At 34.0% G+C, this 144,179-nt stretch overlaps 1 protein-coding gene and 1 long non-coding RNA gene across 19 annotated transcripts; one reads left to right on the forward strand and one right to left on the reverse strand.

Moving 5' to 3' along the window:
- Positions 1-30,696: 30,696 nt before the first annotated feature.
- LOC143222031 (protein phosphatase 1 regulatory subunit 16A-like) lies at positions 30,697-99,136 on the forward strand. 4 transcript variants are annotated; one of them, XM_076447857.1, is made up of 11 exons: positions 30,697-31,168; positions 57,657-58,328; positions 83,363-83,433; positions 84,156-84,301; positions 85,803-85,906; positions 88,413-88,537; positions 89,604-89,729; positions 90,394-90,469; positions 94,283-94,400; positions 95,032-95,143; positions 96,079-99,136. In XM_076447857.1, the coding sequence occupies exons 2-11, from the start codon at positions 58,073-58,075 to the stop codon at positions 96,769-96,771; spliced, it is 1,827 nt and encodes a 608-aa protein (XP_076303972.1). In that variant the 5' UTR covers positions 30,697-31,168; positions 57,657-58,072; the 3' UTR covers positions 96,772-99,136. The 4 variants fall into 4 exon arrangements, with proteins under 4 accessions (XP_076303972.1, XP_076303979.1, XP_076303978.1 ...); XM_076447864.1 differs by lacking the exon at positions 30,697-31,168 and adding an exon at positions 43,123-43,254; XM_076447863.1 differs by lacking the exon at positions 30,697-31,168 and adding an exon at positions 46,583-46,713.
- On the reverse strand, positions 96,673-118,574 carry LOC143222045 (uncharacterized). Of its 15 annotated transcripts, none has more exons than XR_013011976.1 (8): positions 118,539-118,574; positions 114,971-115,051; positions 113,102-113,235; positions 112,189-112,310; positions 108,190-108,339; positions 107,511-107,684; positions 103,054-103,139; positions 96,861-99,372 (listed from the first exon to the last, which is right to left on the reverse strand). It is a non-coding gene; the product is annotated as an uncharacterized LOC143222045 (long non-coding RNA). The 15 variants fall into 15 exon arrangements; XR_013011960.1 differs by having other exon boundaries at positions 118,506-118,574; XR_013011985.1 differs by having other exon boundaries at positions 118,531-118,544.
- Between the last annotated feature and the right edge of the window lie 25,605 nt (positions 118,575-144,179).

Here is a 144,179-nt window from a genome sequence, read left to right on the forward strand (position 1 = left end):
ATTTGATAAACAATGCAACAATTAATGATAGAATGAATGAAGTATATTGTTTGATAAAAAACAATGCAACAGTTAATGATATAATGCTGTATATTGTGTTTGATAAACAATGCAAGTATTAACGATAGAATGGTGTATATTGTGTTTGATAAACAATGCAATTGTTAGCGATAAAATGGTGTATATTGTGTTTGATAAACAATGCAACAGTTAACGATAGAATGGTGTGTATATTGTGTTTGATAAACAATGCAACAGTTAAAGATAGAATGGTGTATATTGTGTTTGATAAACAATGCAACAGTTAACGATAGAATGGTGTCTATTGTGTTTGATAAACAATGCAACCATTAAATAATAGAATGGAGTATATTGTGTTGATGATAAACATGCAAACAGTCAACGATAGAATGGTGTATTGTGTGTTTGATAAACAATGCAACAGTTAACGATAGAATAGTGTATATTTTGTTTGATAAACAATGCAAATTGTTAAAGATATAATGGTGTATATTGTGTTTGATAAACAATGCAACATTTAACGATAGAATGAATGTATATTGTGTTTGATAAACAATGTAACTATTACTGAAGAATGAATGAAGTATATTGTATTTAATAAACAATGTAACTATTACTGAAGAATGAATGAAGTACATTGTGTTTGATAAACAATGCAACAGTTAATGATAGAATGAATGAAGTATTGTGTTTTGATAAACATGCAACAGTTAATGACAGAATGCTGTATATTGTGTTTGATAAACAATGCAACAGTTAACGATAGAATAGTGTATATTGTAATTGATAAACAATGCAACAGCTAACGATAGAATGGTGTCTATTGTGTTTTGATAAACAATGTAAGATTAACAACGATAGAATGGTATACATTGTGTTTGATAAACAGTGCAATTGTTAGCGATAGAATGGTGTATATTGTGTTTGATAAACAATGCAACACAAAGTTAAAGATAGAATGGTGTCTATTGTGTTTGATAAACAATGCAACAGTTAACGATAGAATGGTGTCTATTGCGTTTGATAAACAATGCAACAGTTAACTATAGAATGGTGTCCACTGTGTTTGATAAACAATGCAACAGTTAACGATAGAATGATGTATATTGTATTTGATAAACAATGCAACAGTTAACGATAGAATGGTGTCTATTGTGTTTGATAAACAGCAACAACTGATAACGATGGAATGAAGTATATTGTGTTTGATAAACAGTGTAATTGTTAGCGACAGAATGGTGTCCATTGTGTTTGATAAACCATGCAACTATTAACGATTGAATGGTGTCTATTGTGTTTGATAAACAATGCAACAGTTAACGATAGAATTGGTGTCTATTGTGTTTGATAAACAATGCAACATTTAACGATAGAATAATGTATATTGTGTTTGATAAACAATGTAACCATTACTGAAGAATGAATGAAGTATATTGTATTTAATAAACAATGTAACTATTACTGAAGTATGAATGGAGTATGTTGTATTTAATAAACAATGTTACTATTACTGAAGAATGAATGGAGTATATTGTATTTAATAAACAATGTAACTATTACTGAAGAATGAATGAAGTATATTGTATTTAATAAACAATGTTACTATTACTGAAGAATGAATGGAGTATATTGTATTTAATAAACAATGTAACTATTACTGAAGAATGAATGGAGTATATTGTATTTAATAAACAATGTTACTATTACTGAAGAATGAATGAAGTATATTGTATTTGATAAACAATACAACAATTAATGATAGAATGAATGAAGTACATTGTGTTTGATAAACAATGCAACAGTTAAATGATATAATGCTGTATATTGGTTTGATAAACAATGCAACAAAGTTAACGATAGAATAGTGTATATTGTGTTTGATAAACAATGCAACAGCTAACGATAGAATGGTGTCTATTGTGTTTGATAAACAATGAAAAAGTATTAACGATAGAATGGTGTATATTGTGTTTGATAAATGTGCAATTGTTAGCGATAAAATGGTGTATATTGTGTTTGATAAACAATGCAATTGTTAACGATAGAATGGTGTATATTGTGTTTGATAAACAATGCAACAGTTAAAGATAGAATGGTGTCTATTGTGTTTGATAAACAATGCAACAGTTAACGATAGAATGGTGTCCATTGTGTTTGATAAACAGTGCAACCATTAAACGATAGAATGGTGTATATTGTGTTTGATAAACAGTGCAACAATTAACGATAGAATGGTGTCTATTGGTTTGATAAACAATGCAACAGTTAACGATAGAATAGTGTATATTTTGTTTGATAAACAGTGCAATTGTTAGCGATAGAATGGTGTATATTGTGTTTGATAAACATGCAACAGTTAATGACAGAATGCTGTATATTGTGTTTGATAAACAATGCAACAACAGTTAACGATAGAATGTAGTGTATATTGTGTTTGATAAACAATGCAACAGTTAACGATAGAATGGTGTCTATTGTGTTTGATAAACAATGCAAGTATTAACGATAGAATGGTGGTATTGTGTTTGATAAAACAATGCAACTGTTAACGATAGAATGGTGTATATTGTGTTTGATAAACAATGTAAATAGTAAAAGATAGAATGGTGTATATTGTGTTTAATAAACAATGTAACTATTACTGAAGAATGAATGAAGTATATTGTATTTAATAAAACAATGTAACTATTACTGAAGAATGAATGGAGTATATTGTATTTAATAAATAATGTAACCATTAATTAAAAAATGAATAGAGTATATTGTATTTAATAAACAATGTAACTATTAATTAAAGAATGAATGGAGTATATATTGTATTTAATAAACAATGTAACTATTACTCAAGAATGAATGTGGAGTGCAATATTTAATAAACAATGCAACTATTACTGAAAAATGAATGGAGTATATTGTATTTAATAAACAATGTAACTATTAATTAAAAAATAGTTTTAAATTGTAATTAATAAACTGTAACTATTACTCAAGAATGAATGATTATATATTGTATTTAATAAACAATGTAACTATAACTGAAGTAAGAAGTATATTGTATTTAATAAACAATGCAACTATTACTGAAGAAGAATGGAGTATATTGTATTTAATAAACAATGTAACTATTACTGAAGAATGAAGTATATTGTATTTAATAAACAATGTAACTATTACTCAAGAATGAATGGAGTATATTGTATTTAATAAACAATGCAACTATTACTGAAGAATGAATGGAGTATATTGTATTTAATAAACAATGCAACTATTACTGAAGAATGAAGTATATTGTATTTAATAAACAATGTAACTATTACTGAAAATATGTGAGTATATTGTATTTAATAAACAATGCAACTATTACTGAAGAATGAATGGAGTATATTGTATTTAATAAACAATGTAACTATTACTGAAGAATGAATGGAGGATATTGTAATTAATAAACAATCCAACTATTACTGAAGAATGAAGTATATTGTATTTAATAAACAATCCAACTATTAACTGAAGAATGAAGTATATTGTATTTAATAAACAATGTAACTATTACTGAAGAATGAAGTATATTGTATTTAAGAAAACAATGCAACTATTACTGAAGAATGAATGGAGTATATTGTATTTAATAAACAATGTAACTATTACTGAAGAATGAATGGAGTATATTGTGTTTTAATAAACTGTAACTATTAATTAGAATGAATGGAGTATATTGTATTTAATAAACAATGTAACTATTACTGAAGAATGAATGAGTATATTGTATTTAATAAACAATGTAACTATTACTGAAGAATGAATGAGAGTATTGTATTTAATAAACAATGTAACTATTATTGAAGAATGAATGGAGTATATTGTTTAATAAACAATGCAACTATTACTGAAGAATGAATGAAGTGTATTTGTATTTAATAAACAATGTAACTATTACTGAAGAATGAATGGAGTATATTGTATTTTATAAACAATGTAAACTATTACTGAAGAATGAATGAAGTATATTAATTTAATAAAAAATGTAACTAATTACTGAAAAATGAAGTATATTGTATTTTAAAAACAATGTAACTATTACTGAAGAATGAATGGAGTATATTGTGTTTGATAAACATGCAACAGTTAACGATAGAATGGTGTATATTGTGTTTGATAAACAATGCAACAGTTAACGATAGAATGATGTATATTGTGTTTGATAAACAATGCAACAGTTAACGATAGAATGATGTATATTGTGTTTGATAAACAATGCAAACAGTTAACGATAGAATAGTGTATATTTTGTTTGATAAACAGCAATTTTAGCGATAGAATGGTGTATAATTGTGTTTGATAAACAATGCAACAGTTAACGATAGAATAGTGTACATTGTGTTTGATAAACAAGTGCAACAGTTAATGATAGAATGGTAAAGTACATGTGTTTGATAAACAATGCAAACAGTTAATGATAGAATGAAGTAAGTATATTGTGTTTGATAAACAATGTAACTATTACTGAAGAATGAATGGAGTATTGTATTTTAATGTAAACAATGCAACATATTGAAGAAGAATGAATGAAGTACATTGTGTTTGATAAACAATGCAACAGTTAACGATAGAATGATGTATATTGTGTTTGATAAACAATGCAACAGTATTAACGATAGAATGGTGTATATTGTGTTTGATAAACAATGCAACTGTTACTGATAGAATGAATTGTATATTGTGTTTGATAAACAATGCAACAGTTAACGATAGAATGGTGTCTATTGTGTTTGATAAACAATGCAACAGTTAACGATAGAATGGTGTATATTTTGTTTCATAAAAAACAATGCAATTGATAAGGACAGAATGATGTATATTGTGCTTGATTAACGAATGCAACAAAGTTAACGATAGAATAGTCTATTGTGTTTGATAAACAGTGCAACAGTTAACGATAGAATGGTGTATATTGTGTTTGATAAACCGTGCAACTGTTAACGATAGAATAGTGTCTATTGTGTTTGATAAACCAATGAACTATTAACGATAGAATGGAAGTGTCTTATTGTGTTTGTAAACAATGCAACATTTAACGATAGAATTGTGTCTATTGTGTTTGATAAACAATTACAATTGTTAGCGATATAATGGTAGTATATTGTGTTTGATAAACAATGCAACATTTAACGATAGAATGATGTATATTGTGTTTGATAAACAATGTAACTATTACTGAAGAATGAATAGAGGTATATTGTGTTTAATAAACAATGCAACTATTACTGAAGAATGAATGGGGTATATTGTATTTAAATAAACAATGTAACTGTTAGTAATGTCAAAGTGGATAGCTTACATTGTATTTAGTAAACTGTGTTATTAACATCAAAGATTGGATGAGGAACGTCATTTTAGTAAACTGTGTTAGTAACATCAAAGATAGGATGAATGAAGCATCATATAAGCTGTATTTAGTATCAGTCAAAGATTAGGTAACTGTGTTAGTAACATCAAAGATTGGATAAGAACATCGTATAGTAACTGTGTTAGTAACATCAAAGATTGGATAAGAACATCATATAGTAACTGTGTTAGTAACATCAAAGATTGGATAAGAACATCATATAGTAACTGTGTTAGTAACATCAAAGATTGGATAGGAACATCATATAGTAACTGTGTTAGTAACATCAAAGATTGGATAAGAACATCGTATAGTAACTGTGTTAGTAACATCAAAGATTGGATAAGAACATCGTATAGTAACTGTGTTAGTAACATCAAAGATTGGATAAGAACATCGTATAGTAACTGTGTTAGTAACATCAAAGATTGGATAAGAACATCATATAGTAACTGTGTTAGTAACATCAAAGATTGGATAGGAAAATCGTATGGTAACTGTGTTAGTAACATCAAAGATTGGATAAGAACATCGTATAGTAACTGTGTTAGTAACATCAAAGATTGATAGGAAACATCATATAGTAACTGTGTTAGTAACATCAAAGATTGGATAGGAACATCATATAGTAACTGTGTTAGTAACATCAAAGATTGGATAAGAACATCATATAGTAACTGTGTTAGTAACATCAAAGATTGGATAGGAACATCATATCAGTAACTGTGTTAGTAACATCAAAGATTGATAAGAACGTCATATAGTAACTGTGTTAGTAACATCAAAGATTGGATAGGAACATCATATAGTAACTGTGTTAGTAACATCAAAGATTGGATAAGAACATCGTATAGTAACTGTGTTAGTAACATCAAAGATTGATAGGAAAATCGTATAGTAACTGTGTTAGTAACATCAAAGATTGGATAGGAACATCGTATAGTAACTGTGTTAGTAACATCAAAGATTGATAAGAACATCGTATAGTAACTGTGTTAGTAACATCAAAGATTGGATAAGAACATCGTATAGTAACTGTGTTAGTAACATCAAAGATTGGATAAGAACATCGTATAGTAACTGTGTTAGTAACATCAAAGATTGGATAGGAACATCATATAGTAACTGTGTTAGTAACATCAAAGATTGATAAGAACATCGTATAGTATGTGTTAGTAACATCAAAGATTGGATATATAGTAACTGTGTTAGTAACATCAAAGATTGGATAAGAACTGTGTTAGTAACATCAAAGATTGGATAAGAACATCGTATAGTAACTGTGTTAGTAACATCAAAGATTGGATAGGAAAATCGTATAGTAACTGTGTTAGTAACATCAAAGATTGATAAGAACATCGTATAGTAACTGTGTTAGTAACATCAAAGATTGGATAAGAACATCGTATAGTAACTGTGTTAGTAACATCAAAGATTGGATAAGAACATCGTATAGTAACTGTGTTAGTAACATCAAAGATTGGATAAGAACATCATATAGTAACTGTGTTAGTAACATCAAAGATTGGATAGGAAAATCGTATAGTAACTGTGTTAGTAACATCAAAGATTGGATAGGAAAATCATCGTAACTGTGTTAGTAACTGTGTTAGTAACATCAAAGATTGGATAAGAACATCATATAGTAACTGTGTTAGTAACATCAAAGATTGGATAAGAACATCATATAGTAACTGTGTTAGTAACATCAAAGATTGGATAAGAACATCATATAGTAACTGTGTTAGTAACATCAAAGATTGGATAAGAACATCATATAGTAACTGTGTTAGTAACATCAAAGATTGGATAAGAACATCGATAGTAACTGTGTTAGTAACATCAAAGATTGGATAGGAGTAACATCAAAGATATAGTAACTGTGTTAGTAACATCAAAGATTGGATAAGAACATCATATGGTAACTGTGTTAGTAACATCAAAGATTGGATAAGAACATCATATAGTAACTGTGTTAGTAACATCAAAGATTGGATAGGAACATCATATAGTAACTGTGTTAGTAACATCAAAGATTGGATAAGAACATCGTATGGTAACTGTGTTAGTAACATCAAAGATTGGATAAGAACATCGTATAGTAACTGTGTTAGTAACATCAAAGATTGGATAGGAAAATCGTATAGTAACTGTGTTAGTAACATCAAAGATTGGATAAGAACATCGTATAGTAACTGTGTTAGTAACATCAAAGATTGGATAAGAACATCATATAGTAACTGTGTTAGTAACATCAAAGATTGGATAAGAACATCGTATAGTAACTGTGTTAGTAACATCAAAGATTGGATAAGAACATCATATAGTAACTGTGTTAGTAACATCAAAGATTGGATAAGAACATCATATAGTAACTGTGTTAGTAACATCAAAGATTGGATAAGAACATCATATAGTAACTGTGTTAGTAACATCAAAGATTGGATAAGAACATCGTATAGTAACTGTGTTAGTAACATCAAAGATTGGATAGGAAAATCGTATAGTAACTGTGTTAGTAACATCAAAGATTGGATAAGAACGTCATATAGTAACTGTGTTAGTAACATCAAAGATTGGATAGGAAAATCATATAGTAACTGTGTTAGTAACATCAAAGATTGATAAGAACATCGTATAGTAACTGTGTTAGTAACATCAAAGATTGGATAAGAACGTCATGTAGTAACTGTGTTATTAGCATCAAAGATTGGATAGGAAAATCGTATGGTAACTGTGTTAGTAACATCAAAGATTGGATAGGAACATCATATAGTAACTGTGTTAGTATCATCAAAGATTGGATAGGAAAATCGTATAGGTAACTGTGTTAGTAACATCAAAGATTGGATAAGAACATCATATAGTAACTGTGTTAGTAACATCAAAGATTGGATAAGAACATCATATAGTAACTGTGTTAGTAACATCAAAGATTGGATAAGAACATCGTATAGTAACTGTGTTAGTAACATCAAAGATTGGATAAGAACATCATATAGTAACTGTGTTAGTAACATCAAAGATTGGATAGGAAACATCGTATAGTAACTGTGTTAGTAACATCAAAGATTGGATAAGAACATCGTATAGTAACTGTGTTAGTAACATCAAAGATTGGATAGGAACATCATATAGTAACTGTGTTAGTAACATCAAAGATTGGATAGGAACATCGTATAGTAACTGTGTTAGTAACATCAAAGATTGGATAAGAACATCATATAGTAACTGTGTTAGTAACATCAAAGATTGGATAGGAACATCGTATAGTAACTGTGTTAGTAACATCAAAGATTGGATAAGAACATCGTATAGTAACTGTGTTAGTAACATCAAAGATTGGATAAGAACATCATATAGTAACTGTGTTAGTAACATCAAAGATTGGATAAAACATCGTATAGTAACTGTGTTAAACATCAAAGATTGGATAAGAACATCATATAGTGTGTTAGTAACATCAAAGATTGGATAAGAACATCATATAGTAACTGTGTTAGTAACATCAAAGATGGATAAGAACATCGTATAGTAACTGTGTTAGTAACATCAAAGATTGGATAGGAACATCGTATAGTAACTGTGTTAGTAACATCAAAGATTGGATAAGAACATCATATAGTAACTGTGTTAGTAACATCAAAGATTGGATAAGAACATCATATAGTAACTGTGTTAGTAACATCAAAGATTGGATAGGAAAATCGTATAGTAACTGTGTTAGTTCAAAGATTGGATAGTAACATCAAAGAATAGGATCGTATAGTAACTGTGTTAGTAACATCAAAGATTGGATAAGAACATCGTATAGTAACTGTGTTAGTAACATCAAAGATTGGATAGGAAAATCGTATAGTAACTGTGTTAGTAACATCAAAGATTGGATAAGAACATCGTATAGTAACTGTGTTAGTAACATCAAAGATTGGATAAGAACATCGTATAGTAACTGTGTTAGTAACATCAAAGATTGGATAGGAACATCGTATAGTAACTGTGTTAGTAACATCAAAGATTGGATAAGAACATCATATAGTAACTGTGTTAGTAACATCAAAGATTGGATAAGAACATCATATAGTAACTGTGTTAGTAACATCAAAGATTGGATAGGAACATCGTATAGTAACTGTGTTAGTAACATCAAAGATTGGATAAGAACATCATATAGTAACTGTGTTAGTAACATCAAAGATTGGATAAGAACATCATATAGTAACTGTGTTAGTAACATCAAAGATTGGTATAGTAACATCAAAGAACATCGTATAGTAACTGTGTTAGTAACATCAAAGATTGGATAAGAACATCGTATAGTAACTGTGTTAGTAACATCAAAGATTGGATAAGAACATCGTATAGTAACTGTGTTAGTAACATCAAAGATTGGATAGGAACATCGTATAGTAACTGTGTTAGTAACATCAAAGATTGGATAAGAACATCGTATAGTAACTGTGTTAGTAACATCAAAGATTGGATAAGAACATCGTATAGTAACTGTGTTAGTAACATCAAAGATTGGATAGGAAAATCGTATAGTAACTGTGTTAGTAACATCAAAGATTGGATAGAACATCGTATAGTAACTGTGTTAGTAACATCAAAGATTGGATAGGTAACTGTGTTAGTAACATCAAAGATTGGATAGGAACATCGTATAGTAACTGTGTTAGTAACATCAAAGATTGGATAAGAACATCATATAGTAACTGTGTTAGTAACATCAAAGATTGGATAAAAATCATATAGTAACTGTGTTATATAGATAACTGTCATATTAGTAACATCAAAGATTGGATAGGAACATCATATAGTAACTGTGTTAGTAACATCAAAGATTGGATAAGAACATCATATAGTAACTGTGTTAGTAACATCAAAGATTGGATAAGAACATCATATAGTAACTGTGTTAGTAACATCAAAGATTGGATAAGAACATCGTATAGTAACTGTGTTAGTAACATCAAAGATTGGATAGGAAAATCGTATAGTAACTGTGTTAGTAACATCAAAGATTGGATAAGAACATCGTATAGTAACTGTGTTAGTAACATCAAAGATTGGATAAGAACATCGTATAGTAACTGTGTTAGTAACATCAAAGATTGGATAGGAACATCATATAGTAACTGTGTTAGTAACATCAAAGATTGGATAAGAACATCGTATAGTAACTGTGTTAGTAACATCAAAGATTGGATAAGAACATCATATAGTAACTGTGTTAGTAACATCAAAGATTGGATAGGAACATCGTATAGTAACTGTGTTAGTAACATCAAAGATTGGATAAGAACATCATATAGTAACTGTGTTAGTAACATCAAAGATTGGATAAGAACATCATATAGTAACTGTGTTAGTAACATCAAAGATTGGATAAGAACATCATATAGTAACTGTGTTAGTAACATCAAAGATTGGATAAGAACATCGTATAGTAACTGTGTTAGTAACATCAAAGATTGGATAAGAACATCATATAGTAACTGTGTTAGTAACATCAAAGATTGGATAGGAAAATCGTATAGTAACTGTGTTAGTAACATCAAAGATTGGATAAGAACATCGTATGGTAACTGTGTTAGTAACATCAAAGATTGGATAAGAACATCATATAGTAACTGTGTTAGTAACATCAAAGATTGGATAGGAACATCGTATAGTAACTGTGTTAGTAACATCAAAGATTGGATAAGAACATCGTATAGTAACTGTGTTAGTAACATCAAAGATTGGATAGGAACATCATATAGTAACTGTGTTAGTAACATCAAAGATTGATAGGAACATCATATAGTAACTGTGTTAGTAACATCAAAGATTGGATAAGAACATCATATAGTAACTGTGTTAGTAACATCAAAGATTGGATAAGAACATCATATAGTAACTGTGTTAGTAACATCAAAGATTGGATAAGAACATCGTATAGTAACTGTGTTAGTAACATCAAAGATTGGATAGGAACATCGTATAGTAACTGTGTTAGTAACATCAAAGATTGGATAAGAACATCGTATAGTAACTGTGTTAGTAACATCAAAGATTGGATAAGAACATCATATAGTAACTGTGTTAGTAACATCAAAGATTGGATAGGAACATCGTATAGTAACTGTGTTAGTAACATCAAAGATTGGATAAGAACATCGTATAGTAACTGTGTTAGTAACATCAAAGATTGGATAAGAACATCATATAGTAACTGTGTTAGTAACATCAAAGATTGGATAGGAAAATCGTATAGTAACTGTGTTAGTAACATCAAAGATTGATAGGAAAATCGTATAGTAACTGTGTTAGTAACATCAAAGATTGGATAGGAACATCGTATAGTAACTGTGTTAGTAACATCAAAGATTGGATAAGAACATCGTATAGTAACTGTGTTAGTAACATCAAAGATTGGATAAGAACATCATATAGTAACTGTGTTAGTAACATCAAAGATTGGATAGGAACATCGTATAGTAACTGTGTTAGTAACATCAAAGATTGGATAAGAACATCGTATAGTAACTGTGTTAGTAACATCAAAGATTGGATAAGAACGTCATATAGTAACTGTGTTAGTAACATCAAAGATTGGATAGGAACATCATATAGTAACTGTGTTAGTAACATCAAAGATTGGATAAGAACATCATATAGTAACTGTGTTAGTAACATCAAAGATTGGATAAGAACATCGTATAGTAACTGTGTTAGTAACATCAAAGATTGGATAAGAACATCGTATAGTAACTGTGTTAGTAACATCAAAGATTGGATAAGAACATCGTATAGTAACTGTGTTAGTAACATCAAAGATTGGATAGGAAAATCGTATGGTAACTGTGTTAGTAACATCAAAGATTGGATAAGAACATCGTATAGTAACTGTGTTAGTAACATCAAAGATGTTGTGTTAGTAACATCAAAGATTGGATAGGAAAATCGTATAGTAACTGTGTTAGTAACATCAAAGATTGGATAAGAACATCATATAGTAACTGTGTTAGTAACATCAAAGATTGGATAGGAACATCATATAGTAACTGTGTTAGTAACATCAAAGATTGGATAAGAACATCATATAGTAACTGTGTTAGTAACATCAAAGATTGGATAAGAACATCGTATAGTAACTGTGTTAGTAACATCAAAGATTGGATAGGAACATCGTATAGTAACTGTGTTAGTAACATCAAAGATTGGATAAGAACATCATATAGTAACTGTGTTAGTAACATCAAAGATTGGATAAGAACATCGTATAGTAACTGTGTTAGTAACATCAAAGATTGGATAAGAACATCATATAGTAACTGTGTTAGTAACATCAAAGATTGGATAAGAACATCGTATAGTAACTGTGTTAGTAACATCAAAGATTGGATAGGAACATCGTATAGTAACTGTGTTAGTAACATCAAAGATTGGATAAGAACATCATATAGTAACTGTGTTAGTAACATCAAAGATTGGATAAGAACATCGTATAGTAACTGTGTTAGTAACATCAAAGATTGGATAAGAACATCGTATAGTAACTGTGTTAGTAACATCAAAGATTGGATAAGAACATCATATAGTAACTGTGTTAGTAACATCAAAGATTGGATAAGAACATCGTATAGTAACTGTGTTAGTAACATCAAAGATTGGATAGGAAAATCGTATGGTAACTGTGTTAGTAACATCAAAGATTGGATAAGAACATCGTATAGTAACTGTGTTAGTAACATCAAAGATTGGATAGGAACATCATATAGTAACTGTGTTAGTAACATCAAAGATTGGATAAAGGAACATCATATAGTAACTGTGTTAGTAACATCAAAGATTGGATAAGAACATCATATAGTAACTGTGTTAGTAACATCAAAGATTGGATAAGAACATCGTATAGTAACTGTGTTAGTAACATCAAAGATTGGATAAGAACATCAAAAGATTGGATAGGAACATCATATAGTAACTGTGTTAGTAACATCAAAGATTGGATAAGAACATCATAAGTAATCATCAAAGATATAGAACATCGTATGGTAACTGTGTTAGTAACATCAAAGATTGGATAAGAACATCATATAGTAACTGTGTTAGTAACATCAAAGATTGGATAAGAACATCATATAGTAACTGTGTTAGTAACATCAAAGATTGGATAAGAACATCATATAGTAACTGTGTTAGTAACATCAAAGATTGTAAGAACATCATATAGTAACTGTGTTAGTAACATCAAAGATTGGATAAGAACATCGTATAGTAACTGTGTTAGTAACATCAAAGATTGGATAAGAACATCGTATAGTAACTGTGTTAGTAACATCAAAGATTGGATAAGAACATCATATAGTAACTGTGTTAGTAACATCAAAGATTGGATAGGAAAATCGTATAGTAACTGTGTTAGTAACATCAAAGATTGGATAAGAACATCGTATAGTAACTGTGTTAGTAACATCAAAGATTGGATAGGAACATCGTATAGTAACTGTGTTAGTAACATCAAAGATTGGATAAGAACATCATATAGTAACTGTGTTAGTAACATCAAAGATTGGATATGGTAACTGTGTTAGTAACATCAAAGATTGGATAGTAACATCATATAGTAACTGTTTAGTAACATCAAAGATTGGATAGATTGAAAATCGTATAGTAACTGTGTTAGTAACATCAAAGATTGGATAAGAACATCGTATAGTAACTGTGTTAGTAACATCAAAGATTGGATAGGAACATCGTATAGTAACTGTGTTAGTAACATCAAAGATTGGATAAGAACATCGTATAGTAACTGTGTTAGTAACATCAAAGATTGGATAAGAACATCATATAGTAACTGTGTTAGTAACATCAAAGATTGGATAAGAACATCATATAGTAACTGTGTTAGTAACATCAAAGATTGGATAAGAACATCATATAGTAACTGTGTTAGTAACATCAAAGATTGGATAGGAAAATCGTATAGTAACTGTGTTAGTAACATCAAAGATTGGATAAGAACATCGTATAGTAACTGTGTTAGTAACATCAAAGATTGGATAGGAACATCATATAGTAACTGTGTTAGTAACATCAAAGATTGGATAAGAACATCATATAGTAACTGTGTTAGTAACATCAAAGATTGGATAAGAACATCATATAGTAACTGTGTTAGTAACATCAAAGATTGGATAAGAACATCATATAGTAACTGTGTTAGTAACATCAAAGATTGGATAAGAACATCGTATAGTAACTGTGTTAGTAACATCAAAGATTGGATAAGAACATCATATAGTAACTGTGTTAGTAACATCAAAGATTGGATAGGAAAATCGTATAGTAACTGTGTTAGTAACATCAAAGATTGGATAAGAACATCGTATAGTAACTGTGTTAGTAACATCAAAGATTGGATAGGAAAATCGTATAGTAACTGTGTTAGTAACATCAAAGATTGGATAGGAACATCGTATAGTAACTGTGTTAGTAACATCAAAGATTGGATAAGAACATCATATAGTAACTGTGTTAGTAACATCAAAGATTGGATAGGAACATCGTATAGTAACTGTGTTAGTAACATCAAAGATTGGATAAGAACATCGTATGGTAACTGTGTTAGTAACATCAAAGATTGGATAGGAACATCATATAGTAACTGTGTTAGTAACATCAAAGATTGGATAAGAACATCGTATAGTAACTGTGTTAGTAACATCAAAGATTGGATAAGAACATCATATAGTAACTGTGTTAGTAACATCAAAGATTGGATAAGAACATCATATAGTAACTGTGTTAGTAACATCAAAGATTGGATAGGAACATCATATAGTAACTGTGTTAGTAACATCAAAGATTGGATAAGAACATCGTATAGTAACTGTGTTAGTAACATCAAAGATTGGATAAGAACATCGTATAGTAACTGTGTTAGTAACATCAAAGATTGGATAAGAACATCGTATAGTAACTGTGTTAGTAACATCAAAGATTGGATAGGAACATCGTATAGTAACTGTGTTAGTAACATCAAAGATTGATAAGAACATCGTATAGTAACTGTGTTAGTAACATCAAAGATTGGATAGGAAAATCGTATAGTAACTGTGTTAGTAACATCAAAGATTGGATAAGAACATCATATAGTAACTGTGTTAGTAACATCAAAGATTGGATAAGAACATCATATAGTAACTGTGTTAGTAACATCAAAGATTGGATAAGAACATCGTATAGTAACTGTGTTAGTAACATCAAAGATTGGATAAGAACATCATATAGTAACTGTGTTAGTAACATCAAAGATTGGATAAGAACATCGTATAGTAACTGTGTTAGTAACATCAAAGATTGGATAAGAACATCGTATAGTAACTGTGTTAGTAACATCAAAGATTGGATAAGAACATCGTATAGTAACTGTGTTAGTAACATCAAAGATTGGATAGGAACATCATATAGTAACTGTGTTAGTAACATCAAAGATTGGATAGAAACATCATATAGTAACTGTGTTAGTAACATCAAAGATTGGATAAGAACATCATATAGTAACTGTGTTAGTAACATCAAAGATTGGATAGGAACATCGTATAGTAACTGTGTTAGTAACATCAAAGATTGGATAGGAACATCGTATAGTAACTGTGTTAGTAACATCAAAGATTGGATAGGAACATCATATAGTAACTGTGTTAGTAACATCAAAGATTGGATAGGAACATCGTATAGTAACTGTGTTAGTAACATCAAAGATTGGATAAGAACATCGTATAGTAACTGTGTTAGTAACATCAAAGATTGGATAAGAACATCATATAGTAACTGTGTTAGTAACATCAAAGATTGGATAAGAACATCGTATAGTAACTGTGTTAGTAACATCAAAGATTGGATAAGAACATCGTATAGTAACTGTGTTAGTAACATCAAAGATTGATAAGAACATCGTATAGTAACTGTGTTAGTAACATCAAAGATTGGATAAGAACATCTATAGTAACTGTGTTAGTAACATCAAAGATTGGATAGGAAACATCATATAGTAACTGTGTTAGTAACATCAAAGATTGGATAAGAACATCGTATAGTAACTGTGTTAGTAACATCAAAGATTGGATAGGAACATCGTATAGTAACTGTGTTAGTAACATCAAAGATTGGATAGGAACATCGTATAGTAACTGTGTTAGTAACATCAAAGATTGGATAGGAACATCGTATAGTAACTGTGTTAGTAACATCAAAGATTGGATAAGAACATCATATAGTAACTGTGTTAGTAACATCAAAGATTGGATAAGAACATCATATAGTAACTGTGTTAGTAACATCAAAGATTGGATAGGAACATCATATAGTAACTGTGTTAGTAACATCAAAGATTGGATAAGAACATCATATAGTAACTGTGTTAGTAACATCAAAGATTGGATAAGAACATCGTATAGTAACTGTGTTAGTAACATCAAAGATTGGATAAGAACATCATATAGTAACTGTGTTAGTAACATCAAAGATTGGATAAGAACATCGTATAGTAACTGTGTTAGTAACATCAAAGATTGGATAAGAACATCGTATAGTAACTGTGTTAGTAACATCAAAGATTGGATAAGAACATCGTATAGTAACTGTGTTAGTAACATCAAAGATTGGATAAGAACATCGTATAGTAACTGTGTTAGTAACATCAAAGATTGGATAAGAACATCATATAGTAACTGTGTTAGTAACATCAAAGATTGGATAAGAACATCGAACTGTGTTAGTAACATCAAAGATTGGATAAGAACATCATATAGTAACTGTGTTAGTAACATCAAAGATTGGATAAGAACATCGTATAGTAACTGTGTTAGTAACATCAAAGATTGGATAGGAACATCATATAGTAACTGTGTTAGTAACATCAAAGATTGGATAAGAACATCATATAGTAACTGTGTTAGTAACATCAAAGATTGGATAAGAACATCATATAGTAACTGTGTTAGTAACATCAAAGATTGGATAAGTAACTGTGTTAGTCATCAAAGATATAGTAACTGTGTTAGTAACATCAAAGATTGGATAGGAAAATCGTATAGTAACTGTGTTAGTAACATCAAAGATTGGATAAGAACATCGTATAGTAACTGTGTTAGTAACATCAAAGATTGGATAAGAACATCATATAGTAACTGTGTTAGTAACATCAAAGATTGGATAAGAACATCATAAGTAACTGTGTTAGTAACATCAAAGATTGATAAGAACATCGTATAGTAACTGTGTTAGTAACATCAAAGATTGGATAAGAACATCGTATAGTAACTGTGTTAGTAACATCAAAGATTGGATAGGAAAATCGTATAGTAACTGTGTTAGTAACATCAAAGATTGGATAGGAACATCGTATAGTAACTGTGTTAGTAACATCAAAGATTGGATAGGAACATCATATAGTAACTGTGTTAGTAACATCAAAGATTGGATAAGAACATCATATAGTAACTGTGTTAGTAACATCAAAGATTGGATAAGAACATCATATAGTAACTGTGTTAGTAACATCAAAGATTGGATAGGAACATCATATAGTAACTGTGTTAGTAACATCAAAGATTGGATAAGAACATCGTATAGTAACTGTGTTAGTAACATCAAAGATTGGATAGGAACATCGTATAGTAACTGTGTTAGTAACATCAAAGATTGGATAGGAACATCATATAGTAACTGTGTTAGTAACATCAAAGATTGATAAGAACATCATATAGTAACTGTGTTAGTAACATCAAAGATTGGATAAGAACATCATATAGTAACTGTGTTAGTAACATCAAAGATTGGATAAGAACATCGTATAGTAACTGTGTTAGTAACATCAAAGATTGGATAAGAACATCGTATAGTAACTGTGTTAGTAACATCAAAGATTGGATAAGAACATCGTATAGTAACTGTGTTAGTAACATCAAAGATTGGATAAGAACATCATATAGTAACTGTGTTAGTAACATCAAAGATTGGATATCAAAGATATAGGTGTTAAACATCAAAGTATAGTAACTGTGTTAGTAACATCAAAGATTGGATAAGAACATCATATAGTAACTGTGTTAGTAACATCAAAGATTGGATAGAACTGTGTTAGTAACATCAAAGATTGGAACATCATATAGTAACTGTGTTAGTAACATCAAAGATTGGATAGGAACATCATATAGTAACTGTGTTAGTAACATCAAAGATTGGATAGGAAAATCGTATAGTAACTGTGTTAGTAACATCAAAGATTGGATAAGAACATCGTATAGTAACTGTGTTAGTAACATCAAAGATTGGATAAGAACATCGTATAGTAACTGTGTTAGTAACATCAAAGATTGGATAGGAAAATCGTATAGTAACTGTGTTAGTAACATCAAAGATTGGATAGGAACATCGTATAGTAACTGTGTTAGTAACATCAAAGATTGGATAAGAACATCATATAGTAACTGTGTTAGTAACATCAAAGATTGGATAAGAACATCATATAGTAACTGTGTTAGTAACATCAAAGATTGGATAGGAAAATCGTATGGTAACTGTGTTAGTAACATCAAAGATTGGATAGGAAAATCGTATGGTAACTGTGTTAGTAACATCAAAGATTGGATAAGAACATCGTATAGTAACTGTGTTAGTAACATCAAAGATTGGATAGGAAAATCGTATAGTAACTGTGTTAGTAACATCAAAGATTGGATAAGAACTGTGTTAGTAACATCAAAGATATAGTAACTGTGTTAGTAACATCAAAGATTGGATAGGAAAATCGTATAGTAACTGTGTTAGTAACATCAAAGATTGGATAAGAACATCATATAGTAACTGTGTTAGTAACATCAAAGATTGGATAGTAACATCAAAGAATAAGAACATCGTATAGTAACTGTGTTAGTAACATCAAAGATTGGATAGGAACATCATATAGTAACTGTGTTAGTAACATCAAAGATTGGATAGGAACATCATATAGTAACTGTGTTAGTAACATCAAAGATTGGATAAGAACATCATATAGTAACTGTGTTAGTAACATCAAAGATTGGATAAGAACATCATATAGTAACTGTGTTAGTAACATCAAAGATTGGATAGGAAAGTATCAAAGATATAGGAAAATCGTAACTGTGTTAGTAACATCAAAGATTGGATAAGAACATCGTATAGTAACTGTGTTAGTAACATCAAAGATTGATAAGAACATCGTATAGTAACTGTGTTAGTAACATCAAAGATTGGATAAGAACATCATATAGTAAATGTGTTAGTAACATCAAAGATTGGATAGGAAAATCGTATAGTAACTGTGTTAGTAACATCAAAGATTGGATAAGAACGTCATGTAGTAACTGTGTTAGTAACATCAAAGATTGGATAGGAACATCGTATAGTAACTGTGTTAGTAACATCAAAGATTGGATAGGAACATCGTATGGTAACTGTGTTAGTAACATCAAAGATTGGATAGGAACATCGTATGTAACTGTGTTAGTAACATCAAAGATTGGATAAGAACATCATATAGTAACTGTGTTAGTAACATCAAAGATTGGATAGGAAACAGTAACATCAAAGATTGGATAGTCTGTGTTAGTAACATCAAAGATTGGATACTGTAACTGTTAGTAACATCAAAGATTGGATAAGAACATCGTATAGTAACTGTGTTAGTAACATCAAAGATTGGATAAGAACATCATATAGTAACTGTGTTAGTAACATCAAAGATTGGATAAGAACATCATATAGTAACTGTGTTAGTAGCATCAAAGATTGGATAGGAAAATCGTATGGTAACTGTGTTAGTAACATCAAAGATTGGATAGGAACATCATATAGTAACTGTGTTAGTAACATCAAAGATTGGATAAGAACATCGTATAGTAACTGTGTTAGTAACATCAAAGATTGGATAAGAACATCATATAGTAACTGTGTTAGTAACATCAAAGATTGGATAGGAACATCGTATAGTAACTGTGTTAATAACATCAAAGATTGGATAGGAACATCGTATAGTAACTGTGTTAGTAACATCAAAGATTGGATAGGAAAATCGTATGGTAACTGTGTTAGTAACATCAAAGATTGGATAAGAACATCGTATAGTAACTGTGTTAGTAACATCAAAGATTGGATAGGAAAATCGTATAGTAACTGTGTTAGTAACATCAAAGATTGGATAAGAACATCGTATAGTAACTGTGTTAGTAACATCAAAGATTGGATAAGAACGTCATATAGTAACTGTGTTAGTAGCATCAAAGATTGGATAGGAAAATCGTATGGTAACTGTGTTAGTAACATCAAAGATTGGATAGGAAAATCGTATGGTAACTGTGTTAGTAACATCAAAGATTGGATAAGAACATCGTATAGTAACTGTGTTAGTAACATCAAAGATTGGATAAGAACATCATATAGTAACTGTGTTAGTAACATCAAAGATTGGATAGGAACATCGTATAGTAACTGTGTTAGTAACATCAAAGATTGGATAAGAACATCGTATAGTAACTGTGTTAGTAACATCAAAGATTGGATAGGAAAATCGTATGGTAACTGTGTTAGTAACATCAAAGATTGGATAAGAACATCGTATGGTAACTGTGTTAGTAACATCAAAGATTGGATAGGAACATCATATAGTAACTGTGTTAGTAACATCAAAGATTGGATAGGAACATCATATAGTAACTGTGTTAGTAACATCAAAGATTGGATAGGAACATCATATAGTAACGGTGTTAGTAGCATCAAAGATTGGATAGGAAAATCGTATAGTAACTGTGTTAGTAACATCAAAGATTGGATAGGAACATCATATAGTAACTGTGTTAGTAACATCAAAGATTGGATAGGAACATCGTATAGTAACTGTGTTAGTAACATCAAAGATTGGATAAGAACATCGTATAGTAACTGTGTTAGTAACATCAAAGATTGGATAAGAACATCGTATAGTAACTGTGTTAGTAACATCAAAGATTGGATAAGAACATCATATAGTAACTGTGTTAGTAACATCAAAGATTGGATAAGAACATCGTATAGTAACTGTGTTAGTAACATCAAAGATTGGATAGGAAAATCGTATGGTAACTGTGTTAGTAACATCAAAGATTGATAGGAAAATCGTATAGTAACTGTGTTAGTAACATCAAAGATTGGATAGGAAAATCGTATGGTAACTGTGTTAGTAACATCAAAGATTGGATAGGAACGTCATATAGTAACTGTGTTAGTAACATCAAAGATTGGATAGGAAAATCGTATGGTAACTGTGTTAGTAACATCAAAGATTGGATAGGAAAATCGTATGGTAACTGTGTTAGTAACATCAAAGATTGGATAGGAACATCATATAGTAACTGTGTTAGTAACATCAAAGATTGGATAGGAACATCTTATAGTAACTGTGTTAGTAACATCAAAGATTGGATAGGAACATCATATAGTAACTGTGTTAGTAACATCAAAGATTGGATAAGAACATCATATAGTAACTGTGTTAGTAACATCAAAGATTGGATAAGAACATCGTATAGTAACTGTGTTAGTAACATCAAAGATTGGATAAGAACATCATATAGTAACTGTGTTAGTAACATCAAAGATTGATAAGAACATCATATAGTAACTGTGTTAGTAACATCAAAGATTGGATAAGAACAATCGTATAGTAACTGTGTTAGTAACATCAAAGATTGGATAGGAAAATCGTATGGTAACTGTGTTAGTAACATCAAAGATTGATAGGAAAATCGTATAGTAACTGTGTTAGTAACATCAAAGTTGGATAGGAAAATCGTATAGTAACAGTAACATCAAAGATTGGATAAGAACATCGTATAGTAACTGTGTTAGTAACATCAAAGATTGGATAGGAAAATCGTATAGTAACTGTGTTAGTAACATCAAAGATTGGATAGGAACATCGTATAGTAACTGTGTTAGTAACATCAAAGATTGGATAGGAAAATCGTATAGTAACTGTGTTAGTAACATCAAAGATTGGATAAGAACGTCATGTAGTAACTGTGTTAGTAGCATCAAAGATTGGATAGGAAAATCGTATGGTAACTGTGTTAGTAACATCAAAGATTGGATAGGAAAATCGTATAGTAACTGTGTTAGTAACATCAAAGATTGGATAAGAACATCGTATAGTAACTGTGTTAGTAACATCAAAGATTGGATAAGAACATCGTATAGTAACTGTGTTAGTAACATCAAAGATTGGATAAGAACATCAAAGATATAGTCGTATGGTAACTGTGTTAGTAACATCAAAGATTGGATAGGAAAATCGTATGGTAACTGTGTTAGTAACATCAAAGATTGGATAGGAAAATCGTATGGTAACTGTGTTAGTAACATCAAAGATTGGATAGGAAAATCGTATGGTAACTGTGTTAGTAACATCAAAGATTGGATAAGAACATCCTATGGTAACTGTGTTAGTAACATCAAAGATTGGATAGGAACATCATATAGTAACTGTGTTAGTAACATCAAAGATTGGATAAGAACATCATATAGTAACTGTGTTAGTAACATCAAAGATTGGATAAGAACATCATATAGTAACTGTGTTAGTAACATCAAAGATTGGATAAGAACATCGTATAGTAACTGTGTTAGTAACATCAAAGATTGGATAAGAACATCGTATAGTAACTGTGTTAGTAACATCAAAGATTGGATAAGAACGTCATATAGTAACTGTGTTAGTAACATCAAAGATTGGATAGGAAAATCGTATGGTAACTGTGTTAGTAACATCAAAGATTGGATAGGAAAATCGTATGGTAACTGTGTTAGTAACATCAAAGATTGGATAGGAAAATCGTATGGTAACTGTGTTAGTAACATCAAAGATTGGATAAGAACATCGTATAGTAACTGTGTTAGTAACATCAAAGATTGGATAGGAAAATCGTATGGTAACTGTGTTAGTAACATCAAAGATTGGATAGGAACATCGTATAGTAACTGTGTTAGTAACATCAAAGATTGGATAAGAACATCATATAGTAACTGTGTTAGTAACATCAAAGATTGGATAAGAACATCATATAGTAACTGTGTTAGTAACATCAAAGATTGGATAAGAACATCGTATAGTAACTGTGTTAGTAACATCAAAGATTGGATAAGAACATCGTATAGTAACTGTGTTAGTAACATCAAAGATTGGATAAGAACGTCATATAGTAACTGTGTTAGTAACATCAAAGATTGGATAGGAAAATCGTATGGTAACTGTGTTAGTAACATCAAAGATTGGATAAGAAAATCGTATGGTAACTGTGTTAGTAACATCAAAGATTGGATAGGAAAATCGTATGGTAACTGTGTTAGTAACATCAAAGATTGGATAAGAACATCGTATAGTAACTGTGTTAGTAACATCAAAGATTGGATAAGAACATCATATAGTAACTGTGTTAGTAACATCAAAGATTGGATAGGAAAATCGTATGGTAACTGTGTTAGTAACATCAAAGATTGGATAGGAAAATCGTATGGTAACTGTGTTAGTAACATCAAAGATTGGATAGGAAAATCGTATGGTAACTGTGTTAGTAACATCAAAGATTGGATAAGAACATCGTATGGTAACTGTGTTAGTAACATCAAAGATTGGATAGGAACATCATATAGTAACTGTGTTAGTAACATCAAAGATTGGATAGGAACATCATATAGTAACTGTGTTAGTAACATCAAAGATTGGATAGGAACATCATATAGTAACTGTGTTAGTAACATCAAAGATTGGATAGGAACATCATATAGTAACTGTGTTAGTAACATCAAAGATTGGATAGGAACATCATATAGTAACTGTGTTAGTAACATCAAAGATTGGATAAGAACATCGTATAGTAACTGTGTTAGTAACATCAAAGATTGGATAAGAACATCGTATAGTAACTGTGTTAGTAACATCAAAGATTGGATAAGAACATCATATAGTAACTGTGTTAGTAACATCAAAGATTGGATAAGAACGTCATATAGTAACTGTGTTAGTAACATCAAAGATTGGATAGGAAAATCGTATGGTAACTGTGTTAGTAACATCAAAGATTGGATAGGAAAATCGTATGGTAACTGTGTTAGTAACATCAAAGATTGGATAAGAACATCGTATAGTAACTGTGTTAGTAACATCAAAGATTGGATAAGAACGTCATATAGTAACTGTGTTAGTAACATCAAAGATTGGATAGGAAAATCGTATGGTAACTGTGTTAGTAACATCAAAGATTGGATAGGAAAATCGTATGGTAACTGTGTTAGTAACATCAAAGATTGGATAGGAAAATCGTATGGTAACTGTGTTAGTAACATCAAAGATTGGATAAGAACATCGTATAGTAACTGTGTTAGTAACATCAAAGATTGGATAAGAACGTCATATAGTAACTGTGTTAGTAACATGAAAGATTGGATAGGAAAATCGTATGGTAACTGTGTTAGTAACATGAAAGATTGGATAGGAAAGTCGTATGGTAACTGTGTTAGTAACATCAAAGATTGGATAAGAACATCGTATAGTAACTGTGTTAGTAACATCAAAGATTGGATAAGAACGTCATATAGTAACTGTGTTAGTAACATCAAAGATTGGATAGGAAAATCGTATGGTAACTGTGTTAGTAACATCAAAGATTGGATAGGAAAATCGTATGGTAACTGTGTTAGTAACATCAAAGATTGGATAGGAAAATCGTATGGTAACTGTGTTAGTAACATCAAAGATTGGATAAGAACATCGTATGGTAACTGTGTTAGTAACATCAAAGATTGGTAGGAACGTCATATAGTAATTGTGTTAGTAACATCAAAGATTGGTAGGAACGTCATGTAGTAATTGTGTTAGTAACATCAAAGATTGGTAGGAACGTCATATAGTAATTGTGTTAGTAACATCAAAGATTGGATAGGAAAATCGTATGGTAACTGTGTTAGTAACATCAAAGATTGGTAGGAACGTCATATAGTAATTGTGTTAGTAACATCAAAGATTGGATAGGAAAATCGTATGGTAACTGTGTTAGTAACATCAAAGATTGGATAAGAACATCGTATAGTAACTGTGTTAGTAACATCAAAGATTGGATAAGAACATCGTATAGTAACTGTGTTAGTAACATCAAAGATTGGATAAGAACGTCATATAGTAACTGTGTTAGTAACATCAAAGATTGGATAGGAAAATCGTATGGTAACTGTGTTAGTAACATCAAAGATTGGATAGGAAAATCGTATGGTAACTATGTTAGTAACATCAAAGATTGGATAGGAAAATCGCATGGTAACTGTGTTAGTAACATCAAAGATTGGATAGGAAAATCGTATGGTAACTGTGTTAGTAACATCAAAGATTGGATAGGAAAATCGTATGGTAACTGTGTTAGTAACATCAAAGATTGGATAGGAAAATCGTATGGTAACTGTGTTAGTAACATCAAAGATTGAATAGGAAAATCGCATGGTAACTGTGTTAGTAACATCAAAGATTGGTAGGAACGTCATATAGTAATTGTGTTAGTAACATCAAAGATTGGATAGGAAAATCGTATGGTAACTGTGTTAGTAACATCAAAGATTGGTAGGAACGTCATATAGTAATTGTGTTAGTAACATCAAAGATTGGATAGGAAAATCGTATGGTAACTGTGTTAGTAACATCAAAGATTGGATAAGAACATCATATAGTAACTGTGTTAGTAACATCAAAGATTGGATAAGAACATCGTATAGTAACTGTGTTAGTAACATCAAAGATTGGATAAGAACATCATATAGTAACTGTGTTAGTAACATCAAAGATTGGATAGGAAAATCGTATGGTAACTGTGTTAGTAACATCAAAGATTGGATAAGAACATCGTATAGTAACTGTGTTAGTAACATCAAAGATTGGATAAGAACATCGTATAGTAACTGTGTTAGTAACATCAAAGATTGGATAGGAAAATCGTATGGTAACTGTGTTAGTAACATCAAAGATTGGATAGGAAAATCGTATGGTAACTGTGTTAGTAACATCAAAGATTGGATAGGAAAATCGCATGGTAACTGTGTTAGTAACATCAAAGATTGAATAGGAAAATCGCATGATAACTGTGTTAGTAACATCAAAGATTGGATAGGAAAATCGTATTGTAACTGTGCTAGTGACATCAAAGATTGGATAAGAACATCATATAGTAACTGTGTTAGTAACATCAAAGATTGGATAGGAAAATCGTATGGTAGCTGTGCTAGTGACATCAAAGATTGGATAAGAACGTCATATAGTAACTGTGTTAGTAACATCAAAGATTGGATAGGAAAATCGTGTGGTAACTGTGTTAGTAACATCAAAGATTGGATAGGAAAAATGTATGGTAACTGTGTTAGTAACATCAAAGATTGGATAAGAACATCGTTAGTAACTGTGTTAGTAACATCAAAGATTGGATAAGAACATCGTATAGTAACTGTGTTAGTAACATCAAAGATTGGATAAGAACATCGTATAGTAACTGTGTTAGTAACATCAAAGATTGATAGGAAAATCGTATGGTAACTGTGTTAGTAACATCAAAGATTGGATAGGAAAATCGTATGGTAACTATGTTAGTAACATCAAAGATTGGATAGGAAAATCGCATGGTAACTGTGTTAGTAACATCAAAGATTGGTAAGAACGTCATATGGTAACTGTATTAGTAACATTAAAGATTGGTAAGAACGTCATATAGTAACTGTGTTAGTAACATCAAAGTTTGGTATAAACGTCATATAGTAACTGTGTTAGTAACATCAAAGATTGGATAAGAACATCATATAATAATTGGATTAGTAACATCAAAGATTGGATAAGAACATCGTATAGTAACTGTGTTAGTAACATCAAAGATTGGATAGGAACATCATATAGTAACTGTGTTAGTAACATCAAAGATTGGATAGGAACATCATCTAGTATCTATGTTAGAAAAGGAAAGAAGGGCTCTCCATGTCAGTTCAACCTGCCTCACACAGATGACACGTGAATTAAAATAGAAGTCCAGATTAACAGGTCTTAAAATCAAAAGCGTTCAAATCCCGTTGCCGTTAAAACGCGTTCCGCGCTTTGTAGCCATGGATGTGTTGCAAAAATGACAACCAAAATTGTCCGTTTTTAAAAGTTCAAGCGTTGGCAGATCGTACCCTGAATAATTTGACTTTCTTGACTATAAGTTCTGATGACTAGCTAGCTGCCTTTCTTCTAGTTTCTTAGTTCGAATGATAGCCTTCAGCAATGCGTAAATAGCTCTCGTGAAACTTTGCGCAAAAATGTGGAACAAACTAAATTACTAATATGAATCGAAGGTATTTGTTGTAAGTTGTTAAGGATTGGCAACCAGTTAGCACTACCCTACCACCCACCGCTTTAAGATCGGGGAATCGTTTGTGACATTGCACGGATTCAAACGTGGGTTGTCATCTCTGGAATCCGTGTGTCAATCCGCACCCGAATCAAAGGTAAAGTGGTTTAAAATTATTAATAAAAAATATCTACAACCCTAGGGATCATCCACTTTTGAAGTGGTATCTTATTTCTGTGGCTATAGAGGGAGTTTTTTGGAGGAAAAACAACAAACAACTTTTAATATTCGTAATGTTTACTAAAAGCTTACCAAATTTCTTTAAGGTACACTTGATTAATTTAGACTTAATATTAAGTGTAGTTTCATGTTTTTACAAGGTTGATCAATTAAACTGAATGTTTGACATGGGGTTAATCGGGGAGCTATTATCCAGTACCCTATGAATGTGTCCCACAGTGAAACTCTGTTAACTAGAAAGGCTCAGTAAATTCAATGATCAGATTGGATCTCACCATCTGGAGAGGCAACCCTTCTATATTTACGTGGTGTTGGCTTAAGTGATAAGTCGAGATTAAATTCCTGGAACTGTTGTCCAACATGCTGTCATTTCTTCTGGGTGTTTAAAGTTCACCATCCATTTCAGTGACGCACAAGCGGTTGAGAAGTGAACTTTATATCATTTAGTTGTTGCTAAAATCATTCTATGGAAGTAACTAAAAGCAGTTATTCTCTTGATGTACAACTTCCTCATTTGGGAACCCTTAGTTTTTAACTAGCATACACAATTACTTATCTGATCCATCCTGCAACTGCAACTGTGGATAAGTCAACATCAGAGCTTCCACTAAAGTACACTTTAGGGATTGCAATGCTTGCTCACATTCCGAAGGGTATCTCTGTTTTAATAAGAATTGGTAACGGTGGAGAGATCTCAGTTATAAGATGAAATTCGAAGGGAACTGTGGACTTGTTTGGTCAAAGGTTCAGGTCAATCTCGCAACAGAAGAATCTTTGATCGCAGTGTTACTCTTGACCGCAGTGTTACTCAGAAACTTCATATGAACACATTTTGCTACCTTCAATTTCAAACCTATCTTCTTTTTTGTATCCAGTGTAATACATTTTTTGGCTCTCAGCTACAAATTCAGTTACCAATTTAACTCTGGCACTTCTTTGATTGATGTCCCTTCAATGATGACATCTCCATTAGCTTCCATTACACAGACCGAATGACATTACATTAACCTGTACAAGTCTTATATCTGTTTTATCATCTAGTTTGACTTGCTAATATATGCATGACGGGTCTAACGTTTTACACGAACATGACCCAGCATTGATAAAAGCAAAAGGTCTAGAATAGTACTTTTACTAGACTTGGTAACTCGGTCAGCCATCTTCTCTTAGTGGTTAACTCTTCCTTATTGTTCTAAATTCTAAATGTGAGAAATTCCGTTTCTTTTGAAACTACAGTATGATTTTTTTGTGGACACAGCATCAATATTTCCTTCCTTTCGATACTGTGGTATATTCAGTTAAAACTAAGTTAACCTTTGACGTATCAACCAGAGATTTAATCACGTTATTGGTCATAAAGTAATGCCAGGTCTCTAGCTCACTGAATCATGATGTCAGATGGATTAGTGAAACAAGACATGATATGAAATGTAAGATGAATAATATTTATTGTGATGCTAAGCACAAACGCAGTGTGTGTGTATGCACTTGTTTTTAATTGGGTAATCCCAACGACTCCTTCAGGATTTTGTTCTGGATTGTCTAAATACAATGTTCCTTAATCCACAAGATGGCGTCTCTTTAAATCAACTGGCACGACTCGTGTGACTGATCATTCTTCCTATGACACTGGTGAGATCGTAACCTCTAGATACCACATGAATGATCATTGGAGAACACTGCTATTGTCATCCATGCAGAACGTGCAGTAATATCCTTCCTTCTTCTACGGCAGAACAAGTATCAGAGGCAGTTAGAAAGAAATCAATTTGACAACTTTTTTGACCACGTGTTATACGAAACCTGCAAATATAGAGAAAAAAAAAACTTAGAGTGAATACTATAATATTGAAAGAAGCTAGAAACACATGGCATAGCTGTCTATCACAATTATATCAAACTCGAATAGTAATTTTAAAATATAGCAAGTAATTATACGTGTAATCAGTTGCAATACATTTATCTCTGAAGGGCCCCGGCATGACCAGGTGGGTTAAGGCATTTGACTCGTAATCCGAGGGTCGCGGCTTCGAATCCTCGTTGTACCAAACATGCTCGCCCTTTCAGCCGTAGGGGCGTTATGATGTTACGGTCAATGCCACTATTCGTTGATAAAAGAGTAGCCCAAGAGTAGGTGGTGGGTGGTGATAACTAGCTGCCTCTCTTCTAGTCTTACACTGCTAAATTAAGAACGGCTAGCGCAGATAGCCCTTGAGTAGCTTTGCGCGAAATTCAAAACAAATTATCTCTAAAGTGAAATGTATTAAATAAGAAAGGTGGATAAACACCTATTTACCTTTCTGCCTTTACAGTTGATGTATTTACATGCCAGAGAATATATGCGTGATTTAACACAATTTCTCATTTCCTATAATTATCGACACGTAAATGTTTTATAGGTAATGTAATGAGCAAGATAATTACTGATGTCCTTTTATGTACACTTCCTTTAGAACTGATTTACCCACATTCCATACCTTTAAAGGTATCGTTTTAACTTTTATTGTTCTTTCAGAGGGTAAGAAATAAATAAACGAGGGGGTTCCCGCAGGTCAAGTATGTCGCAGACGAACCTGCCCACGTGCCTCGTGTTGGACGCTACTGACCTTGAATCTGTAATACAACTTTTCTTGTCTCCACGAGCAAGTTAGATGGCTTCAATAGAGTGCATTAGTCTTTTTGAATCCCAGAATAAAATCAGGACACAGTTATTTAGTTAGCAGAAAGGAGAAAGATCCGCCAACATTTTTGCTTGCAATCACTGCCCCACCTATCGACCTGTACTGCAAACAGCTTCTTTTTTTCTTTTTTTTCAAACATACCTGTAGCCTCCGCACTTTGTGCCCAGCAGACAGTCGGTGCTACGCACGAGTTCGAGGGCAGATACCCACCCGTGTTCTTTAATTTTCTCCGTCTCAGCCGTTGTCGTGTGACGTAAACAAGTGGTTTGTTAGTTGGCCGTCCAGTTTCTCGTGTTTTGTAGGTCCTCAGACCGTCTGACACTGGTTTGTGTGTAAGGTTTAACGCCATATTTGTGGATGTGACATACAACTTCTAATTCGCAAAGTTTGCGGTAGATATATAAAACGGATTTTGTTCATGAAACTTCGTGTGGGTAAGTTGAAAACTTTATTCAATACTTGTTTGCCTAGGTGAACCAGTGTCTCTCTGAGACTTCAGAACTGTAGCATTAGTAATATAAATTATTTTTGCATATCATAATCGTAACATATTTACATGGTAGTGAGTTTTAAAACCGTGTGTTTCCGGTTTAATACCATTTACACATTATAGATTTATATGATCAGTAATTTACTTCTAGAGTTTCAGAGTAATTGGTTCGTGCTTTTTTAAAATTTTAGTTTTAGAAGACAATTTGACGAACTTTTTGACCAGTAAGAACAGTGGTGTGTAAGAAACGGGGCCCTTTTACATTGTTACCTTTTGTTCATGGACAGTACTCTTTCATATACCTACCCTATGCAATGTTAAAAGATTCAAAATTATGTTATGTTTACTTCTAATTTATGTTCTTTCAAAATAAATTGTGGTCTTCTTATAAAACCGGCGTACAATTTTCGGATTATTTTCCTCACGTCACGACTTCAGAGATTTTTATTCATCATTCATTAATGGAGAACATTTACTAAATGTTCCAGTCTTAGAGGACGTTGAATACAGTGAATGAAGCCTTAGTGTGGTGTTCAACATCTTGTCTCCTAGCGGACTGAAATATGTTAACGTTTTATGTATCTGTAAACTTAAAACCGAAACTATCATTCATGTTGACTCACGATAATAGTTAAAACATAAAAGCTTAAGAGACATTGTTGACGAACTTTAAAACCGAAACGTTTTTTTTAGATCCAAGTTAGCAAGTATGGATAAAGCCGTAAAACCGAAACTTTTTTAGATCCAAGTTAGCAGATATGGATAAAGCTGTAAAACCGAAACTTTTTTAGATCCAAGTTAGCAGATATGGATAAAGCTGTAAAACCGAAACTTTTTTAGATCCAAGTTAGCAGGTATGGATAAAGCTGTAAAACCGAAACTTTTTTAGATCCAAGTTAGCAGATATGGATAAAGCTGTAAAACCGAAACTTTTTTAGATCCAAGTTAGCAGATATGGATAAAGCTGTAAAACCGAAACTTTTTTAGATCCAAGTTAGCAGATATGGATAAAGCTGTAAAACCGAAACTTTTAGATCCAAGTTAGCAGATATGGATAAAGCCGTAAAACCGAAACTTTTAGATCCAAGTTAGCAGATATGGATAAAGCTGTAAAACCGAAACTTTTTAGATCCAAGTTAGCAGATATGGATAAAGCTGTAAAACCGAAACGTTTTTTTAGATCCAAGTTAGCAGATATGGATAAAGCTGTAAAACCGAAACGTTTTTTTAGATCCAAGTTAGCAGATATGGATAAAGCTGTAAAACCGAAATATTTTTTTTTAGATCCAAGTTAGCAGATATGGATAAAGCTGTAAAACCGAAATATTTTTTTAAAATCCACGTTAGCAGATATGGATAAAGCTGTAAAAAAAATCCACGTTAGCAGATATGGATAAAGCTGTAAAACCGAAATGCTTATTTGTGTCTACCATAAAGTAAGCTCATTTTTCGTCTTTAGATCACCTGAGCCCGCCATCAGTTTAAAGCCGCGGGTTCGAATCTCCATCGCACCAAACGTGCTCGCCCTTTCAGCCGTGGGGTGTTATATGTTATGGTCAATCCCACTGTTCGTTGGTAAAGGAGTATCCTAAGAATTGGCGGTGGGTGATGATGACTATCAGCCTTCCCTCTGGTATAGCACTGCTAAATTAGGGACGACTAGCGCAGATAGCCCTCGTGTTATCCTTGCGCGAAATTAAAGAAAAAAATGTGTCATCATATGAAACCATAAAATATGTATAAATTACACCACTTCATTATCTTTCTATTGTGTATAGGACACGCATGAAAATGTATACACGTGTGCTGTACTATTTCCAAAACAAATCTTAATTATAATCTCCAACTTGATATTTTGACGCAAGATGGCGCATTTAAGCACAAATATACATGCTCTATGTGATTCTGAGCTTTAAATACGCTACAAATATTTTAAAAATCATAAAATAAACAATATTCAGTTAATAATAATGTCATTACATAAATTGAGAATAACGTGATTTTGAATTATTATTTAAAAATTAGTAAACGTTATGTTGATTGTATAACATTTAACATGTGGCGCCATCTTGTCAAGAACGTTTATCCGTGGGTAAAATTTATGTATATATAAAAGATTAGAACCTCAAGCGTAACTGACACCGTAAGCTAGCAAAATACGTGTTATGAAACGTGATTATATGTTAAATTTAGATCTTTCCACCAGAGGGGGTTAAGGTGGGGAGAACAAATTCAACTTCGGTAAACTGGAAAATACTGCACTTCAGGGGGACCTTCCCCCATTACAGCCTTGGAATTAAACGCTGGTGATTATAATTTATAAACAGAATGTTCACCCTTTGGCTAAGATTTTAATAAAAAAACAAAACAAAAGAATGATGAAATTATTTAACGAAACGTGAGAAATTAGATGGCTAGGTATGGTGTACACACTCTCGCCATACTGCTTCGCCGTTTTAATTTGAAAGAGTCACGTGAGTGGAAAACGAACGTTATGACGCCTAATCACAGGAAGCAATGGAGTCGTTATGTTAATACAACAATGGTGCCATTGCAATATACGAAGGCTTTGCTCTGGTGGGATTTTACCCTCCAACCACACAGATAAATAAAAAAGGAACAAATTATTACTTCCTCCCCTCATTGATTTGGCGCTCATGTACACTATTTAACATTTAGCGCTGTTTTGCTAGTCAGGTCCGATACAGGTGTCATGATGTTAAGGAAACATTAGACAATTATTGCACGTTTCTGTGCAGCTGTTTACATTTTGAGACGAAATTTGACTAATTATACGCTTGCTGTATGATTGTGTAACAAAAGAACCGTGAGAGAAGAAATGTGTTGTTTTTTTTACATTTTAACTTCTGAATTAATAGAGCGTTAACAGGTCCATAGCGTTTCAAAACTAAAATGTGCGTCGTCTATCAAGACAGTTTTAAGTTTAAACGGCGCTAGTTGCTGTAAAGAAAAAGCAAAGCCAAACAAACAACACGAATTAGGTTTTCTTGTTTTTCGTATTTGATTTGATCACTTTTGAGAAATATTTAAAATCCTCACGAGTCATGCTATCATCGTGTTTGTATACCGATATTTCTGGTTTAGCAAGCCAACGAAGCTATTGATTGGATTAATTGTTTATTATGTTCATGTCATAGTCATTTCTGATTAATTATATTTAAGGGAAACAGTTACTGTTTATGCTTGTTCGACATTAATCGTTTATTATGATTAAAACAACAGTTATTTCTGTTTATTATGATTAAAACAATGGTTATTTCTGTTTATTATGACTGAAACAATGGTTATTTCTGTTTATTATGATTGAAACAATAGTTACTTCTGTTTATTATGCTTATAAGAAACAGTTATTGTTTATTATGATTATAACAATAGTTATTTCTGTTTATTATGCTTATAAGAAACAGTCATTGTTTATTATGATTATAATAATAGTTATTTCTGTTTATTATGATTATAACAATAGTTATTTCTGTTTATTATGCTTATGAGAAACAGTTGTTTATTATGATTATAACAATAGTTATTTCTGTTTATTATGCTTATAAGAAAGTTATTGTTTATGATTATAACAATAGTTATTTCTGTTTATTATGCTTATGAGAAACAGTTGTTCATTATGATTATAACAACATTTATTTCTGTTTATTATGCTTATAAGAAACAGTTATTGTTTATTATGATTATAACTAGTTATTTCTGTTTATTATGCTTATGAGAAACAGTTGTTCATTATGATTATAACTAGTTATTTCTGTTTATTATGCTTATGAGAAACAGTTGTTCATTATGAGTATAACAACATTTATTTCTGTTTATTATGCTTATAAGAAACAGTTATTGTTTATTATGATTATAACTAGTTATTTCTGTTTATTATGCTTATAAGAAACAGTTATTGTTTATTATGATTATAACTAGTTATTTCTGTTTATTATGCTTATGAGAAACAGTTGTTCATTATGATTATAACAATAGTTATTTCTGTTTATTATGTTATAAGAAACAGTTACTGTGTATTATGATTATAACTAGTTATTTCTGTTTATTATGCTTATAAGAAAGTTATTGTTTATGATTATAACAATAGTTATTTCTGTTTATTATGATTATAACAATAGTTATTTCTGTTTATTATGATTATAACAATAGTTATTTCTGTTTATTATGATTATAACAATAGTTATTTCTGTTTATTATGCTTATGAGAAACAGTTGTTCATTATGATTATAACAATAGCTATTTCTGTTTATTATGCTTATAAGAAACAGTTATTGTTTATTATGATTATAACTAGTTATTTCTGTTTATTATGCTTATAAGAAATAGTTATTGTTTATTGTGATTATAACTAGTTATTTCTGTTTATTATGCTTATAAGAAACAGTTATTTATTATGAGTATAACAATAGTTATTTCTGTTTATTATGCTTATGAGAAACAGTTGTTCATTATGATTATAACAATAGTTATTTCTGTTTATTATGCTTATAAGAAACAGTTATTGTTTATTGTGATTATAACAATAGTTATTTCTGTTTATTATGCTTATAAGAAACAGTTATTGTTTATTATGATTATAACAATAGTTGTTTCTGTTTATTATGCTTATAAGAAACAGTTATTGTTTATTATGATTATAACAATAGTTATTTCTGTTTATTATGCTTATAAGAAACAGTTATTGTTTATTATGATTATAACAATAGTTATTTCTGTTTATTATGCTTATGAGAAACAGTTGTTCATTATGATTATAACAATAGCTATTTCTGTTTATTATGCTTATAAGAAACAGTTATTGTTTATTATGATTATAACTAGTTATTTCTGTTTATTATGCTTATAAGAAATAGTTATTGTTTATTGTGATTATAACTAGTTATTTCTGTTTATTATGCTTATAAGAAACAGTTATTTATTATGAGTATAACAATAGTTATTTCTGTTTATTATGCTTATGAGAAACAGTTGTTCATTATGATTATAACAATAGTTATTTCTGTTTATTATGCTTATAAGAAACAGTTATTGTTTATTGTGATTATAACAATAGTTATTTCTGTTTATTATGCTTATAAGAAACAGTTATTGTTTATTATGATTATAACAATAGTTGTTTCTGTTTATTATGCTTATAAGAAACAGTTATTGTTTATTATGATTATAACAATAGTTATTTCTGTTTATTATGCTTATAAGAAACAGTTATTGTTTATTATGATTATAACAATAGTTATTTCTGTTTATTATGCTTATAAGAAACAGTTATTGTTTATTATGATTATAACAATAATTATTTCTGTTTATTATGCTTATAAGAAACAGTTATTGTTTATTATTGTAAGACATTGTTGATTATGATTATAACAAACATTTTGTTATTAATGTCAACTGTGTGTGTGATATGGCGTAATAACCTTTTACGGAGGCTTAAGAAACGGAGGGAGGGGTGTTGAAGTTTATATCTTCAGTCTCTCATTGTAAAATAGGTGTGTAGCCAAACACCCATAGTTTGCAATTCCTTTCTTCACCATTGGCTTATATTTTCTTGTAACCTAATAAATATCACAACTCCTTTGTTTTTTCACGTATGTTGCTATGTCGGTTACTCCAAACATATTTCTTACACGTGTAGTCTTTTTGTACGTCAGTGTCCGTGGTATGTTATACAGGACATACGGTTGTAACATTGCCAGTTAAGTCCCCTTACCATCTATTATATTTTGTCTGTCTAAAATTGGAAATAATATTTCGTTGAAGGGTAGAAACACCGTATTTAACCACGTGGAAAATTAGGTTTTGCTTTTGATGCAACAACCCATGCTTGAAGAAGTTTGTCCAGTGTCTTTTTGTTTCGTTTGTGTTTTAATACGCTGCTGTTGTAATGTTTCTAAAATAGTTTGTTACCAATTAAAATTATGTTTTTCAAACCAGAACCGGCCGTGAATAAGCCTACTGAACCATAGAGACTGTTCAACCGGAACTGTACATTGTGTCGTGCCTTAAATTGTTTCAACCGGAAAACATAAGTCGTCTTTCTCCACAGTAGTTGTGTTCGACTGACATCGGTTCGTGGTTTGTCAGGACACGCATATTATAATCATTTATTATCATAAGTAAAGAATATAAGCAGAAGAATATCCAGTTTCAATTATAATTATTGTTGTAATAAAACTTGGACTTCGTGGTACTATAAACACGAGCATTTTAAAAGGGATTTTGAAGGAATCTTTTCAGCTTGAAAACCTCGGGTATACGACACAAACCACTGACCGTACGAACAGAATGATGGCTTTGAAAAGGGCCTGAGTTGTTCTGCGTTTTATTTTGTTCATTTGTTTTGAATTTTGCGCGAAGTTACACGAGGGCTATCTGCGCTAGCCATTCCTAATTTAGCGGTGTAAAACTAGAGAGAAGGCAGCTAGTCATCACCACCCACCGCCAACTCTTGGGTTACTCTTTTACCAACGAATAGTAGAATTTATCGTCACATGATAACGCCCCCACAGCTGAAAGGGCAAGTAAATTTAATGTGACGGGGATTCGAACCCACGACCTTCAGATTACGAGTCGAGCCACCTGGCCATGTCGGGCTCTTACCGTTTGAAGTGAAGACCTCTCTTTGTGATGTCATTATTTGCTTTATAAACTATTAATTACGTTGTATTATAATACGTTATAATTTTAAATATCTTACGCTACCTTCATGTTAAAATAATACATTTGTTTGGAGTGAAGGTACCAGTATTTTAAATGAAAAACGAAGTGTTACTCTGAAAATAATAAATTTTACAAATTTTCAAACATATACATTGTTATTTACGTATCTTAAACGTGTATTTTAGGGTTCAGTGTTGCAATTAAAATGAGTTACTTTCCAATATAAATAACTGTTCCGTTATGCGCCTCATGCGTGTTTTACTGAAACTAAATCCCTTTTATTATTATATTGGCGTTACACACATCACAACTATCCGTGTATCCAATAATTGTCGTTTTTTACGCAGTCAACAACACTACTTCACAAATGCATTGTTTGAGTAGACAACTGCTTTGTTTACTTGGGTGATGTGTAATGTATCTAGTGCAACCTTGGATTTAACAGTGCAAACAGTTGATTTGTTAACCGTGCGAATGTGGTTCACGTTTCTATTTGTTTTAAAATTTATCGCGAGCTGTTAGCATACGAAAACATAGTTAGGACGGGTATGAATTGTCAGTTATACATGTTCAAGTAGCACGTGACAGTGTTTTCTTCGTGTTTATAAATGTACTGTGTTTCTCTGTACTTATTATAATCGAATTGTATTGTTAGGAGCCTCAACTGTTGTTGTGGATAACTCGTTCGTTATTCATTTAAACTGTATGCGATATAAGCGTAACAGTCAATACTTTAGTCTATTTGTGGGGCGGTAAGGTGCTACTGATTGGCTGGCTTTTGCACGTGTAGATTAACACAAAAATATCGAGCAATTATTTTGTCCGCTCTTTCATTTTTCGTGTTATTCACATTTTGTTTGATTAATTATTGTGACACATTTTGTTATACATTTTGTTATTAATTGTGACACATTTTGTTTGATTAATTATTGTGACACATTTTGTTATTGTGACTTTGTTTAATTAATTGTGACACATTTTGTTATACTAATTATTGCGACACATTTTGTTATACTAATTATTGCGACACATTTTGTTATACTAATTATTGTGGCACATTTTCACTTACGAAGGATCCATAATGAATGTATACGGTTCGGGTTCGAGTCCACGTCGCACCAAACATGCTCACCCTTTCAGCCGTGGGGGCTTTATAATGTGACGGTCAATCACACCGTTCGTTAGTAAAATAGTAACCCAAGAGTTGGCGTTGGGTGGTGATGATTACCTGCCTTCCCTCTCGTCTTACACTTCTAAATTAGGAACGGCTAGCGCAGGTAGCTTTGCGTGAAATTCAAAACAAACAAACAGTGAATACAGTTTTGAATAAATCCTGGAATTATATTTATTTTTCAGTTAAATATAAGGTTTATGTTTTGAACGTTGCACAAATGACGTACAGCTATACAGCTGTCTGCCCACTCAGGAACAGGACCCGGGATCCTGTTCCATAATATATAGGTCAAAGCAAACCTGTATAACCGATTGTTCAATCACAAGCATGTCTGGTCTGGCTTCCAGTGCCTGATTGATTTATATCAAACCTCTACCGGGACCTTGATATTTATGACCAAAGTTTAATTCGATTTAATATTCAGTCATAGTAGAGGATGGCGGGAATTCTGGTCACGTGACTAGGAAGATTAATGTCATCGAGCCACAAAAAAACAAAACGTAATGGCGCTATTGGCTTTAACACTAAACATGAACAAAAAAAGGAAGGTCTGAACACTTGATTGTTTGTTCAGTTATGAGTTTCTAAGTGCTTACGCTCGAGTCACTTAACCAACGACAAGGAATGGTATTATAATGACTTGCTAGGACTTGGTAGTTTATTGATAATGGACTATTTTTTTAAAGTATTGTCCACACGCAATTTCTGTCACCAGTTGTTGATCATGTCGAAAATAAATCGCACTTTGATTCATTCGCACATCGCTCGAAATTAATATTTATTATTAGAGTGCGCACGAAAAGTAACTTAAATACTGAAAGGGTAAAATGAACTAAGTGGTAAACTTAACAGTGGTTGACAGAGGTAATGTTTTGGTGTATAGTGCCCCACTGCGGTTAAGGCAGTCAACCTGAAGCTTCTTTACGTGGTAAGTTTATGGACATAACGCTAAAACCTAGGATTCGAATCCGGTCAACCTGGAGTTTCTTAACATGGTAAATTTATGGACATACAACGCTAAAACCCAGGGTTCGATTCCGGTCAACCTGGAATTTCTTAACGTGGTAAATTTATGGACATACAACGCTAAAACGATTCCAGTCAACCTGGTTCTTAACGTTTTATGGACCAGTAAAACAGGGTTCAATTCCAATCAACCTGGAGTTTCTTAACGTGATAAGTTTATGGACATACAACGCTAAAAACCAGGGTTCGATTCCAGTCAACCTGGAGTTTCTTAACGTGATAACATACAACACTAAAACCCAGGGTTCGATTCCAGTCAACCTGGAGTTTAACGTGGACATACAACGCTAAAACCCAGGATTCGATTCCCCGAGGTGAACCCAGCAATAACCTGTTGTTTTACTGTGAACGAAATCTCTTGATATAGCCCTACCTTCCAGGTACGATTAGGTTTAAATCGGGGACAACATTGGTATTTATTGTTATAGTGGGAATGGTGCCCTCTTCATTTCGAGCAACGATTGCTGAACTACTGGGTGTAATGGGTTAAATGTAACATTTAAAAAAACTTGCAATAACAAAAGGACTGGGGAATAAGGCCACGAGCTATGTCAAGTGGCGCCACCTAGATTGTGTTGGAAACGCACTAAACACGGTCACAGAAAACGAGAAATACAACAAAACCAAAAATGTTAAACACGTGGATATCAAGTTATCCATGTGGGGGAACTACAGAAGGTGGTGGTGTTTTTTGTTTCAGTTAAACTGATTGAGGTTATTAAAGGTGAAAGGTGTGTTTGTTGCGTGACTGGTGTGTGTGCGTACATGCAATTGTGCACGTAGAGAAATGTCACGTGGCATTCGCCTTTTAACACTAAACGGTATAAGCTCAGTCATGCTTGTTGTAGTGTTTGGTTTAAAAAAAAATTGAATTGGTCTTTCCGAAGTTGTTATTGGGCCATTTGTATCGTATTAGTAGTATACCGTGTTTTATTGTTTATCTTTCAAAACAAATTATAACTCGAATTAGCACGTGAGAAATATACTTACATTTATGAACTTTTAATGACTAGTCTTTATCAGTGGTTCGAATACAAACTTTATTCAGTTGTTATGTAGTTTAATCCAGCTCCCCCTTTGGCTCAGTGGTAAGTCTGAAACCTGGGTCTTGGGACCCGTGTTGGGCGCAGCACAGATAACCCATTGTGTAGTTTCGTGCTTGACAGCAAACAACTAATTTATGGCAGTTCTTGTTCAGGTTTTAATTAGAGCATTTGGTGTTGTGGTGGAACTTAGCAAATGAAGTCGCCTGGTTTTTCGTTTTTAGGTCCGCTTGAATTGTCCCCTGCCACTACAGCGGTAAGTCTACTGCTTTACAACGCTAAAATCAGGAATTCGATTCCCCTCGTTGGACTCATCGGATAGCTCGATGTGGCTTTGCTATATGAAAACACACACACATTACTTAAATTAAACGTTCAGAAAAATCATTGATTTTTACTATCAAATGCTTTTCTTTTTGTGTGTAGGCCCGGCATGGCAAGTGTGTTGAAAGTTCGACTCGTAATCTGAGGGTCGCGGGTTCGAATCCCCGTCACACCAAACATGCTCGCTCTTTCAGCCGTGGGGACGTTATAATGTGACGGTCAATTCCACTATTCGTTTTAAAAGAGTAGCCCAAGAGTTGGCGATGGGTGATGATGACTAACTGCCTTCACTCTAGTCTTACACTGCTCAATTAGGGACGGCTAGCGCAGATAGCCCTCGTGTAGCTTTGCGCGAAAGTCAAAAATAAAAAAACTTTTGTGTGTTTATGCAATTCTTCATAAATTAAAAAAATGTAGATTTACAGTCGACCATTAAAAGAAAAGATTTAAATATTGAAAGCCAGAATCTATACAGTTGAAACAAATAGACCAAGGGCATTTGAGGGCGTATTAGTTTTTCTTAAATTATCGCCCTGTTTTTGTATCGTTAGTACATAATATTGATTTATTATTATTATTACCATTCTGTTTTATGCCTCGTATAGATATGAAAAAAAATGTGTGGGTAAATCATTCAGTTCTTGTGTAAAACACGTGGGGAACCCCAGCAAAAATTAATTAGATTGATTGGACAATAAAACCATAGATTTGCAAGAACATTTGATGCATAAATGTTTTATGAGAATGCATTATTGGCCCGACATGACCAAGTAGGTGGTCAGGGCGCTTGACTCGTAATCTAAGGGTCGCGGGTTCGAATCCCAGTCAAACCAAACATGCTCGCCCTTTTAGCCGTGGGGGCGTTATAATTTGACTATCAATCCCACTCTTCGTTGGTAAAAGAGTAGCCCAAGAGTTGGCGGTGGGTGGTGATTACTAGCTGCCTTCTTTCTGGTCTTACACTGCTTAATTAGGGACGGCTAGCGCAGGTAGCCCTCGTGTAGCTTTGCGCGAAATTCAAAACAAAACAAACCAACATTCGTATAGCAGTTACAGTGTGTGTATGGAGAGAGAGGGTTGAGAATAATTTTGTAACCAATCAGGTACGTTTTATAAAGCATTGTACATGAAAGTAACCAATCAGATACTTTTATAAGAACTGCACCGTATTGTTACAAGTGAAAGTAACCAATCAGATACAAGTAATTTTTAGATACGCTGCTTTCTGGTTGTTTCTAATTTAAGATTAGTTTACTTAATACGTAAACACTTTTTGTACAAAAAAATAAGAAACAAACAAAAACTAGAAAATTTTTGTGTTACAGTAAACGTTACATTTGCCTACATTCAACGTAGCCTACATGAGTAGTTCTTGTTCTTCACAAGTTAAACTACATAAAATATGTCGTAATTCAATGAGTAAATAAACTGAAAAAAAAAACAATTGGACAAACGAAAAAAATCGTCTTATTTGACAACATGACCCAATAAGAGTGCGAGTTAGGGTTTAGATATGATATTTTAGCAACTGGGAACGTTTGAAAGCTGTCAAGGCCATAATACATAGTTGAAATTTGGACTTGCATTATGGGATTTAAAACTAATTTATGATTGGTTTGTTTGTGTACGCTTTGGACGAACGTGCTACATCTGGTTTGTTATTAGCACGCGAGAAGGTTAAAGCGTTGTTTTAAGAATGTGTATATATTCTGTTTGTGTATATAGAGCGGTCACAGGTTTAGAGTTTGCTGGTTAATCATGTCCGATAAAGACCATTCGTGAGTACTATAATTCTATGTTAATAGTCGGGATGGGTTAATTGTAACACACTTATATAAACAGCGTTATAGTTGCTTGAAAGTGAGTATAGATATACGAAGTTATCCGAGTATTCATGCATGTAACAGACTGGATCACTTTACGTGCAGTGCGCTATCTGGTGGAAGTTTATTAAGTTCCATTCCCGCTTGCTGATTCGCTAATGGAATTTCATGCTTCCAGCACGTGCGACGTGTCACCTGTCTGTCTGGAAGAGTATGATAGAACACAGTAGTGTCAATAAATTGTTCCTTTCGGTTGTTTTCTCGAGACATTCTTGAAAAGTTTCGGTCGTATAAAAGATCTATCAGACAAAGAAATTCGTAGCATTAGATAGAAAACCTTCTGTAGGTTCCCTCACATTTCGCACATTACTACGATATATATATATACACACACACATTCTTTTCATAGACTTCCGACTATACTAGGTCGTAAGACGAGTTGCCAGATCTTCATTTTATGATGTGCTTTGAGTGTTAATATTACTTTTCAAATAATGGAAGGTGTAACTGCTGATTTGCACATTCAAACTCCGTCTGTCGCACCAGTAAGCTGGACCAGTGATACAGGCGCCCTCTGTCTGGCAGAGTGCCAAGATCAAGCCACATTTAGTCACTTTAGTATTATAGAACTGTTATCGTTATTTCAAGCAGGTTAGAGAAGGCGCTACTAGAACTGTGAAAAATAACCATTAAACACTTTGGTACATCACATTACTTAATGTGGTACACAACACAAGTTGGTAGCTTACATCACTTAATGTGGTACACAACACAAGTTAATAACTCGCATCTCCTACACGCGTACGTCATTTAATGACTACTCCTATGCACGTGTGTTGTTTAATGATACAAATGCAACACACGGTATCCCGCTGGTACAGCGGTAAGTCTACGGATTTATAACGCTAAAATTAGGGGTTCAATTCCCCTCGATGAACTCAGCAGAGAGCCCGGTGTGGCTTTGCTATCAGGTAAAGACGCTACACGCGTTGTTGTTTAACGACACCACAAATAAGTAATAATGGTTATGCGAACAAAATCAGAGGAACAGTAACTAAAATAGAAGTAATTACATGTGTAAAAAGCCCGAAATCCATTTGTACGATTCACTTCTACACGTCATCACATCATCATACATTCTCGGAAAAACGTATAACTCTTATTAATCAAATGAGGGAAAACGTGTGGCAGTGAACAAACTATGTCAATATATTGACAGGTGAAAACACAGGATCAACACAGTATCTTAACAAAATTATTAGTCAAATGAGGGAAAACGGGTGGCAGTGAACAAACTATGTCAATATATTGACAGGTGAAAACACAGGATCAACACAGTATCTTAACAAAATTATAAACAACACATACGAACTGCAGTAGAATAGGCCTGTCCCGCTTGGACTGATGTAGCACAAATACACGTTCAGAAATTACATACTATAGAAACCTGAGATCCTTACATAAATACACTGATATTATTATTAATAAGCCTAATTCACAACAGAATTATAGTTTGTTCGTTAAAATGTTTTGATAAAAATGTATGTACAGATGGTGCACTGACCTCAATGGTTAGAATATCCCTCGTTATGTCTCTCCACTAAGTTTATGCTATAAGAAAAAGTCCACCTGCACTGGACTGCAATGTATCATTTATAATCAGGTATCACGTCTGTGTTTTAAAGTGTGTTTATCAGATGTGAAATATGCGGTTAGTAATTAATTCAAGTAAAAATGTGATATTTTACTGTGAAAGTGTTTGTGACTTTAAACGACCACATGGTCGTTCACCACATGTGGTGAAATATCACTTGATCATGTAAAGTATCTGTAGTCTTGAAGGTAAAAGTAGAATCAGTGTTGAAGCCCTGATTTCGTAAGTAGTACTATATCACAGTTTATTATACAAGAGACATGGAAGGTCTGATTAGAACCCGTCCCTCCCAGCTCGTGCACAACGTCTGAATGCCTATCTTAGATACAAGTCACACGACGTATGGACTATATGGAGAACCCAGTATTTTTTAGTGGACTTCCGCGCCTAGAGTTTTTATTTCTTACTAACATGACGTCTTAAAATGTACAGCGAACTCTGAGAAGTTGATGAAAATAGGGAAAATAACAGTCTTATTTCGTAGTGTAATATATGTACAAATATTTCTTATTATGTGAACTTAGTTAATTTATCTGGTAGTACAGTGAACATAAATGTGAAATATACTCTGAAGTTTTTAGCGATCACGTGTAGTTGATTTGTCGTTTAAAAATACCCTGGGGTCCAGGGGCGTAGTTTTTTTTACACCCGATGGGGGGATGATTTTTGCAACCATTTATGTGGACTGTTCAATTTGCAAATTGGTAATCTCTGATTACGTGAACCTGAAAGCTGTAAACATGCAGTCACAGAGTAATCTTGTTGCCACGATACTTGCATGCATACTTAGGCCTACTGACTGATACTTACGAATTATCGCTTAGATCGAAAAGCTTAGAAGTACGTCTATATTAAAGATGTACATTTCGACTACTGAGAAAGCCTACATCTAGGCCTAATTATGTAATTCGATTGTTAAGAACACGAGAATCACAAGAACAAACACACAATTAGTAGGCTTGTGATGCAATAAAACAATTCAACAGACCAAACTGGAGGGGGGATAATTGTATGCATTATACCCCCCACCTAAAATGAAGAGGGGATGTATCCCCCATCCCCCGAGGATCTACGCCCCTGCGGGGGTCTGAAAGTATAAAAAAATTAACGTTGTCAAAATTCGTAGGTTTCTGTAGTTTGGGGGTGGAGAAGTCTGTGACATACAACTGGTCTAATCATGCTATCAAAAATAAGGTAAAACTGTATAATGGAATACATGGGGTGGCGTGAATAAAAGCTTGTTACACATTAGGGAACATAAACGTTTTTGCTGATAGCTAACGATTAGACGACGAAATTCTTATTAAAAGTTTTCAGTCCCAGCGGCTTCTCGTGTTAGTTAAATGTCACGTTGCTCTGTTGAACCGTTTGAAATCACGTTCCTCGTGCTTGAGATATCGTTGACAGTGCCTCAGGGGCGCCCTCTACCCTGATCCTGAAAGTGAGAAGTGTTTTTTTCATGATTAGAAATATTATTTTGCTTGCGTAAACGAAAACAAAAAAGCAGAATGTCCATGCACGTACTGATTTAACAAACTTGTTATATTAAGTGACATTACCAAACATTCTGTAAAATACGTTCGTGTAAGCGAATACAACATGTTTTAGAATTGATACGTAAATTGTGTTCTGGTGTGTATGTGCACGTGAGTGTTCTTAGGACACGTTCCTCATTGTTCAGCACTACTGTATAAGCAGTTTCGTTGCTCGTTTATCTGTAGAAGAACGTGTTTCGTCACGAGACATTGACGATGAACTGAGTAAGTGAAATAAGTATACCTTTCTGGTGTATAGGGTAGGAAGCCATAAAATATTGATTGGACCGTAGAATCACAAATATGCAGGGATGGAGGTTGTTTAGTGATGGTGTTAGTTTGGTTTGAATTTTTCGCGCAAAACTACACGAGGGCTATCTGTGCTAGCCGTACCTGATTTAGCAGTGTAAGACAAGAGGGAAGGCAGCTAGTCATCAACCCTTGGGCTACTCTTTTACCAACGAATAGTGGGATTGACCGAAATTTTTTAAGCCCTCACGGCTGAAAGGGCGACCATGTTTGGTGCGACGGGAATTATTAATCAAGGCATTCTTGTTGATTAATGTTAAAACTGCTCTGATAACTGATTGGTTATCTGATCAGTGAAGATTTTTCCTGTGACGTTCTAGTTCCTGACTGTATGATTTTTAAGATCCTGCTTTGGTGAGAAGAACTACATATTTGTTAAATATTAAAGTTCTAGAGTATGCTATGATTATAATAAAACTTTTCATAAACAGTAAACTATATAAACCACAGCTTAAAAAGGCAACTTTTTTCAAATTAATGAAGCCAGTTCCATAAAACAAACCTGATTAGACGCACGTAAACCAGTATCCCAATCAAACTAAAATATGTAAACGTTAGGATGCACGGAAACATCGGCTGTGTGCCGTTTCTGTTAACGAGGTTTTCGGTCATAATCCGAGTAAAAGTCTCACGAAGTTTGACGCGTTTATTAGATTTAGCCTTTCTTGGCTAACGCAGAAAATCGAGTTAAATGGAATGGTAAGAGACAACTGGACTTCGTGAAGCTGAGGTGGAATATCTGGAGATGTGATAACTTGTAAATGGATTTTTTTAAAAAGTATAACAACACTTTCGAATCAGAAGCTGAATTTCAAGGTTTTTCTTGACTGTGTTAAGCAGTGTGTAGAAGTAAGAAAGAATTGTGTGTAATCGGACTTCTTATCTCTCTTTATCATTTCAAATAAATTGTTTTTCAAGTTTGTTATTTATCCGTTTTCCAGTCAACCCTGACACGACCTTTACTTAAACTGCGAGGTGTAATCGATAAAAGACGGTTTATTTCTAAAAAATATGGTTTCAGATAAGGATTATTTTATTATTTATGAAAACATCGCTGCTCCCTAATCTGATTTTTAGGCATTCTTTTGAAGTGTTTTAGAGAGACTGTCCCTCACATATACCAGTTTATAACTGATTTGTTTGTTATTGTTGTTGGAATAATACTTATAGGTTTCTCCCCAGATTTTGTTAATAGATTTGTATCTAATTAAGCTGTAGAGTTCCCTGCTTTTCATATCTATAATGTGTGTATAAGGTGAAAATTGTAATATGTCGCTCGTCTTGTGTTTGCATGTCAGTCCATTAAACTGAGTCATTAAGAATAAGACAATATCAGTCCATCATACTGAAACAAGTCAGTATTGACTCATACTGAGGTCTTGTGAAAAAAGGCAAAATTTGTCCATTACTCTCTGAAGCCGTGGGTGCGTAATAAGCGTGACAGTCGAAGTCCCTGTACGATTAGAGTAGCTCAAGAGTTGTTAGTGGGTGCTCTTACTGTCTTTCTTTTAGCCAATCACTTAAGCTTGCGCAGATGGACCTCGAGTAACTTTGTAAAATTTAGCAAATGAAACTTTTTTGTTATAAAGTACGAAAACTAAGAAAGAATAAATGTTCCGTATGACGTCAGTACAAGTCAGTACGACCAAACAAAGTTTTAAGCTTCCGGGTGATAATCGTCTGCTACTTGTGTAAAGTTCCTACAAATCGTTATTCTGTGTATTTTTTTGACCAAAGTATTCGACTTTCTGGATTAGACTTCTAGCTTTCAACAGCTATTTTCTCCGCGCTAGTGAGAACCATCGCGTTTTGTTATTTGACATTACGTATGGATTACAGTTTTGGTTTCAGTTGATAAGGGATCGTGTCTGTAAATTGAGGGGGGCCGTAAATGTTACGATACCTTGGAGTTGAGAGTTCGATGTAATCTTACACAAGTATTGTTTGGCATTCTTCCGTTTACAGTTTAGTGCTTAAAATATAAGGGTTTGTATTCAACGCAACTTTATGTTTACATAGAAAACAATAGATTATCTGTAATCGATTGATGGGAGCTTGGTACAGACTGGGTTCGAGGCTACGCAAAGATTTATACACGTCTCTTCTAACACATAATCTGGAATAATTCATGAACTCATGTGACAAATGTGTTGAAAAACAGTAGTCAAACATTAGATTAGCTTATTACGAGAATGGAGGTTAAAGAAAAATTATACTGATGGTCAGGTCACCGGAATTCGAAATTTTTCTTAGCTGTATGTTCACTTGTTTACTAGTTTACCTTATTTATCAAAATAATTTAAAGGGCTAATAATATACTGTCAAAATTAAGTTACGTATCGTAGTTTTATTTCTCAGTGAGCCAACAATAGGTCTGTGGACTCGCAATGAATGCTAAAATCTGGGGTTTGATTTGTTCATGCTTAACAAGGCACAAGTAGCCCACTGTGTAGCTTAGCGCTGAAACAAACAAATCAAAAGTGTAGACTATTTATTAAAATATAATCTCGAAATGGTTTTGTGTGTTTTCGTGTGACGTCATCAGCATGATATGTATACGGATGGATCCCTGTCTGTGATTCTCGGGAGTCATACCTCTGTTTTGTTTTTTAAATTCCATACCTGTGGCCAGTCATACCTGGTACATCTTTTATATGACACAACGTGTTTACCTTAATTCGACAACCTGCTGGAGGTGGTATAATACGTACATGGCTTATTGTAACTGGTGGTTCGTTCTACTTTATCAAACGTTTCACATCATGTACTGCCATTGGAATAACTTGCTCAACACCACAGTTTTCATTGTTGATCTAATTATACACCTTGTTGTTCAACACCACAGTTTTCATTGTTGATCTAATTATACACCTTGTTGTTCAACACCACAGTTTTCATTGTTGATCTAATTATACACCTTGTTGTTCAACACCACATTTTTCATTGTTGATCTAATTATACACCTTGTTGTTCAACACCACAGTTTTCATTGTTGATCTAATTATACACCCTGTTGTTCAACACCACAGTTTTCATTGTTGATCTAATTATACACCTTGTTGGTCAACATTACAGTTTTCATTGTTGATCTAATTATACACCCTGTTGGTCAACACCACAGTTTTCATTGTTGATCTAATTATACACCTTGTTGGTCAACACCACAGTTTTCATTGTTGATCTAATTATACACCTTGTTGGTCAACATTACAGTTTTCATTGTTGATCTAATTACACACCTTGTTGTTCAACACCGCAGTTTTCATTGTTGATCTAGCTATCTAACTCCTTCTCGAGTGCTGGACCAAACTCAGTGGGATGATAGTGTGAAACATGTTACTGGGAAGAGAGGTCACCCTATTATTGCTGTTATTGAGAATGTATTATCTTTGAGGTAACGTTAACTACATTCAGCTTGTTTCTTCAGTTATAAGAAACTAATATATATATTACTAGGTACTGTGACGTTACGTTGTTTTGTGAATGACTTGTCTTCTTGCTTCTACGACACTGAGTTTGGAAGAAGAAAGAACACACTATTTTACAGTTACTGCCAAATATGTTTCTTCTTCCAAACGAACCTATACAAATTTCGACTTCAATCATTTCTTCCCCTAAACAAACCCATAAAATTTTCGACTTCAATCATTTCTTCCTCTAAACGAACCTATAAAACAACTTTAATCATTTCTTGCTCTAAACGAACCTATACAACAACTTGACTTCAATCATTTCTTCCTCTAGACGAACCTATACAACAACTTGACTCAATCATTTCTTCCTCTAGACGAACCTATACAACAACTTGACTTCAATCATTTCTTCCTCTAGACGAACCTATACAACAACTTGACTTCAATCATTTCTTCCTCTAGACGAACCTATACAACAACTTGACTTCAATCATTTCTTCCTCTAAATGAACCTATACAACAACTTGACTTCAATCATTTCTTCCTCTAAACGAACGAACCTCATATTCAAACAAACCCATTGACTTCAATCATTTCTTCCTCTAAACGAACCTATAAAACAACTTTAATCATTTCTTGCTCTAAACGAACCTATACAACAACTTGACTTCAATCATTTCTTCCTCTAGACGAACCTATACAACAACTTGACTCAATCATTTCTTCCTCTAGACGAACCTATACAACAACTTGACTTCAATCATTTCTTCCTCTAAACGAACCTATACAACAACTTGACTTCAATCATTTCTTCCTCTAGACGAACCTATACAACAACTTGACTTCAATCATTTCTTCCTCTAAATGAACCTATACAACAACTTGACTTCAATCATTTCTTCCTCTAGACGAACCTATACAACAACTTGACTTCAATCATTTCTTCCTCTAAACGAACCTATACAACAACTTGACTTCAATCATTTCTTCATCTAGACGAACCTATACAACAACTTGACTTCAATCATTTCTTCCTCTAGACGAACCTATACAACAACTTGACTTCAATTATTTCTTCCTCTAAACGAACCTACAAAACAACTCGACTTCAATAATTTAACTCTGAAAATGAACCTACAGAAAAGTCGTAATTTAAAACATTATACGTAGAAAGAAAGAAGTAACACGTCATCTTCCACCCACCCCAACCCTTTTTATCATTAAGATTATTAAATTTCTTCTGAAGAAATAGATAATGAAATACAAATCAATATGAATTTTGTTTCGCTGGATTCGATGATTTACCCGATTGTATACGTCATATGTAACTCGTTTCTCGTGCGTGGGAATTCCACGTGCCACCTACAGTTTGTTAGGAGAACGTCTTTTAAGGATACAATGGCGTCGATGGATCTAGTTTGTTTGCATTACTGATGACTTCAGAGAAGAACAGCTGGACTTACGTTTTTAGTCTTAGCACATCTGTGTTTTTCTTCTGTGACGATATATTTTAAAATGTTGATAAATTGTCTTTCAAAGTATATGTGGTTATTTCCGTAAATGCCCGGATTAACGTTTTGGCGAGATATTAAACTTCTTACGTTACAACAGAGGATTTTAAGAAGCTTAGTAACGACTTTCATAGATAAACAGAGACATACTCAGAGGAACAGATGGATAATCCAAACATAAATAAAATTGAAAGACAGATGGTTAGGCGCAGACCAGTACAGACACAACAGATAAGATATGCGTAGCTAAGTGGATAGGCTCAGACGTAGGGATAAATGAGAAATCTTTCTTGTTTAAATCACAGACAGACAGATCTTCACAGTTAAAGATAGGCATACAGTATGATAAATAGTAAGTGTAAGGAACAGTACTTGTTTTAATATCTGTAATATTCCACTAAGGTTATATGGGTTTAAGTGAGCTATCAGAACTCTGTGTTAGTGTTATATGGGTTTAAGTGAGCTATCAGAACTATGTGTTAGTGTTATATGGGTTTAAGTGAGCTATCAGAACTATGTGTTAGTGTTATATGGGTTTAAGTGAGCTATCAGAACTATGTGTTAGTGTTATATGGGTTTAAGTGAGCTATCAGAACTATGTGTTAGTGTTATATGGGTTTAAGTGAGCTATCAGAACTATGTGTTAGTGTTATATGGGTTTAAGTGAGCTATCAGAACTCTGTGTTAGTGTTATATAGGTTTAAGTGAGCTATCAGAACTCTGTGTTAGTGTTATATGGGTTTAAGTGAGCTATCAGAACTCTGTGTTAGTGTTATATGAGTTTAAGTGAGCTATCAGAACTATGTGTTAGTGTTATATGGGTTTAAGTGAGCTATCAGAACTATGTGTTAATGTTATATGGGTTTAAGTGAGCTATCAGAACTATGTGTTAGTGTTATATGGGTTTAAGTGAGCTATCAGAACTATGTGTTAGTGTTATATGGGTTTAAGTGAGCTATCAGAACTATGTGTTAGTGTTATATGGGTTTAAGTGAGCTATCAGAACTATGTGTTAATGTTATATGGGTTTAAGTGAGCTATCAGAACTCTGTGTTAGTGTTATATGGGTTTAAGTGAGCTATCAGAACTCTGTGTTAGTGTTATATGGGTTTAAGTGAGCTATCAGAACTCTGTGTTAGTGTTATATGAGTTTAAGTGAGCTATCAGAACTATGTGTTAGAGTTATATGGGTTTAAGTGAGCTATCAGAACTATGTGTTAGTGTTATATGGGTTTAAGTGAGCTGTCAGAACTAAGTATTAGTGTTTTTAATAATTCTCGGGCTCCTCTTAACACGTCTCCTGGTGGGACAGCGGCAAGTCTTCGGATTTACAATGCTAATATCAGGGGTTCGATTCCTTTCGGTGAATACAGCAGATAGCGCGGTGTGCCTTTGTCATAAGACCCCCCCCCCCCTTACACACAAGTACAAGACCAATACGCGCCTGACGTATTCTAAATGCATTACACTTTTAAAATGTCCTTTGGACGTTTTGTCATGCCAAATGCTTCACTCAAACACACCAGCAATAGTTCGCAGACAAGCCTTCTGGCTTTACGATGCTAAAATTTGGGTTTCAATGCCCGTGGCGGGCAGAAGACAAATAGTTCGTTTAATCTCGCGCTGCCATGGACAACAAACAACGTAAGTTGCGCCAGTTGCATTAAAAGGCTTAACTGTCATCTGAACGTGATTATACATTCATGCCCACCAGGCGAATTTGTTAACAACTGTTATCTGTTTTCGATTTCACATTTGGGAATTTTGTTTTTTAAGAAGTCGGAAAGGTGTTGATAAACACTATGTTTTCCTTCACGAGTGCCTATGGTATATCTATACAATGTTATACGGTATATGTCGATAAAAGGGTCTAGCCTTAAGGATGTCGTCATACGAATGGATGGATACACGATTGGAGACGTGGTACCGCTGAATAAAATCCATATTTTCATGTATGGGTATGTTATAAAAGTGACAATCAATTCCATTATTCGGTTCAAAGAGCAGAACAAATCCCTCTGGCGGCGGGTAATACTAGATCGCAGTTCCAACTCTGGTCAGTAACTCAAAATTAAGGATGGCTGTATCTGGTATCTAGGATTCTCTGACCTGTTCATTCAGCACATATGCACATGAGATGCCGTTTAGAAAGGAAACTTATATTTTAATTACATCAAAAACAGGGAACCTTCTCTTCAGCTATGGTTTCACGCTGCGACATCGAGTCCACAAATAAAGCCAATGAGACAATGTTTATTACTAGTGTGTCCTTGACGTTAGTAAAAACATTGTCATGTACCTGATCATGAACAATTCTGTGTATAAGATCAAAGTTTATAATCATTATTTCTTAACTTTCGGTTTTATTTATTTCATTACATAACTGCTTGGTTTTGGATAATATAACGGCAGCTATATTTTTGAGTGGTTGTATAATTTCGTCTATAGAGGGTTCTATAGATGAACTGCTGAAAGTTAGGGTCTAGACACATGTTTTATTGAAAAATTGCTTATTTTTTGAACTTCACCCAAAGTTGTTCGAAGGCTATTTGCGCGAGCCGTCCTTAGTCTTGATTAGAGGAAAGGTTGCCACTCAACAACACGCACCGCCAACTCTTGATCCTCTCTGTACCAATGAATAATGGTATTGACTGTCACGTAATAAGCCCCACGACTGACCAGCTGGACATTTTCGGTGATTGGATTTGATCCTGCTATCCACAAATTGTGGGTCGAAAATTTTAACCACCAGGCATATTTTTGAACTGATTAAATTTATGCTGGTAACAAGTAATCATAATCGATACTCACTAAACACAATACTGTGTGTTAACAGTGTGTGATACGTATAATAAATCTCGATTTTTTTAACGTGTCACGATTCGTCGAACTAACTGATTAGTTACGCTCTGAGCACGTTAAAATAAATATGACAAAGACATGCACGGTATTCAACTTGTTAATTAATCGACTGAAATGCGTGGGTCGGTTGCGTGTGCATGAAAGTTGTTATAGAACATACCTTAAGGTAGGAACCGTCAGTAAACAATGAGGAAGGAAGAAGTAACCCTGGATCGTTTAAAGTGTTTTAAGGAAATCGAACCTCGTTGTGGTGACATATTCCCCTGTTTGAAATAAACCAAATACAGAGCTCCTGCTGACGTCACCGTTTGATATGATCTGGAACTTGTTATTGAACAGTTCACGTTACCTCTGGGATTTGTGGAAGTTGGACAAAGAAAATTTGTAAAAATGATCCGCAGTTCTGTGTAACAAAAGCTAGCTTTGTAACTCCAGGAAGAAGAAGCGAGTTGTTAGAAATAACTAGACATATCTGTTTAAATTGTAAGAGAAATTCATGTAAGTGAATCATGTTGATACTTGTGTGTTTATTTAACCCACTTGAAACATGTGATACGACTAATGTCGAAAATACCGAAACCTAATTCATGTACAGGAGCAAACATGGTTGGAATTAGAAATATTCGTAACTTCCGGATAAAATGGTTGTGGTACAAATAGGTTTTGTTTAATGTAGATAAACAGTTATTTCCCAGCATTCCCTTCCAGTTCTTCTGGGATCGAATTCTGTGAACCATTGATATGATATAGTTAGTGATTCAGTTATTGTACTATTATTGTTTACAGAAGGCTGGACTAAACTCCTGTTAGTGTCTTCTATTGCGTAAATGTTTTACTTGTAGAATACTAAATTTATAAAACTCAGTTAGGATAAAAGTTTTACGAAATTCTCATGAACTAATTGTGATTAACAGCATATTTTGACATGAAAAAAACAACATTTTAAATTCCTGAGGGAAAAAGTAGTTATTGACGAGCGGATATTTGACTGTGTTTCTTGCAATTACGTGTCTGTCTTTTAAATTAATAAAAAAATTTTCTCATTTCAACATTTTGTTACTGTGTCGTCTAATCCTTATCACACAACTCCTGCGCGAGATGTTTTCGTTTTAATAGAATTTCTGGAAAGTTGCTTGTATCTCATTAGATAGAAGCCTCTCTCTCTCTGGATAATAAAACTCTATTTACACGTGACAGTGAAACGTCGGTCTTGTCAGCGTAGTGAAGTGATGTAAGTTGAAACATTAGCCTATTTTAATCTCGAACTCAGGCACGCAGCTAATAGGTGGCGCTGTAATAACATGCAGTCGGTGTAATTGAAACATTCTTAACTCCAACCTTGTGTAGTAGACTCGAGATCAAGGTTCGAGTGTGTGCATTTAGAGTAGTTTCCCTTCCTAGACTCTCTTTTGAATTACAAGGTCCATTTTAATTTCACGTCTTTAAACATTAATAGGAATGAATTGTATATCACCATGTTCATCAGTTTAAATGTGGTATAACATTCTTAGTGAATCTAGCTTGTTATGTGACATATAACAAACTCGTAAGTGCGGGGTTTACTGTTTTATGTACTCGTTTGAAAACTATTTATTCCTTCTTTCTGTGGTCCCGGCATGGCCAGATGGTTAAGGCACTCGACTCATAATCTGAGGGTTCTGGGTTCGAACCCCCGTCGCACCAAACATGCTTGCCCTTTCAGCCGTAGGGCGTTATTATGTATCGTTCAATCCCACTATTCGTTGGTAAGAGTAACCCCAGAGTTGGCGGTGGGTGGCGATGACTAGCTGCCTTCCCTCTAGTCTTACACTGCTAAGTTAGAAACGGCTAGCGCAGATAGCCTTTGTGTAGCTTTGCGCGAAATTCAAAACAAACAAACCAATCCTTCTTTGTGAAAACTGTCTTATATTTTAATAGGGTGTCGCAACAAGCAGAAATATAAATTACCCAACATTATGCAATATGTATACCCCACTGGTATTGAATGACATGAAAAAAAGTTGGTATTTTGAGGGTTTTAAACGAAATAGGGTGTATGAGTCACATCCAGAACTTATTGCAAAGTTGTGTTGGGACTTCAGAACTGTCAAAACGATGTAGCTAATAGAATGAAGTTGGGCAGTGGTGGCTTGTGGTTTATATGTTTGTAAATGGTCACCTTAGATGCTGGGTTATCACTGTTTTGTGTGTAACATGTTTCTAATGTGGCTAGAGACAAACTCTCACTGTTTTAAGTGTTGTACTAGTGATAAACTACACGTGTTTAAACTTACTTTTCAAGTTAATTATGCCATGCACTGTTTGTAGGATAGGCTTAAGATTCAAGTGTGAACTTAATGTTTTGACATGCTACACAACTCCCCCCTCTTATAACCATGTTTTTTTTATTTTAATATAACTGACTGAAATAGGACAGAATAACGATTTATCTCCGACTGAAACGTCTTATATCTTTGCATATTTCAACGTTTTTATTTTATTACAATAAACACAATTTAACGTGAAACCTGTTATTTTATCCTACTTAAACAGTTTGGCCTGGCATGGCCAGGTGGTTAAAGCACTCGACTCGTAATCTGAGGGTCGTGGGTTCGAATTCCCACCACACCAAGCGTGCTCGCCCTTTAAGCCGTGGTGGCGTTATAATGTGACAGGCAATCCCACTATTCGTTGGTAAAAGAGTAGCCCAAGAGTTGGCGGTGGGTGGTGATGACTAGCTGCCTTCCCGCCTTTACGCGAAGTTAAAAAAACAAACAAAACTTAAACGGTTTTAAATAATCATTATTTTATGAAATCCAAGAAATATATGTTTGTTTCCCCCCCGATTTTAGTCATTATATTAATATAATAAGAGATGTCCGCGGGGAGGGGATTTTCCTGCGGGTGAGGTTGCCAGGTTTACTATACACAGGTATGGATTGTTGGTTGATTTAACTTTGTTCTATGTTTGTGATATGTTTTATGTATCATTTAATATGTACACAAAGCTTACTTATTATTAAGGCAAAATTTACTCTTATATATATTTGTTATATATTAGAAACATTTAAATATATACTGTTTATATTTTTAGTGTCCGAGAACTGTCATGAAGCAACGTAGACACAAAGTTGAAATTTTTTGACACCCCTTCTCCCCATGTTCCCAACTGCCGTTACTAAGGAAACCAACCCATACAAGTAAAACGCACATCATTGGAGAACGTTATCCGTCCAACTCCGTAAAGAACCGGCTTCGTCAGTTACTCTTGTGTTTCAAATACGGGTTACATCGTGACAACCAAGGTACTTGTAGTTTTCATAGATTCTTTTTGTCGCTGTCCCAAGAATTTCGAGAAACTGAGAAACAAACAAAAAGGTGTTATATTGCTCGCTAGCTAGCCGTTGTACTTACGAGCAGATCATTTATGTCAGACTCTACGGTTAAAGTTTGTACGTTATCCTACTAGGTTTTTATATAGTTAAAAGATATAATATATAGAAGTAAGGGATGGCCGATCATACGGAGCTGATGGCGGAGATGGCACTCGTCGAGAAGATGAGCACACAAGATAGGCTAAAGCACGCCCGCAAGCGACGCCTTCAACAAATGAAGAAATGGAGTCAGAGAGAGAAAGAATACACCAGCAAGAGGAAAAAAACCGAGCAAAACCTGAACCGTAAAACCAAGACAAATGATTACAAGATTCATTTTGTTCCGAGTGTGATGCTGCTGGAAGCTGCTGCAAGAAACGACATAGAAGAAGGTATGTTTAGGATATGTATGTGAGAACATAGCTCTGTACGTCTTGTATCTGGTAAAAACTGAGACCTTAGCTCTGTGCGTCTTGTATCTGGTAAACATTGAGAACTTAGCTCTGTACGTCTTATATGTAGTAAAAACTGAGAACATAGCTCTGTACGTCTTGTTTACAGTAAAAACTGTGAACTTAGCTCTGTGCGTCTTGTTTACAGTAAAAACTGTGAACTTAGCTTTGTACGTCTTGTTTACAGTAAAAACTATGAACTTAGCTCTGCACGTCGTGTATCTGGTAAAAACTGAGAACTTAGCTCTGTACGTCTTGTTTGTAGTAAAAACTGAGAACTTAGCTCTGTACGTCTTCTATGTAGTAAAAACTGAGAACGTAGCTCTGTACGTCTTGTTTGTAGTAAAAACTGTGAACATCGCTCTGTACGTCTTGTTTGTAGTAAAAACTGAGAACATAGCTCTGTACGTCTTGTATCTGGTAAACACTGAGAACTTAGCTCTGTGCGTCTTGTATGTAGTAAAAACTGTGAACATAGCTCTGTACGTCTTGTATCTGGTAAACACTGAGAACTTAGCTCTGTGCGTCTTGTATGTAGTAAAAACTGAGAACTTAGCTCTGTGCGTCTTGTTTGTAGTAAAACCTGAGAACTTAGCTCTGTACGTCTTGTATGTAGTAAAAACTGAGAACTTAGCTCTGTACGTTTTGTTTGTAGTAAAAACTGAGAACTTAGCTCTGTGCGTCTTGTTTACAGTAAAAACTGTGAACTTAGCTCTGTGCGTCTTGTTTGTAGTAAAAACGGAGAACATAGCTCTGTACGTCTTGTATCTGGCAAAAACTGAGAACATAGCTCTTTGTTTTGTATGTAGTAAAAACTGTGAACATAGCTCTTCGTCTTGATGTAGTAAAAACTGTGAACTTAGCTCTGTACGTCTTGTTTGTAGTAAAATCTGAGAACTTAGCTCTATGCGTCTTGTTTGTAGTAATAACTGAATACTTATCTCTGTGCGTCTTGTATGTAGTAAAAACTGAGAACTTAGCTCTGTGCGTCTTGTTTGTAGTAAAACCTGAGAACTTAGCTCTGTACGTCTTGTTTGTAGTAAAAACTGAGAACTTAGCTCTATGCGTCTTGTTTGTAGTAAAAACTGAATACTTAACTCTGTACGTCTTATATGTAGCAAAAACTGAGAACTTAGCTCTGTGGGTCTTGTTTGTAGTAAAAACTGAGAACTTAGCTCTGTACGTCTTGTTTGTAGTAAAAACGGAGAACATAGCTCTGTACGTCTTGTTTGTAGTAAAAACTGTGAACATTGCTCTGTACGTCTTGTATCTGGTAAACACTGTGAACTTAGCTCTTCGTCTTGTATGCAGTAAAAACTGAGAACTTAGCTCTGTACGTCTTGTTTGTAGTAAAAACTGTGAACATAGCTCTGTACGTCTTGTTTGTATTAAAAACTGAGAACTTAGCTCTGTATGTCTTGTATATAGTAAAAACTGAAAACTTAGCTCTGTGCGTCTTGTGTCTGGTAAAAACTGAGAACTTAGCTCTGTACGTCTTGTATCTGGCAAAAACTGAGAACATAGCTCTTCGTTTTGTATGTAGTTAAAACTGTGAACATAGCTCTTCGTCTTGATGTAGTAAAAACTGTGAACTTAGCTCTGTGGGTCTTGTTTGTAGTAAAAACTGAGAACTTAGCTCTGTGGGTCTTGTTTGTAGTAAAAACTGAGAACTTAGCTCTGTACGTCTTGTTTGTAGTAAAAACTGTGAACATTGCTCTGTACGTCTTGTATCTGGTAAACACTGTGAACTTAGCTCTATGCGTCTTGTTTGTAGTAAAAACTGAATACTTAACTCTGTACGTCTTATATGTAGCAAAAACTGAGAACTTAGCTCTGTGGGTCTTGTTTGTAGTAAAAACTGAGAACTTAGCTCTGTACGTCTTGTTTGTAGTAAAAACGGAGAACATAGCTCTGTACGTCTTGTTTGTAGTAAAAACTGTGAACATTGCTCTGTACGTCTTGTATCTGGTAAACACTGTGAACTTAGCTCTTCGTCTTGTATGCAGTAAAAACTGAGAACTTAGCTCTGTACGTCTTGTTTGTAGTAAAAACTGTGAACATAGCTCTGTACGTCTTGTTTGTATTAAAAACTGAGAACTTAGCTCTGTATGTCTTGTATATAGTAAAAACTGAGAACTTAGCTCTGTGCGTCTTGTATCTGGCAAAAACTGAGAACATAGCTCTTCGTTTTGTATGTAGTTAAAACTGTGAACATAGCTCTTCGTCTTGATGTAGTAAAAACTGTGAACTTAGCTCTGTGGGTCTTGTTTGTAGTAAAAACTGAGAACTTAGCTCTGTGGGTCTTGTTTGTAGTAAAAACTGAGAACTTAGCTCTGTACGTCTTGTTTGTAGTAAAAACTGAGAACTTAGCTCTGTGCGTCTTGTTTACAGTAAAAACTGTGAACTTAGCTCTATGCGTCTTGTTTGTAGTAAAAACTGAATACTTAACTCTGTACGTCTTATATGTAGCAAAACTGAGAACTTAGCTCTGTGGGTCTTGTTTGTAGTAAAAACTGAGAACTTAGCTCTGTACGTCTTGTTTGTAGTAAAAACGGAGAACATAGCTCTGTACGTCTTGTTTGTAGTAAAAACTGTGAACATTGCTCTGTACGTCTTGTATCTGGTAAACACTGTGAACTTAGCTCTATGCGTCTTGTTTGTAGTAAAAACTGAATACTTAACTCTGTACGTCTTATATGTAGCAAAACTGAGAACTTAGCTCTGTGGGTCTTGTTTGTAGTAAAAACTGAGAACTTAGCTCTGTACGTCTTGTTTGTAGTAAAAACGGAGAACATAGCTCTGTACGTCTTGTTTGTAGTAAAAACTGTGAACATTGCTCTGTACGTCTTGTATCTGGTAAACACTGTGAACTTAGCTCTTCGTCTTGTATGCAGTAAAAACTGAGAACTTAGCTCTGTACGTCTTGTTTGTAGTAAAAACTGTGAACATAGCTCTGTACGTCTTGTTTGTATTAAAAACTGAGAACTTAGCTCTGTATGTCTTGTATATAGTAAAAACTGAGAACTTAGCTCTGTGCGTCTTGTATCTGGCAAAAACTGAGAACATAGCTCTTCGTTTTGTATGTAGTTAAAACTGTGAACATAGCTCTTCGTCTTGATGTAGTAAAAACTGTGAACTTAGCTCTGTGGGTCTTGTTTGTAGTAAAAACTGAGAACTTAGCTCTGTGGGTCTTGTTTGTAGTAAAAACTGAGAACTTAGCTCTGTACGTCTTGTTTGTAGTAAAAACTGAGAACTTAGCTCTGTGCGTCTTGTTTACAGTAAAAACTGTGAACTTAGCTCTATGCGTCTTGTTTGTAGTAAAAACTGAATACTTAACTCTGTACGTCTTATATGTAGCAAAAACTGAGAACTTAGCTCTGTGGGTCTTGTTTGTAGTAAAAACTGAGAACTTAGCTCTGTACGTCTTGTTTGTAGTAAAAACGGAGAACATAGCTCTGTACGTCTTGTTTGTAGTAAAAACTGTGAACATTGCTCTGTACGTCTTGTATCTGGTAAATACTGAGAACGTAGCTCTGTACGTCTTGTATCTGGTAAATACTGAGAACGTAGCTCTGTACGTCTTGTATCTGGTAAATACTGAGAACGTAGCTCTGTACGTCTTGTATCTGGTAAATACTGAGAACTTAGCTCTGTACGTCTTGTATGTAGTAAAAACTGAGAACTTAGCTCTGTATGTCTTGTATATAGTAAAAACTGAGAACATAGCTCTGTATGTCTTGTATATAGTAAAAACTGAGAACATAGCTTTGTATGTCTTGTATTTGGCAAAGATTGATAACATAGCTCCGTACGTCTTGTATGTGGTAAAAACTGAGAACTTAGCTCTGTACGTCTTGTATGTAGTAAAAACTGTGAACATAGCTCTGTACGTCTTGTATCTGGTAAACACTGAGAACTTAGCTCTGTACGTCTTGTATGTAGTAAAAACTGAGAACTTAGCTCTGTATGTCTTGTATATAGTAAAAACTGAGAACATAGCTCTGTATGTCTTGTATATAGTAAAAACTGAGAACATAGCTTTGTATGTCTTGTATTTGGCAAAGATTGATAACATAGCTCCGTACGTCTTGTATGTGGTAAAAACTGAAGATTTACTTAGCTGTCCACATCTTGTATTTCGACGATTAACAATCGGTTACAATAACCGTACTTTACGGGAAACAAGACTGGAACACAAGTTGCATAATATTACCAAAATTTACCTTAACGGATTCAGAAGACTTCCTGAAAATCTACCGTTGTGGATACAGAGCATACACCCTCTTTCCCAAAATAAAACATGAAAAATGAACGTTTTTGTTTGTTTTTAGTATTTTAAAAGATTCCAAAATTTCGTGTTCTTAACGTCGAATGAAATACGTAGATTTGAATTTGTGCACGAGCTCTTTGTATTTTTATATTTTTTTCTTACACCGACTAAAAACACATACATTTTTTAACCAAATAAACTTGACAGTGGTACGCGTATAAAAAAGGGTAAAACGTATTTTTATATATTCTTAAAATATCACGAATAAATAACGTAAATAGAAATACAAAACAAACTGTTTATTTTGTAACGTTTAGAGCAACGCACTAAATGACACAACACAAGTATGGCTTATCTGATGCTTGGAACAATCAGACGAAATGATAAACCGTGTTTGTTATTCTTGTTGGAATAGTGTGTCTGGAATGTCTCAACTGACTTGCGTTACACACGTGTGTGACTCGGTCGAGATATTCCAGTGAACTTTATCTTCGTAACTATCGTTTTAGTGAACCCTACACTGGTATTCTACTTGTATCGGTAAACTGTACACTTGTATTCTACCTGTATCGGTAAACTGTACACTTGTATTCTACCTGTATCGGTAAACTGTACACTGGAATTCTACCTGTATCGGTAAACCCTACACTGGAATTCTACCTGTATCGGTAAACTGTACACTGCTATTCTACCTATATCGGTAAACCCTACACTTGTATTCTACCTGTATCGGTAAACCCTACACTTGTATTCTACCTGTATCGGTAAACCCTACACTTGTATTCTACCTGTATCGGTAAACTGCACACTGGTATTCTGCCTGTATCGGTAAACCCTACACTTTTATTCTACCTGTATCGGTAAACCCTACACTGGTATTCTACCCGTATCGTTAAACCCTACACTGGTGTTCTACCTGTATCGGTAAACCCTACACTTGTATTCTACCTGTATCGGTAAACCCTACACTTGTATTCTACCTGTATCGGTAAACTGCACACTGGTATTCTACCTGTATCGGTAAACTGCACACTGGTATTCTACCTGTATCGGTAAACTGCACACTGGTATTCTACCTGTATCGGTAAACCCTACACTTGTATTCTACCTGTATCGGTAAACCCTACACTTGTATTCTACCTGTATCGGTAAACTGCACACTGGTATTCTACCTGTATCGGTAAACCCTACACTGGTATTCTACCTGTATCGGTAAACCCTACACTGGTATTCTACCTGTATCGGTAAACCCTACACTGGTGTTCTACCTGTATCGGTAAACTGCACACTGGTATTCTACCTGTATCGGTAAACCCTATACTGGTGTTCTACCTGTATGGGTAAACCCTACACTGGTGTTCTACCTGTATCGGTAAACCCTACACTGGTGTTCTACCTGTATCGGTAAACCCTACACTGGTGTTCTACCTGTATCGGTAAACCCTACACTGGTGTTCTACCTGTATCGGTAAATCCTACACTTGTATTCTACCTGTATCGGTAAATCCTACACTTGTATTCTACCTGTATCGGTAAACCCTACACTGGTATTCTACCTGTATCGGTAAACCCTACACTGAAATTCTACCTGTATCGGTAAACTGTACACTGCTATTCTACCTGTATCGGTAAACCCTACACTTGTATTCTACCTGTATCGGTAAACCCTACACTTGTATTCTACCTCTATCGGTAAACCCTACACTTGTATTCTACCTGTATCGGTAAACCCTACACTTGTATTCTACCTGTATCGGTAAACCCTACACTTGTATTCTACCTGTATCGGTAAACTGCACACTGGTATTCTACCTGTATCGGTAAACCCTACACTTTTATTCTACCTGTATCGGTAAACCCTACACTTGTATTCTACCTGTATCGGTAAACCCTACACTTGTATTTTACCTGTATCGGTAAACTGCACACTGGTATTCTACCTGTATCGGTAAATCCTACACTTGTATTCTACCTGTATCGGTAAATCCTACACTTGTATTCTACCTGTATCGGTAAACCCTACACTGGTGTTCTACCTGTATCGGTAAACCCTACACTGGTATTCTACCTGTATCGTTAAACCCTACACTGGTTGTTTCTACCTGTATCGGTAAACCCTACACTGGTGTTCTGCCTGTATCGGTAAACCCTACACTGGTATTCTGCCTGTATCGTTAAACCCTACACTGGTGTTCTGCCTGTATCGGTAAACTGTACACTGCTATTCTACCTGTGTCGTTAAACCCTACACTGGTGTTCTACCTGTATCGGTAAACCCTACACTGGTGTTCTACCTGTATCGGTAAACCCTACACTGGTATTCTACCTGTATCGGTAAACCCTACACTGGTGTTCTACCTGTATCGGTAAACCCTACACTGGTGTTCTACCTGTATCGGTAAACCCTACACTGGTATTCTACCTGTATCGTTAAACCCTACACTGGTGTTCTACCTGTATCGGTAAACCCTACACTGGTGTTCTACCTGTATCGGTAAACCCTACACTGGTGTTCTACCTGTATCGTTAAACCCTACACTGGTGTTTTACCTGTATCGTTAAACCCTACACTGGTGTTTTACCTGTATCGTTAAACCCTACACTGGTGTTCTACCTGTATCGGTAAACCCTACACTGGTGTTCTACCTGTATCGGTAAACCCTACACTTGTATTCTACCTGTATCGGTAAACCCTACACTGGTATTCTACCTGTATCGGTAAACCCTACACTTTTATTCTACCTGTATCGGTAAACCCTACACTGGTGTTCTACCTGTATCGGTAAACTGCACACTGGTATTCTACCTGTATCGGTAAACCCTATACTGGTGTTCTACCTGTATCGGTAAATCCTACACTTGTATTCTACCTGTATCGGTAAATCCTACACTTGTATTCTACCTGTATCGGTAAACCCTACACTGGTATTCTACCTGTATCGGTAAACCCTACACTTGTATTCTACCTGTATCGGTAAACTGCACACTGGTATTCTACCTGTATCGGTAAACCCTACACTTTTATTCTACCTGTATCGGTAAACCCTACACTTGTATTCTACCTGTATCGGTAAACCCTACACTTGTATTCTACCTGTATCGGTAAACCCTACACTTGTATTCTACCTGTATCGGTAAACTGCACACTGGTATTCTACCTGTATCGGTAAACCCTACACTTGTATTCTACCTGTATCGGTAAACCCTACACTTGTATTCTACCTGTATCGGTAAACCCTACACTGGTGTTCTACCTGTATCGGTAAACCCTACACTGGTATTCTACCTGTATCGTTAAACCCTACACTGGTGTTCTACCTGTATCGGTAAACCCTACACTGGTGTTCTACCTGTATCGGTAAACCCTACACTGGTATTCTACCTGTATCGTTAAACCCTACACTGGTGTTCTACCTGTATCGGTAAACTGTACACTGCTATTCTACCTGTGTCGTTAAACCCTACACTGGTGTTCTACCTGTATCGGTAAACCCTACACTGGTGTTCTACCTGTATCGGTAAACCCTACACTGGTGTTCTACCTGTATCGTTAAACCCTACACTGGTGTTCTACCTGTATCGGTAAACCCTACACTGGTGTTCTACCTGTATCGGTAAACCCTACACTGGTATTCTACCTGTATCGGTAAACCCTACACTGGTGTTCTACCTGTATCGGTAAACCCTACACTGGTAAACCCTACACTGGTGTTCTACCTGTATCGGTAAACCCTACACTGGTGTTCTACCTGTATCGGTAAACCCTACACTGGTGTTCTACCTGTATCGGTAAACCCTACACTGGTGTTCTACCTGTATCGGTAAACCCTACACTGGTGTTCTACCTGTATCGGTAAACCCTACACTTGTATTCTACCTGTATCGGTAAATCCCACACTTGTATTCTACCTGTATCGGTAAACCCTACACTGGTATTCTACCTGTATCGGTAAACCCTACACTGGTATTCTACCTGTATCGGTAAACCCTACACTGGAATTCTACCTGTATCGGTAAACCCTACACTTGTATTCTACCTGTATCGGTAAACCCTACACTTGTATTCTACCTGTATCGGTAAACCCTACACTTGTATTCTACCTGTATCGGTAAACCCTACACTTGTATTCTACCTGTATCGGTAAACCCTACACTTGTATTCTACCTGTATCGGTAAACCCTACACTGGTGTTCTACCTGTATCGGTAAACCCTACACTGGTGTTCTACCTGTATCGGTAAACCCTACACTGGTGTTCTACCTGTATCGGTAAACTGCACACTGGTGTTCTACCTGTATCGGTAAACCCTACACTTTTATTCTACCTGTATCGGTAAACCCTACACTGGTGTTCTACCTGTATCGGTAAACCCTACACTGGTGTTCTACCTGTATCGGTAAACCCTACACTGGTGTTCTACCTGTATCGGTAAACCCTACACTGGTGTTCTACCTGTATCGGTAAACCCTACACTGGTGTTCTACCTGTATCGTTAAACCCTACACTGGTGTTCTACCTGTATCGTTAAACCCTACACTGGTGTTCTACCTGTATCGGTAAACCCTACACTGGTGTTCTACCTGTATCGGTAAACCCTACACTGGTGTTCTACCTGTATCGTTAAACCCTACACTGGTGTTCTACCTGTGTCGTTAAACCCTACACTGGTGTTCTACCTGTGTCGGTAAACTGTACACTGCTGTTCTACCTGTGTCGTTAAACCCTACACTGGTGTTCTACCTGTATCGGTAAATCCTACACTTGTATTCTACCTGTATTCTACCTGTATAAATCCTACACTGGTATTCTACCTGTATCGGTAAACCCTACACTGGAATTCTACCTGTATCGATAAACTGTACACTGCTATTCTACCTGTATCGGTAAACCCTACACTTGTATTCTACCTGTATCGATAAACCCTACACTTGTATTCTACCTGTATCGATAAACCCTACACTTGTATTCTACCTGTATCGGTAAACTGCACACTGGTATTCTACCTGTATCGGTAAACCCTACACTTTTATTCTACCTGTATCGGTAAACCGTACACTGGTGTTCTACCTGTATCGGTAAACCCTACACTGGTGTTCTACCTGTATCGGTAAACCCTACACTGGTATTCTACCTGTATCGGTAAACCCTACACTGGTATTCTACCTGTATCGGTAAACCCTACACTTGTATTCTACCTGTATCGGTAAACCCTACACTGGTGTTCTACCTGTATCGTTAAACCCTACACTGGTGTTCTACCTGTATCGGTAAACCCTACACTGGTGTTCTACCTGTATCGGTAAACCCTACACTGGTGTTCTACCTGTATCGGTAAACCCTACACTGGTGTTCTACCTGTATCGGTAAACCCTACACTGGTGTTCTACCTGTATCGGTAAACCCTACACTGGTGTTCTACCTGTATCGGTAAACTGTACACTGCTATTCTACCTGTGTCGTTAAACCCTACACTGGTGTTCTACCTGTATCGGTAAACCCTACACTTGTATTCTACCTGTATCGGTAAACCCTACACTGGTATTCTACCTGTATCGGTAAACCCTACACTGGTATTCTACCTGTATCGGTAAACCCTACACTGGTGTTCTACCTGTATCGGTAAACTGTACACTGCTGTTCTACCTGTGTCGTTAAACCCTACACTGGTGTTCTACCTGTATCGGTAAATCCTACACTTGTATTCTACCTGTATCGGTAAACCCTACACTGGTGTTCTACCTGTATCGGTAAACCCTACACTGGTGTTCTACCTGTATCGGTAAACCCTACACTGGTGTTCTACCTGTATCGGTAAACCCTACACTGTTATTCTACCTGTATCGGTAAACCCTACACTGGTATTCTACCCGTATCGTTAAACCCTACACTGGTGTTCTACCTGTATCGGTAAACCCTACACTGGTATTCCACCTGTGTCGTTAAACCCTACACTGGTGTTCTACCTGTATCGGTAAACCCTACACTGGTGTTCTACCTGTATCGGTAAACTGTACACTGCTATTCTACCTGTATCGGTAAACCCTACACTGGTGTTCTACCTGTATCGGTAAATCCTACACTTGTATTCTACCTGTATCGGTAAACTCTACACTTGTATTCTACCTGTATCGGTAAACCCTACACTGGTATTCTACCTGTATCGGTAAACCCTACACTGGTGTTCTACCTGTATCGGTAAACCCTACACTGGTATTCTACCTGTATCGGTAAACCCTACACTGGTATTCTACCTGTATCGGTAAACCCTACACTGGTATTCTACCTGTACCGGTAAACCCTACACTGGTATTCTACCTGTATCGGTAAACTGTACACTGGTATTGTACCTGTATCGGTAAACTGTACACTTCTAGTGATTGTCTGAGTACATTCTTTACACGGACTAACCACACTTATGTTCTTTGTTATAATCCAGTATTATTTTAAATAGTGAATTTCGTAATATATTTATTAGTAAACAAATTATGCGTTCGGCATTTTGTAGTTTTAGTCGTAACAGCAGATATGTGTTAAAACAGACGATGTGATAACTCCACCCCCACTGCATACTGCTGAACGTGAAAAGCGTCTTCGCAGACATATCACACATGTGGGCCACGCCCAGACCTTATCACCAGTAATTTTAGAGTTTTCTCGCTATCAGCAGTAGGTGGAGCAAGTTGTTTGAAACAGGGAATAATAACCTATAATTGTCTGTGTTCCCTCTTTTAGACAGCCTTTTAAACTTCACAGTAATACGAGTTCTAAAACTTCTCTTTGTGGGAAAATTTAAAATGACCTAATTTTGCGTGTGCTCAATACGTTCTGTTTCTTATTACGTATGTTTCAGTATTGGTATGACGTTGGTAAATAATGACATTTTATTTTTAATCTTGCATAGCTTTGAAAACCTTTTATCCTGTTCTTTGAGTTGTTTGACACTGGACTGTGCTGGCTACAAAGTATCGTTTATGACCTTAAAATCATTCAAGAATGACCTTTCAGTAAGCTACATTGTACGTGTTCCCCCAAACCCCTTTCAAATTCGTGGCTATGCTGATTTGTACAAAAACAAACTCGATCCAGCATGGCCAGATGGTTAAGGCGCTCGACTTGTAATCCGAGGGTCGGGGGTTCGACTCCTCGTCACACTAACCATGCCCTTTCAGCCGTGGGGGCGTTGTAATGTACGATCAATCTCACTATTCTTTGGTGGTGGGTGGTGATGACTAGCTGCCTTCCCTCTAGTCTTACACTGCTAAATTAGGAACGACTAGCGCTGATAGCCCGCGGGTAGCTTTGCGCAAAATTCAGTAAAACCGAACCAAAAACCAGTTTTCTCACCTTGATGAAACAATAATCAGTGATGTCGAGAAACCCACTTGTTGAGAAATTTATATGCAAAAACGGCTCGTTTGGGTTGAGAAAATATTTTACATAGAAGAGCGAACAACGTTTCGACCTTCTTCATCGTGAACCTGACGATGACCGAAGAAGGTCGAAACGTTGTTCGCTCTTCTATGTAAAATATTTTCTCAACCCAAACGAGCCGTTTTTGCATATAAAGTTTTCTCACCTGTTTAGTGAAACTTGGAATAAATATTTTGCTCATTAACTCGAGAATTACCGGAGAATTTTATCGGCTGTATAAACATTTATGTAAGTTATTGATGTTTGTGGGTTCATGACACCATTGGTTATAGGGTCTCTAGTAGGTGCCGCATAAAATAATTAAATAATAAAAAAACACATCAGTATAGCTTTAATTCTACTGATGGCCGCTGGAGTACCATTTGTATTTTGTGTAGAAGATGAGGGATTTTACCCTGTTGTTAGGTCGGTTTGTAACATTTAAGGACATGACATTACGCGGTATAATGTAGTTCCTTGGCCCTAGTGGTAGAAAGGGTGTGCAAATATAATTGGTAACTTAAAGCTTAGAATAAAAATGGCCTCCACACCAACGTGCTCACTTAGGATTGTTTTAAACCAAAACTTATCACCAACTTTGAGTGTTAATAATAATCTAAAGCTTGTTATTTGGAAACATGTTGTTTCATTGTTGACGAGAGTAGTTTGTTACTCATTAAAAGCATATTTGTTTTGTTCCACCTTGTCACATAACGTAGATCAAGCTCGGATCTAAAGTCGTTGGAACTTTGACATTTCCTCCGCTACAGTGAATGCAGTGTTAATAGGAAAAGGAAGGTATTGTGTGGGCCAATTGTGTGTCTACACGTCAATATCACGAGGGAACAATATCTGGATTCGATTGGTTAGTTTTACTCCTAAGAGATCAGTATTTCCCAAAGTGAGAACCACGAAGCGTTTTCTGACGGGGGGTGGGGGCAAAAATGGGTCGAACGAAAACAGAGGTTCTGAATTAATTTATTTCTAAGTAAACAATAAACAGATAAAAATTATGTTAAATTGATTTAGTTCAGGCAGTGTGTCAAAAGGAGATGTTATTGTTTTTGACATGGTACTGTTTATCCACCATCGTGCTTACAGGTTTGGGGGCCTCGAGCTTACCTTGTTCGCAGCAGTGGAGCCTAGAACTAAAGAAGTTTAGGAACCACTGTGATAGAGAACCTTTCAAAATTTTACGACTGCAGCGCTCCTCTGTGGAAGACTGTTTAATTAAAAACACAAGAGGCATAAAATATCCTGATTGACCTGTCCTTTACGTTTTCTTAAAATAAACATCTAAAAATTTTCTCTTAACTTCATGTAACACTTCAGTAATATGTAAACAAATACAGAGGTGTTCACTGGTAAAACAACGGTAAATCTTCGGACTTAGAAGGCTAAAATCAGGGTCGATTGCCCTGGGTGAACAGAGCAGATAGATCGGTGCTATAAGAAAACACTCACAAATACAGTTGGCCCTAAAAATATTTAGATTTTATTATTATCAACCTTCAAGTGGATCAGCTTGATGGTTTTCAGTGCTAGAATTCGAGGCTCGATTCTTGCTGCGGACACAAGCCCAGTTAGTTCGTTCAATGCATATGTGACCCTAAAGTAAAACAAAAACAGTTGTTATTAGGTCTTTAATTACGGCGTAACTGCTTTTCCCTTTTGATACAGTTTATCTGTGATTTTATTTGGTCTCAGTTATTGCTTAAAGTTCTCTTTATTTTTTTAATATAAGTGGGTTTCTGAGGACAGATATCAGTGAACATTATTGTGGTTACGCCTTTTGTTTTGTTTTTCATGTTGTTTTTTTTACACGTGTAATACTTATATTTGTGCAGCGAATCTAAACGTTTGTACCCCTGTAAAACTTTAACCCGTGGCCAATAAAACAACTCATCTGTAACAAATGTTGATTGGTTGAATTGGTGGGAATTCAACTGACGGCAAACCACGCTGGCTCAACTTGTGTTGCAAATATCACTAATAACTGACAACACACAGTGTTATAGCGGCTCTGGGCGATTTTTCGAGCAGGTGGATCAGTTCTCCACGAATATCGCCCCCCCACAAAAAAAAAAACAAACAAGATAAAAACACACACACACACACAACGCTTTAGATAACACATAAAACCTAAATTAGCAATCAGTCCTGTCTATAACGACTCCAAGTTTTGCTGTTTGCTTCGCTTTTGTTTACGGAATATCGTCTTAACGTTCCATATCTGAACAACCACGTTTTGCCTAAACAATTTAAATAACGAGTTTCTGAGATGTGGACGTGGCCAGTGATGTCTCAGGTGTGTAAAATAGGATGACGTCTACTGTGGGTTCCTGTATCTAACTCAGTAACTAGGTGTAATGCTTAAACGGGGAGTGAACATGTATAATAAGGTTATCGCTTAGTTTTCCGCATTTCATGACTTCAGATTCGAACCTTGATACAACGCTAAACACATGTAACACTTTCAATTATGGAGAATAACATAGATGTGACAGTCAGCCGGTGAGCACTACTTACCTCATTCCTCCAGTTTAGCAGTTCAAAATTAGGGATGTCTATATTCTTTAAACTGGAGATCGTGGCCTCACAATTTAACTCGTATGTCGTATAAGGTTCAGCTTGGGTAGAGCTTATCACCTGATAACCTTATTTCACATAGGAACCTTTGACCCAAGATTCTGTTAGATGAGGTCTGGGGTTTATAAGCCTTTGAAACAAGAAAATATGTACTCTACATTCCAGTGAAATAAAAAAAATATATCGGTTATTGTGTTTATGGTAATCATGAAGATTCGCTTTCCTTGTTCAGGTGTGATTCTCGTGTTCTGTCTCCATGTTTATTCGAGTTGAAGAAGAAAGAACTAATTTCTGGAAACACTTGAGTCAATAGTGGTATTCCATAACTAGAACAACAAGAACATTATAATTATATTAAGAACTAATTTCTGGAGACACTTGAGTCAGTAGTGGTATTCCATAACTAGAACAACAAGAACATTATAATTATATTAAGAACTAATTTCTGGAGACACTTGAGTCAGTAGTGGTATTCCATAACTAGAACAACAAGAACATTATAATTATATTAAGAACTAATTTCTGGAGACACTTGAGTCAGTAGTGGTATTCCATAACTAGAACAACAAGAACATTATAATTATATTAAGAACTAATTTCTGGAGATACTTGAGTCAGTAGTGGTATTCCATAACTAGAACAACAAGAACATTATAATTATATTATCAAACCCATGGGCTTATGACCCATATATATTGGGACGCTGTAGTGTGATTGAATACTTGAATTACTGGTTTGCCTTTTTTATCAGTTTAATGATCATTGCTGCTATAATGAACTTAATTTGTTTAACGCACTGTAATTAGTAGGTCAACGTATGTCGTTTAATGTAAATCAATGCCACGTTTGGGGCTCGCTTTCAGAGAATTTCCGTAGAAGTTCCTTCGCGAAATGCCCGTATTCTCAAAGTATTGTATTTAAACATTGAGTTTCATTACGTGCATTGGACGACAAGTGTTGTATATAAACATTAAGGTTTAATACAGCGGACGACAAGTGTTGTATATAAACATTAAGGTTTAATACAGCGGACGACAAGTGTTGTATATAAACATTTAGGCTAGTATTTCTCTTCTTTTGTTAATCTGAACAATACTTTCTGTCCAACGTGAATTGTGTTACGTGTTTTATCTAGTTAAATATATTGTATGGTCTCTTTTTAGATCTGAAATCCTCAGTCAAAAACTGAAAAACAAAACAAACAACAACACATAATTCTACGCTGTAAAAAAATTCTGTAAGATATGTACACATATAATGGTCAGCTGCATCTCTTGGGCGGTACTCGTATACAGGATAGTGCAAAGTTCACACTACCCCATGATTTGTAAGTCGTGTTCGTATTTCCTTAACACTTTTTTATCCTAAAACTCACTTGTGGAGATTTTTCAGTCTCTCCTGATGTTTTATCATCAAACGTTTTCTTTTTTGTTTTTGCGGTTGCATTAAGCAGGTGGTGGTTTTCACACGTTCAAATAACCTGAACGATTTGAAGCAGCGAATCACAGCAGTCTGTCTGCTACAAAACGTGACCTGTAACCCGAGTGAACGAGTGACATAATATTGCGGTATTAACGGTGCACGTTTCGAACAGCCCAGCCCTAAGAGCAGTACTTGAGTATAAGAATTGTGGTGTACGACGTTTGCGTTACCCTGTACAACTGTGTTGTACTTTTCAAAGAATTAGACTGAACATATCGAAAGCGATAGAATAACGTACAAGAGTGAAAATGTAACGGTTTTCTTCTGTTGTTGTTATGTATTTGGTCAAGAGACTCAGGGCAGTTAGTTACTACAAACCACTTAATCAATTAGACCAATCAGAACTCGTAAACAGACGAGAACCTGTTGGTTGTAGCTGAACTGGCACGGATTCTTATAAGGGATTTTCTTACCTTTGTTTCGTGTAAGCTGGTCCTCTAGAATTCAAAGAAATAATTTTACAAATTACCCGAACGAAGCCTTAAGTAAACAGGGTCGTTAAGAGGGTCCAAACCCCCCAGTTTTGACAACCATTTTTCCCACTATTTTAGGCTTATTGATTGATAGTTGGTAATATGTAAAAATAGTGGTCAGTAATTAAAAGTCAACAGAAGTTATGGATAAATATGACTGGGTAAAGCTTGGGAAGTTATGAATTCGATTCATAATACAGACTTATGTGTGAAACCACAACTTAACTAATCTTTTAATACAATTAGTCAAATTTTTGAGGTCTGTAAACTAGTTTGAATGAAATTAACATTAATTTATACTTCAGATAATATAGTAAAAAAAACAAACAAAAACACCACAGTTAACTCCTAACACACATATCTGTGTTTGGAAACTTAGCTAGCGTGATAAGTCTACATCTTGCAGTCTACGTGTACCCCCAAACCCCCTTTCAAATTCGTGGCTATGCTGCTTTGTACAGAAACAAACTCGATCCAGCATGGCCAGATGGTTAAGGCGCTCGACTCGTAATCTGATGGTCGCAGGTTCGAATCTCCCTTATACCAAATATGCCCTTTCAGCCGAGGGGGCGTTATAATGTGACGGGCAAACCCACTATTCGTTGGTAAAAGAGTAGCCCAAGAGTTAGCAGTGGTTGGTGATGAATCGCTAGCTGCCTCCCTCTAGTTCCTAAATTAGGGACGGCAGGCGCAGATAGCCTTCGTGTAGCTTTGCGCAAAATTCAAAAACAAACCAAACAAACTAAAACAAGTTATCATTACTTATTTTTATTCTTTGTGTAGAAAGATTAGTTTGAGACGTTTTAGAAAACCCAAGTGAATAATCAATCAGTGTGCGTGGTATTGAAGAACATCTGAATTAGTGTTACAAAATAAAACGTTCTTCAAAGTGTAATCACTTCAAAATGTTTCTTTACGATTCCTGTAAAAGTTTCCAAAGTCTTACAGAATCCCACCTCTGTCGATCGATGTGGTCTGTCTGCCTACGCCTTTGAAAAAAAGTCAGAATGTCACGTGTAAGAAATATGGAAATCACGTGCTTCGGACAAAAACTTACAGACAACTTTAACTAAAAGTTGATACAGGACATCACTATTAATACAAACAACTTACATATATTCGTTTTGTTTTTTAACTGGTTCTACTACACGTGGTAGTTTGAATTGTTAACTGGCATTTCCAATAAAGTGCAAGTATCTTTTAGTTAAAATAACTCTCATCTGGCGTGCGAGATGTCCCGGGTTCGAATTCTTACCAAGGGAGACAAAACAAAAGTAACTTGATTTGTTAAAATCTATTTTTTAGTAAATTAATCCTTGATAGAACACTCATCTGGCATATCGGGTTCGAACCCGAGATCAGGAGTTGCAAGCTGATTAAGATGGCCTGTTTTGATAAGAGTTTCTGGCCTACTATAAATGTTTCACTTCTACTTGTGTTTATTAATTAAAAAAAAACTCGTCCAGACGTTTACGAACCCGATAGGTATGTGCCAAATGTTCGTGTTTGTTCGTTTTGTGAAAACTTCTAAAGACGAGAGAGAGGGTTAGTGTTTTTCCGCAAATAAAAAAATGGGTTATTTCAGAGCTCCTAAACGTAAAATTTTATCACAATTACTTTAGTTGAAATACTAACAGTAAATGCTATTATTATTTAATTTTCCCGAAGAGGGCCGAAAGCCATCTGGAGGGTTCACTTGTTTTAACCACTCGCACCACTCTCAAGTAGAGAGTTGTCTGTCAGTCAGTCAGTAAACACTAAAAGTACGTCACAGAAAGAACACTTTACGTTGAAATTTGTATTGTAGTGACGTCAGCAAAACGTGAGCATTCCCTGAATCATGAGAATAATTCCGAAGGCTGCAACACAGAATGGCCTATGAAATTCAAAAGCGAGAAATGGAAATATTTGTTACAATTTTATTTACTCTTGAAACAGAACACTTTCGGGAACCTCCAATTAATGCCATTTTTATCTGTATTTCTCCAGTAATTACCAAATCCAGTAAATTACCAGTCATGGACTGGTGTTACTATACAACACCTGAATTACACTGGTCATGGACTGGTGTTACTATACAACACCTGAATTACACTGGTCATGGACTGGTGTTACTTTACAACACCTGAATTACACTGGTCATGGACTGGTGTTACTTTACAACACCTGAATTACACTGGTCATGGACTGGTGTTACTATACAACACCTGAATTACACTGGTCATGGACTGGTGTTACTATACAACACCTGAATTACACTGGTCATGGACTGGTGTTACTTTACAACACCTGAATTACACTGGTCATGGACTGGTGTTACTTTACAACACCTGAATTACACTGGTCATGGACTGGTGTTACTTTACAACACCTGAATTACACTGGTCATGAATATTTTATCGTTAGTTGATTTACATTCGTCAAAAGAACAACTTTCACCAGAGATTTGTTGAAACTGTTTGATGGTTTAGGTAATAAACAGCCGGAACTACATCAGGATCACTTGGAGGTTCCATATTCTGGAATAATTTAGAAACCTTGTACTTGTTACTGTTAACGGATTTTTATTAAAACAAACTTTGTGAGTTTGTATCTTCTGACATGGGTTTTTCCTGATCAATCTCATTTTTACTGACATGTTTTTATACTGATGAAATAAACATATTGATGTTTGTTTGTTTTGTTGTTTTGAATTTCGCGCAAAGTTACTCGAGGGCTATCTGCACTGGCCGTCCCTAATTTAGCAGTGTAAAATTAGAGGGAAGGCAACTAGTCATCACCACCATCCGCCAACTCCTGGACTACTATTTTACCAACGAATAGTGGGATTTATCGTCACATTATAACGCTCCCACGGCTGAAAGGGCGAACATGTATGGTGCGACCGAGATTCGAACCCGCGCCCCTCAGATTACTAGTCGAACGCTTTAACCCACCTGGCCATGCCGAGTCCGACATATTGAATCTTATTAAGTTATATTTAAATTTGTTTCGTAGAACTGTGAAGTGCAAAGAACTGAACAAAAGTAATTCAGTTGGAATCGCCCATTTTCTAAGTAAAACGGAAAAAGAACTCCAAGCAATAATTCTTGGGATTAGCTGAAGTACTGATGCATATTTGTTTACTATTTGTGATTCGCATATTTTAGGAACATATCAAGATGAAAGTCGAAAACTTACGAGCAGTCTGTTGTACATGTACTTTAGAAAGATGTGTTTTAAAAACAAAGAAAACTGTGGGTTAAAATGAAAAATATAAACCGTTGTGTTTGTCACCAGTCAGGTCAAATTCTTAATCATTTTTGTTTTTGATGCACTAAATTCATCACGTGACACAGTTAAGGCGGCCCTGAAAGTAGACAGCAGTAACATGTATTCCTAATGGTTTCGTTAGTATGTTGTATTGCTCACTTGTGATCCAGAAATACGATTGTTAGGCTGTGAGTCATGGTTCTCAGTGGAGGTCACTTTTTACATTTATGTGTATGATTCTTTTGTAGAGTTAATGATTTTTCACATGAATAATGTAATATCCCCTTTTGATATGTTCAAGAAAACAATAGGCAATTATCTTTTAGATGTTTTGAAAGACAAATGTAGGACAACTTGACCTTACATTACTGTTATTTTTGTGTCTCTGTCTCTTCAGTCAGGCGGTTAGTGTAATAGTATCAAAGTTTCACGGTTTAGTTTATCTAACTCGGAGAAGAAGTTTCTCGTGAAACATCGTCAAAGCCATTTTTGGTAGAAAGACTGAGTGTGAAACCCAATCAGATAGGTTTTGATGACTGTAAGACCTAAATCAATGCCTTATATTTTCTGAAATTTAATAACATAAACCTATTTTATATTAATTTGGGTTAAGCCTTATGAAATTTATCCCATAGTATCTGACTGTGCATTAAACTGTATAAGAAAAAAAAAATTTCTGATAAAAGTAAAAACAAATTTGATAAGTTGTTCACCTATATCAAACAGAAATGTAGGTGAGAATACAAGACAACGTCTTATAATGACAGTATATATTTTTTAAAAGGCTCGACATGGCCAGGTGGGTTAAGACGTTCGACTCGTAATTCGAGGGCGCAGATTCGAATCCCGGTTGTACCAAACATGCTCGCCCTTGCAGTCGTGGGGGTGTTACGATGTGACGGTCAATCCCACTATTCGTTGGTAAAAGAGTAGCCTATGAGTTGGCGATGGATGGTGATGACTAGCTACCTTCTCTCTAGTCTTACACTGCTAAATTAGGGACGGCTAGCGCAGGTCGCCCTTGAGTAGCTTTGCGCGAAATTCAAAATAACATGTAGCACAGCATGTATCTTTTAAAAATAATAAACGTAGATTTTGAACTGAGGCCTAGTTGAGCTGACAGATTTAATTTCTAATCGTCAATGTTATTCGGCAATAGAGAAGTGTGTGGGTGCTACGTATGAGGCTCCTTTATTAATTATTCCTCTGAGTTTTGTGGGTAGTAGTGTAGTTTAATTATTTTTATTTGGGTGTGCGCAAAAAAGTTGTAAAAGTGTTTGTTTTGAATTTCGCGCAAAGCTACACGAGGGCTATTTGCGCTAGCCGTCCGTAATTTTGCAGTGTAAGGCAGCTAGTCATCATCACTCACCACTAACTCTTGGACTACTATTTTACCAACGAATAGTGGGATTGGCCATCACATTATAACGCCCCTCACGGCTGAAAGGGCGAGCATGTGTGGTGCGATGGGGATTCTAACCCGTGACCCTCGGATTACGAGTTGAGTGCCTTAACTATGCCGGGCTGTGAAAAGTGAACAAAGAAAAATAACTTTGTTCACGGTGGTTGTTTGTTACGAACTGATCTACTTCTAGTTGTTTGAATTATTTAACTGGCTGCTGGGAAAGATGAAAGTATTTCGTAATAAAAACTCGTACAGCATTTTCAAGACCAAGGAGTCTGGATGCGGTATCCCACAATTCTTAGATTCCCTTCGTGAACAACTGTTTTAAATAATGTGCTTAAGGTATAGAACCCCATACTTATTCTAGTTTTTACAAATATATTTGTTACTCATATAGATTACCCCACTTCGGTTTCAAAGTGGTATTACTTTTTGTGGAATAACTGTTGTCATGTGTAACCGTTGTTTGAGCAAAGGAATGAGCACTTGATTATGCCCTTTTCAACATTTGTTAATTGGGGTATCACTAAGTGCAAAACACCCACACGAATATTCAGAAAAAAATTACTTGAATATTCAGAGTAGCCCAAGATTATCTTTCTTATTTTAAAAATTAACAATTTACTAACTGCATCTTGTAGCCCAATTTAAACAATTTTTACTGACATGTCAGAGGTCTTCTACGTGTGTACCATCAGTGACTGTCATAACATCTAACCAGGGGCGTAGATTTTTTACACCCGATTGGGGGGTAATTTTTGCAACCACTTATGTAGACTGTTCAATTTACTAATTGGTAATTTCTGATTACGTGAACCTGAAAGCTGTAAACATGTAGTCACAGAGTAATCTTGTTGCCACGATACTTGCATGTATACTTAGGCCTATTGACTGATACTTACGAACTATCGCTTAGATCTAAAAGCTTAGAAGCACGACTATATTAAGGATGTACATTTCGGCTACTAAAAAAGCCTACATCTAGGCCTAATTATGTAATTCGATTGGTAAGAACACGAGAATCACAAGAACAAACACACAATTTGTAGGCCTGTGATGCAATAAACAATTCAACAGACGAAACTGTAGGGGGGATGATTGTATGCATTATACCCCCCACCTAAAATGAAGGGGGGATGTATACCCTTCATCTCCCCAGGATCTACGCCCCTGCATCTAACCAATATTCGATGACAGTCCACATTCACTGCAACATATCCACAGTTACAGTGGCGAAGACGTCCATTGTCCTGGTCTTCAGCTTCGTGATATTTGAGATAAGTATGCAAAACACGATATCCTTAACATACCCCTTTACTTCTCTTCTGTACTGACGTGTGTAATTACGTCACTATAGTCACTGATTTGGTTTTTACAAGCCAAACGACGCATTGCGTCTTTTCTTTTACAGAGTAACACTACTTATTGGAGTCAAAACAACAACGACAACAACATGATAGTAAAAATTGAGTTGGACAACGATATTTATTTACTTAGTAAAATACAAAATAGGAAAGATAATATTGCGCGGATCTGTACTTTATCATATACGTGTTCCAAACTACTTATTAGCAGTTGTTTGAACTGAGACATTTCTGTTTTCTTTTAAAATTTCTCCCTTGTCTCACTTATGATATATCATTGTTAAAAATAACAATATTTGTATCTGTTTTAGCAGGAAAAAATTAAAAGAATTATGATCAGAATAAATTGTAAATCCAGTCTCAGATAACATTGTATAATATATGCACAAAATCGAATTTATGATAATTTATATTAATTACACTTCGTAACAAGTTTGTCCGATAATTATCTGCAGAATACTTGCGTTATGTTTCAAGCTTGTTTCACGCTATGCTTAAATATATGTGTAGTTTCATATTTTCTAAACAACATTCATCGTTACATTATTGTCGGCCTGACATAGCTACGTGGTGAGGGCGCGAGACTCGTAAGCCGAGGGTCGTGGGTTTGAATCCCTATCACACCAAACATAATCGCCCTTTTTAGCCGTGGGGGCGTTGTAATGTTCGGACAATCCCACTATTCATTGGTAAAAAGTAACGCAAGAGTTGGCGGTGGGTGGTGATGACTAGTTGTTATCCCTCTAATTTTACACTGCTAAATTAGGGACGGCTAGCGCAGATAGTTCTAGAGTAGCTTTGCGCAAAATTAAAAAAAAACAAACAACAAAAACAATACATTGTTGTATTTGTTTCGATAAATAAAATATTTCTGATATGTTACAGGTTTCTCTTTATCACAAAAATGTGTTATTTCTGCACGTGAAATGCATCCAACAGCGATTTTCCAAACAATTGGCAGTTGTTGAGAATTACGACCGAAAGATGGCACGACCTCTCTGAATAAATTTTTCTGAAGGAATTTCAGCCGTTAACAATTACTTCGGAAATAACTTGCTGAATAATTCATGTTCGGAAGTGACAAGGATATTTAAAATTCACAGTTGACATAACAAATGCTATCTAAGTGGTTGAATCAAAGGAAACGTGTAGAAAGGTGGGGGAATAAAACATCGAATTTTTGATGTAAAGATAATATGGAAAAATAAAAGTCTGACACTGGAATGTGAAGCAGGAAGGCAGCAGTAATTTTCCTACTTTTATTTGAGGGGTTGAGGTTCAGGAAGAATCCATTGCTTTGGCTTCAATACACGACTTTAAAATTAATCACAATTTATTATACGTTAGTTGAGTTGGGTTGTAATTCTTGTAAAATATTTTTTATTTCGGATTTGACAAAAACAAGGAAAAAACTGGATGCATTATAATGTGTTAAGTAATCTCGCTTCTCGTTAGTAAATTTGTAACCCAATGGTTGGCGGCGGGTGCTGCCAGTATCTTGTTTTCCCACTGGTTCAGAGTTGGACGTAGTAACTGATAGTTTGGGTAGTGTTGATAGATACAAAACAAGCAAGTTAACGCTTGCTTTTTTATTATAAACTTCTAAAAAGTTGTTGATAATACTTAAAAACATTTAAGTTTGTTTGTTTTTGAATTTCGCGCAAAGCTACTCAAGGGCTATCACCGCTAGCGGTCCCTAATTTAGCAGCTAGTCATTACCACCCACTGCCAACTCTTGGGCTACATTTTTACCAACGAATAGTGGGATTGACCGTTACATTATAATGCCCCCCACGGCTGAAAGGGCGAGCATGTTTGGCGCGAAGTGGATGCGAACCTGCAACCCTCGGATTATGAGTCGCACGCCTTAACACGCTTGGCCATGCCGGGCCAAACATTTAAGATTTTTGTGGTTAGTTTAATGCTAAATAATGTAGAATGTAACTAAATAGTTACAAAGAAAAATAGGTCTTAAATTCAGTGGTATCATTGAAGTTGGATATAAAATTAAGTACCTGCATAATTAGATGTCTCTTTCTGACTGCAAAATGATTAAACATATGTCTGTTTTTGTTGTTGTTAAGCTGTTAATAGGCGTCAAATGGTTAATGTTGGTTGTTTTGTGTATGTGTGTGAATTAGAGAAAGGTATTTGAAAATGTTTACTGGATATTTAATTAGATTACACAAGAACTATTTTTACATGGTAAACGTATCCTTTGTTAATACCTTGAATAGTTTGACAATATTATTTACTCAGTATGTATGGCAGTTCTTTCTTATTATTATTTTTCTAGAATAAAACAATAATGCTATGGTAGGTCCCAGCTTCCTTCTTATGCTCCTAACATAGATATACCTACAAATCTAGACTGATAAGATGAAATTATTTAGCCATGACCAGCTTTCTTATAATGATTTAACACTTTGTGTGTCATGCTTCGTTGTACCTTGAAGTCAGAGATTCCAGATATGTTCAGCAGGAAGTCCAATGTTTATCTCAGTGACTGTGGCTCTCACTTTTACTTTCCATCTGTGAGAACACTACAACAGACTGCTTTATTATTAGTTGACATGTCTCTGTACAGATCCAGTAGAGTGTGATGTATCATATGGATAGTAACATAACTTTTTGAACATTTGCTGATTTTTTAAATCATTTTAAATAAACCATCAAGTAGTAAAGGACAATGTGTTTCTCATGAAGACCCTGCTTTATCTCTCCATAGTTCGGAGGCTTCTTATGTTAGGAGTAAGTCCTGATTCGACAAATGAAGATGGCCTAACTGCTTTGCATCAGGTATGTGTATATATATATATATATATATAAAAATTGTTTTGTTATATAACTTTACCTCACTTTATACATTATGAACATTTTTTAAGGAATATTTTTATATTTTTTGTTGCATACTGATCTCAAGTTTGTAAATAAAATGTCATAAACCATGAATGATGTTACATGGTTATGAAAACAGTTTTAAAAAGAATGGAATGTGTTCCAGTTAACTTTAGTGACATAATTTCAAGGAAGAAATAATAACATGACATTCACTCATGGGAAAGCAGCTGGAAAAATTATATTCCCTCATGAAAAGTTGAGTTTCCTCATGAATTGTTTGTTTATTTAATCTACTCACTGCTACATGTTCACTTCCACTGGTCATAACTAAAAGAACGCAGTTGGATCATCGATTCCCAATTGTGAAAGTCAACCTAAAAGACAAAATTCATTAAGTTTAAATGTATTGTGAGTGTAACATCTATTTTTTTAACTCTCTGGTATAGCTGGAAATATTGTACAAATACTGATTCACAATAAAAAAAACGGTTACAATGTTATTATTATTAGAAGGATCTCATGTTGATTTTAACTGTTACATCTACTCATTCAAACTTATGTGGTTTTCAGGTATTTGAAAGATAAATTACTTCTCAAGTAAACTCAATAGCCAGTTATTCCTTACATTGGTACAATAACAAATTCTCTTAGAACTTTCATGTAATGTTGTTGTTTTTTAGTGTTGTATTGATGACAGTGAAGAGATGATGAAGTTACTAATAGAGTTTGGTGCCAACGTGAATGCCAAGGACAGTGAACAGTGGACTCCACTTCACGCAGCAGCCACATGTGGTCATCTTCATTTGGTGAAATACCTAATTGCTAAGTGAGCTAGTTGGTTTAAACTCTTCATTTTATGTGAAATGAAAGATAACTTCAAGTTGTTTTTGATGTAGTGTAAAAGTTTGCACAAAATCTTTGGGGATAGCAGGGATGCTTTGGATGTAGTGTGAAAGCTTGTATTAAATCTTTGGGGATAGCAGGGATGTTGTGTGAAAGCTTGTATTAAATCTTTGGGGATAGCAGAGATGCTTTGGATGTAGTGTGAAAGCTTGTATTAAATCTTTGGGGATAGCAGAGATGCTTTGGATGTAGTGTGAAAGCTTATATTAAATCTTTGGGGATAGCAGGGATGTTTTGAATGTTGTGTGAAAGCTTATATTAAATCTTTGGGGATAGCAGAGATGCTTTGGATGTAGTGTGAAAGCTTGTATCAAATCTTTGGAGATAGCAGGAATGTTTTGGATGTTGTGGCAAAATATTACATAAGATACTTGGGAATCACAGATATGTTTTAAGTGTAGTGTGAAAGCTTATGTTAAATCTATGGGGACAGCAAGAATGTTTGGATGTAATGTTAAAGAATGTATGACGTTATTAAAAGTAACATTGACATTTTAGATGCGATGTGAAAGATCATGTGAAATTTTTTAGGATAACAGGTTTTTATTCTGGTTTTTCCCAACGACTAACTCGTTTATTAAAACATTATTAGAAAATTGATAGATTGTTTAGACAAAGTATTCCTGATGAAACTTTGTAGAATGGATGACAACTGCCTGTTGTGGAGACACAAGTGTAGAGGACAACATTTTGAAAGTCTCCCGCCTTGGACCTGAAGACGAAAGGCGGAAAACTCAAAACGTCATCTTCAACACTCGTATCTCTACAACAGGCAGTTGTCGTCCATTCTACAAAGTTTCATCAATTATAAGAACTCTCACACGTAGTAAATCACCTAAATATATTAAAAACAATATACTCTTCCATTTCTCTTTTTTGCCTTAGAGAGGTTGAAAATAGCAAATGACCACTTTTAATGCTCCCACTATTTATATTGAATATTAAATAAAATAATAAAAGTGACAGAATTCTGATGACACAACTTTAAATGTTTGTTAGAGAAATACTTACGAGGCCCTTAACAAGGAATAAGGTTGTTAAATCATCGTATGTTGGAAGAGAAAAAAAATCAAAATAATTAATATAATCACAACTTGTAAAAAAAAAAAATATATATTTTGTATCTTTTGGTTGAGATAGAATGATAAGGAAACAAGAATGTACATCTTTTTGTAATACTCAAACAGTGAAACTGTTGGTATATAGGAGGTTTGGTGAAACTTTATATAAGCCTTTATAAATATATTCCAAAGTTACAATTTATTGGTATTTAGCAAATATTTAGTTTTGAACAAAGATAAGAACAATATAGACCTATTGCACTTCTGACTTTGTGAATATTTGTTTTACTTTTATGTTTGTGCTGGTTACATCTCGTACTTGAAAGAGAAGGTAGATCCCTTTAATTTCTTTTTTTCATGCAGGAATGCCGACCTGTTGGCCGTGAATGCAGATGGAAATATGCCCTATGACATTTGTGAAGATGACTCCACTTTGGATTATATTGAGTCTGAGATGGCCAAACAAGGTGAGATGGAATTTCCTTCCATCTTAATCTGATAGACTAGTACTCATAAGAACAAAGTGTTTTCTCTATCAGACTTTTTCACTTCACTTCTTGTTTAATTTTCTTTACAAAATTCAAGTTTTGAAGCAGATCAACTTGTAAGCTATCGTTAAACCATTACTTACAGTCATGTGGAAAAGTTAGGACACCCTATGAAAGCCTGTGTATTTTTGTAAAATTTTTGGATATGCAGATATTTACTCTCAATTTCAACAATACTGAGAGATTATACGAATATAACTAAACAATTAAAACTGAAGAAAAGACTTTTCATGATCTTCTGTAAATGTAATTCTACAAAAATGCATATTCTAACTGAGGAAAAAGTTAAGACACCCCCACATTTATTCCCACTTAAAATGGCTCAACTCACACATAGGTGTATCACACCAGGTGCACATGATTAGAAGATCGTTACTCAGCATTTTGAATGAGATTTGCCCTATTTAAACCTCAGACATTTAGTTTAGTGTGCTCCTGACTGTTGAAGTGAGAGTGGGCACCATGGTGAGAACAAAAGAGCTGTCTGAGCCTTCAGAAAAAAATTGTAGCAGCTTATAAGTCTGGTAAGGGATTTAAAAAATTCCAAAAGATTTTGAAATCAGCCATTCCACTGTCCGGAAAACAGTCAGCACGTGGAGGTCTTTCAAAACAACTGCCAAAATGCCCAGGTCTGGTCGTCCAAGCAAGTTCACCCTGAGAGCAGACTGCAAGATGCTAAAAGAGGTCTCCAAACACCCTAACATGTCATCACAGGACCTACAGCAGGCTCTGGCTACTGTTGATGTGAACGTGCATGCCTCTACAATCAGAAAGAGACTGCACAAGTTTAACTTGCAAGGAGGAAACCTTTGCTCTTTAAGAGAAACATCAAGGCCAGACTGAAGTTTCCCAGAGAGAATGTAGATAAAGACCAGGACTTCTGGAATAATGTTCTTTGGACAGATGAGTCCAAAATTGAATTATCTGGACACCAGAACAGAGGACGTGTTTGGCATAAACCAAATACAGCATTCCAGAAAATGAACCTCATACCAACTGTGAAGCATGGAAGTGGAAGTGTCATGGCTTGGAGCTGCTTTGCTGCAGCAGGACCTGGACAACTCACAATCATAGAATCCACAATGCATTCTACTGTGTATCAGAGGGTGCTTGAGGGTCATGCGAGTTCATCTGTTAGAAAATTAAAGCTGAAGCAGAACTGGATCCTGCAACATGACAATGACCGAAAACATACCAGTATATCCACCAAGGTCTGGCTGAAAACTAAGAAATGAAGAGTCTTGGAATGGCCAAGTCAAAGTCCACATCTTAATCCCATTGAGATGCTGTGGGGTGACTTGAAACAGGCTGTACACGCAAGAAACCCCTCAAACATCTTACAGCTGAAAGAATTCTGCATTGAGGAGTGGGGCAAACTTTCTTCAGACCAATGTCAGAGACTGTAGATGGCTACAAAAAGTGTCTCACTGCAGTTATTTCAGTCAAAGGGGGTAACACTAGCTCTTAGGGAGTAGGGTGTCCTAACTTTTTCCTTAGTTAGAATATGCGTTTTTGTAAAATTACATTTACAGAAGATCTTGAAAAGTCTTTTCTTCAGTTTTAATTGTTTAGTTATATTCCTATAATCTCTCAGTATTGTTAAAATTGAGATTAAATATCTATATATCCAAACATGTTACAAAAATACACAGGCTTTCATAGGGTGTCCTAACTTTTCACATGACTGTACATTAGTGAGAACTCAAATTGTCTTAAAGTTTAGTGATAAGCAAAAGTCCTGAAAAATTATGTTTTTCAAGATTAAGTGACTAAGGAAGCCAATATTACTGAAGGTAATATTTTTAGGGTTAGTCTAAATAATGTAATATATGTTCAAAGTCAACAGGTTTTACACTAATAATTTGAGTTAAAGATATGAGTTTTGAACAAATATTAAACTAATCAAGAAAAATAAAAGCACGAACAGCATACAGTAATAATTTATTGAAAATAAGAATACAAATTACTAGTCTGAGTGCCTGAAAAATTTGTATCCCGCTTTAGAAGGTAGCCATGAATTATTATCAACATTTGCACTAACAAAACCTGCCCAAGTAGACAAACTTGTTTCCAAATTACTATGATCCAAAATTATGTTATGAACATGCAAGATAACTGATGTTTCGAAGCTACATAAACAACAGTATGGACCTCTGTTGAAGTGGATTAAGACAGTGTGTTAAACGTGTAGAAAGAGTTTTCTATAGGCTTTTTCTTATTTCAGGAAAGTGTTTTGGACTCCTTGCTCATTTTTTATCATCCATAAAATAAAAAATCTGATGTGTGAAGTCCACAGTATGGATCTGGTTTGTAGGTATTATAAAGTTAGTGAAGGAACATTTTTACTTGCATTATCTGGAGTTAGAAGTAAGGTTTTAATGTGATCAAATTGTACAATGTTATACATAACGTTGGTTTTAAACAGGTGTGACACAAGAAATGATCGACGAAACCCGAGCTGCCACAGAAAAACAGATGTTGGCCGACTTGAAACTACTGGCAGAAAACAGTGAAGATTTAGAATATAGGGACCACCAAGGAGCAACTCCTGTAAGTTGTTTTCATAAAATTTACTGGTTGTTGTTACATTACGATAACAAAGCAACAGCTTCTTAAATTAAAAATTTAATTTTGATGTTATAAACCTCCTGTGTTTACTTTCCTCTATGTTTTAGATGAAATCACAAACTTTGTGTTATTGTAGTACAATGTAGTTCCCACCCTTGTTGATATTATAGTTTTGAATGGGAAAAGAGTTATGATTTTAGTCATAACATGGCATATCATGCTATGCCATAGGCTATGAGATAAATTGCAATGTATTTCATTTTACATTGCTTTTAAGATGACAGAGTATGTCAAGTTTACAAATTAGTGGGAAAGTAATGAGGCAAAGAATATTATTATATGTGTTCTGATGGTCCACTTTTGACCAGAGAATGCTGTTATGTGTGTTCTGATGTCCACTTTTGATCACAGAATGCTGTTATGTGTGTTCTGAATGCCCACTTTTGACCACAGAATGCTTTTATGTGTGTTCTGAATGTCCACTTTTGACCACAGAATGCTGTTATGTGTGTTCTGAATGTCCACTTTTGACCATAGAATGCTCTTATATGTGTTCTGAATGTTCACCAATGACCACAGATCCGTTTTTACACATTATAACAATCAAAAGTGGAAAATTAGTTCTTTCATATTTAATCATGTGGAATTTAACACCATATTTTGTGGAATTGGGTCTAATTAAGTCATAAATTCAGGGTTAAAGTAATTTATAAGAATTTTTCTGAAATAATATTTTGGATACGAGTATTATCTTGTCAGCTTCGTATTTAAAGTTAGGGCTAATCTAAATGTACTTATCTGGCCAAATCTTACAAAATATCATCAGTGTTCAGGGTTGTTCAATACATTCTAATTGTAATCCATTTTAAATATTCTGGTGTATTTATTTAGGATATTATCTGTTTGTCATCTTTTGGATGTGGAGGTTTGTCTTGTTAATTTATAAGTAACATTTTAAACTAATATAATTCATATCTATTTACTTAGCTATCTTTTCATCACATGTTCGTAATATTATATGAATTATATATGGTTATTTTCCTTCTAGCTTCATATAGCAGCCGCCAACGGTTACTTAACTGTAGTCGAATACCTTCTAGACCAACACGTTTCTACAGATTCTGTGGACAACGACCAGTGGCAGCCTGTCCATGCCGCTGCCTGTTGGGGACACGTGAGTTTATTTTAAAACATCATGGCTCCTGTCTGAACATTCAACCTTTGTTCCTGAAATTATAAACTGATAGTACAACAAATGAAAAATCCCTAACACAGCCTTATGTTAAGAAACACCAAGACTTTGACACAGTTGAAAAATAGAGACATTTACTTAGGAAACGAAAAATAAGTAAATATAATAATGAAGGAGTTTGCTAGGTAGATCAAGATGGTGTTTTCAAATATGACAAACTCACAACACCTGTATCTGAGGTACAAAAACTACCTGTTCATCTGTATTGTAAATCCTTTCATAGTATAAAATAAATACGTCATCTGTATTTGAAACTAAAACATCATAGTTTGCCTGTTTTGTGTATCTTGTTAGATATTTTTTTTATTTTACCAAAGTTAAGTAAAGAATTGCACTTTAAGGTTTAAAAATAAGTTTAAAGCCCTAGACAAATGAGAACATTGTGACTCGTCTGCAGTACGGAACAGCCCAGTAACGGAACCGACTTCAGTCAGCACTTCAACAAAATACCTGAAAAAAGAATTTCAGTTATCACAGCTTTTCTCTGTTCACTAGCTCATTAAAAGAACAAAATCTCTTGTATTTGTAATGGCCAACTTTATATTTTTTTTGTTCTTCTTAACTGGAAGTTTGTTCCTTCTTGCAGCCTGAAGTCATTGAAATGCTGGTACAGTCAGGGGCCGACCTTAATGCACGAACTAAAAATGGTGAAACTCCGTATGGTGAGTTTTTCTAAAACGATTATTGTTTCTAAATCTAGATCATTATGAACAAAATAATCTCCAAATGTCTGATAAAGATGTTTCACAAAAATCTAATATAATCTTTATATATATCTTAAAAGTTGAGCAGAATTGATTTGTAATCACCATTGACTTCCTTATGAAAATTGTTTTGTTGCTCAGCACTGTTATATTTTGTTGTGATTAATTTTTATTATGTGTTTTGCACTAGATGATAGTCGCAAAGATTGCACAAAAGACACTGATCCCTCAAGTGGAGGGTGGCTTCCTCTCAGGATGTACTAGAGAGTTACTGTAGTGATCAAACAAGTTGCTTTCTGGTGTGTATGATTCACTGGTTCCTCATCTTTTGTTTTTCTTACCTAAACTATATAATATGTTATTTTCAAGTGGTGCCACTCCCTGCTATGTCAGTGAAAGCCTTCCATATTTGCTGCTTCTATCTTTCTATTCCAGGTGAAGTCAGTATCTTGCCAGTACAGTCATGCAGGATTTGGCTTCTCTTAGAAGCTGTTTTGTTCCTCATTTACCTTTACCTGGTAAATCTTTGTCAAGATGATAGCTTTACCATGGAGTTTCTTTGTTTTCTGTCATCCATCTGGGGAACCAACCACTCCAAATATTACGTAGGTGTGCCTGCAAGACAGTTGCAAATATTATGTCAGTGGCATTGTTTATTTACAGTTTAGAAGAGAGCTTGTTTTATGGTTTCCAACTTCATCCTTGTGCTATATGTGGGATTCTGTACCAGCCTTATGCAAAATGTTGCTCCTGGGAACAACATATGCCCAACCCTCTCTCTCTCAATCTTTGATGTAGAAACAACCTGTGACTGTTATGATTGCTGACTTTAAATTGGTACTTATAGGCTTGCTTCAGCCACTACCCAATCTCCAAATCTTTTGTCCTCATTCACACAGGTTCCAGTGGAAACAGATTTTTATTTTCATGGGGCAATCTGAGATCTGGTAGCTGTATAGCACCTGTACACCCATGACAGTCTTTATTGAAGCCTCTGCATGCTTGGTGGTTGCACTGTAGTCAGGAAGCTGGAATGTCCCCATTAGAAAGGGCAGTAGTTGAATAGTGGAATTCATGGTCTTTGCAGTGCAAGGTTCTAGTGAAAATATTTTGTTTCTAAGTGCTATTGATGGTCTCTGATACTGCTGAGGGTTATAAATTATATATGATTATTTTCCCTCTAGCTTCATATAGCAGCTGCCAACTGTTACTTAACTGTGGTTGAATATCTTGTAGACCAACATGTTTCTACAGATTCTGTGGACAAATACCAGTGGCAGCCTGCCCATGCTGCTGCCTGTTGGGGATGAGGGTTATGAGGTGTGATAGGACCTTAGTATAGGTGCCTGAAGTACATCCTGTGACCAATTGTAAAGAAGTGTTTTGTGTGCCTTCAATTTTATCTAGTTGAATAGCACTTGTACTGATCGTTGACAGTGCATGATCCAGGAATGAGTGGATAAGACTCTCGTAAAATGTAAACATGTTATACTTACCTTCTCTATTTCATGCTGCAAGTTTCAGGACAGTTAAGTTCTTTGTTAAGTTACTTACTCGCACTTCACTGCTTCATTCAGAAGGATAGCATTACTGGCTGATGATGATTTGTCCTCATGAACCTGGTGTTACAATGTAAAACACAGTTGTGGTTTTTACAGGATTAATAATTATGTCTATGTCATTGCTCACCTTGCCAAAGGATAACTCTATCCTGCTTTCACTTTAAGCTTTGCTACAGCATCTATTTTGCACCAGAATGTTGTCAGCAAAGGTCAGCACATGGCATCTGGTTGGACCATCAAGGCAGGCTAGATCCATTGTGTAAATATTGAAGAGGACTGGCAAAAGAGATTATTTTTAGGGAGGACAGTGTTGATGGTAATCCAGCCTGATTGCCAGCTTCCATACTTATCTTTTTATATTACATTTTTAATGAATTTGCAGGTTAACTCTTCACAAAGATGTAATAGTGATAGTGGTCCACTAAACCTGAAGATACAGGCCATTACTTTAATAACATTAATAGAAGTGATCCTTCATGAGTTTGGGTCAGGATTTGAAAAAGTCCACCAGTCTTTATTTCAGGAATTGTATTGGTTCTCAAACATCAACTTCAACAGGTTGACTTCTGTGAGCATTTTAAAGGTTGTGATTCTTAGACTATGTAAACTTGTAGTTCTGCCTATAGGTGTTATAATAACAATCCTTTCTAGCCAAAAATGGCTTCCATGTCCACACATAGTGTTAGGTTAAGTTGAGCCTCTCTTGCATGTCACCATTGCCAAATTGGTTAATTTATCTTTATAAGAAGATCTTGTCTTGGTTTTCATCTGTATGTAATGCAATACTGTCTTCATCGTGAATGATTGGCACCACAATGTTTTTGGTTCATGTACAAGCTATAAGCTTGTGGAAGTGTCATAATGAATGTCTTGTGAGATTGGACTTGCCAAATAGTTTACTCCATTTTGTATCATAGATCATCTGTAGTGAGTACAACTACATCTGATGCTATTCATGTACTTTCTGCCTAGACTGTGTTCTACCATTTCTACACGAATTCAGCCTAGGCTTAATTACATGCCTTTCCAGCTTATATCTGTATCACTGTTGCATTACTGTTTCTTCTGCTGAAGTTGTCATGTATACGTTCAGTGGGGAAGATTTGTTTGAGGGTATGAGCACTGTAAGAAAGCTTTCCATCCTCATGATGGTTTTAGGTTGTTTTATATCACTTTTTAGGTAGTTAATGTGCTGGACTGTGAGTTTCTAAGTCCATGGTTTGTATCCTGCAATTACAAAGTTACACTCCACACTTTTGGGTCATATATGAGTTAGAAGAATAACAGTTAGATCCCACTGTTTGGTTATTATGGCCCAAGAGCTGTCAGCGGGTGTTTTTTTAACAAGCTGCCTTCTCACTAGTCTATCAGTTCTAACACAAGACATAGCTGTTGTTTACATGTTCACAAATATCCAAACAAACTAAAATAATTATTGAGATATCACTGTAAATTACTCATCACAACCACTAACAATACCCAGTGTAAGTTTTGGATCCACTGCTAAATAACAATGCCAAATTTATAGAAATACAAATTTCGTGGGTCCACATGTCCAGTGATCATTGAATGATCATTGTCTTGGATACATTTTGAACAACTTTCAAAATCACATTTTAGTTTTGACTTTCCAGAAAAAATAAAACTTTGAAACCTTCTGAAATTTGTTATGCTACTGGATGGGCCAACCTAATAATTAGAGACAGCTAGTTAGATGTTGCATACGTTTGTACTGAAATCTTTCACGTGAATGTCTGATTAATTTTTTTTTTAAAACTTCAGTTGCACTTAAAAAATATATTACCAAAATAAACAATCATGAAACTTTTCTTAAACAAACGAAAATAGTTGGAACTTTGAATCCAAAAACAGTTAGGATAGTGTTGGCAATTGAACATCAAATGTTCTTAATTTGTACCAAAATTCAAACTTGCTTTGTAATTATGTAAGTATGCCTGCGAAAGGCCATTTTCACAGGTGTTCATTGGACAAACAAGATATAGTACCTTGATACCTGTTTTCGTATAAATATGGTATTCCGTAACAGTGGCTCTATGTTTTAGGTTACACAGCATTGCACATTTACCTACCATGGAGATATATCACTCTTTTTATAGCATGCAGATTTCAAATCAGTCTTTTCCACGTTGGATGCAGATTGGCTGATTTGTTATACATCTTTATCACATAAATGAATTTTCACTTGTAGATATCTGTGAAGATCCTGAGTTACGAGAAAGAATAATCCAACTGAAAAGTGAAATGGAGATCAAACGGGCAGCCCAGCCCCAGAAACTGAGACGTTCCCACAGCCAGAACACGCGAAGGTACCGAGCTTTTATGCTTCTAGTATATAGAATGTAATAGTTGGTTCAGATTCATCACTGATTCAATTGACTACTTCTACCTTTGTTTGACTGTTGAAACAAACCAGTTTCTGATAAAAAGAAAGTGAGTTGCTTAAAATTTAGTCATTCTTGACTGTAAGACTGTTTCAAATCTGGAAGTTTCTACAAAGCAGCCAAAGTAAAATGAAGCAAAGAGAAATGGGGAGAAAATGTTCAAGTTTGATTTCTGTATTACTGTTTAGTATGTGAGAAGGAATTTGTGCTATTGAGTAATTTGTAAAGGAGTAGTGTTTGGTATAAATTAATTTGTGTCTTTCACCATCAAAGAAGTAATTTCATCTGGACACGTACAACTAAAGATGACACGTCAAAGAATAGAAACAACTTTTACTGTACACTTTGTCTTATCTGTGTAGAGATACCGTGTTGTCGACTGTGGTATTAATATTTGTCCATAGAAAATAGATGTTACCTTAACATAGTTAAAGCTTGTTGTAAAGTTCTGATCTCAATTCAGGAGTTAACTGGTCTGATTTGTATGGATGGAAGATACCTGTACTTGAAACACATCACTGTAATAGAAGAATTAATAACTTCTTTAAATTTCTAGTCAATCTGTGAGGAGAACAAGCATCCGAGAAAAGACTCAGATATCAAGAAGAGAAGCCAGAGAAGAGGCAAGACTGAGGCAAGAAAAACAAGAAGCAGTAAGAACAGAAGAGGTGATGGTTTCTATTAACCATTCAGTGACATACAGATAAGTGCAGACATCACTAGTTTTAATATTGTAGAATTCACATCTGGTGTTGTATAGCATTCCAGGACCCATATATAGGTGTTTGGATTATGACCAGTTTATCATGTTAATGTAGTATAGTATTCAAGGATATAGATGTTTGTATTATGACCAGCCCATCATGGTAACGTTAATGTATTGAAGTATTTCAAAACCCAGCTATCAATATTTTTAGTGTTAGAATATCCAAGAGTTGTAGTTGATAAAAGAAGTGACATATTGCCAGTAATAAGCTTATGATAACTTGTTATATTTGGATGGTCAGGCTGAAGTGTTACATCTGAGAATCATTTGTATTTCATATACATGTTTGTTAGGGTAATTCTCATAAGTTTTATACAGCACTTAAAGAAACAAACAGCTTCGATGTTTTTTTGTGTTTTACTAGTCGTATCAAGGATTTAATACCATTGTCATTCCTCATCTAGTTAATAAATGTTTTGTTATTTTTGTGTTCCAAAGCCTCTTATTATGTTGTATGTTCATCTGTCTTCAAATCAAGTGTTTTGTGACATAAGTAGAGATTTACTGTCTGGTCTACTGTTGGCATTTTGTCAGTAATGTTATTGTTTTAGTATTCTGTTTATTTTTTTTCACATCTTTTATGGTATAGAATATTCAGACTTTACTTCCGTTTTATATTTTTTTTACCACTACTATTGTAGGAATACCAACTAGTCTACGGTCAGTTCCAAACGTTTTTGGTTAGTCACTTCATTGTTCTAATATTTGTGCATGGCTTTTCACATCTTAGGTGATATAGAATATTCAGCCTTGATTTTACTTCCTTTAGAAAATATTTCTATTGCTACTATTGCTATTGTTGGGATTGTTTTCTGTTTTATTGTCATGTTTGTACAGGATGATGAGACAAAACAGCAGCAAGATTCCCAAGAGTTTGAGAAAGAAACCAGGTATGATCCATCAGTTGATTTGGATTATGTGGAGTTATCGGCTATGCCAGTGGGTAACAAAGACACTTTACAAAGACTGAAGGGACGTCCAGCAAAAGAAATAGCTGACATCTTTGACGAGACAGAACATCCAAAGAAGGAACTTGGTGAAAATTTTTCTTCGGGTGTCTTGAAAGATAATGCCACTCAACTTAAAGAAAGTAACGTAACTGCCAACCAAGAAATGGACCCTCCTGATAAGAATGGCTGTAGCCCAGTGGAAAACCAAGAGGTTGCTGACAGTGCTTTAACTTCATCCTCAGACACAACTAATAACCAGCCTGTGCCAACCAGATCACAAGGAGAGTCTGTTAAAGTTGAAATTCACGTGACAGTCAACACCAGCTCCCCTTACAGCCCCAACCCTGGAACTCTAGCTGACTTGAAGAAGCAACGTGCTGAAGTTCGACATCGTAACAGCCTCACGCTTTCACAGCAGGATGTGCCAAACACGTCCGTGGAGCACAATGGCCATCAGTTTATAGCCACTTATTCTTATGATCCGGTGGGATCTCGGCAGAGTTCTCTACGCAGATATCGTAGCAACCCTTCAGAAATAGTCGGTGAGCCTAACCGTCGTGGGTGTTGCGTGTTAATGTGACGTATTTAACATTGGCTTGCTTCAGTGTATAGGTTATCCTGTAAGATAACTCGATATTTTTACATAAGAAACAAAAAGGAGAAACAACCCTATATTTGTTTGGTTTATTGTTTAACAAAAGAAATTACATCTGTTACTCAATGGTCATTAGTCTTAACAAGAGATCGGTACAAGGTAAAACACATTTGTTACACAGTTTTTATTTTTAATTACTATAAACAGAAGCAAGTCACAACACAAGTCATGCTAGTCCTTTATCTCATTGGATCAGTTGCAGTGAAAGGAATCTTATGTGGGTTTAGGCATAAAATTTCTAAAGAATATGCTATATATCTGTGTGTCAGCTACTGGGTTGCATGTCATTGCTATTTGAATAATATTTATGGAACTTTGTTTCGTATTTTATATTTCTAACTAAGATGGTTTCCAGATCATTAAATGCTTACTTTTGAAAAATATTTTTCAGATTAATTTATTTTTATTATTTTCACCACTAGCATAATCATAAAGGGTAAATATTTAATGCCAGAAAACATTCCAGCTACTAATACATAAATATATACATTATAGAGACACGAGTCTCTGTAAATATGCATTTTTATATCAGTGTTTCATATTTGTTTTTTTACTATCACAGATTTCACATTTATCAGTCCAGTCTACAAACAGTTAAGTGAACCCTCTATAATTTATACAATGTTACTGACAGACCACAGGGATATTTACTGAAAATTGTGTGTTCCAGTTAATGAAAGGTTTTTTTTTATGAAATATAACTGGTTTTTGTTCTTTAAGAAGACTTATCTAACTGAAGTTGTGAATAACCAACTGATGGTTAACAAACTAATTATGACACGTGTTGTTTTGTGTGTATGTTTGTGCATTCTTTATTATACGTTGTAAAAAATGTGTACATACATTACTGGTAACTTCATAGGTTTATAATGGTTATTACTGTCTTAATAGTAAAAAGTGTACAATTACAGGGTGGTAATTATTACTTCTTCACATGCAGGAGGGAGTAATTTTTCTTTACGTTCAGTTTACTGATGTTTTATGAAATGCAAACAATGTGTCCATTTCTACAGTTCCATAGTTCACCATTTCAGAACAGACTGAGAGCTATATTGGTGCTTTAGTAAAAAAAATAGTTTATTTTTTAGTCACAACTTGTACACCATAGATCTTAAGATCAGAAGACCTATGGTTGTATCAAATAACTCTGTGAGGTTTTCCTCACATAAAGAGAAATTGTTGCATACTTTTAAGTTGACTCATGGCAGTTCTGTTGGTGTTTTTTCAGTCAATGGATGAATTATTCTTTATGTGATGTAGTTTTTATATAATTTTCACTGTGGTATTGCATGAGACCTCACAATCATGGTGATTTTGGTAATGCATTTAAAATAATATCAAATGTTTATATAAGGATGTCTCTCTAGTTTTGTGCTAAAGATACATTTCTTAAGGGAAAATTTCCTGTTAATTTGTTTGATTATATATAAATCATTCATAATGAGTTTATATATCAGCAGTTGGAACACAAACATAGAGCAAACTTATAACAGGCTAATACGAAAAATCAAAGTATGATATTCTAGTAAAACCAAGTCACCTGTAGTTACCATCTTGCAGAATCGTAAGAATAAATTTATTGTTAGGAAAAAAAAATAGAATGAAACTTATGGTTATCTCTTCTGACTGGCCATCAAATTTGCTTCTTATATTACAATCAAACGAACATTTGTGAAATACGTTTATTAAAGAATAAACGAAGAGAAAGGCAAATAACAGATTAAAATAGTTGGTCTGATAAAATATTTTGTAGCAATTCTCGAAAAGTAATTTTAAAACTTGGAGTTGGTGACATCCCAAAATAAATATTAAATGGTACATATGTAGATTATAACCTTTACATGAGTTGTTATTTAAACTTATTTTACTGCAGTGTACTACAGGAGTGTTTTTAATCTATTCAACTTTCTGAATCTCATGCATTTTAATAAATAATTCAGTTTCATTCAATGCTTTTATTGTTACTAATTCTGAAAGCATTATATATGTACTTTTACACTTTGTATAGTGTTCTAAAGAGATTAGCGTTAGAATTTTCCTAAACATTCCACTTACCTAAAATTTAGAACTTTCTAGAATTATTTTCATTGATTTTATTAAGTGTTTAAAATTGTAGTTGTGATTGTTTTAACTTTGTTTAGTACTTGTTAGCACATATAGTGAGGAATACTATACAAAAAAGTTAAGAGATGTTTCTATGGCAACTACAAACAAAATGTCTATCTTGATATGTAACTTATTGAACACTTTTACTGAGAACATTTATGTAATAAATGACAACTGTTGACCAGTTTTACGTTTCTTTCAACTTCCTTTTTTAACTTTCCTTGTCCATACATGGAGATTTTCACTTGTGTAAGTAGAGAATTAGAAATTCCTAAACTAAATAATCCATGGAAATGACACATCTGACATACTTTCTAAACCTTGGTCTTTCTCTTCAGTTTTAAGAAGCTTCTGTTTACTAAACGTGGGTAAAAAACTTTTGGGTGATAGACTCCAAGTCGAGGAACCAGTGAGTTTAAACTAGCATGAAGTAGAGAATTGTACAGAAAATCAACATAAATCTGATATTTTCTCAAACTTTAATCGACAGACTGTTGTATTTCTTTATTTTAAAATTTGTTTCAACAAAAGAAGGAGCTCGCTCTGAGCAGAATTGTGGTTTATACATGCAAAAACGGCTCATTTGGGTTGATAAAATATTTTACGTAGAAGAGCGAACAACGTTTTGACCTTCGGTCATCGTCAGGTTCACAAAGAAAGAAAGAGGTAACTGACTGTCGTAATGTAGAGGGTGTGTGCTTAGATGTTTGAATATATAATTTTATATTATTTATTTTATTATATTTAATATAGATAGAAAGGCGTTCCTTTATATTGGTTTATTTTGGGTTTAAGTTGTTGTATAAGTAAGGCTTCTTTAATTTTGCGTTTGTTTATGTTTGTTTCTTTATTTAGTATTTGAGCGTTTTCTATGGTAATGTTGTGTTTATTTGACTTGCACACAACAGAAAAGACATCACGGCAAGCCGTTGACTAACCTCATAATTAACCGATCCGACCGACAATTAAACACAGATGAGATATATCTACTTAACAAAGGACTCAACTTTGCAATAGCACCTAGGTACATTCCAACCATAGAAATCAAAACATGTTTAGAAGATCTAGCCAGGAGACTTGTGATACTTTCTACAGAAAACAAAAACAAAGAAACAACCAAAAAACAACCAACAGAAAGAAGACAACTTATACAATTTTATTGACATCCAACAGCCAAACTTCCCAGGTAAAATTAAAAATTTATATTTTCCAGAAACACCTAAAAACAACATCTTAAACGATTTTTTTCAAAGAATTTTTTTACAAAACAATCTTACAAAAAGAGACATTAATTCCATTAAAAACCTAAAACAAGACAAAAACATAAAAATTCTAAAAGCAGATAAAGGAAACACTGTAGTCATAATGAACACGAATGAATACACACAAAAAATGAAGAACATCCTATCAGACACGAACAAATTTAAACCAATACACACAAATCCAACAAAGACACACGAGACGCAACTAAACAAATTACTACTAAAAATGAAAAAAAGCCAATTTCACAAACACTTTATTCCTACCTACGTAAAACCAACTCACGCACATCACAAATATACGGCATCCCCAAACCTTATAAACCAGATTGTCCACATATGAATCGTTTAATTACAATCTTGGTAAATATATAGCATGGGCATTCTTCAAATATGTAACATCAGCCAGCTCATTCATCAAATTTTAATTTAAAGTCTAATCTAAATCAACTTAATCATAAAGCCTTAATTGCCAGTTTCGGTGTTATATTCCTCTTTACAGAAGTTCCAACCACTGAAGCCTGCAAGATAGCCTTAGAACTCTATATCCGAGACCCTAACCAAACTATAGACATTCCCAGCAACCAATTAGCAACCCTCATAGAATTCACCACGATAAAGACAAACTTCATGTTCAACAACCACAACTATATACAAACAAATGGCCTAAGCATGGGCAACCCAGTATCACCAGTTCTAGCTAATATTTTTATGACAAGTTGAAACACAAGCAATTAACACAGCATTACATCCACCACTATGCTGGTACGGATATGTAGACTACACAATTGCGGGATTCATGTCTACAGAACACACACTTAATTTTTTCAATCACATTAACTCTATACATCCCAACATTAACTTCACATGTGAACAAGAAGAAAGCAATCAAATATCATTTCTTAACCTCAAAATTACAAGAATCGACACACAATTGAAAACAGAAATCCACCGAAAAATCACCCATACTGGACTATACATTCCTTGGGACTCAGCACATGAAACAAAACAAAACCTCAACACACTAAGAAACCAAATAAACACAGCCATAAAACTATGCTCACCAGATAAAATTAACGATGAATTAGACAAAATAAAACAATACTTCATCAACATCAATAAGTTTCCTCCACAAACCGTAGAAAACATTATATGCACACACCTAGACAGAAAGCAAAATCAACCAACAAAAGTAAATAATCACGAAACCATATACTGCTGTATACCATATATTCCCGACATCAGCAGACAAATAACCAATATATGACATTCCAGTTAATACCAAATTTATTCAAAAACCAGTCACAAAACTGAGGTCTATACTATGTAAAAACTACACTGACAAACACCACACCAACATTATTTATAAAATACAATGTGATAACTGCCACGACTTCTATATTTGAGAAACAAGTAGGAAAATGGAAACCAGATTTAAAGAACACAAAAAGTCACCTTCACACGTTTTTGAACACTGCAAGTCAAATAAACACAACATAACCATAGAGAACACTCAAATACTAAATAAACAAACATAAACAAACACAAAATTAAAGAAGCCTTACTTATACAACAACTCAAGCCCGAAATAAACCAATACAAAGGAACGCCTTTATACCAATATTAATATAATAAAATAAATAAAATTATATATTCAAACATCTAAGCACGCCCTCTACATTCCGACACTCAGTTACACAACCCCTTCCAAACATGTGGTCAGCTTCCGGTCAGTTACCTCTTTCTTTCTTTGTGAACCTGACGATGACTGAAGAAGTTCGAAACGTTGTTCGCTCTTCTATGTAAAATATTTTCTCAACCCAAACGAGCTGTTTTCACATATATATTTCTCTATAAGTGGGTTTTCTCAACATCACTGAAAATTGTGGTCTGTACAAACTTTGTATTTGCCCCTCCATGCCCCTGTAAAATTGATAAGAACTTCTAATTGCAATGTTGCTTTTGACAAACATCCCTCCACCCCAAGGGTTAGCCCTAGAAAAAGAGTGACTAGTATATCATTAAAAATAAAACATGAACCTAAAACACAGTTTAATGTGGTTTGTAAATCAATCATCCTTTGATAGCTGTTTGTATAACTGATAAAAACTGTTTTACTCACCAGTCTGACACCATCAAAATTTTTGGTTCAGGTGACTTTAGCCTTAAAAACTTGTTAGCCCTGAAGACACTTGTTGAATCCAAGTTAACACACTCATGAAACAATATATAAACATCTAATGAATATGGGGAAACACCATAAGGTGATTGTGTGCCCCATAAACTCTCCCCCGTGTGAATGTTACTTCAGCTTTTCTAGTGCATAATGTGAAAGAACCAGTTTTAGACAGAAATGTCACGACTGATGAAAGATGGATTGTCTATCACAATATCAAATGCCAAAAACAAGCTGTGACGTCCAAACGTGGATGCCATCTGGAGAAAGTGATGCTGTGAATTTGGGGAAATTCGTATCTAAGTCCTGAACACAGACATCTTTAGTTAGTAACTGGACCATTTAAATCAAGTTTTTCATCAGAAAGAGAAAAGTGTCTTTCTTCTTCACAACGATGCATGTCTCCATGTTGAACATTTGATGCAACATAAAATTATGGAGTTGAACTGGGTTGCGAAGTTCACCACAACCTACCATATTCTCCAGATATGGCACCCTCAGACTACCATCATTTTCGCTTTCTGCAGCACCGTCTTAATGGAAAAACATGTAAATGTGGAAGGTGTTTGTTTCAAAACCAAGTGATGTCTTTAACAACCTGAACAAAACCACCATTTCTTGTCTTAACAACACATAAAGTACACAGATGGATCACATTTCACCTACCTGATGGTTGAAGAGAGGATGAAACCTTTGTTCATAACTGTTAATCTTTTTGTTTACAAGCAGTAGAACAGTAACTGATCCATTACCTGGAAGAAACAATTACATTCAGCTGTAGAAAGAATTTATGTGTAACATTAAAAACAAACTTGGATTTTCTAGAGAGCAGATGTGAACTTCATAGTGAAAAACAAAACATTAAAAGCTTATCAAAACTAATATCTCATATTAGACATTAGAAAAACAAATTCTAAGTTATAAAAATCTATTAACAACACAAAGAAAAACAGTTCACAGTTGGTGTTATTTTTATCAAGAAAAATTTACAAGTTAATGTATAATGGAAATGTTTGTAACAAATTTCTTAACCCGTGGACAGATAATACAATGTTATTTTAACAACATATCATAAAATACTAATACTTCTTGTCTTATCTTCCAGGTACTGACACAACTACATATATTGCTTCACCCTGGTCAACTGTCATTTCTTGTCCCTTTTGACTGACATGTACTGATGTACCACCTAGAGACAAACACTGATTCACCCACATTTTATAATTTTGTTACACTCATTATGGTGCACAACCTTAAAACTTTAACCAACACTAAAAGAAATACTTCCAAATTTAACAAGATAAGGCAGTTAACAACTGTTAAACCCAATCAGTTGTCTTAGAATGTTACTAATACATTCTTGCAATAGTAACATGAAAAACTCTCCCATTCTGGAAGTACTAATAACCTAGCTAAATACATGTATATGAAAACAACAGCACATTTGAAACAAACTGTGTATATTAAAAGTAATGTGGTGTACAGTGAAAACAACCCACACTACAAACTGTGTGTATATTAAAAGTACTGTGGTGTACAGTGAAAACAACCCACACTACAAACTGTGTGTATATTAAAAGTCATGTGGTGTACAGTGAAAACAACCCACGCTATAAACTGTGTGTATATTAAAAGTGATGTGGTGTACAGTGAAAACAACCCACTACAAACTGCTACAAACTGTGTGTATATTAAACGTAATGTGGTGTACAGTGAAAACAACCCACACTACAAACTGTGTGTATATTAAAAGTCATGTAGTGTACAGTGAAAACAACCCACACTACAAACTGTGTGTATATTAAACGTAATGTGGTGTACAGTGAAAACAACCCACACTACAAACTGTGTGTATATTAAAAGTACTGTGGTGTACAGTGAAAACAACCCACACTATAAACTGTGTATATTAAAAGTCATGTAGTGTACAGTGAAAACAACCCACACTACAAACTGTGTGTATATTAAACGTAATGTGGTGTACAGTGAAAACAACCCACACTACAAACTGTGTGTATATTAAAAGTCATGTAGTGTACAGTGAAAACAACCCACACTACAAACTGTGTGTATATTAAAAGTACTGTGGTGTACAGTGAAAACAACCCACGCTACAAACTGTGTGTATATTAAAAGTAATGTGGTGTACAGTGAAAACAACCCACACTACAAACTGTGTGTATATTAAAAGTAATGTGGTGTACAGTGAAAACAACCCACACTACAAACTGTGTGTATATTAAAAGTACTGTGGTGTACAGTGAAAACAACCCACACTACAAACTGTGTGTATATTAAAAGTAATGTGGTGTACAGTGAAAACAACCCACACTACAAACTGTGTGTATATTAAAAGTACTGTGGTGTACAGTGAAAACAACCCACACTACAAACTGTGTGTATATTAAAAGTACTGTGGTGTACAGTGAAAACAACCCACGCTACAAACTGTATATTAAACGTAATGTGGTGTACAGTGAAAACAACCCACGCTACAAACTGTGTGTATATTAAAAGTAATGTGGTGTACAGTGAAAACAACCCACACTATAAACTGTGTGTATATTAAAAGTCATGTGGTGTACAGTGAAAACAACCCACACTACAAACTGTGTGTATATTAAAAGTAATGTGGTGTACAGTGAAAACAACCCACACTACAAACTGTGTGTATATTAAACATAATGTGGTGTACAGTGAAAACAACCCACACTACAAACTGTGTGTATATTAAAAGTAATGTGGTGTACAGTGAAAACAACCCACACTATAAACTGTGTGTATATTAAAAGTAATGTGGTGTACAGTGAAAACAACCCACACTACAAACTGTGTGTATATTAAAAGTCATGTGGTGTACAGTGAAAACAACCCACACTATAAACTGTGTGTATATTAAAAGTCATGTGGTGTACAGTGAAAACAACCCACGCTACAAACTGTGTATATTAAACGTAATGTGGTGTACAGTGAAAACAACCCACAAACTGTGTGTACAAACTGTGTGTATATTAAAACAACCCACACTAAGTAATGTGGTGTACAGTGAAAACAACCCACACTATAAACTGTGTGTATATTAAAAGTAATGTGGTGTATTAAAAAAGTATGTGGTGTACAGTGAAAACAACCCACACTACAAACTGTGTGTATATTAAACATAATGTGGTGTACAGTGAAAACAACCCACACTACAAACTGTGTGTATATTAAAAGTAATGTGGTGTACAGTGAAAACAACCCACACTATAAACTGTCTGTATATTAAAAGTAATGTGGTGTACAGTGAAAACAACCCACACTACAAACTGTGTGTATTAAAAGTAATGTGGTGTACAGTGAAAACAACCCACACTACAAACTGTGTATATTAAAAGTGATAGCAGTTTTATATTTCTGTAGCTCAGACTGTGGTAATCTAAATAATTCCATATTTTCAGTGAAAGGTCTCTAATGGATTCTCACTTTACATATGAAATATCAAGACAGTCTATTAACAAAAAAGAACAAGGTATCAAATGTCCAGTTTTGATTGACTTACCAAGTTTTCTCCATGTCATTTTCTACTTTCATACCTCTATGTCATACAAACTGTTCCTATTATCACATTACCTCTCTGACATACAAACTGTTCCTATTATCACATTACCTCTCTGACATATAAAATAACTTTCATTTTAAGATTAATAATACTTTTGTGTATCAGAAAAAATTCAAATTTCACACACAAAATCCTTGCTGTGTCCAGATAGTTTTATCAAATGTTTCTTGAGAAAAACTTATATTTTGACTAATAAATCTCTGTATAGGTTCAGTCAATTTGATTTTGTAACTGTCATAAAAAATTGTCTTTTTCTTGGTAGAATAACGAAAGCTTATAAAACAAGAACAAATGTTTAGACTAAATAACTATCATAACATTACACATTTATATATATCAATTATATTCACCTTTCAGCTGTGTCTGGCTAACAATACTGAAGTTACAATGATACAGTTCACATGTACTCACGTTATTGTATCCAATAACATTAAGGTGACCTTTAGTTGAAACAAGTTGGCCTGTGTTGTGTGTGTTTTAGTCCAGTATTCAGTGCCACACAATTGTTATCAAATGAATACATGTATGAGTTATTCAGTAACATTAAGGTGACCTTTAGTTTATACAAGTTGGCCTGTGTTGTGTGTGTTTTAGTCCAGTATTCAGTATCACACAATTATTATCAAATGTATACATGTACGAGTTATTAATATTTACAAACAGGGTCTTAAACTTAATTTTCATAAAACATAGAACAGAATATAAAGTACACAATGAATTCTTCTAGTTACAACCTTTGTACTCTTTGTTGTTTGTCTGAGTTAGCTAAGCCTTAAGATGTTTTGCACATGGAGGATGTGAAATATTTTTGTTTAGGTTTTACATGAATAACAAGAAATCATTAATTACTTCACGGATTACATAGAATTTAATTATAATTTATCAAGTTAATAATTAATCTGTATTTGAAACTAAACAGACTGAAGATGGAACTTACCAGCTCAAAGGTTTATCTTGAAAGAAAGAAAAGACATTGTTATATATGAAAATAGCTGAGAAAATCACTAAGAGGACATTCTGAGTTTCTAATTGGTTATTCACACATCAAGAGGACATTCTGAGTTTCTAATTGGTTATTCGCACATCAAGAGGACATTCTGAGTTTCTAATTGGTTATTCACACATCATATGCAAGTAAGTACATATAAGGGACCATCTTCAAAAATAGAAAGAGGTGAATAGTGGCCACTGTGTTTAAATAAAATTTTGAATACAAATCAACAAATGTAATGACCTGTGACCCATCTGGAAAGTGCAAAATTACATAACAGATTATATCTAAACAAATACAACATTAACATCAATTAAACACTGCCAGGTAAGTTTGAAAACAAGACACTTTTTATTGTTACCTGTACAAGTTGTAGAGAACATTGTAAACCAATTGATTATTAAGTCCATCTATTAAACTATTAACACATATCATTAACTGTACAACACTTATGATCTGGTATAATTTAAATTGTATTAACTTAATGTCATCACAAGATACATTTTTTCTGTTGTTCCTACAGATGTTTACCTGAAGTTCATTCATCTGTTACAATTCTTTTCCCATGTTCCTGTTCAGTGTGAACAGTACCAGTTATAGACTTTGTTACAAATGACCAACACCAGGTGGAACATGTGTAAACTGTCAAGTACTTCCATACACACTTGATTATGGAAGAGGTTACTTTAACAGTTTGTCAAACATCTGAAACCAACAATATAATGAACAATCAATAGTTATTATTTATATCACATCTGAATGTACATAGATTGAGATTTTGATAAACAGAAAACCTTTTGTTACAAACTACATAAGGAGAAATTTTGTAAGTTAGTTGAAGAAATGTCACAAACTTACAGACAACAATTGTATAAAACATTGAATGACATCTCAAAGGTTTAGAATGCCATTAAATGTGTTGAAATGTTCAGATAAACATCTAGTCCTTATGAACAAGTAATAATTTGAACAAGTCCTGATGAAGCTGTAATAACAAAATAGCAACTGTAATAAGTATTCTTACATTATTTATAAATATTTTAACATGTTTATTTAACCAGGGTTTTATCAAGCTGTTTAAACTTCAAAGTTATTATAACAGCTTACACTATCCTGAGTAAAATACATATCCAGGTTTACACTGGTACATTGAATTTCCTAAGTTATCCATGTAATTCAACATAAATCAAACAGAACCAACTCAACATACAAGTACTGCATGTAACAAGCTGATTAGTGAGTCTTATCCTGAATGTTTCCTTTGGTGAAACATGTTGTCCAGTAAGGATGACACTGTCCATCTTGGACAGTCTGACAAGATGGAGAAGACAGACTGTTCTACTGTTACTGAACAGAACACCTAAGGTAGACAATAAACACTTATAAAGACACGAACAACAGTTACTGTATAATGTTTTGTTCAACTGATTTTCTATTAACCTTGAACTAAGTTCTAAGTCATTAAAAGATAACGATTCTTACACTGTAGTGTTGATTGTGTTCTCAATACAGGTAAGAACATTACAGAACATACAAAACCAACACATTTCAACTCATCACAGTTGACAATAAGAAACATCTATTCAACACAAGCACACACACAGTTCATGGTACCTTTTTACACTGTACCAATTAACAAGTTTTAATAAAAGGACCACAAGTGTCATGAGTTCTCAAGTTCATGTTAAGAACTGTTCACTTACTACAACTATATAAACAGTTCTGTGTCTATCCACATATGGCTATAAGATGTTTTTTTTTCATAACGTTCTTGTTAAGAACTGTTCACTTACTATAACTACATAAACAGTTCTGTGTCTACCCACATATGGTTATAAGATGGGTTTTTTTCATAACATTCTTGTTAAGAACTGTTCACTTACTACAACTATATAAACAGTTCTGTGTCTATCCACATATGGCTATAAGATGGTTTTTTTCATAACGTTCTTGTTAAGAACTGTTCACTTACTATAACTATATAAACAGTTCTGTCTCTATCCAGATATGGCTGTAAGATGTTTTTTCATAACTCCTGCTACCATAAAGAATAGAACTTTCTTCAAGTAATTCATATGATTTTTAACATTTTCTGAAATGTACTTGAATATATAGAAATCTCTCTTCTACCAACTGTATGTATATCCACATGGGTCATGTTCAGTGTTTAGCATGTCAGACCCCACAGTGAACAGTTTGGGTTGTGACACTGTTCAGTAGTGTGAACTTATATATGCTTTCCTAAACAATACTGTAGTTCTGAATCATAACTGTAAATTTGTAAACATATTGTGCAAATACTCTTGAAATATAAAGTAAAATTTCATAACTGAAAAATAATTTATCTCCATAATTTAAGAATTTCTTTGTGTTCAGAGTACAACTGATATTTACTAAAATAAAAAAAAAACTCAACAACAAGCAGAACTCACTGGTATTAAGACATTACTTTATCAAACTAACTCATAAGGCAAGAACATCCATTACTGACTAACAATATATGTTATAACTCAACTGAAAACAATCATCTACATTATAAAAATATTAATTTATTTACCAGCTTTTAAAAATAAAAAGCTCTGGCTATCATGGAAAGAATACTTCAATATTTTTACTCTAGCTTTTAAAAATAAAATCCACCAGGTGTATGACAGTTCATTATTTGTTTAGGAACTTTTTAGAAATAAAATCCACCAGGTGTATGACATAGTTCGTTATTTGTTTAGCAACATTTTAGAAATAAAATCCACCAGGTGTATGACATAGTTCATTATTTGTTTAGCAACATTTTAGAAATAAAATCCACCAGGTGTATGACATAGTTCATTATTTGTTTAGCAACATTTTAGAAATAAAATCCACCAGGTGTATGACAGTTCATTATTTGTTTAGCAACATTTTAGAAATAAAATCCACCAGGTGTATGACAGTTCATTATTTGTTTAGCAACATTTTAGAAATAAAATCCACCAGGTGTATGACAGTTCATTATTTGTTTAGCAACATTTTAGAAATAAAATCCACCAGGTGTATGACATAGTTCATTATTTGTTTACAACATTTTAGAAATAAAATCCACCAGGTGTATGACATAGTTCATTATTTGTTTAGCAACATTTTAGAAATAAAATCCACCAGGTGTATGACATAGTTCATTATTTGTTTAGCAACATTTTAGAAATAAAATCCACCAGGTGTATGACATAGTTCGCTATTTGTTTAGCAACATTTTAGAAAGAAATTCCACCAGGTGTATGACATAGTTCGTTATTTGTTTAGCAACATTTTAGAAATAAAATCCACCAGGTGTATGACAGTTCATTATTTGTTTAGCAACATTTTAGAAATAAAATCCACCAGGTGTATGACAGTTCATTATTTGTTTAGCAACATTTTAGAAAGAAAATCCACCAGGTATATGACACAGTTCATTATTTGTTTAGCAACATTTTAGAATTAAAATCTACCAGGTGTATGACATAGTTCATTATTTGTTTAGCAACATTTTAGAAATAAAATCCACCAGGTGTATGTCATAGTTCATTATTTGTTTAGCACAGTTTAGAAATAAAATCCACCAGGTGTATGACATAGTTCATTATTTGTTTAGCAACATTTTAGAAATAAAATCCACCAGGTGTATGACATAGTTCATTATTTGTTTAGCAACATTTTAGAAATAAAATCCACCAGGTATATGACACAGTTCATTATTTGTTTAGCAACATTTTAGAAATAAAATCCACCAGGTGTATGACATAGTTCATTATTTGTTTAGCAACATTTTAGAAATAAAATCCACCAGGTATATGACAAAGAATAGTTCAAAATCTGTGTGTTATATTTTAAAATTGGAAACAGTAAGTATATTCAATGCAAAAAACAGTTTATTTTTACGAATCAATGTTTAAAAATAAAAACCAGAAGGTATATTGCAAACTATTAACAGTGAAAAGCAGGTAGAATGGATGTTATCAATCAGAATTATTTGAACTTTTGACTGGTACATGTTCAGATGTGTACAACATTCAGTGTACCTGCCTTTTAATGAACCAGATTATATTGTATTATCTTGCGTTTATGTTTCTATAAACACTGATATTTTTCTATTCTGGCTGCACTTTTAACATTAAATATTTCACTCAAGTATCTGAATTTGTTTGACGTTAAGCACAAAGCAACACAAGAGGATATCTGTGCTCTGTTCACCACAGGTATTGAAACCATAACTAATCCAGTTAACAACCTAAAGGTTACAAGACCCCAAACATTAGATCAAAATACATCTTGTTCCTAGCACTATAAATACATTTTCTTTATCCCAACAGTTATCCAATGGAGACTGAGTCATTATAAGTACGTACATAGAACAGGTATCAATCTGTCTGATGTCTTAATGTTACAATGAACTAACTAAAACACTTTTAATGAGTTTTGGTAGGTGAACTCAGGAGGACCCCCGAGAGACTTGTAACAGCTGGATAAGGAATGTAGTAAATGATTCAAGTTTCACAGCTGTTCAACGTTTTACTATGTGAAACTGGTGAAATAAAAAAACAATCCAAAAACACTTATTTCTGTGCCTATTAAAGGTCTTTTTCTAAGCTTCATAACCAGTAGACCTACAGGTCAAACTATGCACTACAAAACAGAACAACACCCAAGGTGCAAGAAATCTGTGATGATGAGAAAACCCACTTGTAGAGAACCAGACGATGACTGAAGAAAGTCGAAATGTCGTTCGCTTCTCTACATAAAATATTTTCTTGACCCATACCAGCCGTGTTTACCTATATAAGGTTCAAGAAAATTTACTACATTACATAAAACAAAGTTAAAAACAAGGTTTGTTTTTCGAACTTCACGCAAAGCTACACGAGGGCTATCTGTGCTATCTGCCCCTAATTTTGCAGTGAAAGACTAGAGGGAAGGTAGCTAGTCATTACCACCAACTGTTGGGCTACTCTTTTAACAATGAATAGTGGGATTGACTGTTACATTATAATCCCCCACAGCTGAAAGAACGAGCATGTTTGGTGTGATGGAGATTCAAACCTGCAACCCTCAGATTACGAGTCAAGCGGCTTAACCACCTGGCCATGCTGGGCCAACAAGGTTTGTAAAGTCAACTTAAGACAAAAATGAAATTTCTGTAAACCTAATATTTTGAATAGTTATACCACGAAATTAAAACTTCAATATTCATCACCATTTTATAAATGTGGACATTAGCACCGGTCTGCTAGCCCTTTGAACCCTGGTCTGTTATTTCTTTAAACACGTTTTTCTTGGGAAGTTCTTCTGAGTCAAATCCAACACAGAAGTTTCCATCTATAGCACACATGACAAGAACATCTTTATTCGAGAAAGAAGGAAAAACATCTAAGAGAAAAACTATAGTAAGAAACACACAATACTTGTATAAACCTAACTACATATAATCTAACACAGATCTATATTGTAAAACACAACAGACTACAAGTTCACTCTGCATTCAGTGGGTTCATTACTTGTTCACTTCTAACACAAGTTAAAACATAAACACTTACAATACAAATGTATACCATAAAGTTAAAGAACTACAAATACAGATGATTCTATACTTTACATTATACAAGATACCTCGATCATATCAACTCTGTCATTATTGGATCAGTCCCATGGACCTAACTTAATCCATTTTATGTTTGTTATAGTTTTCACACTAACTTTTAATACATTGTGTATCTTCATAAACTTTGTTAGAAATTTAGTAAATATTACATGTCATTTGAATATAAAGTTATTTAAATGTACTATTTTTACACAAAACATTGTCTGTGAATATACTGAATCTTTAACTAGTCCAAGTACAAAGTGAATTCCAAATTCCATTTGTGTAAACTGTAAAACCTCCTAAATAAACCTTTTATTCACTAAAACTTTGTGTATGTTATCTTCCTTATCTCATATCTGGTTTGGTTAATTTGACAGACCTCGTAACCACCATAAAAATTAGAAAATAGATATAAATTGTTTTTTCATTCAAGAATGACTATAGATTATAACACTAAACCACAAATGTTTATTCTAAATACCTTAAATGTCATAACATTATACATGTATTTATTAGTTTCACTGACCTTTCAACTTTCAACCTCGTCTAACTAATGTAAATTTGTACATGGGCACATGCAGCTTTATGTTACCATATCCACGTGTAAAACTGGTATTTACATAGAGGAACGGCCTTAGCTTTGTTCTAATACGTCGGTATCTTGTAGAATATAATCAAATTTAAATAAACTCTTATTATGTAAAGATATTAAGATATAACTCCGTGACCTTTCCACTTGAATATTACACTTTAAATTAGGTCAAGGTATAAACTTTGTCACATATATCTTACGGTAAATAACAATAGAAAATGTTACTACAAGAGTTATTTTTATTTATTTGAATCAAACATGTATATCACTGATTTTAATATTATCTTAGCATTTTTAAATTTTTTGTATGTACATGTGTAGCACCAGCACATCAATCATGAACGCACATCTCGTTCAGAACCAATAAAAATTTACGACTGACCAGAATAAAAAATAATGCGTTAATATAGGACAAACAGGATTTTAGTTTTATGTACAGAAATCATAGAAACAAACCTAAAAAGGTTATAACATAATTGTACAGATTACTGATGGGACCACATCTGGAGAACTGTGTTCAGTCTGGGCTACTTACCTTAGAAAGGACATAAAATTGTTGTAAAGGGTATAAAGAAAGGGCCACTAGGATGGTATCTGGAATGGACAGTTGTTATGTGATGACATATAGATCTCTAACCTTGTTGTCTCTGGACAAAAGAGTTTGAGTGAATTTGAATGCTGTATTATTAAGGGAATTGATAGTTTGATGCACTGTCTTTTTTGGTATATTATTTTGACAACTGTAAGCCTACGAAACAAATTTCATTGTCAAAGTACCAGTCATCTTCAGCTAAAACAGCTCTATTCTTCTAAAATGATAGTTGGTCTTTGACGCAAGTAATCCTCGGATGTGGTCATGCAGTTCATTTTAAGTTAAACTGTTTTGCTACAACCTTGGTCAGTTAGACCGACTTTGTAACCCCAAATTCATCTTTATAGTTTCCATACTATAACTTCTAATATTCTTTGTGTACCTTTATAAAATTTAAAGCATTCAATAATCATCAAGTGTAATTTGTAGACAAAATTTGAATTTTTAATGAAGTATTTTCACTAAAATTTCAGCATGAATATACTGAATGAAACCTGACTGCTCTGAGTGCAAAATGATGTAAGATAAAAACACTTTGTTATTAAAAAAAAACCTCAAAATGTTTCCTACAAAATTTCCTAAGTAAAGAGGTTGATCAAATTCACTAGCCTTATAACCTTCAAAACAAACTTTGAAATAAATCTAAATAACCTTTTTTCTTTCTTTCTAGAATAACATCAAATGGTAACGTGAAATGTCATTTATCTTCAATATGATGATGAGAAATCCACTTGATATAAAAATGCATCTCAGAACAGCCAGTATGGGTATTAACACTTTTATTGATAAGGAGAGAACTATGAACAGATGCTACATGCTGTTTGTACAGTTATTTAACAAACTTGCCCAGTATCTGATTCTAGTCTCACCATCTATTAAAACTGCATCTGTGAGTTAACGTCTGATAAGAAATAAACAGTATTGGAATCATGAGACCACTATTATAAAACTTTATGTTCTTTAATTTAAAGTTACTTTATCAACAAAAGTGTTAATACCCATACCAACTGTTCTGAGATACATTATAGATCTATTTATACATACACTTTATTGTCCTTTAAATTGTGAATTAATTAATATTTCTGTCATAAAATAAATAAATCACCAGATGAACTTGGAGCTCAACTTACATGATGTACAGACTATTTGCAAGAATTATACATTTAACAATAACAAATAATACACATACAAACATGAAATACGGTACTCACCAGGGTTTTTGCTGTCAACTGGTGCTCACACTACTACTACATTTTTATACTGATATGACCACACTGAATATTTCTTGTCATCTAAATAATGTAAAAAAAAAACAGATTAATAACAAACAAAAAGTAGACAATGCCACATAATTATCACAATTTTTCTAGATTTCTAAAAATACAACAAGACTTGTTAAACATTCATTTAATCTCTTCAATGTCCTTCTCATTGGGATTATTAGCTACATTTTTATGTTATATTTGTAAACCATGGTTAGAAAATAGTTTCAGTTTTGAATGTAACTCACAAAAAGTAAAACCTTGTGACATACAAATGTATGTGACAAAAGCTGGGGCTTGATAAATATTAGAATGATAAGGGCTAGCTTGAGTTTTTTAATGTTTAATTTTGTAGATAGGATGCCCTTGATGAAATAAAAGGCCCACTGTTGTTTGTAAAATACAATACATTTTGGGACTTATTCATATACTTTTCAAGCTTTTTCTTAAACCTGTTTAAATTACTGTCTATGTAACATCTGAAGGCAACCCATTCCAAAAGGTCAACCCACCCTGCTATAGTCCTACTGTTCTCACTGTTAAATATGAAAGTCATTATTCATCAACACCATGAATTATCTTTATAACATTAAACATTTCAATCAGTTCTCCCTAGTTCTTCTTTCAAGAGAGAAAAGTTTGAGAGATTTCAACCTCTCTTTATATGACAACCCCTCCACCCCACACACCCTTCCCTGAACCCTTTCAATTTAACATCTTTCTCAAGGTAAGGGTCTCAAGACTAAACACAGTATTCCAAATGTGACCTGACCAGTGGCCTGTATAATGATGACATTATAACCTATTTAGACTTGTATTTAATATTTCTGTAAATACAACCCAGAATCCTATTTGCCCTACCATTAACATCACACAACTTGGATGGGTTTAGAGACTGATCATTCATTACACCAAGATCTCTTTACTTCATAACATGGTTAATGTTATTCCCATCCAAATTATAATTATGATAACCCACATACACTGCCTTACATTTATTGTAATTAAAATCCATCTGTCTTTTATCTGTCCAACTCACTAAATGATCTAAATCATTTTGTAAACTAGCAGAATTCTCTTCACAGTTGGTAACACTCAGGACCTTAATTTAATCTAAATATTTAACAATATCTTTGTCATTGATGTAAATAAAAAACAGGCAAAGGTCCTAAAACTGAGCCCTGAGACTGAACTCCATCTGTAAACACTGTTTTCTTCCATTCAGCCACTTTTCTAATTCATTAACTTGTTCCCCACACTTAGAAGGGTTGTTTTCAAGCCTTTTACATGACAACTTTCTGAAAATCCAGATACATTAAACCCTACATAAGCAGTAACCTTTTCAAATGATGTTAAAATAAACATCTTTTCTGATGTCCTAATTTAATGTTTAACCATATTTCTTTATCTTCTATAATATTCTAAATATACTGTCACACCAATAATTTAAATGTATTAAACTTTATCTCTTGAACTCTGTGGTTTCTTTACTTAACCATTTTCTTTCTGTAAGGAACAAGTTTATCTTAAACAGTTCCCACATCTGATCCGTGTCTATAAATAACTCAGTTAAATCCACAACAGATAATCCTTGTCACATCCGTTGAAAATTTGTAACCAAACCATCATCATTTCTTATCTCTGAATACAGCAAATCACTGAACTTAATACAACAGTGATCACCAGCACTCAGGTTATTTTACCCTGTTGATAATTTCTATATTTAAAGTAGTATTACTTTTAGTCGGTTCCTTGAGTAACAGGTGAAGAAAACCATATTGAACTGTTTCCAAAACACATTTGTCCCTCATGGTTTGAAATTATATACTTCGTATTTCAGCATCACAAACATCTAATATGAACCAGTGCTGCTTTCAACATACCATGTGATTCACTAATATGTATTTAGATGTGTTCTTGTAATACTGACTTTCAAATTAAAAAATTAACTCATATATAATATTAAAATTTTAATTATAATCTATAGTTAGATTTGAAACTTAAATTCATAAAATAGTTCAATAAATTTTTGAATGCAAGTCAACAAATATGATGACATGGCCTTTCCCCCCTGGCCAGTTAAATAAAGGGTTAACAGCCTAAGGAAACAAGTGAACTTTTATCCTATATGAATGTACATCATCCATTCCAAAAAACTCCAACCAGCCTATCTCCTCATCTTTACATAGTAACCTAATCCTGGTATTTAGCTCTACTTGTAAATTTATCCTAACAGGTAACTCTGGGAATTATCCCTGACAATATAAACTTATGGTCTCTTATTTCAAATGTCTTTATCAACCCCAGTACTTATTAATTAGCTCTTCTAACCTACTTTTACCTACATCATTAGCCCCCTATATGCCCCTCTAATGTCATATGTTTTTACCCCTAAAAAGCACCAGTGCACAATGATCAATTCCTTATACTAGAAATTAATATTATATTGAAAGGTAAATGTTTACAACTGTACTATAAATATAACAGTTTTCATCAATATTAAAACACTAATCACTAGGTAGTAACCCACTACAGAAACTAGAAGTTTAAACTTAAGGGTTACTACTTAATCTTACTGAAAATATAAAATATTATGAGATTTCATCAAACTAATTACTACCTTTTACAGAGAGAACAACTAAAGTTCATTAATCTCTTTCAAAATCTTCAAATGTTTCTGTTGACATCTTAGATTTGGTACTATTAACATAATTTTGTTTTAAATATCAATAAATAAAGTCTTTCTCTGTTTTGACTAGACCTGAAGAGTGAAAAAGAGTAGTGAAAAAATATACATATTCCGTTATACCTCTATGCCTGTATTACTTAAAATCAAATTCAAACCAATCATTTTTCCGAGTTCTGACACTTAAAATTAACTTCTGTTGACAGCAAGCTATATACTTAGAAGTTGGAGCAAAACAACATTAAAATGCTAATAAATATAGGTAATCAAGTACATTACTCTTAAGCTCTACCTTATAAAGGTAAAATAAAATGAAAGATTCATTGTGTAACCTCACTGTTATTAACCACAGCTTTAGGGCTTAAACCTAGTACATCACAAGGTTTGATCAGCTCAGATGTACGTTAGTCCTAAATCAATGCACTAAATTATCAATATCTATGCAAAGTAGCCTTCAATAAAAGATAAGATCATAATAATAAAACTAGATACTTTACATATTTCAACCCAAGATGTTAATGTACGTATTATAAAATATATAAAGTACTGTACTGATAAGATTCCTTCCATGAACTCTTAAGTGAACTACAAATTACAATATTCAATCAACTCTCGAGTTCATCCTTCGATATTAATTACAGGCTCTTAGCCTGAAACTGGAAAAGTACGCCTATAGTATAGAGTAAATACCCAATAAATTCACCAATGTTAAAATAGAATTATTCGTGATAAACGTCTAAATGAAGCAAACTGTAATAAATTATCAATAAATAATATCAAAAATGTTTTTGCAATTACATCATAACGTAATTGAAGGCCTTACAATCATACTTCCACTGCTATAAATCTACTATTCGTATGCCACCTAGAAAATAAAAATATATTTTTATATACTTTTATTTTTCAAAACTATATTTAGATATAGTTTGAAACAAAATTACAATTCTGTTAAACTTCCTTTTTATATACTGATAGAGTTACTACTTAATTGTTATTTAACATTAGTTTCATTAAATAACTACCAAATATAAAATAATCTGGACCAAATACACGCAAAAGATAATTTTAGTATTCTTGTTAAATTTCAATTATAATTTAGGAAAAACATTAATAACCGAAACTATACAGTTAATATTTGACAGTAAAAAAGTTTCTCTTATATAGCTCCCTAGTGGCTCTCTCACAAATTTGGAGGCTTGTAACACTGAAAATCGTTGCAAGATTACTGTGAGGAGTAAAGACCGTCCTAAATTTTACGTTTCCTAACCAAAAGTGTATTGTGCGACATGGTATTTCACAAGAAAATGAGTTTTCGATACAAGCACAAAAGAGGTACAAAGCCATGCAAAAACCTACACATTTTAACTTCAAAACAATTACTTTCAGGAAAGGCCTCGCAAACGAAAATTGTATACATAGGGAGTAAATAAAAATCATTTTGAATAAAAGTTGATATCCCATTACCAGCGTATTGGAAAAAATATTTTCAATTTTGCTGACATATATTCCGAAAAAATAAAGGAAACACAAGTTAGAATTGGGCGAAATATTAGCATTTATTAAAAATATTTTTAATAAATCTAAAATATCGTTGCAAAGAATTGGCATAGTGAAGATTATTTCACTTCCAAACAATTCAACAAAAATATTTTTGCAATAATGTTTTACCATTTGCTGTCCAAAACATAAATCATTTTGTGAAACCAAGTAAGTCTGTATTACCATCCGTTGACTGAAAAACTAACTGTAATAAACAGTGATGTTGAAAAAACCCACTTGTAGTGAAAAACGGTTCGTTTGGGTTGAGAAATTTTTTTTACGTAGAGAAGCGAACAACATTTCGACCTTCGATCATTGTCAGGTTCATGACCACAGAAGATAAAACGTTGTTAGCTCTCTATGTAAAAAAATTTGTTAACCCAAACGAGCCGTTTTTACATATATATTTAACTGTAATAAAATTAGGTATCCAAAATTTAAAGTATTTTGTGACACCACATTGCCTTTACTGCTATCTATTGACAAACAAACTAACTATTATGAAAATTAATAGCATTTAGCGCTATCTATTAGGCTAAAATATAACTATTTTATGTATATTTGTTTTTAGTATTTCAAAATACACTAATAGATGGTAGGCCAGTGTCCTTTCGTGTATTAAGTTACTTAAACTGCAATAAAAGGCAAATTGTAATTAAATTATTATAATTCGAAGTTATAAACTACTCAGAAGTCTTAAACAGAGTGAGAAGACGAATGGAAAAGTAATATCTAAAAAGACATATATGGAAATTTTACTGTCGGTTGTCTATAAGCATTAATATTTTATTTTATTCAATATAGTTTAAAATTAAAGTATGTCAAAATTGTGATAATAGACGGCACTACAAAATAATACGCAAAATATAATATGAATTAATTCTGAATCGCTAAAAACAAAATAATATGGTTTTACAAACTGTACTTGATTAAAAGTGTTAAGCTGCAAAAATTTGCTTACACAGTAATTTTCTATTACGAATATTTGTTCTAAATAAGCTGAAACTGAACTATATAAGTCTATATTAAACATTTAATAATATATGATCACGAAAGCAATAATCGTATTAACTGGAAATAATACTCAATTTTTTTTACTTGCAACTGAAAAACGTCTCTAATGTGTTTATGAAATGTGGTATCAGTTGATGAAGGATAAATTGTTTGTTTTTGAATTTTGCGCAAAGCTACACGAGAGCTATCTGCGCTAGCAGTCCCTAATTTACCTGTGTGAGACTAGAGGGAAGCTTGGTTTGTTTGGCTTGTTTTGAATTTCGCACAAAGCTACACGAGAGCTATCTGCACTAGCCGTCCCTAATTTAGCAGTGGGAAAACTAGAGGGAAGGCAGCTAGTCCTAACCACCTTCGCCAACACTTGGGCTACTTTTTTACAACGAGTAACAGGATTAAACGTCACATTATAACGCCCCTACAGAGGAAAGGGTAAGCGTGTTTAGTGTGACGGGGATTCGAACTCAAACTTCGAATCTGAGTGCTTTACCCACCTGGCCATACCGGCCCTCGAAGAAGAAATATATTTTATTGAGATATGAAAATAGAAACTGTACTAAAATACTTTAATATATACTGATGGAAATACGGCCTAATCTTTGTAACGTCACTTTTCTTATATAATTGCTAAAATCCGAGGTAAGATTTCTTGCGGTGGACACAGCATCTAGCTCCGTGTTGCTTTGCTGTAAGACAAGCGAATAAATTTAATAAGTTATACGTTTTTTACCTTACTAGTTTTTGCACTCCTCCATGGCTCAACGGTAAGTCTTTAACTTTATAACGCTAAAATTCTTGTTTTGATGTCTGTAGTCGGCAGAGCGCAGATTGTGTAGCTTTGTGTTTAACAACCAATAAACAATCTACGTGGTTCACGAGTTTACAATGGAAGCAATGAATAGTCATGAAGCCAACTCAGTATGAAAAGCATTACGTACCTTTTGTGATGTTTTGTGAAAATTCCGAGACTTAAAAGGGTTTTAACGGTCTTCAAATTCGTGATTATAGTTAATCAAAACGGGCCACTTGTCTAAGTTGAAATTAAGATGTATTACAGAGCTAATAATTCATGTAGTTAACCACCTAATAACAAATTATGATCAGTTGTAATTCAGAGATACATAAAAAGCTTGTTTATTTCACATTAATTATTACTTGTGTTTTGAGAGTCGATAAGCCCTCAAGCATATAAACAATGTTTGGAATACAAAACATTTACAGTTACTTAAGATACACAATTTATTTGATAGATAAAACGACTTTTATTCTAAGTTTGTAACAAGCTTTTTGCCTTCGTTAGTTTTTGTAGTTATTGGTTCTTAATTACAAGAACCATGATTAATGGTTTATAGCAGAATTATGCATTAAGCCATTACATAAAATACATTTCATTTTTCGGTACGACATCTTTCATGAAGAAAATATAGAAATTTTGGCGTTAAAAACACGTGAAACAATTATGTTAGAATTTATAAAGGAAAAAAAAAAACATTCAAATAAACTTGTTGCTATAAAATTAGTAAAATATTTTGATTCCGAACTTCAGTTTGCAAATTGTACTCGAACTTTGAATCTGAGGATTCACGGTTCACGATTCTTTGCCACAAATAAGTGCTTTGTATTTAGGGGCTGTTGATGCGTTATCACAATGACTGTGAAATATCTCTGTTCGATCAAACAAGGGTCGTCTAAGAGTTGACGTGGGTGCTGTTGACAAGCTGTTTTCCGTTTAGTCTATTAGCTCAGAATTAGGTATAACCCTCATGTAGCTTCTCGCGAGCTGAGACAAACTTAAATCGATTTTTAGCCCTCTAAACTTCAAAATAATTAAATGTACACCATACGAGGAACAGATGAAAAGACAGGTCCAAATTATATTTAATTAAATATTATCAAAACACGACAGTTCCTTCACCGTGTTTTTAGAAATGATTATATTCTACCAAACACTCAAATGTTAGTATTAAATTATTTGTATGTTTGGTTTTGAATTTCGCGCAAAGCTACTCGAGGTCTATCTGCGCTAGCCGTCCCTAATTTAGCAGTGTAAGACTAGAAGGAAGGCAACTAGTTATCACCACTCATTGCCAACTCTTGGGCTACTCTTTTACCAACGAATAGTGGGACTGACCGTCACATTATAACGCCTCACGGCTGAAAGGGTGAGCATGTTTGATGTGACGGGGATTCGAACCTGCGACCATTAGATTATGAGTCCTCTAGTATTAAATGAATTCTTTCCTAAAAACAAGTGAACTCAAAACGAATGACTGTTTCAAAATGTGTTCGTTCCATGTGAACTTAAAGCGATTTTATGAACTTATGAACATATTAATTTTTTACATAAATACACACACACACATTGTTGTATAAATAACACAAAGTCGTCTTAACCAGGTAGCCCAGCTGGAGGGTTTACAACGCTAAATATCGGAGTCAGATCCCTGGGATGTATACAATGCGTATTTTTACATTTAACAACAAACAAACACGTTTAAAAGTTTTGTGGTTTTTATGTCCATATCAGTTAAAGTAACTACTAATGCAGTAAGACCCAGTGTAAGTTTATAGTAACTACTAATGCAGTAAGACCCAGTGTAAGTTTATAGTAACTACTAATGCAGTAAGACCCAGTGTAAGTTTATAGTAACTACTAATGCAGTAAGACCCAGTGTAAGTTTATAGTAACTACAGCTGTAAATTTTCTGGTTCATAAACTGGTTATTACAAACTTCTTTTGAGCTCAGTGGCTAAAGTTTCGGTTTCTCAAAATGTGATATCACATTCAACTGCTGCCATCTATCCGTGTTAAGATGAAATAATGCCAAAATTAGTATTATACAGAAAGGTAGATTTCTACAGAGGGTATGTATGTCACGTTGTGTTATAGCTTTGGAGGGCATAGTATAATTTAACCGTATGGAATATAACTAGCATATTATATTATATAACTCACTGTTAAACTAACTTTAAAATCAGTGTTTCTATTGACAATCAGAACTCTTTGTGGAAGGTTGTTGTTTGTTGTTTTGAGTTAAGCACAAAGCTACACAATGGGCTATCTGTGCTCTGCCCATCACGGGTATCGAAACCCGGTTTTAGAGTTGTAACTCCGCAGACATGCCGCTAAGCTATTAGGGGGCCTTTGTGGAAGGAAAATAGCGAAAGAACAACTGTTAAAAACAAAAAAAAAATATTTCATATAACCTGAAATTCTACCTGTCTGACTACTTGTCTGTCAACCTACTCACTAATATGAATATTGTTTTTTATCTTTCTTTCTTACCTTCTGTCTATTTATCTACTTTTCTATCTTAAAGGTTGGCAAACAAAGTAAACGAATGAAACTAAAATTTGAAACACTTTGCTCGGTGAATCTCTCTCGAACCTTATCTAAATGTAGTTTAATTTCTAGCTTCGTAAGCACTGACCCACCTTTATTGACCGTTTTACTAGCTCCATTTTAGAAAACTGTTCTCATTTTCAGTTTTGCGATCAATTTCTTTCTTTATTATTTTTATTGCTGCACATTTAATGTATTTACATAATAAAAGGCTCTCTCTACAATGTTTGCATAACGAGATGAGCAGCCTAATCGGATCAGTACAGTAGTTGCTTCCTTGGCTTCTGCTTGAAGTGGTGTTATTTTATAACTAATGCCATCTCAACTACGTCGGAACTTAGAGAGAAGAGGCTTTTTAAAGAGAGGATCGAACCTCGTTGCGCTTTATTATATTTTACTTACTCGTTTAATACCACCTTCTTGGTCAGATCAAGGGGGTGTACGTCTCGGGGTAGGATTTACTTTTACTTTATATGCACGTAGATTGTTTAGTCCGAAAGAGAGAAGTGAACGGTGCTAGACCCGAAGTCTCGCCGTCAAATCGCCATCGGTTTTCCCAAATACAATCCTTAGAAAAATTGATTCTAATTCAGCAAATTCAATTTAGGCTGATCGCAAGTTGATCCATAGGTTTACCCGTGCACAGATGGGTTCTCCTTGGGGAACGCTCTTAGATCGATTTCCTTGCTTGTGCTACACATGCACGTGCGCGAGAGCAAGGGCCATCCCAACGAACCTCTCGTGATAAAGTGCCTTCATGTCCGCTGCGTTCGTCTGAAGTAGGCCGTGATTTAATGGCGAGAGACAAGAGGGAAACAGAACGTCGATAGCATCACAGCGCTGGTAAGAAATAGATGCGGCTCCCAAAAAAGAACAACAAAAAACAGTTTAAGTTTCGAAAATCGAGACAATTCGAAATAAGTTGGTAAGTTTCTTGTGAGAAAAATGCCCGAGACACAATGATTTATATAAGCTCATTTATACACATACACACGTACAAAGAAGAATTTCGAAAACTAAGACACGCGATTTGATAAAGTGAAAAAGAAACTGTACACATGACTTTTACCAGAAAAACAACGAATACATTTGCTCGTGTATTGTAAACGATTCAGGCTGACATGTATATACATGAAACGTTTGTTTAAAAAATGTTTAAGCTATAGCTAACTTTACCTTTACTGTTCTAACATAAAACCAGAAACATAATAATCAAGACAACGATTTGAAAAGTAAATTGTCGTCTTTCATTTCTTTATTTGCAACGTATGAAACACGCTACTTACAGTTTCAGTAAGGGCCAAGGCTCGAGACAAAATATTCCACTTTGAATCGATTACGTACACGTAAAATGAAAACTACAAATAACCGAGCATCTTATATCCTACATACAATAATTCCAGAGTTTTGTATAAAGAATATTATATCATTATTACACGAGATGTTTATTTATCATAAGAACTGACATAACATGTTAGCCCGGCATGGTCAAGCGCGTTAAGGCATGCGACTCGTAATCTGAGGGTCGCGGATTCGCATCCGCGTCGCGCCAAACATGCTCGCCCTCCCAGCCGTGGGGGCGTTATAATGTGTCGGTCAATCCCACTATTCGTTGGTAAAAGAGTAGCCCAAGAGTTGGCGGTGGGTGGTGATGACTAGCTGCCTTCCTTGTGGTCTTACACTGCTAAATTAGGGATGGATAGCGCAGATAGCTCTCGAGTAGCTTTGTGCAAAATTCCAAAAAACAAACAAACAAACATAACATGTTTGTGTCCCACAGTGGCTCAGCGGTAGGTCTGCGAACTTAGAACGCTAAAATCCGGGTTTCGATACCCGTGGTGGGCAGAGCACACATAGCCCGTTGTGTAGCTTTGTGCTTAATCCAAAACAACAAGAACATTTTGTGTACACATTTCTCACAAGTTAACCAAAACTTTGGATTGGTAATACTGTTTTTTATGCTTAACAACTGATAACAACGCACGTAAGTATTGTATTCTAGAGTTCTCAATAGTGGGTTTACTTTACCTAAATGTACAAGTGCCTACAGGATCACCATGTCACGCAGGGGGATTGGGCCCCGAATTCTAGAAGTATAAACGAAAGGTGAGAAACACCAAATATTTTGAGTATAATGTTTCATTTTTCTTGTATTTTTCCTCATATTCTATTTTCACACTTTGACAGATGTCTCAAAATGTCTTCCTACAAGTACATAACCCAACCTGAATAATGGTAACTTTTAGTCAACGCGGTTCAACGTTACTTATATTTAGATCAACTACAGACCAGTGTAACAGTAACGTTGAATCAACTGAAGAGTTGTCAACATAGTTATACGTTAATTATGCTTAGACCAACTATAGACCAGTCTAACAGTAACTTTGGACCAACTGAAGTATTGTCAACGCGGTTCTACGTCATCAATGTATCAGAATCAATGAGTACAAGCCATGTTGTAAACTTACTGTGTGTTGTGTATTACGAGTACAAGCCATGTTGTAAACTTACTGTGTATTGTGTATTATGAGTACAAGCCATGTTGTAAACTTACTGTGTGTTGTGTATTACGAGTACAAGCCATGTTGTAAACTTACTGTGTATTGTGTATTATGAGTACAAGCCATGTTGTAAACTTACTGTGTGTTGTGTATTACGAGTACAAGCCATGTTGTAAACTTACTGTGTGTTGTGTATTACGAGTACAAGCCATGTTGTAAACTTACTGTGTGTTGTGTATTATGAGTACAAGCCATGTTGTAAACTTACTGTGTGTTGTGTATTATGAGTACAAGCCATGTTGTAAACTTACTGTGTGTTGTGTATTATGAGTACAAGACATGTTGTAAACTTACTGTGTGTTGTGTATTATACAACTGTGAGTACAAACCATGTTGTAAACTTACTGTGTGTTGTGTATTATGAGTACAAAACCATGTTGTAAACTTACTGTGTGTTGTATTATGAGTACAAACCATGTTGTAAACTTACTGTGTGTTGTGTATTATGAGTACAACTGTGTGTTGTGTTGTAAACCATGTTGTAAACTTACTGTGTGTTGTGTATTATGAGTACAAACCATGTTGTAAACTTACTGTGTGTTGTGTATTATGAGTACAAGCCATGTTGTAAACTTACTGTGTGTTGTGTATTATGAGTACAAGCCATGTTGTAAACTTACTGTGTGTTGTGTATTACGAGTACAAACCATGTTGTAAACTTACTGTGTGTTGTGTATTATGAGTACAAACCATGTTGTAAACTTACTGTGTGTTGTGTATTATGAGTACAAGCCATGTTGTAAACTTACTGTGTGTTGTGTATTATGAGTACAAGCCATGTTGTAAACTTACTGTGTGTTGTGTATTATGAGTACAAGCCATGTTGTAAACTTACTGTGTGTTGTGTATTATGAGTACAAGCCATGTTGTAAACTTACTGTGTGTTGTGTATTATGAGTACAAACCATGTTGTAAACTTACTGTGTGTTGTGTATTATGAGTACAAACCATGTTGTAAACTTACTGTGTTTTGTGTATTATGAGTACAAACCATGTTGTAAACTTACTGTGTGTTGTGTATTATGAGTACAAGCCATGTTGTAAACTTACTGTGTGTTGTGTATTATGAGTACAAGCCATGTTGTAAACTTACTGTGTGTTGTGTATTATGAGTACAATCCATGTTGTAAACTTACTGTGTGTTGTGTATTATGAGTACAAGCCATGTTGTAAACTTACTGTGTGTTGTGTATTATGAGTACAAACCATGTTGTAAACTTACTGTGTGTTGTGTATTATGAGTACAAACCATGTTGTAAACTTACTGTGTGTTGTGTATTATGAGTACAAACCATGTTGTAAACTTACTGTGTGTTGTGTATTATGAGTACAAGCCATGTTGTAAACTTACTGTGTGTTGTGTATTATGAGTACAATCCATGTTGTAAACTTACTGTGTGTTGTGTATTATGAGTACAAGACATGTTGTAAACTTACTGTGTGTTGTGTATTATGAGTACAAGCCATGTTGTAAACTTACTGTGTGTTGTGTATTATGAGTACAAGCCATGTTGTAAACTTACTGTGTGTTGTGTATTATGAGTACAAGCCATGTTGTAAACTTACTGTGTGTTGTGTATTATGAGTACAAGCCATGTTGTAAACTTACTGTGTGTTGTGTATTATGAGTACAATCCATGTTGTAAACTTACTGTGTGTTGTGTATTATGAGTACAAACCATGTTGTAAACTTACTGTGTGTTGTGTATTATGAGTACAAACCATGTTGTAAACTTACTGTGTGTTGTGTATTATGAGTACAAACCATGTTGTAAACTTACTGTGTGTTGTGTATTATGAGTACAAACCATGTTGTAAACTTACTGTGTGTTGTGTATTACGAGTACAAACCATGTTGTAAACTTACTGTGTGTTGTGTATTATGAGTACAAACCATGTTGTAAACTTACTGTGTGTTGTGTATTATGAGTACAAGCCATGTTGTAAACTTACTGTGTGTTGTGTATTATGAGTACAAGCCATGTTGTAAACTTACTGTGTGTTGTGTATTATGAGTACAAGCCATGTTGTAAACTTACTGTGTGTTGTGTATTATGAGTACAAACCATGTTGTAAACTTACTGTGTGTTGTGTATTATGAGTACAAACCATGTTGTAAACTTACTGTGTGTTGTGTATTATGAGTACAAACCATGTTGTAAACTTACTGTGTGTTGTGTATTATGAGTACAAACCATGTTGTAAACTTACTGTGTGTTGTGTATTATGAGTACAAACCATGTTGTAAACTTACTGTGTGTTGTGTATTATGAGTACACTGTGTGTTGTGTATTATGAGTACATGTTGTAAACTTACTGTTTGTATTAAGTACAAACCATGTTGTAAACTTACTGTGTGTTGTGTATTATGAGTACAAACCATGTTGTAAACTTACTGTGTGTTGTGTATTATGAGAGTACAAACCATGTTGTAAACTTACTGTGTGTTGTGTATTATGAGTACAAACCATGTTGTAAACTTACTGTGTGTTGTGTATTATGAGTACAAACCATGTTGTAAACTTACTGTGTGTTGTGTTATTATGAGTACAAACCATGTTGTAAACTTACTGTGTGTTGTGTATTATGAGTACAAACCATGTTGTAAACTTACTGTGTGTTGTGTATTATGAGTACAAACCATGTTGTAAACTTACTGTGTGTTGTGTATTATGAGTACAAACCATGTTGTAAACTTACTGTGTGTTGTGTATTATGAGTACAAACCATGTTGTAAACTTACTGTGTGTTGTGTATTATGAGTACAAACCATGTTGTAAACTTACTGTGTGTTGTGTATTATGAGTACAAACCATGTTGTAAACTTACTGTGTGTTGTGTATTATGAGTACAAACCATGTTGTAAACTTACTGTGTGTTGTGTATTATGAGTACAAACCATGTTGTAAACTTACTGTGTGTTGTGTATTATGAGTACAAACCATGTTGTAAACTTACTGTGTGTTGTGTATTATGAGTACAAACCATGTTGTAAACTTACTGTGTGTGTTATGTATTATGAGTACAAACCATGTTGTAAACTTACTGTGTGTTGTGTATTATGAGTACAAGCCATGTTGTAAACTTACTGTGTGTTGTGTATTATGAGTACAATCCATGTTGTAAACTTACTGTGTGTATTATGAGTTGTTGTATTATGAGTACAACAAACCATGTTGTAAACCATGTTGTAAACTTACTGTGTGTTGTGTGTATTATGAGTACAATCCATGTTGTAAACTTACTGTGTGTTGTGTATTATGAGTACAAGCCATGTTGTAAACTTACTGTGTGTTGTGTATTATGAGTACAAGCCATGTTGTAAACTTACTGTGTGTTGTGTATTATGAGTACAAGCCATGTTGTAAACTTACTGTGTGTTGTGTATTATGAGTACAAGCCATGTTGTAAACTTACTGTGTGTTGTGTATTATGAGTACAATCCATGTTGTAAACTTACTGTGTGTTGTGTATTATGAGTACAATCCATGTTGTAAACTTACTGTGTGTTGTGTATTATGAGTACAATCCATGTTGTAAACTTACTGTGTGTTGTGTATTATGAGTACAATCCATGTTGTAAACTTACTGTGTGTTGTGTATTATGAGTACAATCCATGTTGTAAACTTACTGTGTGTTGTGTATTATGAGTACAAGCCATGTTGTAAACTTACTGTGTGTTGTGTATTATGAGTACAATCCATGTTGTAAACTTACTGTGTGTTGTGTATTATGAGTACAATCCATGTTGTAAACTTACTGTTGTGTATTATGAGTACAAACCATGTTGTAAACTTACTGTGTGTTGTGTATTATAAACTTGTAAACTGTGTGTTGTGTATTATGAGTACAAACCATGTTGTAAACTTACTGTGTGTTGTGTATTATGAGTACAAACCATGTTGTAAACTTACTGTGTGTTGTGTATTATGAGTACAAACCATGTTGTAAACTTACTGTGTGTTGTGTATTATGAGTACACTTACTGTGTGTTGTTGTGTATTATGAGTACATGTTGTAAACTTACTGTGTGTTGTGTATTATGAGTACAAACCATGTTGTAAACTTACTGTGTGTTGTGTATTATGAGTACAAACCATGTTGTAAACTTACTGTGTGTTGTGTATTATGAGTTGTGTTGTAAACTTACTGTGTGTTGTGTATTATGAGTACAAACCATGTTGTAAACTTACTGTGTGTTGTGTATTATGAGTACAAACCATGTTGTAAACTTACTGTGTGTTGTGTATTATGAGTACAAACCATGTTGTAAACTTACTGTGTGTTGTGTATTATGAGTACAAACCATGTTGTAAACTTACTGTGTGTTGTGTATTATGAGTACAAACCATGTTGTAAACTTACTGTGTGTTGTGTATTATGAGTACAAACCATGTTGTAAACTTACTGTGTGTTGTGTATTATGAGTACAAACCATGTTGTAAACTTACTGTGTGTTGTGTATTATGAGTACAAACCATGTTGTAAACTTACTGTGTGTTGTGTATTATGAGTACAAACCATGTTGTAAACTTACTGTGTGTTGTGTATTATGAGTACAAACCATGTTGTAAACTTACTGTGTGTTGTGTATTATGAGTACAAACCATGTTGTAAACTTACTGTGTGTTGTGTATTATGAGTACAAACCATCCATGTTGTAAACTTACTGTGTGTTGTGTATTATGAGTACAAACCATGTTGTAAACTTACTGTGTGTTGTGTATTATGAGTACAAACCATGTTGTAAACTTACTGTGTGTTGTGTATTATGAGTACAAACCATGTTGTAAACTTACTGTGTAAACTTACTGTTGTGTGTGTATTATGAGTACAAACCATGTTGTAAACTTACTGTGTGTTGTGTATTATGAGTACAAACCATGTTGTAAACTTACTGTGTGTTGTGTATTATGAGTACAAACCATGTTGTAAACTTACTGTGTGTTGTGTATTATGAGTACAAACCATGTTGTAAACTTACTGTGTGTTGTGTATTATGAGTACAAACCATGTTGTAAACTTACTGTGTGTTGTGTATTATGAGTACAAACCATGTTGTAAACTTACTGTGTGTTGTGTATTATGAGTACAATCCATGTTGTAAACTTACTGTGTGTTGTGTATTATGAGTACAAACCATGTTGTAAACTTACTGTGTGTTGTGTATTATGAGTACAAACCATGTTGTAAACTTACTGTGTGTTGTGTATTATGAGTACAAACCATGTTGTAAACTTACTGTGTGTTGTGTATTATGAGTACAAACCATGTTGTAAACTTACTGTGTGTTGTGTATTATGAGTACAAACCATGTTGTAAACTTACTGTGTGTTGTAAACCATGTTACTGTGTTGTGTATTATGAGTACAAACCATGTTGTAAACTTACTGTGTGTTGTGTATTATTATGAGTACAAACCATGTTGTAAACTTACTGTGTGTTGTGTATTATGAGTACAAACCATGTTGTAAACTTACTGTGTGTTGTGTATTATGAGTACAAACCATGTTGTAAACTTACTGTGTGTTGTGTATTATGAGTACAAAACCATGTTGTAAACTTACTGTGTGTTGTGTATTATGAGTACAAACCATGTTGTAAACTTACTGTGTGTTGTGTATTATGAGTACAAACCATGTTGTAAACTTACTGTGTGTTGTGTGTTATTATGAGTACAAACCATGTTGTAAACTTACTGTGTGTTGTGTATTATGAGTACAAACCATGTTGTAAACTTACTGTGTGTTGTGTATTATGAGTACAAACCATGTTGTAAACTTACTGTGTGTTGTGTATTATGAGTACAAACCATGTTGTAAACTTACTGTGTGTTGTGTGTATTATGAGTACAAACCATGTTGTAAACTTACTGTGTGTTGTGTATTATGAGTACAAACCATGTTGTAAACTTACTGTGTGTTGTGTATTATGAGTACAAACCATGTTGTAAACTTACTGTGTGTTGTGTATTATGAGTACAAACCATGTTGTAAACTTACTGTGTGTTGTGTATTATGAGTACAAACCATGTTGTAAACTTACTGTGTGTTGTGTATTATGAGTACAAACCATGTTGTAAACTGTTGTAAACTTACTGTGTGTTGTGTATTATGAGTATTATGAGTACAAACCATGTTGTAAACTTACTGTGTGTTGTGTATTATGAGTACAAACCATGTTGTAAACTTACTGTGTGTTGTGTATTATGAGTACAAACCATGTTGTAAACTTACTGTGTGTTGTGTATTATGAGTACAATGTTGTAAACATGTTGTAAACTTACTGTGTGTTGTGTATTATGAGTACAAACCATGTTGTAAACTTACTGTGTGTTGTGTATTATGAGTACAAACCATGTTGTAAACTTACTGTGTGTTGTGTATTATGAGTACAATTACCAAACCATGTTGTAAACTTACTGTGTGTTGTGTATTATGAGTACAAACCATGTTGTAAACTTACTGTGTGTTGTGTATTATGAGTACAAACCATGTTGTAAACTTACTGTGTGTTGTGTATTATGAGTACAAACCATGTTGTAAACTTACTGTGTGTTGTGTATTATGAGTTGTACAATTATGAGTACCATGTTGTAAACTTACTGTGTGTTGTGTATTATGAGTACAAACCATGTTGTAAACTTACTGTGTGTTGTGTATTATGAGTACAAACCATGTTGTAAACTTACTGTGTGTTGTGTATTATGAGTACAAGCCATGTTGTAAACTTACTGTGTGTTGTGTATTATGAGTACAAACCATGTTGTAAACTTACTGTGTGTTGTGTATTATGAGTACAAACCATGTTGTAAACTTACTGTGTGTTGTAAACTTACTGTATTATGAGTACAAACCATGTTGTAAACTTACTGTGTGTTGTGTATTATGAGTACAAACCATGTTGTAAACTTACTGTGTTGTTGTTGTTGTATTATGAGTGTTGTGTATTACAACAAACCATGTTGTAAACTTACTGTGTGTTGTGTATTATGAGTACAAACCATGTTGTAAACTTACTGTGTGTTGTGTATTATGAGTACAAACCATGTTGTAAACTTACTGTGTGTTGTGTATTATGAGTACAAACCATGTTGTAAACTTACTGTGTGTTGTGTATTATGAGTACAAACCATGTTGTAAACTTACTGTGTGTTGTGTTATTATGAGTACAAACCATGTTGTAAACTTACTGTGTGTTGTGTATTATGAGTACAGTTGTAAACTTACTGTGTGTTGTGTATTGTAAACTTACTGTGTGTTGTGTATTTATGAATTACAAACCATGTACAATTATGAGTACCATGTTGTAAACTTACTGTGTGTTGTGTATTATGAGTACAAACCATGTTGTAAACTTACTGTGTGTTGTGTATTATGAGTACAATCCATGTTGTAAACTTACTGTGTGTTGTGTATTATGAGTACAAACCATGTTGTAAACACTGTGTGTTGTTATGTATTATGAGTACATGTTGTAAACTTACTGTGTGTTGTGTATTATGAGTAAACAATTATGAGTACAAACATGTTGTAAACAAACCATGTTGTAAACTTACTGTGTGTTGTGTATTATGAGTACAAACCATGTTGTAAACTTACTGTGTGTTGTGTATTATGAGTACAAACCATGTTGTAAACTTACTGTGTGTTGTGTATGTTGTAAACTTACTGTATGAGTACAAACCATGTTGTAAACTTACTGTGTGTTGTGTATTATGAGTACAAACCATGTTGTAAACTTATGTGTGTAAACAAACTGTGTGTTGTGTATTATGAGTACAAACCATGTTGTAAACTTACTGTGTGTTGTTGTGTATTATGAGTACAAGTACATGTTGTAAACTTACTGTGTGTTGTGTATTATGAGTACAATCCATGTTGTAAACTTACTGTGTGTTGTGTATTATGAGTACAATCCATGTTGTAAACTTACTGTGTGTTGTGTATTAGGAGTACAATCCATGTTGTAAACTTACTGTGTGTTGTGTATTATGAGTACAAACCATGTTGTAAACTTACTGTGTGTTGTATTATGAGTACAAACCATGTTGTAAACTTACTGTGTGTTGTGTATTATGAGTACAAACCATGTTGTAAACTTACTGTGTGTTGTGTATTATGAGTACAAACCATGTTGTAAACTTACTGTGTGTTGTGTATTATGAGTACAAAACCATGTTGTAAACTTACTGTGTGTTGTGTATTATGAGTACAAGCCATGTTGTAAACTTACTGTGTGTTGTGTATTATGAGTACAAGCCATGTTGTAAACTTACTGTGTGTTGTGTATTATGAGTACAATCCATGTTGTAAACTTACTGTGTGTTGTGTATTAGGAGTACAAACCATGTTGTAAACTTACTGTATTATGAGTACAATCCATGTTGTAAACTTACTGTGTGTTGTGTATTATGAGTACAAGCCATGTTGTAAACTTACTGTGTGTTGTGTATTATGAGTACAAGCCATGTTGTAAACTTACTGTGTGTTGTGTATTATGAGTACAAGCCATGTTGTAAACTTACTGTGTGTTGTGTATTATGAGTACAAGCCATGTTGTAAACTTACTGTGTGTTGTGTATTAGGAGTACAAGCCATGTTGTAAACTTACTGTGTGTTGTGTATTACGAGTACAAGCCATGTTGTAAACTTACTGTGTGTTGTGTATTATGAGTACAAGCCATGTTGTAAACTTACTGCAATACAAAAAGACAGCTTCAAACCAAATTCCTATTATCGGGTGTAAAATAACCTGTTTAAGTCGGATAATCGAGACGTAATTCTAACAAACAAAACACTTTAATAATATGTTACAAATTTTAATAACCTTCACCACTACTTCACAGAAGTTTTTTGCAAGATAATTTGGAATAAAAATGATTCAGGTTTTACAATCACAACTAAGAAACAAACACACAGAACACAACCTATGTATTAAAGTGATTCATTTTCTTTGGGAACTTTCATTAATTATACAGCAACAACTAAAAATCTTTCATTCGCTTCAAATACTAGTATTATCTCATAGTGCTTTATTTGACCACATACAACTAAAATATTTGTATGTATTCTAATGGATACCAAGACTTCAACAGGTATTGTCTGTTCCTAGTTTTGTTTACGATATCTCTTGTAAGATTTATTTCTGTTGTTGTCTTAGCTTATAAACATAAAAATGACCAGAATAAGTTGAAATATCGAGACAACATGAGTGTGTGAATGTGTGAGTTTCTTATAACAAAGTCTCCACTGGCTATCCACTGCGTCCACCAAGGGGAATAGAGTCCCCAGTTTTAGAGTTTTGAATCCGTAGACTTATCGCTGTTTCAGCTGAACACCACAACATGAGAAAATATTGTTCTTTTTTCAATGCATTATTCTAACATAGTATTAGTTAGTGTGACTTCTAACATAGTATTAGTTACCTGTACTCTAAACACTGTTGATAGTGTGACTTGTAACATAGACCTGTACTTTAAACACTGTTGATAGTGTGACTTGTAACATAGTGATAGTTACCTGTACTCTAAACATTAATGATAGTGTGACTTGTAACATCGTGTTAATTTCCTTTACTTTAAACATTGTTGATTGCGTGACTTGTAACATAGTGTTAGTTGCCTGTACTTTAAACATTGATGATAGTGTGACTTCTAACATAGTGTTAGTTGTCTGTACTTTAATCATTGTTGATTGCGTGTGTTGTAACATAGTTTTAATTCCTTGTTCTTTAAACACTTTTCACCGTGTGACTTGTAACATAGTGTTAGTTGACTGTACTCTAAACATTGTTGAAAGTGTGACTTGTAACATAATGTTAGTTACCTGTACTTTAAATATTGTTGAGAGTGTGACTTGTAACATAGTGTTAGGTATCTGTACTCTAAACACTGTTGATAGTATCACTTCTAACATAGACTTGTACTTTAAACACTTTTGATAGTGTGACTTGTAATATAGACCTGTACTTTAAACACTGTTGATAGTGTGACATGTAACATATTGTTAGTTATCTTTACTCTAAACATTATTGACAGTGTGACTTGTAATAGAGTGTTAATTTCCTGTACATTAAACACTGTTGACTGTGTGACTTGTAACATAGTATTAGATGCCTGTACTTTAAACATTTTTGATTGCGTGATTTGTAACATAGTTTTAGTTCCTTGTTCTCTAAACACTTTTTACAGCGTGACTTGTAACATAGTGTTAGTTGCCTGTACTCTAAACATTGTTGAAAATGTGACTTGTAACATAATGTTATTTACCTGTACTTTAAACATTGTTGAGACTGTGACTTGTAACATAGTGTTAGTTATCTGTACTCTAAACACTGTTGATAGTGTCACTTGTAACATAGACTTGTACTTTAAACACTTTGATAGTGTCAGTTGTAACATAGACCTGTACTTTAAACAATGTTGATAGTGTGACATGTAACATATTGTTTGTTATCTGTACTCTAAACATTATTGACATTGTGACTTGTAATACAGTGTTAATTTCCTGTACATTAAACATTGTTGATTGTCGTGACTTGTAACTTAGTGTTAGTTGCCTGCACTGTTAACACTGTTCACAGTGTAACTTGTAACATAGTGTTAGTTGCCTGTACTTTAAACACAGTTGAAAGTGTGATTTGTAACATAGTGTTAGTTGCCTGTACTTTAAACATAGTTGACAGTGTGACTTGTAACATAGAGTTAGTTGTCTGTACTTTAAACATTGTTGATTGCGTGATTTGTAACATGGTGTAAGTTGCCTGTACTCTAAACACTTTTCACAGTGTGAATTGTAACATAGTGATGGTTGCCTGTACTCAAAACATTGTTGATAGTATGACTTGTAACATAGTGTTAGTTACCTGTACATTAAACATTGTTGACAATGTGAATTGTAACATAGTGTTAATTTCCTGTATTCTAAACATTGTTGAAAATGCGACTTTTAACATAGTGTTAGTTAGCTGTACTTTGAACATTGTTGATGGTGTCACTTGTAACATAAACTTGTACTTTAAACACTGTTGATAGTGTGACATGTAACATAGTGTTAGTTGCCTGCACTGTTAACACTGTTCACAGTGTAACTTGTAACATAATGTTAGTTGCCTGTACTTTAAACATAGTTGATATTGTGATTTGTAACATAGTGTTAGTTGTCTGTACTTTAAACATTTTTGATTGCGTGATTTTTAACATAGTTTTAGTTCCTTGTTCTCTAAACACTTTTCACAGTGTGACTTGTAACATAGTGTTAGTTAATTGTACTCTAAACATTGTTGAAAATGTGACTTGTAACATAATGTTAGTTATCTGTACTCTAAACATTGTTGATAGTGTCACTTGTAACATAGACCTGTACTTTAAACACTGTTGATAGTGTCACTTGTAACATAGACCTGTTCTCTAAACACTGTTGATAGTGTGACTTGTAACATAGAACTGTACTTTAAACACTGTTGATAGTGTGACATGTAACATATTGTTAGTTATCTGTACTCTAAACATTATTGACAGTGTGACTTGTAATACAGTGTTAATTTCCTGTACATTAAACATTGTTGATTGCGTGACTTGTAACATAGTCTTAGTTGCCTGTACTTTAAACACTGTTCACAGTGTGACTTGTAACATAGTGTTAGTTACCTCTATTTTAAACATTGTTGATTGCGTTACTTGTAAAATAGTGTTACTTGCCTGCACTATTAACACTGTTCACAGTGTAACTTGTGACATAGTGTTAGTTGCTTGTACTTTAAACATAGTTGACAGTGTTACTTGTAACATAGAGTTAGTTGTCTGTACTCTAAACACTTTTCACAGTGTGACTTGTAACATAATGATAATTGCCTGTACTTTGAAAACTGTTGACAGTGTGACTTGTAACATATAGTTAGTTCCCTGTACTTTAAACATTGATGATAGTGTGACTTGTAACATAGTGTTAGTTGTCTGTACTTTAAACATTGTTGATTGCGTGTGTTGTAACATAGTTTTAATTCCTTGTTCTTTAAACACTTTTCACAGTGTGTCTTGTAACATAGTGTTAGTTGACTGTACTCTAAACATTGTTGAATGTGTGACTTGTAACATAATGTTAGTTACCTGTACTTTAAATATTGTTGATAGTGTGACTTGTAACATAGACCTGTACTTTAAACACTGTTGATAGTGTTTCTTGTAACATAGACCTGTGCTTTAAACACTGTTGATAGTGTGACATGTAACATATTGTTAGTTATCTTTATTCTAAACATTATTGACAGTGTGACTTGTAATACAGTGTTAATTTCTTGTACATTAAACATTGTTGACAGTGTGATTTGTGAAATAGTGTTAATTGCCTGTACTCTAAACCCTTTTCAAAGTGAGACTTGTAACATAGTGTTAGTTACCTGTACTTTAAACATTGTTCACAGTGTGACTTGTAACATAGTGTTAGTTGTCTGTACTTTAAACATTTTTGATTGCGTGATTTGTAACATAGTTTTAGTTCCTTGTTCTCTAAACACTTTTCACAGTGTGACTTGTAACATAGTGTTAGTTAATTGTACTCTAAACATTGTTGAAAATGTGACTTGTAACATAATGTTAGTTATCTGTACTCTAAACATTGTTGATAGTGTCACTTGTAACATAGACCTGTACTTTAAACACTGTTGATAGTGTCACTTGTAACATAGAACTGTTCTTTAAACACTGTTGATAGTGTGACTTGTAACATAGAACTGTACTTTAAACACTGTTGATAGTGTGACATGTAACATATTGTTAGTTATCTGTACTCTAAACATTATTGACAGTGTGACTTGTAATACAGTGTTAATTTCCTGTACATTAAACAATGTTGATTGCGTGACTTGTAACATAGTCTTAGTTGCCTGTACTTTAAACACTGTTCACAGTTTGACTTGTAACATAGTGTTTGTTGCCTGTACTTTAAACATTGTTAATTGCGTGATTTCTAAAATAGTGTTAGTTGCCTGTACTCTAAACACTTTTCACAGTGTGACTTGACACATGTTGATGGTTGCCTGTTCTCAAAACATTGTTGATAGTATGACTTGTAACATAGTGTTATTTAGCTGTACATTAAACATTGTTGACAGTGTGAATTGTATTATAGTGTTAATGTCCTGTATTCTAAACATTGTTGAAAATGTGACTTCTAACATAGTGTTAGTTACCTGTACATTAAACATGGTTTACAGTGTGACTTGTAACATAGTGTAAGTTAGCTGTACTTTGAACATTGTTGATGGTGTCGCTTGTAACATAGACTTGTACTTTAAACACTGTTGATAGTGTGACTTGAAACATAGACCTGTACTTTAAACACTGTTGATAGTGTGACTTGTAACATAGGCCTGTACTTTAAACACTGTTGATAGTGTGACATGTAACATATTGTTAGTTATCTGTACCCTAAACATTATTGACAGTGTTACTTGTAATACAGTGTTAATTTCCTGTACATTAAACATTGTTGATTGCGTGACATGTAACATAGTGTTAGTTGCCTGTACTTTAAACATTGTTGACAGTGTGACTTGTAACATAGTGTTAGTTGTCTGAACTTTAAACATTGTTGATTGCGTGATTTGTAACATAGTTTTAGTTCCTTGTACTGTAAACACTTTTCACAGTGTGACTTGTAACATAGTGTTAGTTGTCTGTACTTTAAACATTGTTGACAGTGTGACTAGTAACATAGTGTTAGTTACCTGTACTTCAAACATTGTTCATAGTGTGACTTGTAACATAGTGTTAGTTATATGTACTTTAAACATTATTGATTGCATGATTTGTAACCTAGTGTAAGTTCCCTGTACTCTAAACACTTTTCACAGTGTGACTTGTAACATAGTGTTAGTTGCCTGTACTCAAAACATTGTTGATAGTGTGACTTGTAACATAGTGTTAGTTACCTGTACATCAAACATTGTTGACAGTGTGACTTGTAACATAGTGTTAGTTAGCTGTACTTTAAACATTGTTGATTGGTTTACTTGTAACATAGTGTTAGTTGCCTGTAATTTAAACACTGTTGACAGTGTGATTTGTAACATAGTTTTAGTTATCTGTACTCTAAACACTGTTGATAGTGTCACTTGTAACGTAGACCTGTACTTTAAACACTGTTGATAGTTTCACTTGTAACATAGACCTGTACTTTAAACAATGTTGATGTTGTGACTTGTAACATATTGTTAGTTATCTGTACTCTAAACATTATTGACAGTGTGACTTGTAATATAGTGTTAATTTCATGTACATTAAACATTGTTCATTGCGTGACTTGTAACATAGTCTTAGTTGCCTGTACTTTAAACACTGTTGACAGTGTGACTTGTAACATAGTGTTAGTTGCCTGTATTTTAAACATTGTTGATTGCGTGACTTGTAACATAGTGTTAGTTGCCTGTACTCTTAACACTGTTCACAGTGTGACTTGTAACATAGTCTTAGTACCTGTACTTTAAATATAGTTGACAGTGTGACTAGTAACATAGAATTAGTTGTCTGTACTTTAAACATTGTTAATTGCGTGATTTCTAACATAGTGTTAATTTCCTGTACTCTAAACATTGTTGATAGAGTGACTTGTAGCATAGTGTTAGTTGCTTGTACTTTAAACATTGTTTATTGCGTTATTGTAACATAGTCTTAGTTGCCTGTACTTTGAACACTGTTGACAGTGTGACTTGTAACATATAGTTAGTTCCCTGTCCTTTAAACATTGATGATAGTGTGACATGTAACATAGTGTTAGATGCCTGTACTTTAAACATTGTTGACAGTGTGATTTCTGAACTACTGCTAATTGCCTGTACATTAAACATTGTTGACTGTGTGACTTGTATCATAGTATTAGATGCCTGTACTTTAAACACTGTTTACAGTGTGTCTTGTAACATAGTGTTAGTTATTTCTACTCTTAACACTGTTCACAGTGTGACTTGTAACATAGTGTTAGTTACCTGTACTCTAAACACTGTTGATAGTGTGACATGAAACATAGTGTTAGTTACCTGTACTCTAAATATTGTTGACAGTGTGACTTGTAATATAGTGTTAATTTCCTGTACTTTAAACATTATTGATTGTTTGATTTGTAACCTAGTGTAAGTTCCCTGTACTCTAAACACTTTTCACAGTGTGACTTGTAACATAGTGTTAGTTACATGTACATTAAACATTGTTGATAGTGTCACTTGTAAGATAGACTTGTACTTTAAACACTGTTGATAGTGTGAATTGTAACATAGTGTTTGTTACCTGTACTTTAAACAATGTTGATAGTGTGACTAGTAAAATAGTGTTAGTTACCTGTACTTTAAACACTGTTGATAGTATGTTTTGTAACATACTGTTAAGTTAACTGTACTCTAAACACTGTTGATAGTTCGACTTGTAACATAGACCTGTACTTTGAACACTGTTGATAGTGTGACATGTAACATAGTGTCAGTTACCTGTTCTCTAAACATTTTTGACAGTGTGCCTTGTAATGTAGTGTTAATTGCCATGTACTTAAAACATTGTTGACAGTGTGATTTGTAACATAGTGTTAGTTGCATGTACTCTAAACACTTTTCACAGTGTGACTTGTAACATAGTTTTAGTTATCTGTACTCTAAACAGTGTTCACAGTGTGACTAGTAACATAGTGTTAGTTACCTGTACTTCAAACATTTTTGATAGTGTGACTTGTAATATAGTGTTAGTTGTCTGTACTTTAAACATTGTTGAATGCGTGATTTGTAATATAGTGTAAGTTGCCTGTACTTTTAACACTTTACACAGTGTGACTTGTAACATAGTGTTGATGTCTTGTACTCTAAAGATTGTTGAAAGTGTGACTTGTAACATAGTGTTAGTTGCCTGTACTTCAAACATTGTTGATACTGTGACTTGTAACATAGTGTTTGTTACCTGTACTCTAAACACTGTTGACAGTTTAACTTGTAACATACTGTTAGTTACCTGTACTTTAAACACTGTTGATAGTGTGACTTGTAACATAGTGTTTGTTACCTGTACTTTAAACATTGTTGAAAGTGTGACTTGTAACATAATGTTAGTTACCTGCACTTTAAACATTGTTGAGAGGGTGACTTGTAACATAGTGTTAGTTTCTTGCACTCTAAACATTGTTGACAGTTTAACTTATAACACAGACCTGTACTTTAAACACTTTTTATAGTGTGATTTGTAACATAGTGTTAGTTACCTGTACTTTAAACACTGTTGATAGTGTGACTTGTAACATAGTGTTTGTTACCTGTACTTTAAATAGTGTTGATAGTGTGACTTGTAACATACTGTTAGTTATCTGTACTCTAAACACTGTTGATAGTGTGACATGTAACATATTGTTAGTTATCTGTACTCTAAACATTATTGACAGTGTGATTTGTAATATAGTGTTAATTTCCTGTACATTAAACATTGTTGATTGCGTGACTTCTAACATAGTCTTAGTTGCCTGTACTTTAAACACTGTTGACAGTGTGACTTGTAACATAGTGTTAGTTGCCTGTACTCTAAACACTGTTCACAGTGTGACTTGTAACATAGTGTTAGTTGCCTGTACTTTAAACATTGTTGACAGTGTGACTTGTAACATAGTGTTAGTTGTCTGTACTTTAAACATTGTTAATTGCGTGATTTCTAACATAGTGTTAGTTGTCTGTTCTCTAAACACTTTTCACATTGTGACTTGTAAAATAGTATTAGTTACCTGTACATTAAACATTGTTGACAGTGTGACTTGTAACATAGTGTTGGTGTCCTGTACTTTAAACACTGTTGACAGTGTGACTTGTAACATAAAGTTAGTTACCTGTTCTTTAAACATTGTTCATAGTGAGACTTGTAACATAGTGTTAGTTTCCTGTACTTTAAACATTGTTTATTGCGTGATTGTAACATAGTTTTTATCGCCTGTACTCCTAACACTTTTCAAAGTGAGACTTGTAACATAGAGTTAGTTATCTGTACCTTAAACATTGTTGATTGCATTACTTGTAACATAGTGTCAGTTACCTATACTTTAAACATTATTGATAATATGACTTGTAACATAGAGTTAGTTACCTGTACTTTAAACATTGTTGATAGTCTCACTTGTAACATAGACTTGTACTTTAAAAACTTTTGATAGTGTGACTAGTAACATAGTGTTAGTTACCTGTACTTTAAACATTGTTGATAGTGTGTTTTGTAACATACTGTTAAGTTACCTATACTTTAAACACTGTTGATAGTTCGACTGTAACATAGACCTGTACTTTGAACACTGTTGATAGTGTGTGTTGTAACATATAGTTAGTTGCCTGTACTTCAAACATTGTTCACAGTGTTTCTTGTAACATAGTGTTAGTTGCCATGTACTTAAAACATTGTTGACAGTGTGATTTGTAACATAATGTTAGTTCCCTGTACTCTAAACACTTTTCACAGTGTGACTTGTAACATAGTGTTAGTTATCTGTACTCTAAACACTGTTCAAAGTGTGACTAGTAACATAGTGTTAGTTACCTGTACTTCAAACATTGTTGATAGTGTGACTTGTAACATAGTGTTAGTTGCCTGTACTTTAAACATTGTTGAGAGTGTGACTTGTAACATAGTGTTAGTTACCTGTACTCTAAACACTGTCGATAGTGTGACTTGTAACATAGACCTGTACTTTAAACACTGTTGATAGTGTGACTTGTAACATAGTGTTAAGTACCTGTACTTTAAACACTGTTAATAGTGTGACTTGTAACATAGTGTTAAGTACCTGTACTTTAAACACTGTTAATAGTGTGACTTGTAACATAGTGTTAGTTACCTGTACTTTAAACATTGTTGATAGTGTGACTTGTAACATAGTGTTAGTTACCTGTACTTTAAACATTGTTGATAGTGTGACTTGTAACATAGTGTTAGTTACCTGTACTTTAAACATTGTTGATAGTGTGACTTGTAACATAGTGTTAGTTGCCTGTACTTTAAACATTGT

Source organism: Tachypleus tridentatus, chromosome 1 (assembly GCF_004210375.1).
Source record: "Tachypleus tridentatus isolate NWPU-2018 chromosome 1, ASM421037v1, whole genome shotgun sequence".
Classification (NCBI taxonomy): Eukaryota; Metazoa; Arthropoda; class Merostomata; order Xiphosura; family Limulidae; genus Tachypleus; species Tachypleus tridentatus.

Bases quoted from the DNA above. Each gene is read 5' to 3' on its own strand.
- LOC143222031 (XM_076447857.1), top strand. From the start codon at position 58,073: ATGGCCGATCATACGGAGCTGATGGCGGAGATGGCACTCGTCGAGAAG. The intron at 84,302-85,802 runs GTGAGCTAGTTG...TTTTTCATGCAG, and splicing joins GTGAAATACCTAATTGCTAA to GAATGCCGACCTGTTGGCCG. The intron at 94,401-95,031 runs GTACCGAGCTTT...TTAAATTTCTAG, and splicing joins CACAGCCAGAACACGCGAAG to TCAATCTGTGAGGAGAACAA.